The 144,179-nt window shown below is 26.1% G+C and overlaps 7 protein-coding genes and 1 non-coding gene across 17 annotated transcripts; 4 read left to right on the plus strand and 4 right to left on the minus strand.

Moving 5' to 3' along the window:
* The first annotated feature begins 9,883 nt into the window (after nt 1-9,883).
* On the plus strand, nt 9,884-14,643 carry LOC135929033 (ELAV-like protein 3). The gene is made up of 6 exons (XM_065465524.1): nt 9,884-10,186; nt 10,231-10,334; nt 10,375-10,528; nt 10,614-10,854; nt 13,816-14,081; nt 14,199-14,643. Exons 1-6 carry the CDS (start codon nt 9,976-9,978, stop codon nt 14,318-14,320), a joined length of 1,098 nt encoding a protein of 365 aa, XP_065321596.1. The 5' UTR covers nt 9,884-9,975; the 3' UTR covers nt 14,321-14,643.
* A 16,856-nt stretch (nt 14,644-31,499) lies between these two features.
* LOC135929219 (5S ribosomal RNA) lies at nt 31,500-31,618 on the plus strand. Its single transcript, XR_010572526.1, has one exon. It is a non-coding gene; the product is annotated as a 5S ribosomal RNA (ribosomal RNA).
* A 4,785-nt stretch (nt 31,619-36,403) lies between these two features.
* LOC135927893 (pleiotropic regulator 1-like) lies at nt 36,404-43,686 on the minus strand. The gene is made up of 12 exons (XM_065464138.1): nt 43,654-43,686; nt 43,500-43,606; nt 43,356-43,453; nt 43,284-43,308; nt 42,968-43,238; nt 40,683-40,832; nt 40,452-40,553; nt 39,711-39,803; nt 38,534-38,652; nt 37,986-38,125; nt 37,061-37,254; nt 36,404-36,601 (listed from the first exon to the last, which is right to left on the minus strand). Exons 1-12 carry the CDS (start codon nt 43,669-43,671, stop codon nt 36,542-36,544), a joined length of 1,377 nt encoding a protein of 458 aa, XP_065320210.1. The 5' UTR covers nt 43,672-43,686; the 3' UTR covers nt 36,404-36,541.
* Nucleotides 43,687-45,188: 1,502 nt separating this feature from the next.
* On the minus strand, nt 45,189-60,312 carry LOC135928134 (RNA-binding protein 26-like). Of its 2 annotated transcripts, none has more exons than XM_065464497.1 (14): nt 60,194-60,312; nt 59,988-60,109; nt 58,958-59,655; nt 54,369-54,648; nt 53,872-54,256; nt 52,558-52,813; nt 51,791-51,949; nt 50,959-51,195; nt 50,476-50,738; nt 50,034-50,124; nt 49,543-49,678; nt 48,126-48,319; nt 47,080-47,307; nt 45,189-45,908 (listed from the first exon to the last, which is right to left on the minus strand). In XM_065464497.1, the coding sequence occupies exons 1-14, from the start codon at nt 60,250-60,252 to the stop codon at nt 45,729-45,731; spliced, it is 3,288 nt and encodes a 1,095-aa protein (XP_065320569.1). In that variant the 5' UTR covers nt 60,253-60,312; the 3' UTR covers nt 45,189-45,728. The 2 variants fall into 2 exon arrangements, with proteins under 2 accessions (XP_065320569.1, XP_065320568.1); XM_065464496.1 differs by having other exon boundaries at nt 45,190-45,908; nt 52,558-52,816.
* A 4,279-nt stretch (nt 60,313-64,591) lies between these two features.
* LOC135929167 (dymeclin-like) lies at nt 64,592-89,131 on the minus strand. Of its 2 annotated transcripts, XM_065465691.1 has the most exons (15): nt 88,912-89,130; nt 85,824-85,976; nt 83,324-83,439; nt 83,111-83,264; nt 82,519-82,665; nt 81,872-82,017; nt 74,662-75,195; nt 71,765-71,940; nt 71,271-71,411; nt 68,537-68,650; nt 68,209-68,303; nt 66,802-66,910; nt 66,103-66,342; nt 65,516-65,722; nt 64,592-65,123 (listed from the first exon to the last, which is right to left on the minus strand). In XM_065465691.1, the coding sequence occupies exons 1-15, from the start codon at nt 89,052-89,054 to the stop codon at nt 64,968-64,970; spliced, it is 2,631 nt and encodes an 876-aa protein (XP_065321763.1). In that variant the 5' UTR covers nt 89,055-89,130; the 3' UTR covers nt 64,592-64,967. The 2 variants fall into 2 exon arrangements, with proteins under 2 accessions (XP_065321763.1, XP_065321764.1); XM_065465692.1 differs by lacking the exon at nt 71,271-71,411 and having other exon boundaries at nt 88,912-89,131.
* A 3,385-nt stretch (nt 89,132-92,516) lies between these two features.
* LOC135927797 (uncharacterized) lies at nt 92,517-95,597 on the plus strand. Of its 7 annotated transcripts, XM_065463986.1 has the most exons (9): nt 92,517-92,634; nt 92,677-92,761; nt 92,808-93,892; nt 94,213-94,293; nt 94,341-94,598; nt 94,907-94,990; nt 95,096-95,179; nt 95,336-95,422; nt 95,529-95,591. In XM_065463986.1, exons 5-9 carry the CDS (start codon nt 94,341-94,343, stop codon nt 95,529-95,531), a joined length of 516 nt encoding a protein of 171 aa, XP_065320058.1. In that variant the 5' UTR covers nt 92,517-92,634; nt 92,677-92,761; nt 92,808-93,892; nt 94,213-94,293; the 3' UTR covers nt 95,532-95,591. The 7 variants fall into 7 exon arrangements, 6 of the variants coding, with proteins under 6 accessions (XP_065320058.1, XP_065320055.1, XP_065320056.1 ...); XM_065463983.1 differs by having other exon boundaries at nt 92,808-94,297; XM_065463984.1 differs by having other exon boundaries at nt 92,808-94,293.
* Nucleotides 95,598-95,790: 193 nt separating this feature from the next.
* LOC135927798 (zinc finger MYM-type protein 1-like) lies at nt 95,791-99,413 on the plus strand. 2 transcript variants are annotated; one of them, XM_065463989.1, is made up of 8 exons: nt 95,791-95,859; nt 95,969-96,055; nt 96,100-96,349; nt 96,411-97,511; nt 97,551-97,840; nt 97,884-98,034; nt 98,077-98,381; nt 98,424-99,413. In XM_065463989.1, the coding sequence occupies exons 3-8, from the start codon at nt 96,261-96,263 to the stop codon at nt 98,786-98,788; spliced, it is 2,301 nt and encodes a 766-aa protein (XP_065320061.1). In that variant the 5' UTR covers nt 95,791-95,859; nt 95,969-96,055; nt 96,100-96,260; the 3' UTR covers nt 98,789-99,413. The 2 variants fall into 2 exon arrangements, with proteins under 2 accessions (XP_065320061.1, XP_065320062.1); XM_065463990.1 differs by lacking the exon at nt 95,791-95,859 and having other exon boundaries at nt 95,901-96,055.
* An 8,608-nt stretch (nt 99,414-108,021) lies between these two features.
* Nucleotides 108,022-109,676, minus strand: LOC135928320 (sodium/calcium exchanger regulatory protein 1-like). The gene is made up of 4 exons (XM_065464760.1): nt 109,569-109,676; nt 109,353-109,528; nt 109,112-109,225; nt 108,022-109,068 (listed from the first exon to the last, which is right to left on the minus strand). The coding sequence occupies exons 1-4, from the start codon at nt 109,636-109,638 to the stop codon at nt 109,015-109,017; spliced, it is 414 nt and encodes a 137-aa protein (XP_065320832.1). The 5' UTR covers nt 109,639-109,676; the 3' UTR covers nt 108,022-109,014.
* Nucleotides 109,677-144,179: the final 34,503 nt, after the last annotated feature.

The raw sequence follows: 144,179 nt of genomic DNA on the forward strand, positions 1-144,179 counted from the left end.
TACACTATTTCTTGTATTATTTGCAACAAGAAAATGATTTTAAGATGTCTAACTAGTCGCATTCATTCTAAACGATTCGATTTAGCATTTTTAAAAATGTTCAAAGATTTTGAAAAAAAGTAAATTATTCCAGCTTTCTGATTTTGCCCACAGATGGCAGAAAGCATTGGCGAAATTTCGTAGCTTAGGTAATAATATATAAGCGAAGAGCCCTTTTTAAAAATTAGCTAAATGAAGCCGTTTAGCAACACCACATTCGCCCGTCAACATTGCAAATATTTTAAATGATATTTAACTTTAGGAGAATAAAAAAAATGAAATGCACTTAATCATTCGTGTAAGTTAAATAAATGAATATAGTAAAAGTTTTTAGGAAATTCCTTAATTTAAGTTTTACTCATAGAATTCCTTAATAATAAAAGATCTACAAGACGTTTCTTATAAACGATCAAACTTTTAATTATAAGTTGTCGGATTGCGTTTAGCGATATTTTCTTTAGATTTCCAGTGATTAAGATATATAAATAAGATCAAAAAATGCCTGGTAAATGGGTCGATATAGTGTTGGTTTTAGTTATGGGACACAAAAATAAGATTAAGAAACTGGACACCGACCGAGTAGGAAAATAAGGGCATGCTCATGGTGAGTTTTGGCGCTCTTGAAAAATATTAATATCCTGAAACAATTCCAATGACTAAATTTGATAAACTAAGAAGTATTTACTATAAATTTTTGAACAGAATAAAAACATTTTTTGGCAGTCAATTAGACTTAATATTAATTAGGAACAACAATAAACCAATTGGATGTTCGCCAATAGGATCAATTAACTGCGAAAGCGTATTGTTTTGCGCCGACAGAAGTTGACGGCCATCTAAGAGATCGGTTGCGGCTACGAATCTGTCAAACTTTTAAATTGATTTTAGGACTAAATATCCGTTAGCACTGAATGTGAACAAAAAACCCCTGACATTCCGGTTTGTGCCTTATATGGTTAGAAAGAGCTCAGAACGAAATGACAATTATAAAAGACTTAGTGAATAGTCTAATCAATATTTATGCGCAAAAGATAAAATGTTTTAAGTGCCAAAAAACTGGACACTCCGAATCTAAACTCAGTGAAACAACACCTACCCTCACGTGATTCAATAAATAATCTTTGAACAGATGGATTAAATAAAATGGTAGAGATTACAGACAAAATAAATGTACTTGATATCACGGTCGAATATGATATGAGAGCAAAGGCTTCTATTATAGAATTCGAAGTTTGGGCAAACCGCAGACATTTGCCGCAAACCCAATATCTACCTATAGAGATATGCCCTTGGATCTAATGGGTGAAGACATGGTCCTTGTTCAAGTGGTGAAGGAAGTTCGTAAATTATCAACCATTATAATAAATTCGAATTATCTACCTCTGTTTGGATTGTCATGTATTTTATCATTTGGGTTTTAGTTGTTGAAACAGGTAAGCATTCAACAGGTTATCAAAACGAATTGGGTTCCCGTGGGCCAACCAAGACCAACAATAGCAAGTCGCTATTGGTATTGTTAAACGGCTGGTTTTTAGCCGATTTTAAAAAACTGTTAACTCAATAATTTAACCAGATAAATATTATGCAAGCCTGAAGATTTTGTTCAGGCAGGTCTAGACATATATTATAGAAATCTCATGACTTAGACAATATTTTTCTGGCCAAAATATTAAGTTAGTCATTTTAAAAATCGACTCAAAACGAGCCATTTAACAACACTAGTCGCTATCAGTCCAGCGATTATGGATCGTTCAAATGCAATCGGTGCCCCCGCGTGCCATGAGATGTCACTAACGAAAGACTCAATGGAAGCATTTTTCTGACGATACTCCGGGTTGATACGTAATTCCGTGGGTGCCTCCAGTTAAAAGTTACAACAGTTCGCAAACTGTTTCCAGCTCGTCAAGTGCCCTATATGCAGGTCGGTTGAACTAGAACTTGATAACTTTGTTGCTGCGGATATTTTGGAGCCAATCGATTCCTATACAACTAGAGTACCATGGGTGACCCTGACGATAAATATCAGAAAGAACAATAATGAGATTCAAATTTACGCAGATTTCAAGGTTAGTTTGAATCCCCATCTATTTCATCATGTTATTCCAACGTTGGGTGACTTGCTGGTAAATTTAGGGGGAACTCTATTTACAGTGATAGATTTAAAGTATCTATAATTGAGCGTGGAGCCAGAGTCCTAAGAATATTTGGTCATCTAAACGCATAAGTGATATTTTTGAAGCCGATTGATGCCTCGGGCTTTGGTGCGCCAACTATTTTCCAGCGTTTTAAGAAAAATTTCTTGAAAAACTCCCAGATAACAAAAGTTATCTGAACGATGTAATTAAATGGCAAAAATAACGCCTAAAATCTGGCTAATATAAAAATTAATAAGCGATAGGTTACAGGAATAAGATCTGAAAGCCAAATTTAAAAAAGTCAAATTATTCGGAATTCAGTTTCATTTTTAGGCGTCGTTATCGACGAGAATGGAATGCATCTAAGCGAGGAAAATGTAAAACAATCCGATCCACCCTTAATCCCAAGAATGTTAACAGGTACGTTCATTTCATCATAAACAGTTCGTTCCCAGTCTTCATAGAAAGGCAGCAGTGTTACACCGATTAACTAAGATAAAGGTACCATGATGTTGGATAACAGCGGAATAGGAGTTTTTTGACAAAATAAGACACTGTTATCAGCAGAAGAAATGTTACAATTGCTGTTAATTTTGGAGTGTGATGCTTCAGATACGGATTGTAGCAGTCTTACTTTCATGTTTCACAAAACCAATAAAAACTCAACGCATTTGCGTCTCGGACGTTGTTGCAGTCGGAAAAACATTCTGCTCCAGTTGATAAGGAAGAGAGAGCATTATAGTTCTGAATAGAAAAATTCTATAATTTTATTTCCGGTCGAAGATTTATACTTCAGACAGATCATACACCTTTAAACGGTTGTTTGGGGAAAAGAGGGGTCTTCTCAAGATATCAAACAATCGTCTTAACTCGTTGGACCTGGAAGATGGTGGGGTACGATTCTAGCGTGAAATACATACAGATCGGGTCGTGAGCAGGGTTGACATGTCTCCCCCCATCAGTGGGAGACTCCCACAATTTTTTAGTTTACACGCAGACCTCTCTCTCCCGCAAAACTACCGCAATTGGAAATCTCCCGTAAAAATCTACCGCAATTTTTTAATTTCTTCCGCAATTTTTTTTTTAGTATTTTACGTTTTTAATATATAAATAATAATTTTGAAAGACATTAATTGATTATTTTTATATTTTTTAAATAAATTATATATATCGTAAAACATGTCTAGTTTGTAAGTTTCTTTCTATCCTGCTTTATTTTTATCCAATAATAATTCTACATCATTTCATTCATATAAATCAGTACAGGGGAGTATATCAAGATCGATTGCAATACAAAAATATTCTCAAGAATAATAAATAATACAGATGCAACTACATTTGCGAAAATTGTATATATCTATCATGCATGTAGTTCAACATTCATAGAGCTATATCATCACAATGTGGGTCGAATCTTTTTCTCATGATATTTAACGACTCCAATATAAGTGCAAACCTTACTTGTGGTAAAACAAAAATGAACAAGGCTATCACAAGTGTTTTAGTATCTGAATACTAGAGGTCAATTCTAGACGATTTGAAAGATGGGCATCCATATGCAATTCTAACAGATGCATCTAATAAGGGAAATATTAAAACTTTTTCCTCGATCCTTCGCCATTTTAACAAGAATAAGAACATTTCAATAAACTGTTAAAATTTTTTCCTCGGATAGTGAAAAATCCAACTATGTAGCTAACCACATAATGGTAAATAAAGCTGATTCAGGGTTATCAATGATTTGCATGTCAGCTTTCTGCGCTGATAATGCCTCTGTAAATTTTGGCAATAACCAAAGTACCGAATTGAGGCATCACAATAATGAATTAATACCAATTGATTGTATATGCCATTAACTACATAATTCTTGCAAGAAGGCAATGAATGTACTATCTGTGGATGTCGAAATAATTGTGATGAAATGTTTTAACGAATTTAGTTCATCAACTAAAAGAGTTAATAAATTAAAAGAGTTGGTGAAGTGGTCTGACTTGGAATGGTGTGAGTTATTGAGATATATACCTATCAGATGGTTGTCATTAATACCTGCCATCGATAGAATTTTAAAATTAACCCTTAAAAAAATACTTCTTAATTAGTGATTTTAAAAGCTGTCCTAAAATTTTGAAAAATTTTTGAGTATGAAATGGAAGAAGCATATTTGAGATTCGTTTCACATGTAGGAAATCTATTTCATTCAGTTAATATTTAGTTGCAATCAGAATATTCTTTATTAAAAAAGTTTCACAAAATAATGCTACAGCTTTGATCATCTCTTCAGTTAAAAATTGATAATAAATTTTATGGCGCTATTGCTAAAAATATTATATTAAAATGTTCAAATAATACTCTATTTAATACATTTTTAAATGAAGGAGATATTTTTATTAAGACAATTTTAGAATATTTACAATCAAAATTTGATTTTAATAACTATTTACAAATGTATAAATATTATGACCTTGGAACAGAAACCATCAATTGATGGTTTTTATAATTTAATAAATATATTAAAAATACCGAACGACATCGATGTCTTGTTTGAGGAGATTTTAATTCTCTCTAATTTTTATGATTTGCCAAAATACTTAAAGTTGGAAGGTCTAAAAGCAGAGGAGAAATGGGTATAATTTTTTCGTAATAATGATGAATCCCCATGCCTGGAAAAAATATGCGAGTATGTCTTCTCCTTACCTCATTCTAATGCCTCATCTTAGCGCATTTTTAGCCTGATGAGGATTGCTAAGAAAAAGGAGAGAAATCTTGTTTTAACAACATTAGAGACTGAACCAATGGTTAAACAAATATATAATATGTCATGCCAAGAATTTTATAAATATCTCAATAACGACGATAAACATTTAGTTCCATTATTTAAATCTCAAATAAAATATAATCAAGTTTTAGCAATGGCGCCATAAAATTTATTGTCAATTTTTAACTTAAAGATGAACAAATCTGCCACATAATTTTGTAAATCTTTGTTAAGATTCTTCAGATTGCTACTACACATTAACATCATGTAGTAGATTTCCTACATGTGTGTGAAATCATTCCTAATACCTCTGCCATTTATTATTGAAAAAATTTTTCAAAATGTTAGGACAGTTTTTATAATCTTTATTTAAGAATATTTTTTTTTTATAAAATTTTAAAATTTAATCGATGGCATTGTGCTGACTCAATTCTGTAAATACACTCTGTTTTTACCAAATTCACTGAGGCATTATCAGATCAGAAAGCTGACATGCAATTTATTGATAATCTCGAATCTGCTATATTTACCATTATATGGTTAGCTATGTCTTTGGATTTTTCACTATTTGAGGGGAGAAAATTTAATAGTTTTATTGAAAGGACCTTTATTTTGTTGAAATAGCGGAGGATCAAGGGAAATATTTTAATATTTCTCTTATTAGATGCATCTGTTAGAATTGCATATGTATGCCCATCTTTCAAATCTTCAAGAATTGACCTCCTGGGTTTAGGTCCTAAAACATTGATGATAGCCTTGCTCATTTTTGTTCTACAAGTATAGTTTTCATTTATATCAGAGTCGTTAAATATTATGGGGAAAAGATTCTACCAATATTGTGATGATAAGTATCTCGTGAATTTTGTACTACAAGATAAGTGATTACAATTGCCTCAACTGTAGTTACATCTGTATTATTTCTTATTTTTGGAGTACCTTATTATGTATTTAAACGTGATACGGGATAATTAAGCGCCTATCCCTCTAATGTTATACACACACAAGATAGATGCGGTCGCTTTGCGGGACATTCGCATAAAATATGTTTTTAATTGTAAAATTATAATCGTTTTTTTTATAAAATTTTATCTTGTTTACATTTTATATTTAAAAAGATCATTGATTTTTTAAAAATTAATATATTTTAATTAATCAAGATGTTATTTTATTTTGTGTTAATATGACCGATTAATACTAACCTTTAAATTGTTTTTTTTATGTTTATATAAATTGATTTTTATATAAATTGTGTAGATTGATTTTTTTATGAAAATTGTTATGTAATCCTGATTTTTTAGTTTGATAAAAAAATGTAAAATTTCAAAAATAAATTAAATATAATTAAATTGCAACTTTGATTTATTCCAAATTAAATATAATAATCTCGTAACATTCAAATATTTTTAGAAAACTTTATGGTGGCAGTTCCGCTACATATTCGAGGAAATCGTAAATAAATAAACAAATATTAAACAGATTCCCAATAATAATGTTAATATAAATATTGAATTCCAATATACTCAGACAATGGCAATTTTTTTTTGAGTAGATTAGAAGACATCTTCAAGGACACTCAGATCTCGGACATTGAAAAAGCAGGTTCCTTTGCGAGAAGACTATCAGATGAGGTATATATCAAATTAGACGAACTAAATAAAATTGGGCTATAATTATTTACAAAATATCCTAAAATCCACAGACAATATGATTTTAGCTACTGTAACATAAACAACTAGATAAAAAAAGTTCTGGAATGTAATATTTATATCATTCTAAAAACTCGTAAGAAATGATTAATTTGAAAAAGTGAAGAATAATTAAAAAAATTTAATGATAAATCTCTAAATTATGAATAAACTTATATGGGACAATAATAATAAAACAAAGTCTATTGACAAGTTAGAACATTATTTAAAATTTCATGATAGTAAGAATACTTTAAGCTTAATAGGTAATTTACCATATGAATTATATTTAGTCATGAAAGCAGTGTTTCCAAGAGAGTTAAATTCAAGTTATGATGAAATATTATATACATCAAAGTGTTTATGTAATTATAAATCGGCTACAGAAATAAAAGAAAATTGTTTTAATAAAAATTTTAGTAAATATAATAATGAGAATTATTATAAAAATAGAAAATTAGATAAAAAAACACATTATTATAAAAGAAATTATCATTATAATTGTAAATCTTTTAGTATCAAAAAATTGAAAAATATTGAAATAAAACCCAATATTCAAAAGGAAAGAGATTCTTATAAACTAAAAGAAATAAATTATATAATAAAATTTGAAACATTTGTGATTATAGAAAATAAGGAAATAAACGTTAAAGAAAATAAGGAAATAGACTTTAAAGAAAATAAGGAAATATTCATTAAAGAAAATAATGAAATAAAAAAAACTCTTACTAAATGCGATAAAAAAAAATTGAAACTTATAAATTTGAAGACAATTAAAAATATCACTAAGAGAAGTCATGTCTTCATTCTAAAATAATACTCAAGGATGTGATGAAGAGATTTTTTTCTAAAAATTTAAAGCTCAAAAAATTATTTTTTTACTAAATACAATCTTATGAATAATTATTATTTTAAAATACTTTTTAAATTAAAAAATAAAGGCATAAAGTTTAAATTTCTGAAGAGAGAGATGGATGTACAGGCGTACATATCATCTTATCATCTTTTATTAAAAAAATATGTACAGACGTACATATCATCTAATCCTCTTTTATTAGAAATATATATATATATATAAAATAAAAAAACGTTAAAAATATTATCTAACAACCTTGTCGATTTATCATCCTTTTATTATTCTAACATCCAAATTTGATCGATTTTCTAATTATTCATATATTTCGAAATCCTATTTAATGATAATTTTACAATTGGTGATAATAAAAATTTTGTAAAATTGACAATGATAATGACGGAGCTTAACGACAAGCCAGCGTACTCAGAACGATATTAACAAACCAACGTGATAGAATCAAGCCAACGACTACAATGACTTATGAACGACTTGAACAATCATATGAACAACCAAAATAAATATCATTTTCCAAGATTATGACAGACTGCATGATAAGATTTACATGCAAGAAAAACCTGGAGATTTTTTTTAAAGGGTGGAATGTTAATATGATCGATTAATACTAACCTTTAAATTGTTTTTTTTAATGTTTATATAAATTAATTTTTTTTTATATAAATTGTGTAGATTGATTTTTTTATATATTAATATGAAATTTGAAAAATAGTTACCGACTTTGTATTTATATAAACTAATTATAAAAATTTATAGGCGAAAAGTCAATTTTAGCAATTTTTATATTTCTACCGCAATTTTCATATTTCTCCCGCATAATACATTTCTCCCGCAATTTGAAAATTTTGACCTGGCAACCCTTGTCGTGAGAATATAATAGCCGACGTACAATATATGCTAGGCTACCCTTGCCCGATATTATGCCTAATCAAGATAACACATTGACGATTATTAATATTAATTTAGAGGATATGTAGGTTTAGGGGACAACCTGCGCAGGAATACGGAACAGGATTTGATGCTAAAACGAGTAGCAAGACATATTGAATAGGGCTGAATAAAAAGAATAGCCCAAAATATTAAGGGGTTATAATCATATGTAATAAAGACACAAGACCGCATACTGCGAAAACATGCTATCCTCCAGTTAAGGTATCGTGTGATAGCAAATACTACTGAACGAGTGATGGCGGGCAGCAATCGGACAGAGTGGGATGAGACACCAAGATAAGGGCAAACCAACAAAACGAATGATTGAAGAGATGTAGGCTTACCTCTCAATTAATAAAGAGGATATGTAATAATGTAGGAATATATTGTAATGTACTATTTATACATTATGATATTGGTTAATTAGATATAGTTATAATGATTATATATATGTATGTTTAATATGATATTGGGTGAGGTAAACTACCTACCAATAGCATCAATTATATCTATAATTTCCGCAATTGATTCCATGTGATCAACAACCTTGTAAAAATGTATATTAAAGATTGAATAGTGCGTTTATAGTTTAGTTAGTATAAGCGGATTAGTTTAGTAATCGCATAATTATACAAAAATTTAATATCTATTATCCATAGAATATAAATTAGATTTTACAACACAAAATCAGCTTACATATGATAAATAATCAAAATTTAGTCTCATATTTGCAAAAAATTTGGCGAAAAAATAAATTTCTTCAATGCCAAACCTTATCTGGTTTTAAATGTATTAAAAATTTTTATTTCAACTTACTTTTAAATAATTATTTTGTCAGATATAAAAATAATAATAATATAAAATCCGATTACACCAAAAGATAGTATATTTTGTTGCCATTGTTTATTTTTAATAATATAGACTTTTTCCATAGTACTTTTATTTATTTTATTTACTTATGATTATTTTTTTTTCATTTAAGATTTTCATCCATTTTTTTGCTTCTTTCTAACAGACTTATCTTTAGGGATAGTTAATAGAAATTAGGATATTTCTTAAATACCTTATAAAAAAAAGAGTATTTTACTGTTTCGAATACTAGTTAAAAAAAATATATAACTTTGGGAATAGTGATTGGTTGTTATATAAAAACTCCAGTTCTAAAGTTACTATTACTTTTGCTAATCGATAATATATTAAGACGTATAATTTGTAAACATAAATGCATTAATTAAATCTAAAAAAATAATATACAGTCAAGATTAGAAAAAATAGTATCAGCTAGTAGACAATAAATTATTCAATTAATTTCTCACAATTTTAGGCATATTTGTAAAATAACTAAGAATAGTAAATGCATCCCCCTAACCAAAACTATTTGATTTAAGAATAATTATTAAAATATTTTTTCTCGTGGATATATATTAATTTAATTTTCTAAAAAAAACTTTTTGTTTTAATGATAACGTGAGTTTATTGATTTCCGTTCGATAGTAGAATTCTAATTTTAAATTCTAAAAATTGTATTCTAAATATATTTTTCAAATTCGTTAGTTTATTATGGATTCTCCTGGCGTAAACGTATCTTCTAATAATTCCCAATCATCGCAATCATATCACAATGGAGGTTCTTTTGATCTAGATGCTCATGCAAAAACAAATCTAATAGTTAATTATTTACCACAAACGATGACCCAAGAAGAGATGAAATCATTATTTCAAAGTGTAGGTGAAGTTGATTCATGTAAATTGATAAAAGATAAAGCAACAGGTAATATTATCTTGTCTATTATATATATATATATGATAAACTAGGGCAAAGCTTAGGATATGGCTTTGTTAATTATACAAAAGAAGCTAACGCTGAAAAGGCAATAAATACTTTAAATAGTTTAAAATTACAAAACAAAACTATCAAGGTAAGCTTTATTATTTGCACAAAATATTATATATTTATAGGTTTCATTTGCTAGACCTAGTAGTGAATTTATCAAAGGTGCAAATTTATATGTTGCTGGGCTTCCAAAACATTGGAGTCAACCAGAATTAGAAAATCTATTCTCAGAATTTGGGAAAATAATTACATCACGTATTCTTTGTGATAATATGTCTGGTAAGAAAAATATTTCATATAAACTCATGTTTTTATCTATAAAATTTTAAATGCAAAACAAGAGATATATAAATAAAAAAATAAGGTTTATCAAAAGGTGTTGGGTTTGTACGTTTTGATCAAAGAAATGAAGCAGAAAAATCGATACAAAAATTAAATGGTTGTATACCTGATAGTGCTACTTCCCCCCTCACTGTTAAATTTGCAAATAATCCTGCTCAAGGTTCCAAGGGAGCCCAACAAATACAATCCTTAGCCACAAACATTAACAGCCTCAACCGAAATAGAATGCAAGGCCCTATTCACTCAACTCCTGGTAGATTTAGGTAACTATTATATATTTTTATATCTTATAATGTATAAACCTCATTCAAAGGCATCTATAATTTGTGCAATATGCTCATCATATTATTGGTGTAAAAAACGTGAGGGATAATAAATAATTGAATGTTTATTTGCCAAAACATAATATTTTATAATATTTTGTTTAGTTTTTAAATATATGAAAAAAATAAGTATCAATACCTATTTTATAAATTAATTTAACACAGAATCATATAACTTAATAAAAGGAATCAAAAATGTTAATACTAAGTTTATAAATTATTTATAACTTATTGAGATTTAGAAAAAACACTTAATTTCTTCTTTTTTGACTAAATTTTTCAAAAAATTTTACTATATTTCCATTTTTTTTAAATAAAAAAACATTTTTTAACCCATCTTATGAAGCTAAATACAATTCTGTATTAATATAATTTAAATTAAGCTTCTTTGATAGGGAGCGCCTAGTTTTTGGGGGCACATATTTTAGTAGTGTTCCTCTTCATACCCAACTAATTTCAAGTTTTTATTATATCTATTTTGATTTTCCATTTTTTTCTCTCATTTCTGCCACACCCATCACTACTCCATTGATGCTCAACACTGAACTATAAATATGTTTTTTTTATTATATAAACACTTGCAAGATTACAAGTTTTACCATTTTTATTTAAAATAATCCTGTTCTATAAACATTCATTTACTTTTATTTTTGATTTATCACAATAGCTCCTCACGCTTCTGAAACAAAATATATTTAGTATTATGATATAAAGACATTGATATACTAAAAACATTTTTTTGGTTGATATTTTTAGTTTAGACACTTGTTTGAATTTGATTTGCCATGATCTATTTCATAAATTTATAATAGCACAACTTATAATTTTTTAAAAATTCTCTTAAGGGGGTGGGTAATTTTATATAATTTCTTCACTTATGTGTATCTACTCACAAATTTAATGAAACCTTGCTTACTCCCACCATTGAAGGAAGCACTGAGTTAATATAAATACATCTAGTATTGTGCCAATTCACAAAAATTTTACTGATCCAATACCAATCTGATATTTAAATAACTTCATCTTTCAATCAATGATTAAGTGCATTTTGTGATTTTTATTAAAAAGTTAATATCATTTTAAATATGGGCAATATTCACATTGGGTGAATATGATTCATTCATTATCCTGAAATCCTATTCTTTTTGCAGATACAAAAAATTAAATTGATAATTCTATCTACTGAAATATTGCGATTTCTGGCTTGCATATTGGTTATATAGTATCTATACTTTGTATAAAAGAAATCATAATCTAATGCTCTAGCTCAATTAAACCCAGAGTATGGGCTATCAAAGTCCAATGAGAGCCTTTTCTTGTGTTAACAAATCTCAAATTACTCAATTTTTTAGTCCAAAGTCACAAATATAGTTCTCAAAATCGTCCTTGAAAAAATAACAAAATCATTTTAAAAATATTTTCAGTCTTTTATATTTCAGGTAATACAAAGAAAATTATCTGGTGAAGGGCCGATTAGAAATGACGAAACTGGCCAAATATGTTTATTACTATAATTAAATATTTATGGTGAAAATAAGAATTTAAATTTTATTTAACCTTTATAGTTTTAGGAATATAAAAACTATGAAATTCTTTAATATTTAATTTAAAATGTTAATGGAATTAAGAATTTAAATATTATTTAGATTTATAATTTTAGGAATAAGAAAATAAATTATATGTTATTTTTAAAAAATTATAATAAATTTTCTTTTTGATATATTTTTACCTAAATATTTTATATTAGTAATAAACATATTTGGTGAGTTTAATCATTTTAAATTAAGGCTTTCTCAAAATAATCTTGGTATTTTCTAAAGGAAATTTTAAGTGCTATAAAATGATATATGATTTATAACATTGGACTTAATATTTATAGCAAATTTAAAATTATTAAAACCAAGATGCCTTTAACTATTTTCTTAAAGTTATAATTAGTTGGATTATTTAGTAACTTATAAATATGTGAATATTATAATTGGTTCAAGTAGGTTCTGGTTCTATTTCTTATAAATTTTAAAAGTGGGGTTCAGGTTTCTAGATTTTTAATAGCACTGAAGCTTTTATTTCCTGTTTCTAATTGGTGTATCTTTTTAAAGCTCCAGCATAGATTTTTTCTTTTTAGGGCCAATATTTTTCCAAAACTAATTAGTTGGATTATTTAGCAACTTTTAAAAATATGTGAATATTATAATTGGTTCAATAGGTTCTGGTTCTATTTCTTATAAATTTTAAAAGTAGAGTTCAGGTTTCTAGATTTTTAACAGCACTGAAGCTTTTATTTCCTGTTTCTAATTGATGTATCTTTTTTAAGCTCTAACATAGATTTTTTCTTTTTAGGGCTAATATTTTTCCAAAACTAATTTTGTGGACCAAGGTGAATAGGTTTAAAAGGTGTTAGCAATATGGGTTGGTTAAATATACTTGAAGAATAATTGCATATGCAAAAAAATCTTATTTAATTATTATTGAACCATTATTTGTATGTTGTCTTTTATTTAGTCATTAACTTTTTAGAGGAGGCTTATTATAAAATTTATCTTTAAAAAATTACATTATATCATTACCCTCTGTTACTCTATTTTTAAGTTAAATTGATGAGGAACACTTCTATGTATTCAAAATGTTCATCAGAGGAAGTTAATTAAATACTTGTTAACCTTAGTGAGTAAAAATTTTTGGTAGTTTTTTTTGTTAGTTAGGTTGAACATTATTAAACCTTTATACTATAATAAAAACCTTAGACATAACAGCTGTATAAGGGCTGGTAGAGCATACTAATATTATTTAGTTGGATATAATTGATAATCTTAATTGTATAAAATATAATATAATTGTAATATTGGTTTTGATTTATGGTTTCAGACAAATACAGCTTTTATCACAATAAATTTTTTACAGCTCCATGTTTCGCTACTCCCCCATGGGCCCTGGTGCTGACCCAAATAACACAGCAGCAGCCTTGCTCTCCAATCCATTAATTCCTGGTGGGCCATCTGGAGGTGGTCCAGGCGGACCTGGTCCTCAATGCCCGCAAAATTGGTGCGTTTTCGCTTATAATCTCCCACCCGAAACCGAGGATAGCACTCTGTGGCAACTCTTTGGCCCATTTGGAGCTGTTACCTCAGTCAAAGTCATTCGAGACTCCCAGACCCACAAGTGCAAAGGTATACTTACACTAATTTATTTTAAGTATGATATAAAATGGGGGTTATAAAATATTTTATAACCTATAATCATAAATTGTGAATAAATTTTGTCCAAAAATATTAACTTATTTACAGGTTTTGGGTTCATTAACATGCCCAACTTTGACGAGGCCCTTATGTCCATCCAAACGCTCAATGGGTATGCTTTGGGAAACAGGGTTCTACAGGTTTCATTTAAAACGAACAAACGAGCCTGACCCACTATCTCCTCTACAAACGATAATCCACTATTGAAGCAAAACTTTTGTATAATGTCGCGAACATAATTGTAACAATATTGTCTAGCCAATTTCACGTTTTACAATTTATTTTCCGAACATTTTCATTGGCCTGCTTTCTTTTTAGTGAACTCATCTTTTTTTTTGATATTATATGATATATAAAATTTTATTAGGTCCACTTTAATACTATATAATATTCCCTCAATTTTTTATACAAATATTTTTGATATAAGGAACCTCAAAACATCTTGAAAAATGATTTTTGATAAAAAAAAAATATCAGAACAACGTATTACCTTTGGTTTCGCTGACATGAGACTTAAAATATATCCTATATAATATATAATAAATATATTAATTTAAACAAAAAAGATTTTAGAATTTTTTATATAAGATAAAAAAAAATTAAATTTTATATAAAATATGTAAATAGACTAAATATTTAAAATTATATTTATATAATTGCGTATGGATGTATCTGACAAATAAATTATGATATTAGGAATAGAAATTTAAGCCATATTTCCTTGGAGATTGTATAGTTAATAGAAAAGAGGGCAACCAGACTGTAGTTAATCTGGATAAGATTTTAATTGGATTCGATTTGTCAAGAATTTTTTCTAATAAAAAGCCTAAGTTCCATTTATGTTCAAAAGGTTATAGTTTGTTAACCAATTTTATATTTGAGTTTTATTTTTAATTTCTTCATTTAAGATTTGAAAGCTTTTTACGTTATACTTTATAATTACAAAATATATCATTTTTTTAAAAAATAAATAATTTGATTTGGATTGTATTTTAAAAATTTTTTCTTTTACATTTTTATGATATCATTTTTTTTCTTTTTTATTATAATATTCCTTGGATTTCAGAAATTTATTTTATTCATTGATTTAATTTTTTTTGCACCCCCATTACACTTTTATTTTTTTGGATTTTCAATGATTTTTTCCTTTAATTTTTTTTATATTTTGAAGAAAAAAAAACAAAAAAAATATTTAATATAATTTTTTCATTTTTTTTAAAGAAAAATATTTTTTTAAATATTCATCATAATCCAATTATAGATTTTTATTTCATATTTTTTGTCAAAAAAAATTGTTTGCATCAACCATAATTTGAATTTGAGATTCACTTAAGGTTGTTCTAACAATATTTTAATATTATATTATAATATATTTAATTTTTTTAAATAATTTTTTTTTTTCAATTTTAAATATTGTTTTTATATTTTTCACCATTATTTTATAGTTTTTTTTATCGCAACTGGCAAAGTATCAGTTATGTTGTTGGAAAGGCTTACTCGAGAGTACAATCTTTGGTATGATTCTGGTTATACCTATTTTTGATATGGTTATAGATTATATATTAAATTATAAAAACAAAATAAAAAACAATATTGACAACGTAAACAAATTTATATTTTATAGGCGAATTTTGATATGGTTTGTGATAAAAAAAAATTAGAAAATTAGGTTAAAGGCAATAAAAAAAATTTAAATATCGTGTCTTGTCTATCTTTTTATCGTTAGCGTTCTTTGCAATAAGAGAAACGCGTTACTGTTAATTAACAAAAAAAATTTGACGCAGATATAATAACCATTAATTTTTGAAATTGCAAATTTTCTTAGAAGAGTATCTAAGAATTTCATTTGACTAAAATTTCAACATATATATAATTTATTTATTTTTTATTGCATCTCAATAATAACATTTTCATTTGGTCTATTTTTAAAAAATATTGTAGATTATTCTTCTTCCAATCAAAAAAAGATAATATTTTTCCGAATCGAGAAATTTAATCTATCAAACTTCCTAATTGACCTTTTCAACTTTGTCATTTTAGAAATCCATTATTTCAAAAAGATAAAAGGTTCAGAAGCTGTTCTGTTATTATCGTTGTTTAATATTTATATCTTTCACTGTCAACACTTTTATAAGATTCGTTATTATTATCATCATTTGGTCTTATTGGGTTCATTTTATTTTGTTTTAACTTTATATTTTATTTTTAATATTTTTTTAATCGTATTTTTATTTAAAATATTTTTAACTTAAATATTTAATTTATAAGTTTTGAAACTTAATTTTAACCCTTTTAATTGCTAATTTTTCAATAGTCTTTTTAAAAACTTTCCCTTCTTTTTGAAATAACTTTCTGAAAATCTTAAGCATTTTGATTTTGATAGATTGACATTTTTAGAATCATATTGAAGAATTTCAAGGTTGATGGATAACATTTTCTTCATATCACATTTTATTATTATCCTTATAAAACTAACTATACTAGAATATTTATAATCATTCTTATCTTTTGTCTTAGCTGTAGATTTGATATTGTCTTTATTTTAATCTATTTTCATTGAATTTTGTTTTTTTTACTCTTGGGTTCATTATCGCTATTGTTATATTATCTTTTTAATCCCTAGTGCGCCCTCTCCTTATGTCTGAGGCTAATGTCAATTTCACTTTCTCAAACGTTCTCTTCCACAAAGTCTAAAAATTAAGATCTTCAAATAATTTGTCTAGCCATCTAAGTATCCAAAATTATGGAAATCAAATTTGTCCCATACACTTAATTATAATTGTTTTTTATGAAAAATATCATTGTTTATGTAATCTAGATAAGACATTTATTTATATATTATTTATCTTTATTAACATTGTTTATATTAATTATATTTTTTTTAGATAAATGAAATGTGTTTACATTATTTTCATACATCTTTTGGTAAGATTATGTTAGCCAAATTACCATTGGTTTTTGGTTATCTTTTTTTTATTCATCTGTCATATTCGATTGAATTTTATTTATTTTAAATAAATTTTTATAGTGAGATATTATAAATATATAGAATATATATTTTAAATTTGTTAAATATATATTTTGATTAAAGATTCAAGCATTAAATTTTATGCTCAGTTAATATGTAATAAGAACCACAGCCCATAAATAAGGAAATAAGTTACCATTGAGAAAGAATAAAATTTATATTTCATAAAGATATGCAATCTAAGTAAAAAAAAACAATTGTAAATTACAATATGCAAGGCATCTTTATAATCCATAAAGATTTTTCACCCTATACATTTTTATATAGTTTCAAAGATTGATCATTTATTTTTAAATTGCTATGTTTTATATTAACTTATCATCACTATAATTAGGTGATGGTGATATTTTACATTAAATAGATAGTCACATCGGATTCATTTCAGATATCATTATCATTAATTTTTCTATTTTTAATTTTTTGTCATTGTCTAAACCCATACCACATCTAATTCGGTGACCTATGACAGCTTTCAATTGTTCATCTATAAGAGGATCTTTTGAATATTGTATGTATGATCTTGACCATTTTAATAAATCATGAATTAACTAAAAATATTATATAAACACGAAATGCCGAATACATCCCTTAAAAAAACAATTTTGTTTCCCGAAGCCCGAAAGGTTTCCTATTTAAAGGATTTCACTTTATAAATATTAAAAATATAAATTTATTCGCTTTTGTTTATTATTTTATTTATCATGTAACATAGGTTATACATGAATAAAAATATCAGAGTTGTACAAAAGATCTTCTTTGAAGATTTTTGAGCAAGATCAATTAAAATTTCAGTGAAGATATACAATAGGAAAGTAACAATTGTCAATCGTTATTTTTTTTAACTTTTTGGAATTTTTTTAAGACAAATGGGTAAAAATAGATATTATTAACATGTTAAATTAAAATTTCAGTGAAGATGTACCTCAGGAAAGTGACAATTATCATAATCGTTATTTTTGAACTTTTTTGATTTTTTTTATATATAACATAGAAAACTGACAATTGTCATATGTAATATTTTTAAACTTTTTTAAAATTTAAACAAGTAAAGATATTTTGAAAATTATTTATTATTTCAAAATTATGGAAAATATATATTGTTAACCAGGTTTGTTTTCAGAACGGTCCTACCCAGGGTTGCCAGGTCAAAATTTTCAAATTCGGGAGAAATTTGGTATTTTGCGGGAGAAATATATAAAAAATTTGCTAAAAAAGCTTAATTATCCGCTTATTATTTTTTATATTTTTTCGAAATAAAATAACATCTTGATTTATTAAAATATATTCATTTATAAAAAAGAATGTAAACAAGATAAAATTTTATAAAAAAACAAACGATTATAACTTTACAACGTATCACGTTTAAATATATAATAAGGTAATATTGTACTCATTTCAATGATAATTATTTTATTTATTATTGTTCAATTACATTATTATAATCATTGCAGGAGAGTGTATCTTAGAGGTCTGTATTGGTGGGGTCTCCTTGGGTAAAAATTTTTTAAGAACGGGAAGGCGGGCGGGTTAAAAATTTTTTCTTACGAACTTAAAAAATAAAAAGCCTTTTTCTGGTATAACTTTTTATAAAATAAATCAACTTTTTTCTTCAATTAAAAAAACTTTTTCTACAATTAAAAACAAACTTTTTTTTATAAACAAATTAAAATCTCCTTTTATGGTAATGAAGTAAAACTTTTTTCTTAAAATATATAATTTTTTAGATATTGAAAATTAGGTTAGGGTACCTTTTCAGGGGCAATTATTTTTGTTATTTTTTAATGTTATTTTTTTATGCGATTTTTTGTTATTTTTTTATGCGATTTTTTTTATGTAATTTTTTTATGAAAACTATTGTTTTTATGTTATTTTTTTATGATTGGTTTATTTTCTTATTGGTTAATTTTTTATTTAAGATATTTTTAAATTAATATATCTTTTTTTATTAAAGATATTTTAAAATGATTTTTTCTAAAATTTAAAATTCGTACAATTATTTAAAGGAAGTGATGGGGGCAAATAAGGGAGAAGGCTAGGGGTAAGGGGTAAAATTATTAGATTATGTACAATGCGGGTAGGTTTGGGGTTAAATTTTTGATAGATGAAACTTCGCTATTTAAAATTTATTTGGTTGATTCTTTCTATACAAACTTAATATGATTTCTTCTAAACAAACTTAATACGATTCCTTCTATACAAACTTAATATGATTCCCTCTATAAAAACTTAATATGATTTCTTCTAAACAAACTTAATACGATTCCTTCTATACAAACTTAATATGATTCCCTTTATACAAACTTAATATATATGATTCCTTCTATATGAACTTAATATGATTTCTTCTATACAAACTTAATATGATTCCTTCTATACAAACTTAATATGAATAATTTTTTCTAAAATTTGTATAAAGAATTTAATTTTTTTTAGTGATAACACTATAATTAAAGGAAGATTCCAAAAATAAATAAAATTTAAGCATAACAATCGAAATAATTTATTCATTAAATTGAAATATACTATTAAAATTTATACAATCATTAATAAAATGAATAAAAACATCTAAACGATTTAATAATCTATATTTTCGAAAATATCTATATTCAAGAAGATATTCATGAATATTATCCCGATCCCCATGTTTTTTATAATTTGCCTTTAGATCCCGCCACAGCCTCTCGACTTTTTGAGTGAGGATCGATCTGTCATTTGGATCAACAATTTTGCGAATGGTTGATCCGATAGTGGAAATAGTTTGAACTTTCTAGCCGATTATATCTAAGATAAATATATTTACATTTATCACCACTTTTGCTTTATTGAAAAAATAAATTCACATACCCTAACCAATAGAAAGAATCAACCAAATAAATTTTAAATAGCGATGTTTCATCTATCAAAAATTTAACCCCAAACCTACCCGCATTGTACATAATCTAATAGCCTTCCCCCTTATTTGCCCCCATCACTTCCTTTAAATAATTGTACGAATTTTAAATTTTAGAAAAAATTATTTTAAAATATCTTAAATAAAAAAAGATATATTAATTTAAAAATATCTTAAATAAAAAATTAACCAATAAGAAAATGAACCAATCATAAAAAAATAACATAAAAACAATAGTTTTCATAAAAAAATTACATAAAAAAAATCGCATAAAAAAATAACAAAAAATCGCATAAAAAAATAACAAAAAATAACATTAAAAAATAACAAAAATAATTGCCCCTGAAAAGGTACCCTAACCGAAAATTAAAATTTCCTTTTTTGGGAATAATGAAATTACTCCATTGTATTATTTTATGTTAGTAATGATTGTTTATCTTTATATTGCCCTTTTTATTTTTATTTTCATTTTTATTTTCTTATATAATAAATAAATTTTATTTTTTATAACATAATTTTAACAAAATAATATTTTTTAATTTAATTTTAAATTATGAATAAAGAATATATTGCTAAGAAAATAAAAAATAATTTTTATAAGATAAAAAACAAAGAAGATAATAATAAATAACTTAAATCGTTGTGGAAACAATTTAAAATTATTTTTGATGAAAATGACAAAAAGCTAGATTGAATTCGCTGCAATGATTGCGAGTCCATCTTTAAATATAATAGCAAAAGTGGCACCTCCTTCCTTTGGCATCAATGTTCATCTGCAAATTATGAAGATTTGATAGATAATATATTGAAAAAGACAATTCTCAATTAAACAAAACGATAAAATCTGGTCTAATAGCGAATTTTGTAGAATATTGCGCTAGAGACATTAGGTATTTTTATTTAATAAATTATTCTTTTATCTTTTTTTAGGCCATTTCAAGCAGTTCAAGGACCTGGATTTATAAATATTTTACAAAGATTTGCCGACTTAGGGGCAACATATGGTAAATTGGATGTTAATAAGAACATCCCTTGTGCTACAACAGTTAGCCGCAACGTATGCAAAGTTACTGAGGATCTTAAGGAAATATTATTTCCTAAAATTGTAGAAATGATAAAAAATTCCATTTGCTCTTGTACTACTGATATGTGGTGTGAAGAATTTACCAAAACCGATTACATATCTCTATCAATCCATTATATACAAAATTGGAAATTAGAAAAAAAATTTCTTTTTATTTCAAAATTTCAAAATGAAAAAAAGATGGGAGAAAATTATCTTAAAGAATTATTAAAAAAATTTTTAAAAATTGGTGTTCCCCGAGAATATTTTTCCAAGCTCATCTTTGTTACGGATCAAGGAGCAAATATTTAAAAAGCTTAGGAAGGGTAAATTTTTTATTAAATAAAATTTAATTATTAAGTAGATATTATAAATTTCTGAGAGATTTTGTATACACCTAAAGAAAAAACATTCATATTTAAAGAACTATATTTTCCTTTTATTTTTTCAAATATTAGGTTTAATAGACTAAACTGTTCAGCGCATATGCTGAACACAATACTTCGAATACCTTCCAGTCAACTTTTATTTTAGAAAATGCTCCCGAGATTAATAATATTTTGGTAACTGCAAAATCATTGAAGACTTATTTCAAACAAAGTGGCAACGTAAAATATCTAAGCAAGACGTTACTACAAAATATTGATATAAGATGGAATACAAAGCATAATATGCTACAAAGCATTTATATAATGTATGATGAGATTTTTTTATTCTTACAATCTCGTGATATGACTGAAAAAATGGGATCTATGGGAAAGGAAGATTTAAAAACATTGATAGATTATTTGGAACCATATAAAGATGCAACTAATGCTTTTGAGGGTGATTGCAGGCCTACACAAAAGAACGTTCTTATATGGTATGAAAATTAATATTTTGGGATTTATGCCCATTTTTTCTTTATTTATAAAAAAATTAGGTATAATCTTCTACATGAGCATAATGAAATAAATATGAATATAATGGAGATAAAAACCAAATGCGAAAAAGAAATAGATATGAATATAATGGAGAGAAAATATGCGAAAAAGAAATAGATATAATAAAGAAAAGAAAAGAGCTAAAAATTTTATAATTGAAAAATTTAAAATTCATATGCTCCATAAAGTTTCAACATTTTTAATAGCAAAGTTCCGACAAATGAGTATGTTGTCGTCGGAAGAAATTAATGAAGTAAAAAAACATTGTTAGATTTGATTTGCATAGAAGAATGTAACATCGACGTAGATGAAAATTTGTTTTTACCCATTTCCCCAAAAGCAAAGAGAATCCAATTAAATGGTATTAATAAATTATAAATTCGTTTAGCTACTTATTAAATGTAATATTTGAAATAAATAGCATCCACATCAAAATTAAACCCCAACAGATGGGAGGATGAGGTTGTTACTGAGGATAGTACCGTAATGACATAACAAAATATTTAAATCTTAAAGTAACCATTTTTGATAAAATTTAGCATAATTTTAAGATGCATATATTACAATTAATATAAATTTAAATTACTTTTACAACATTATTATTATTGGTTAACTTTTATTTAAAGATTTCAATTGAGGAAGAGGATATACTTCAAAAGGATGTCCTACTTTGGTGGAAACGACAAGAAAAAGATTTGCCAAAGCTATCAAGATTAGCAAGAAAAATATTAGCGATTCCTGCAACTAGTGCTACTTCTGAAAGAGGATTTAGCATTGCCGGAAGGTTTTTAGAACAAAGAAGAACATATTTGAATCCAGAAAATGTGAATTCATTATTATTTTTGCATTATAATTACTTATAATATTTATTTTATATTTATATTTTATAAATATTTTATTTGATAAAATAGATTATTCATAATTTAAATTGAATATTTTTAAGCTTAATATAGTAATTTCCTAAATTATAAAACTTATAGAGATGTAATGTTGAAACTATTTTCATTAGATGCTTAAAATAGCGGGCTTGGGTAAAAATTTTTTTTATAAATAATGGGCGGGCGGTTAAAAAATTTCTGACTAATGGGCGGGCGGGCAAGAAATTTTAGACTAATGGGCGGGCGGGCGCGTAAAAATTTTTAGATTAATGGGCAAATTTTTAGATTAATGGGCGGGCGGGCGGCTATATTTTTTTTGAAAACTATGGACGAGCTGGGCGGGCGGGTTAAAAAATTTTTTAAACATTGAGTGGCGGGCATATTATCCAAAAACCCGCCCAATGCAGACCTCTAGTGTATCTACATCCATTGCAAAACAAAAATATTCTCCAAAAATAAGAAATAATACAGATGCAACTATGGTTGCAGCAATTGTAATCACTTATTTTGTACTACAACATTCACAGAGCTACTTATCATTACATTGTAGATAGAATGTTTCCCCATAATATATAACGGCTCCAAGATAAATGAAAACTTTACTTGTAGAACAAAAATGAGCAAGGATATCATCAATGTTTCTGAACCTGAATTCAGGAGGCCAATTCTTGACGATTTGAAAGATGGGCATACATATGCAATTCTAACAGATGCATCTAATAAGGGAAATATTAAAATATTTCTTTTGATCCTTCGCTATTTCAACAAAATTAAGGACTTTTCAAGAAAACTATTATTTTTTTCCCCTCAAATAGTGAAAAATTCAAAGACATAGCTAACCATATAATGGTAAATATAGCAGATTCGGGATTATCAATAAATTACATGTCAACTTTCTGATCTGTAATGGCTTAGTGAATTTGGGGAAAACCAGAGTGTATTTACAGAATTGAGTCAGCACAATGTTGGTTGGGATATGTTCCTAATACCGGCCATCAATAGAATTTTAAAATTTTATAAACCTTTAAATATTTGTTAAATAAAGATTATAAAAGCTGTCCTAACATTTTGAAAATTTTTTTCAGTAATGAATGGCAGAGGTATATTTAGGAATGATTTCAGATGTAGGAAATCTACTACATACTGTTAATTTGCAGTTGCAATCAGAAGAATCTTAACAAAGATTCACAAAATTATGCTGCAGATGTGTTAATCTTTACAGTTAAAAATTGACAATAAATTTTATGGCGCCATTGCTAAAACTAAATATTTAAAAAATAACGATAGACATTGATGTATTGTTTGAGGATACTGTAATGCTCTCTATTTTTGATTTACAATGTAAAAAATATATTTATTTTATGCGAATGTATAAATAAAAAAATATGAAAAATTAAATATAATGTTAATTATATATTATTTGAGATTTAAATAATGCAACTAAACGTTTACCGTCGTTGTTGAGATATTTATAAAATTCCTGGCATGACATATTATAAATTTGTTTAACCATTAGCTCGACCTCTAATGTTGTTAAAGCAATCCTTTTTCTACGCAATCTTCATCAGGCTAAAAATGCGTTCGGATGAGGCGTTAGAATGAGGTAAATAAGATATACTCGCAATTTTTTTCCAAGCATGGGGATCTATTGTTATTACGAAAAATTTCTACCAGTTTCTCCTCTGCTTTTAAACAATCTAACTTTAAGTATTTTGGCGAATCATAAAAAATAGAGAGAATTACAATCTCCTCAAACAAGCCATAAATGTTCGGTATTTTCAATATATTCATTAAATTATACAAAAACCTCAATTGATGGTTTCTGTTTCAAGGTCATAGTATTTTTACATTTGTAAATAGAGTTATTAAAATCAAACTTTGATTACAAATATTCTAAAATTGTCTTAATAAAAATATCTGCTTCATTTAAATGTGTATTAATTAGAGTATTATTTGAACATTTTAATATATATTTTTAGCAATAGCGCCATAAAATTTATTATCAATTTTTAACTGTAGAGATAAACAGAGCTGTAGCATAATTTTGTGAACCTTTATTAATAAAGTATATTTTGATTGCAACAGAATATTAACTACATGAAGTAGATTTCCTACATGTGAAACTAATCCCAAATATGCTTCTGCCATTTCATACTCGAAAAAATTTTTCAAATTTTTGAACAGCTTTTAAAATCTTTATTTAAGAAGTATTTTTTTTAAGGGTTTGTAAAATTTTAAAATTCTATCGATGGCAGGTATTATGATAACCACGTGATAGGTACATATCGCAACAACCACACCATTCCAAATCAGACAACTCCACCAACTCTTCTAATTCATTAACTCTTTTAGTTGATGAATTAAATTCGTTAAAACATTTCATCATAATTATTTCGACATCCAAATCTAAATACACTTTGGTTTTTGCCAAAATTTACAGAGGCATTATCAGCGCATAAAGCTGACATGCAATTCATTGATAACCCTGCAGCTATATTTACATATCCGAAGAAAGAAAATTAACAGTTTTATTGAAATGTTCTTATTCTTGTTGAAATAGCGAAAGATCAGGGGAAATATTTTAATATTTCCCTTATTAGATGCAGTCAGAATTGCATATGGTTGTCCATCTATCAAATCGAGAATTGACCTCTATGATTTCGGTACTATAACACTTGTGATAGCCCTATTATATTGGAGTCGTTAAATATCATGGGAAAAAGATTCGCCCCACATTGTGATGATATAGCTCTGTGAATGTTCAACTACATGATAGATGCATACGATTTCTGCAACTGTAGTTGCATCTGTATTATTTATTATTTTGGAGAATATTTTTTTATTGCAATCGATGTTGATATACTCCCCTATACTGATGAATGAAATGATGTTGATTTATTATTGGATAAAAATAAAACAGGATAGAAAGAAATTTACATACTAGACATGTTTTTCGAATAAATATTGAAAATCTATTTTAAAAATATAAAAATAATCAATTACTGTCTCTCAAAATTATTATTTATATATTAAAAACGTTAAAAACTTTTAAAAAATATTGCGGGAGAAATTAAAAAATTGTGGTAAATTTTTGCGGGAGATTTCTAATTGCGGTAGTTTTGCGGGAGAGAGATGTCTCCGTGTGAACTAAAAAATTGCGGGAGTCTCCCGTTGATGGGGGTAAACATGGCAACCCTGGTCCTACCCCATCTAATTTTAAAAAATTACCGTCCACAATCTATTTTTTTTTAATAAAAAATATTGACTCGGCATGTTTCTTAAATCTTTGATGGCTTTAGATTATAAAATAATAAAAAGTGATACCTTCTATCTTCTATAATATGAGCGTTATTTAAGTAAAACTAAAAGTCGTGCTTTTACAATTTACAACGACATTAAATAGCAAGCCTTTGCGAGCTATAAGGCATAGGTCAAATTTATATTACGAGTCCAGATTTTTTAAATATATTTATGAATTGTCAAATTCTTGGTTTTGAAGAAATGATAAGCCTGCTGACTTAACTTATTCAATTGGATAGATCTAGGTTTTTTTATTCTGAAAATATTTTATATTTTTTATATTTTACTCTTTCAATTCGAGTCGCGAAAGGCAGTTTTAATTATGAATATTTATTGTAAACCTAGCAAATAGTTCAATATTAACATCGAAATATTTCTCCTTTTAAAATTCAACCCATACTTTTTGAATTAAATTTTATTAAAAAAATGATGTCTTCTAACTTCTATAATTTGAGCGCTATTTAATATTCAGTAAAAGTCATACTTTCATACAACGACATAAAATAGCATGCCTTTAAGGCATAGGTCAAATTTAGGTTACGATTCCAAATTTTTTAAAGAAATAATAAACCAAACCTAACTTATTCAATTATGTCGATCCAGTGTTTTTTTATTCTTTTGAAAATATTGTATATTTTTTTTATTTTACTCTATCAATTCGAGTCGCGAAAGGCAGTTTTAATTATGAATATATTTATTGTAAACCTAGCAAATAGTTCAATCATCTAAATATTTCTCCTTTTTCAAGTATCTGTTGAAAGATCATTAAGTGCTCTGGGATTAATCCTTACACCGTTAAGAATAAGATTAGAGAAATCTATATTAAATGATATTTTATTAATTTAACTTAATAAAAGTTTATTAAATAATTATATTTAGATTTTGATCATATTTATATAAAATTTTTATTTGTATATTTGTATATATTATATCATGTCTTATTTAAATAAATAAAATCATTTAAATGAAATTTATAAGGTGAAGGGATACTAATTGAAGCACAAAATAATATTGTTAAATATATAGGATGTAAGACTTTACCCAAACTCTTAAAGTACTGAAAAAAATCATAATTAGTTTTACTTTACACACAAATACTTGTTTTAAGTACTAAAATTTTTAAAATGACTGAGGTCCTCATAGTCCCACCTTTCCTTTGATGAAAGATAAATTTTTTTTTTTTAAATCATGAAAATTTTATATAAATATAAGTGTTAATTTGCTCGATTTTCAAAAACGCCTAAATTTAATTAAGAAAAATACTAAATATATTTGAAAGAAAAAAATTACACTTTGGTTCGGAGATTTAAATATTTTTAACTATTATTATTACCTAAATTTCGACATTTCGCTGATAGATGTCCAAACTTTTGTGCCATCTATGACCACAATCTTAAGTCTTACATAATAATTATTAAGGTTTAACATGCCGAAATAATCTATTTGCTAAGAGTGGTTTTATTTGTAGAATAAACTTTTAGAAAAAATAATCATATATTTTTAAAAATAAATACCAAAAATTAAGAATTTTGTTTTGTACAATTTTTATATATTGATGCATATATAAAAGATGTTAAGTACGAGTAATATTTTTATTTAAATATATAATGTAATTATTTTTTTGAAAGGAAAAAAAACGTTAAATAAAACGAAAAGTAAATAATATTTTTTGTTTTTTTCTTTCAACAAGGCAAGGAGGAAAGGGGAGGTAGAAAAGAAATAATTTATAAATAAATTACAAAATCGTCTGTGCATTTTAAATAAAATAAAAGGCAAAGGGTTAGAAGTTTTTCTTTTTATTAATAAAAAGAATTATATATTTAAAAATTTTTTTATATAATTAATGTACTCTTAAAATTTTTAAGAAATCCCTTATCATACTCACTACACTACACTAACACATGTAATAATAATATGAAAAATTTTTATATAAAAAATTGGCAGTGCGCTAAGGTGAATTAGTTTGTATAGTATTTTGAGCAAATGTACAACTCTGAAATATATATATGAAATAATGGTTTAGAATAACAAACTATTTTACAGTGTAACATAGATTTTTAATAACCATCAAAATATTGAACTAAATAACTTTTTAAAAGTCTTAAGATTAACAAACGTAAAAATACACTTTGTCTAAAACTAAGAGATTTTTGTGAACACATGTAAAATAAATGTGTTCTATTGATAATATTAATTCCAATAGATGGGGTATAAATATATTATGAAATTTTATTTATTCAGTAAAATTTAAATAGTAATTGAAATTTTATAATCAAGTATAAAAATAATTTTATTCTCAGGCATAAGGAAAGGATGATATCCGCCTTGGATTCAACGTTAATGTTTGAATAGAGAAGACCACTTCATTGGGTGTGCTATTTGCTGAAACTCAAACAATTTATATTTGGTAACCATAGAAAGATGGAGAAGTTCATCCCTCCTTTTTTCCCAAAGATTTAGAACATCTATACATAGCTGATGATGCTTTGCGAAAATGACATTTCTTTTCAATTCATAAATTTAATTATAATTTGTGTTTATCATAAAATGTTTATTAACTTTGTAAGATAATTTTCATTTGATATATCTTTTTGGCTTTTATTCTTAACATCAGTCCAGATATAATTTTTCCGTTATATATGTTGGTTAAATGGTAAATATTTGAAATTGGGGTTCTAAATTATAAAAACAAATTAAAATAAGTATACAATATTATTTGCATTGCATATCGCTAGTAGAAAATTTTAAAGCTAGTTTTTTAAACCATATTTTCCTTACGAAAAATAACTTATGACCAATCAATCATTAACTAATAAATGTGTTTCTGTCTAATCTGGAAAAATAATATACTGATGAAATGAAAGAGATTCCATAATTAGGATAAATTGACGGAAATAATCAAATTCTCAATTAAAATTGTTTTCCAATTCTTTTTAAAACATTTATCAACTGTATTTTTATCACCAGAAAGTTTTTTAAAAAAAATTGTGATTTTATCATAAGAATTTTTGTGCATAAAAATCACTAAAAATTATAAAAAAAAAATTTAAAAAAAGATATGGTATTTTTGGAAAAATTTGATCAAAAGTTCTGCCTCATTCTTAAAAAATATCTCCATTTTTTTATATCTTCAGAAAGAGATTAAGAATCTTCGAAGATTGTTTTTCCACAGTGTATAAATTCTGCTCGAATTTAATTGTCTAAGTTTTCTCTATAATAAAAATTTTAAAATATTAGCTTTTTGATATTACAACGATATTAAATACTTATGATTGTCTATTTTTCATTAAAACTTAGTAAAAATAAGATTGCTATGACAGAAATTATCCATAACGATCCTAGCTAATAACATAAACTTCAAATCAGCTTTCTTTTCTCTATTTCTTTTTCCTTTTATATATATTCCTTTATTTGTTTAATTTCAGATTTGTTTTTTTAATATAAACAAATCTTTATTTATAAATATTATATTAATAATACAATAAATTATTTTTATTTTTTTATAGAAGTTTGGATTTGGAAAAGTATAAATATTATATTAATACTAGTAGATAGCCCGTCAAAAATGACGGGGAATAAAAATTTTCTTCTTACTTTTATGCATGTTACCTTTTATTTGAAAATAATATCCAATTTTTATTCTTCTTACCCCCTCATCCCTTCAGGCCAGGTTTAATCCATTAAAACTAAGTGCTATGGTTTGAGTAAAATAAATTTAAAGCATTTACTTGATACCAATAATATTTGTTATATTACTGATTACTTATACCTAATATTTAAAAAGATTCCCAGGCAAAGTCCAAAGCCATATTAATTATGAAAAATTCTTCAAAGCCCAATGAAAGATCATAATAATTTTGGTAGTTAAGAACTGAAATAAAATATTTAAATAATCATAATGAATTTAAAAATACAATCGAAATTCAGATTTTCATGGGCCTTGGTTTTTTAGGTCAAGCCCATGCCTGCAAAAAAATTTGTTTTGGGCCAATGTCTGACCTATAATCAATAATAAAAATAATCTCAAGCGTCCAAGCTCATAATAATTTTGAAAAATTTTCCCCAAGCCCAGCCCAATGTAATTTATAAAAATATTTTCCAGGCCCAGCCCAACTCATAATAATTTTATAAAAAAAATTTCTCAAACCTGGCCAAGCGATAGTAATTAAATTTTTTTTCCAAGCCTGGAGATAGGTAAATCTCTAAAAACCATATCTATTTTTTAGTCTATTTTAACCCAGCTCACCCCAACCAAGGCCAACGCATTAAAACTAAGAGTGAATACTATTTTTTAGAATAAAAATATATTTAAATTAGATTTTACCTGACGGCCATATAAATATTCTCTGTTAAATATTACACCTATGCCTAATATTAAAAAAATTCCCAAGCCAGGTCCTCGCACTTGGTTTTCTCAAACCCGCAAAAGACCATAATAATTTTGATAGTTGAGGACTGAAATAAAATATATAAAAGGTCACAATGCATTTAAAAATACAATCAGAATATGAAAGTTGCATGGGCCTTGGTTTTTGATCAGGCCTTGCCATGTCTTTAAAATAAATTTTCAGGCCAATTTCTAGCCCATATTTAAAATTAAAAAATTTATAGGAATCTTAGATATATATTAATTATGAAAAATGTTTCTCAAGCTATGTCCAAGTCCATATTAATGGTGAAAAATATTTCCCAAGCCCAGGAAAATTTTGATCCAGAAAAATAGGTCTGATGTAAGGATAAGAATTAAACCTGTCACATTTTTAAATTTTGATATTTCTAATAGATGCTCACAGTAAACATTACAACAATTTTACCTCTTTTACTCTTAAATTTTAATATTTATATAAATTTATTAATAAAGTATATTTAATACCATACACACAAACTAAATAATTACCCTTCAACCCATGGTTTTCTGATCAGGCCTGGCTATCTCTGCAAAAAAAATTTCAGACCAATCTATAACCCATATTTAAAATTCAAAAATCTTAAAGCACCTCTATTTTAAATTTTATTCAATATGATTTCCATCACATAAATGTTGATATTTCAAATACATGCTCACTGTATACATTGCAACAATTTTACCTCTTTTACTCTTAAATTTTAATATTTAATAAAATTTATTAATAAAGTATATTTAATACCATACACACAAACTAAATATTTACTCTTCAACATCTATAAAATTAATATTTTAAATTTAATTATATAAAGCCATTAATTAAAATGATATGTTTTATAAGCAATTATAACATCTAAATTTCGATTACGACCATATCACGTTGAAAGCACCGGTTCCCTTTCGAACACCGAAGTTAAGCAACGTTGAGCCTGGTTAGTACTTGGATGGGTGACCGCCTGGGAATCCCAGGTGTCGTAATCTTTTTTTAATTAAAATTTTTGATATTTTTTTAAAATTATTTAGGCTGTGTCCAAAGTATCAAAAAAATTTAATCGCACAATTTGCGCAAATCTAGCGAAAAAAAAAATATAAGCCATTTTTAATGGAAAATTAAAATTTTGGCCTTTTTTGGTATTTATAGAAATTTGAAAAAATCATTTAGGTCAACATTTTAATTTTCCATTAAATGGCTTATATTTTTTTTTTCGCTAGATTTGCGCAAATTGCGCGATTAAATTTTTTTGATACTTTGGACACAGCCTTAATAATAAGAAAAAAAATATTTTTTTTAAAAATATTAAATAAGAAACCGACTCACATGCTAAAATTAATTGCATTATTCTTACAGTTATGACACCATTGAATTGTCAAATTTATTTGCACAAGGTGAAAAGCTCTATCAGTTATTTTAGTAATTGAATATAATATAATACAGGCTTATCTCACTATGTATATATTAAGTTTTTAATTTTTATTTACCGTTATAATATAAATATATTTTAAAAAATAATTCTTAATAAGGGTTTAGATTGTTGAGGTCTTGTTAAAAATCAATTCGGGCCGATTTTTAAAAAAATATCCCAATTAAGATAACAACTTAACTAATATTATTCTGGAGATTTTGCTCAGAGATGGCAGAAAGCATTAGCCATCTATTTCCTAAATCTAAAGGCTTACATAATTTTATTTTGACTTTAATAGGACTCTTTTAAAAATTGACCCAAAATATGCCTTTTAAATAACACTATTGTTGAATGAGTCAGTTCAAAAGGTGTTAATACCCCCCCCCCCCCTTTTCTGTAGAAGTAGGTGGGTAAAATCATTTATGGGCAGACTTGAATGGGTGAGGGAAAAGAGGGGAGGGGGAATGCGAGGGTGAACAAATCTAACATATGGAGCGGTTTAGGGAAAAACCTGTGTGTAAGTATGGTACAAGTCAACAATTATTTTGGGGATGCTAGATAAATTCCACCTTCTAAATACCAAGAGTTAAGAAATAAATCGGACTTATGTTAAGTCAAATTAAGCAGGATCTAAGGGTTCTCCCTATAGGTTTTCGTGATAATAAAGCATGATTATTAAATTTTAAAACTAAAATGGTGGCATATAGCAGGATTATCATTGGATGCAAACCCCCTCACAAACCCTGCCATCCTAAAAATATTTTCGCTATTAATCCTTTTTAATTATAATGATACTCCTTTCAGAAATTTTAAAAGGAATAGCTTAACTTATATTATTTCTACTACCAACTATGAAAATTTTGTGAATATAAAGGAGCTATTTTTTAGATAATGAATTCAATTAAATACCCCCTAATTTACAATGAATGCATTATTATAATAGCATTATGAGCTTGCTGAGAATGTTTAAACTTTTTAAATTACATATGAAAGGTTAGGAGAAATAAAGTTATTTGGTAAATCATGTCTATGATTGTTTGCAATATATAAATTTGGTCGTTGATCAGCCATATTATTGTACCCTTTCGCGCCCGGAATATTTCCCATGTACAAATATGAAAATTTTGTGAATATAAAGGATCTATTTTTTAGATAATGAATTCAATTAAAAACCCCCTAATTTACAATGAATGCATTATTATAATAGCATATGAGCTTGCTGAGAATGTTTAAACTTTTTAAATTACATATGAAAGGTTAGGAGAAATAAAGTTATTTGGTAAATCATGTCTATGATTGTTTGCAATATATAAATTTGGTCGTTGATCAGCCATATTATTGTACCCTTTCGCGCCCGGAATATTTCCCATGTACAAAAAATACTTGTACTTTGATATAATAAAATAATGATTTTGACATTTTGATATAATAAAATAATGATTTTGACAAATGATAAAATACAAAATAATAAATATTGTTTTATAAATTAATATCTCTAAGTACCAACCATTAGTTTTTTTAAATATAAAAATTAATTGATTAAAAATTTTGATGACAATGATCTCGCTGGGCACGAAAGGGATAATAGATCTATAATAAAAGTATTAATTTTTGTAGCAATATATTTTGTCCTATTTCATCTCAAAATATAAAAGATAACCCACCAAAAAATTTACCCTACCCCTGAAATCGAGTTTTAAAAATAGCAGGCCTCATAATATTACAAAATATGCAATATTAAGATATGTTAATCTTTAATAAGTATAGCCCGTCCTGCCAGTAAAGTATTTAAAAATTGTTTACCTAATACTAAAAGAAAGGTGACCGCCAAAATAAGATTTCCTATACAAAATTCAAATTAAAACCTTTTTTTTTATACAATTAACAAAAATTTGACGAATTAAAACATTTTTTTTTTAATATTTCGAGCCCATAATGGACATTTTTACAAATCGTCGCCTCTTCCCGACATAGGCTCTACCTTAGTTCTTGAATAAGGGATGAGGTTCGTTTAGATTTTTCGAAAAGGGATGGACTTCACCATATTCCCTTCAAACAATATATTCGATTCGAATTATTTGATTTTTTAAAAATTAGAACCATAAACCGAATCGTTAAAAATTGTTCCCCTGAACTGAAACAATCCTCGAAAAATGCCGTGTTGACCTTTTGATATCCCAACTCTTATAAAGATCAATAATCAATTTTGAAATGATACGTATCATAATTATTTTTTTGATATTTAACAGTACCAGCAGCCACTTAATTTATGTGAGAGGAAAATCTAAAATAATTTAATCAGCTCAATAAAGAAATAATGTGTTTTCTCATTACATATTATAGGTTTATAAGGGAAAAGGTTTGAACCGTGTTTTAAATGTACTAACCGAACGTCTGTGAATTTTGAAACCCTGAATTTAGTGATCTTCATCGGTCCTAATTTTTCAAGCCCGGCCCGGCTCGAAATTCTTTAAAAAAGTTTTGCCGGCCCGGCCCGAACCCATAATTTTTTTAAAAAAATTTACTGACCCGGCCTGGCCCGAATTTATTTAAATATAGAAATTAATTTTTATAATTACTCAAAGTAAAAGACATATGTTATATGAGTTTAGTTTCAATAAATAAAATTATTTATTTTTATTTTACATAAAAAATTTAATATAAAATTGATAAATTTAGATATATTTAAAAAAAATTTCCAAGATCCGACCCGATCCGGTTTAAATTTTTTAAAAATATTAGACCCGGCCCGGCCCGAACCCAATTATTTTAAATAGAATTAGGCCCGAGTGCGGCCCGGACCTAACTTTGCAGATCTCTACCTGAATTATTTATCTTTTAAAATGTTTGATAGTTGAATCAAACAGGTAGTTGTAATTAAAATTTTTTTTAATTTAGATGATAAGATCGGCTATATTATGATTGAAGCCACCACAAAACCGAATACCTGGTACCCAGGAGTGATAACGACCTTCGTTTATTCATCCCCTTTCCAAAATCTCGTTAGAGCCTATGTGGAGCAATTCTTTGATCCCAATATAGCTGTTCTTTTCATTCTAGAAATAATGGTAGGAATACTTTATATTTTTAAAAAAATCAAACTCTGATTTTATCAAGAGTTTTCGTTATTATTATATATTTTAGTTAGAATGAAATGTGGAATTTATGGTTCCACGGGCAGAATTCCCATAGAATAATTCTTCGTACCAAAACAATAATTTTTTATTCAATTTAAAATAAATTCAAAACTTTCGTATAAAAAATATAATTTTTTTTATTTAATTTACAATTAAATCTAAAAACTTTCGTATAAAAATATAATTCTTTTATTTAATTTCAAAAACCTTTTAATTAATTATCATCTCTTTTTTTTCCTTCTAACATAATAATAAAAAAAACATTATTCATTTTAACAAATACACAGCACTCTCCAACATCAATCACCATATCTCTATCATATACTCATAATTACAAGTTATTTTAGAGCGTTAGTTTTTATTTAGCGGTCATTCATGAAACATCAAACTTTGATTTTTTGACAAAAAGATTTCAACTTATAAATTATTTTTTTATCTACTGTTTTAGTAGTATAATAAACATTATCATTTATTTTTTTACTTTCATTTCAGACTATGTCCTAAAAAGTCAAAAAATTAATTAAGCTAATGAAAAACTCTTAAGACTATGTCCAAAACCATTTTTGAAAAAATTCTATAATTTTCAAAAATATCGCCAATTTTTATTAAATGGTATACTAAATTTTTATAGAATTATATTTTTGTATTTAAATGCTTATTTATTTATTTTCAAGTCCACTGCATTCTGTTAATATATTATGCCTTCGTCAGCTGGCATCCGTTTTAATTCATTTTTTATAATTCAGGATAGCATATACCTTAACTTTAATGATATTTAATTAAATATAAATAAATTGTTTTTTTAAAGAAAAAAAAAGTCTTAGCCTTGACGAGATAATTTTTGGAATCTAAATTTTTTTTTAAAAAAAAATGCGAGCCTGAAAACTAAAATCACAAAAGATTCTGATGTAATGAAATTTTATATTTTGATAGATTTTACATTAAACTATTTTGATTGACATGATAATGTTGCAAAAAGATACAGGCCAAAATAAAGCAGTGTATTCTTTTGTAGTTAAAAGCTGGAAGATATGCCGAAATTTTCGGTTAAGGCTTTTTGGAGTAATGCGGATATGACATCATGTAAAAAAAACCTTAAACCAATTCCAACCAATATCTGGAATTGTAATATCTATTATAAAAAAATATAATTCTCTTGCATTAAATAGTTTTTGTATCTTCACAATAGTAAAATTTAAATAGAAATAAAAAAAAACCCCATAAAATACCTTTTTATATGTTTTGTACCTTTAGGTGAACATAATTTAATACAATATACAGAGATGATATAATTGCTAAACAAAATATTATAAAAATAAATAATATATTAAATTTTATAAAATATATGATTATAATTGTCTGATTTAGTAACGCTTGCGCTTTAACAATTCTGGCTTCCAAATGAGAGGATGAGTTTCTTCGGTCTGTTTAAATATTTTTTTGAAACATTAAATTTATAAGTTTTCCATCATGAAAATGACTGATACATATACAAAATAAATAAATTGCTAGAAATAAATTACATTTATACACGTAATAACTTTAACCTTTTAAAAATAATTATAAGAAGAGACAGATTCAAGGAAATCCACGACTCATAAAGTTGCTATACAGGAAGAAAAAAAATATTTTAATGACTCGTTACTTCAGGATACGAACGTATATTTGTAACTTATAACACCAAACTCCATTTTTTTATAAACACTTTCCCATTTTGTTATATTATTTTAGAGCTATTAACTAAAAAGGGTAAACATATCTGTATTTATTTTTATGCCTCTTATCCTCCCCATCTTCCTTAACTTTCTTACATCTTTATATTTTTAAAATCATTTATCTAAAAACAAAAAATATTAATATAATAGATAAATCTAAATAATAACCGCTTCATCGTCCTCTTTGTACATTTTGATTGTCTTATCCGCGTCACAAGTTATGAGACGGGTGGCGGAAATATCGAATTTTGAGGCAAAAATAGCCGATTCGCTCTCGATGGAGCCAGGTTGTACGGGGACTTTCATGCGTTGAAAGCAATGCCCCGATTTCCAATCCCAGAATAATAAACTTCCATTATCTCCTTCATATTTGCGAGGCAAAATAATATTTTCAAATGTGAAAGTAGTTAAAAAATAAGTGAGGAGTTTTATTAGAAAATAATCACGAAACCAAAATCCTCATTTATTGTAAAAAAGCGGGCAGGAGAAGCTTAGAATTAGAAAAGGCCATGCAAAAAGTTCTAATTTGTATATTAAAGTTCGGAAAAAAATGAATGTTTTGTCATTAATGAAATTTGGTCTCCAGGATATGTGAAACATTTGAATGTTAAAATCTAAAAGATTTAGGTAGAAAAATGTTTAGAAATTTTTTTTATTCGAAATAAATGGTGTATTTAATCTATAAAATTTTAGTAATTAAAACGTGATTTAAAAATGAGAGATTTTTATTTTTTCTAAAAATATTTTTCAGTTAGGTTAGGTAAATTGGATGTTAATAATTTACTATAGAAGCCTATTCAAAAACGAATAGAATAGTAAGGAATATAAATTAGAATAAACAATTATTTAAATATTCGGAATAATTATTGATATGTTATTTAAATAAAAATGTAATCATTTGCCACTGCGAATAATAACCAGCAAGATACATCAACAACTTGTGATTGTGAAATGGTTTTTACTAGTTGGAATTAATTTACTGACTAAAATAAAATTTATACCTAAGTAAATTGAATACGAATAATGCACTATTCGATTCATAATCGGTTTAGATTAGGCCTAATTTATATTTAAAGAAAATTTTAAATTAAACCTCCTGAAACTAAAACATTGTCTTCGTTAATTGAGATCGTGTTGACGATGGAATTGTGGCCACTCATGTTTTGCATAAAATCGCCTTTGGGAAGGGACCATTGCTTTATGTTGTCAGGAGAACCAGAGGCGAACATGTACCTTTTGTTCGTTTTTTTATTATTAAAATTGAAAAATCTATATTATTCTTAAAAAAAGGGACTTGTATTATTTCTAAACAGAAATCGGTTTAATCGACTATATAGTTTCCCTTAGACAGATAAAAACAAAACTAGAGTGTTCTATTTCAAAATCTAAATAGGCTAGTCTAACATGAAAATAAGTTTCGAACGAACAAGGAACATGAACTGTTTTTAGAAATTTCAATATTTTTTAAATGAAAACCTAGATTAAATATCTATGAATTTAGATGTATAAATAATGTTACATTAGGAGACCTACAGAGTGATCAGAATTTTTTGGTAACTAATTCTTGAAACAAATCAGGGGTAGTCTAAAAAAGAGTGGGTAACTTATGCTAGTTTTAAAAAATTCGATTGTATTCGTTACATTCTAGGATGGGGTGCTAGGGCTCTAACGCTTTTTTTGTGATGAGTGAGAGTGGAAATGCTTCTGCCCGAAGAGATATCCCATAATCTTATTGTACTATCGTGACTCCCGGATATTATCTATATATTGTTTTTTTTTAAAAAAAATTAGCATTTTTAAATGAAACCGGATATTGGATAGGGTACAGTACAGGATTTTGAGGATCGTCGAAGTTTGGCTTATAATAAAAAAATGATGGGTTCATAAATATTTATACACCACAATTAGTTAAAAATATTCACAAAATGATACGCTATTATTTACTTTAAAAAAATAATCAAATTCGAATTGTTCAAAATCGTCTTTTTATTTAAATTTTAATATGAAGATTGTCAGGCCATATTTTTATCAAAACCTATTTCATAATATCATGTTAATTATTTTATGGATCTTTTCTATAAATATTATAAAATCTATTAGAAAAGTTATTGTTTAAAAAAAAGGGTGAAAGTTGATTGGTTGGATATTTTCAATTTAAAACTGCATCTCATTAAAATTTCGGCAAGTTAGTTAATTAAGGAAAGGGGGGAGGGGGGTTCTTTTTTTAATTGGTTAAAATTTCGTTCAACGGAGATAAAAAATTTTCTACAAATCTATAATGGCCGTCAATGATGTTAAAAGTGAAATAAATAGAAAATAATTTTCAACATAGGAATCCGTGAAAAAATATCTTTAATATTGAAAATCAATTCTTGAACCTTAAAAAAGAGTTCATTGGTAAAATTTTTGATTCGGTTATCAACCCTTAATTATAAATCATAAATATTTTAATAACTTAATAAAATATATCGTTGGTAGTAATTAATATTATTAAACAATCCATATGCTTAAGATACCCCCAAAAAAATATTTATAATAAATATGAATAATTGACTTCATATTAAATGTATTATTCTTAAAGATATTAATTTAAATTTATAATATTAATGCAAATACATATTATTTTATTAATTTAAAAATGAAAGAAATGTTTAAAAATATTTAAAATCAATATAAATAATTGATTTCATATTAAATATATTATTTTTAAAAGGTATTAATTTAAATATATATTATTTTATTAATATAAAAATGAAAGAAATGTTTAAAAATCTTTAAAAGTGCCTAAAAATTATTATATTTTAAATTGAACTAAAACCTGGGGATCAGTGCCTTGCGTAAATAAGGTTCCTACTGTGTTTGAGTGGCCAGTCAAAATATGGATGCAAGCTTTGGTTCTCATATCCCATACCTATTATTTATGTTTTTTTCATATTTTAAAAAAATTATATAGTAAATAACAAAAGTTTAACACTATATTATTTTATTGTTATAGAAATATGCTAGTTGTCGTGAAACGGTTCGATATAGCGCCTATTTTAAATTAAGATTTCAGCCAAATATTTAATAAAAAATGGCTGAGCCTTTATTTTTATGGAAATATGGACTCCAAAAATAAATGCGATTTGATGAGTAGTATTGTATATAGGAATCAAGGCCGTCATTAGGATTAAAGGTTACTAATCAAATATTAAGGCTAAAATGGTTATTGAATAAATTAAAGAGTTTTAAACTGATAAATTTTGTCAAAAATTATTTGTAATTTTTTTTATAGTCTGGCATTTGAATTCTATTGTACTTATTTGATGAGAGGTGAGGAGGAAACAAAGAAAATTTATTATTAGTTTAAAATGATATATATATGAAAACTAACTTTTTCAAATTTATAAATAGAGTGTGTTATATAAACTTAAGAGTTAAGGCGCAACTTTAATGCCATTTTCTGGTAATTTCACTTCTATATAACTTTTTAATAATTTTAAAGTTATATATATAATATATATTTGACATTAAAAATAAAAATTTAAATCACATTTATAGTTTATTCTGTATAAATTACCCTAACAACCGAATCTCTTCCACCACTTACCAGAACGTCTATTGTTGGGTGCAACGATAAACAATATACAGCACTTAAATGACCATGATAATGCCTTATCACCTAAAAATAAATATTTTATTATTCAAATATAATTATTCAGTAATAAACAAAAATTAATTCTAAGTGTATATTAATAATAATGAACATTGGATAATTATTTATGTGTAATAACTTATGAGTTAAAATTACTTTATTGTATTCAAGATCCCAACATTTGACTTGTTTATCTTCCCCGCAGGAAAATAAATAGGGTTGACGTGGTGATATTACAACTCCTCTAACACCAGACACATGCCCAGTTAATGAAAGTTTAAGGGTTCCAGTAGCCAAGTCCCATATCTAATTTATTTTTTAAATTAATTTGATAGCCATAATTCACCATTTTTTTAAGATATCTATAACTTAAAAAATAAAAAATATAATTTTATATGGTTTGTACTTATAATTTAAAACTTTTGAGCAGACACTTAGATGTGGGGTGGGGGAGAACAAATTCATTTTCCCAACACTCCCAAAAGTTGTCAGATCAAAATTTTCAAATTGTGAATTTTTATGACAGATCTTTTGGTTGGGTTAATGAAAATGCCATATTGACCTTCCCTATTTATTCCTATATAATTTCTGCTTTATCGTACTTAAAAATTCAGTATTTTTATTTATTATGTTTCCAAAAAGATAATATTTTAAATTAAATTAATTTTATTTTATATAAAGAAGTTACTTAATTTATTATACAAGTAAAAATTTTGGATCTGATAAGAGACAATATATTCAAAAAATAAATAAATTTTAAACAGAAACAAAGGATCTTTATTAATTGTTTTTCAAAATTATTATTTATAAACGTTAAAATGCTGTAAATTAAATGTGGGAGTTTTGCGGGAATGCAGATAATATTAATTAAAAAAACCCCACTATCAAGTAATCACTTATACAAAGTTAGAGAGCAGAATGGTTGAAAAAGATCACTTCAAATAAGAATATTTTTTTTAACGTTTATGATCATTTAATAATGGAAATTAAATTATATTATAAGAAATAATATACTAAGAGTGGATAATTTTTTTAATGAGATTTTAGCTTATATTTATTTATTCATTTTTTTTATATCAAGAAATTTTTATTCTTTCTTTTTATATTACAAAAAAAAATTATTGCATAGATCGTCATCACCGCCAACAACAAACAGAACACAAACTATCATTTAGACGTTTGCCTAGAAGACAACACCTACAAAGATATTTGAAGAAAATTTCCCCTTTTCAAATTCAAAATTTGGTTGATCGAACAACATAACAACTGACATGACATCAACTACACAAATGAATTTATTCTAACACATTTTTTTCACTTTATAAACCAAAGTTCCTTTAAAAATCTACTGGTCCTTAAACAATAACTGTCATTCTCAAATCGACTATATATTATATATAAATTAGTAATATTCATTCAATTGAAAATTTATATAATATTAATAATTTAAGTAAGCAAAAAATTGGAACTTGGATCCCAAGCGATAAATTACAAAAACAAAAATGCAAATAAAGATGCACAAAGCAAAGCCAATACTACTTTTTAGATGAAGAATTCAGAAATTTTCGCTAACTTAAATTATTAATATTATATAAATTTTCGATTAAATCAATATTACTAATTTATAATTTGAGAATGACAGTTATAGTTTTCAAAATCCAGTAGATTTTTAAAGGAACTTTAGTTTAAAGAGTGAAAATAATTTGATTAATTAAATTCATTAGCGTGGTAGACGTCAGTCATTACATTGTTCACTACACCCAGTTTTAAATTTGAAAGGCAAAATGGGGGATTTTCTTCAAATATCTTAGTAGTAGCATGGTCTTACCAAATATCTTAATGATAGTCTGTGTTTTGTTTGTTTGTGGTGTTGATGACAATCTGTGAGCAAAAATGGAGAAGCCAATAAATTTTTATATAATATAAAATGAATAGAAATTGCTTGATTTGAAAAAAATGTATAAATAAATCTCACTATAAATTAAAAATATAATTTTATATATAAAAATTTTGTTATAAATGATTAATTGCATACAACTGACATATAACTATGAAATGGAAAAATTTTTGCTATTTTTGGAATAAACTGAAATGGTCATTTATGAATCAATATAAAATAAATATGTGCTGAAAAAAATTTGATTTTCTTGAGAATTTAAAATGTTTATAAGAAAATATGGTTTAATTTCTAATATATAATAAATTCAAATGTAGATTAACACAATAATTATTTGGGTATTATTAATTACAAATTATTTAGTTTTTTTAGCTACTAGTCCTATAGTCCTAATAAACTCACTAATTTTTTGTAATAACTTCAAAATGGAATTTAGATTTTTTTTATAAAAAATAGCCCTCTTCCCAAGTAAATTCTTGACTATATGCCTGCATTTAAACAATTCAAAAATTATTAAAAAACAGCTGATTATCAATTTGTTAACTTTTATTATCCTATCTGAAGCTCCAGTGGCAAACCACTCATTTCCTGGTTCAACATCAACACATCTAACCCATCCAAAATGCCCACTAATAACCCTATATAATTTCCAAGGAGGGTGCCAAACAGGTTTGATAGATATTGGTGCTCTAAGCATGGGATTTATTGAAGTATTCTTTGTATTATTAGAAACAATTGCATTGCTTTGATTTATATTAATTTTGGAATCCAGAGGTACAAGGCTCTTTGATTCAATTTCAAGAGTAGAATCAATGCTAAACAATATTATAATCAAATTAAACAACTTATTATCACTATACCTTGGTGGCAATGGAATTATTTGATCTATAAAAATATGTATACTATTAATTAGCATGAACATATAGAATTACCTTGTTGATCACTATTTCTACTGATTTTATCTTCTAAGGCAATTTCAACTATATCACTATAATCTGATTTCGCCTTTATATCCATTTTAAAGAGGTAACTAATGTAAAAAAATATTTGAGAAGTAAAAAAAATGAATTATTTACGGATCATAATGATCTGGAGGAGTTTTAGATTGATGATAAACAAACATATCATGAGTTCTCTTTAATGAACGAAATATAAGTGTGTGAACTGAATGCTTTTGCACTTCCTATAAAGGTAATATTTTTAAATTATTATAAAATAGAATATTATAACTTCAGAATTCACAGGCATTTTCAATTTTGATTTAAAAAATTTGTAGCTTCTATATCGAAATTTAAAACTTGATAAAAATAAAATAAATGATGGATATCAATCATTTATGAAATTTTTTTGTGAAGAAATGATATTACAAAATGCCATTTCCAGACAGAATGTATTTTCAAAGCGGTTTTTGGATAATATTACCAAATATTTTCTATTTATTCCAAACAATAGATGAAAAGTTCTAGTTTTATAATATAAAATTTTTATAAAAGAAATTTTCAGTCATTTAATCGTTAATAAAAATCAAACCAGTTTGTTTTTATTTATAATTAAATAGCGTCTGAAATGGGATTCGAAAAAAATATTATCTTATAGAAAAATATAATTGGTCAAATTATTATCTTTTGTTTGGAAATAAATAAAATAAATTGCGGGTATCATTACACAAAAAACTTTTCTCTGGAAGTGGCGTTATCATCTGTATTTTAAAATGGATAGATATTTATACGGGAAGTAATACGATAAAAGCTTTGGAAAGTTTCGAAAAATAATAACATAATTTATCACAAATAATTAATATAATATTTATAATGGTTGAGGTTATTTAGAATTCGTTCCGTCTTGAGTAAATTTTATTTTGTATAACAAAACCTTTGCCCGTTTAGCAGTGGTATTGAAAAATGAGATATATTTCTGACTCTTTCCATCTTAAATTATAGTTAGTTCCCTAATATTTAATACAAATTTAGAAAAATTTTAACATTAATTTATTTATATTAATAAATTCAAATATATATTTAAAATTTGGATGATGTTATGGGTGGGTATAGCAAAAAATTGAATTTAATTTAGTATAAAATTATTTGAATAGTATATTTATATAATACATAAATTTTAACAGAAATATATAGGATAACATATTAGAGACATTACTCTATATGCTGCGAAAAATTTTTTTTATGCTTGACGTTCTTATAGAATTGTTTAAATTGCCAAAATTATAGAAAAAAATATTTTGATAAAGTAGTTCAAAAAAGGTAAAACCTGTCGCAAGAAATCATTATTAATATTGTACCTCAACAGAGTTTGAAACCGGAACCTTCAGAACAACGTAAAATGTGGAAATCTGCAAAACCCATAGGAAAAAATTTATTTCCCGACCGGAGTCGAAATAAAAATTGATTATAGTGGGTCTGGCTTTGTAGACCTCTAACTTAATTAACTCATAAAATTATATATCAATAGATAAAACCCTTTCTAAGTAAAAGTTCCAAACTATGATTCTAATTAAAATAAACAGACACAAATGATTAAATGGAGAATACATTTGAATAATATATAAAATATTTATATACACCCAAAATTATTTTATTAATTTACTTTGCCTCTTTTGTCGCTTTCTTTCCTTCTTTTTCATATATATATATATAAAATAATCATTTTTTTTAAATCTTCTATATTTTAATATATAAAAAAACATGTAGTTTTATAAAACAACATAATTAATTTGATAGCCAACAAAAATAAAATTTAAGAAATACAAAATATGGTAAATATTATTTCTTTTTTTGTTTTAAAATGATAGGTTGTGAAATTTATTATTATTTTGGTAAAAATATAAACATAAAATACAGAGACTAAAAATTTTTATAATTAAGAAATAGAACAATTGATAACTTATTTGAAAAATAATAATGTATAACTTATCTCATATTATGTATAATAATAATTGTCATTGTGTTGAGAGAAGGGGGGGGGGTAAAGATTTATGGTCATTGGTGGTTTGCAATATAATTAGCTAATCAACTGGCAATATCATGATAGTAATTGTTAGAGTAAAACATATTTCTAAAAACAATTAATACTTTCTGAAAAACATGTGAAAGTTCAAGGGGAAAGAAGAAATTAAAACATATAATTAAACATCCCACCCTTAATAAGTTTCTAAATTTGATTTTTTTTTAAAAAAAAGGATCTAATAAACATTTTTTTTAAAATGATAGTTACTTATTAAAATATAGTGATATCTTTATAAATATAATCATATTAAAAATATACACTAAAGAAAAAGACAATTTTCATTTTTAGGAAGGGATTATTTGGGACGCGTTATCGATTTGCGGGTTTGAAGGGAAATTTTTTAAAATTTGAATAGAACTATTAGCTGGCATTGTTGTAGCATTATTGGTGGATGATGATTGCCAAGTAAAGCGCATATTAAAACCTTCGAAGGTGAGGCTACTCGAACTTGCCATGGACATGAACTGTAATAAATATAGAGTAAATATAAATGATAAAATTTAACCTTTTTTTTTTGCGATACAATATATTATGAATATGATTTTTAGTTCTACTTAACAGCTAAGTATAAATACAGAAATGCTCTGAATAAATATCGAAACGCCCGCAATTATTAGTTAAAGCTTAGACTGAATCTCAAGATATTAAAATTAAAATGCTCAGATCTAAAATCATTTAAATATATCTAAAAAAAACTGTTTATTTTTTCTTAGGGCGATAAATTAAAAGAATTAATTTTTATTTTCATATTCAAAAATGAAATTTTCTATAATAAAATCGTTATAAATAAAAATTAAGTAACTTTATAAGTACGTGAAACAATATAATATTGAGATTATGATTTCCTAAATGCTTATTGAAACACTCGTAATTATTTCTCAAGGTTCAGATAGCAAACTTAATCGCTAAGAGAAAATAATAGATTCCCAAGATAATTTAAATATCTATAAATTTTCTATTTAGGGCAATGATTTAAATCAATAAACTAAAATGAAATTTTCAATAATAAATTATTTAAACGGCAATCGTTTTTTTGTTTTAAACTTGTGATGTGCCTGTTTCAATAAAATCTTTCAAATTATTGTAAAACCGACATATGTCATTCATATATAAAGTTAATAAATACATGGTTATAATTAGTAAATAATGACTCTAAATCTAGGCAAACCAATTTTCAAATTAAAAAGCCAACAAGGATTTAATAATTAACTTCTTTTTAATAAACTGGTTCAATCCTCGGTCCAGTGAAAATTTTGTCCTATGGTCCTAACTAAAGGTGGGAGTGGTCTAGCCCGTAGAAATTTTATATGGGGTTTTATTTTGGCTTTGACCGAGGAAACATAAATTAATAAATTATTAGCTTAAAAAAATATTTTCATAATTTTTGACCGAGCCCCAACTCCGTAAAAATATTTCCAACGATGCTTGGTCCGCTGGAAAATCTTGTAGTTCAATAGTTCTTGACAAAATTATCTAAAATGCTGAGATACGGTTCGGTACCCATTTTTTAAATATTTAAAACGGATGTTTTCAGTTTTAAAGACTTGCTAAAAAAATCGGGCCAATTTAATAAAACCCGATATTGTGAATATCACCATGACAATTAAATAAATACGTGACATATGAATTCCATACCCTCTCGGCTTCTTTCCTATTTTCAAATTCAAGCCGAAAATTAAGCCCTTTTCCCTCTTCCAGTGATTCGATTCTTTCGAAGGTCTGAGCTGGCAATAATTTAAAGCCCAAATATTCTTTCAGCTTTTCCCCGAACACTAGCCACTTTTCATCTTCGGCGTTAATTGGCTGATTGGGATGGGATGGGTGTAAAGCAAGGAGCAAAGATTTGGGTCTCCTATCGACAGCCTTCAAAGAAAGTAAATATTATTAATTGTTATTTAGAGAAAAAACCATATTTTCAACACTTATTTTAATGATGTAAAATATATCTAAAAAAAATAAAGAACCATTAGGTATAATGAGATGTAAAAATTATAAATAGATCTAAACTTAACCATTTTTTTAAAAAATGTGTATATTTTATAATTATGTGTGCACCAAAACATATACTACTTTTTGGAAGCCGATCCGATATTAAATTGTAATCGTCTGTAAACATACTAATCGTTTTAATTTTTAATGCATACTTCTACTCATCTCATATTACCAACATCATAATTTAACTAAAACCATAACCTAAGTTATTTAAACATATTATAATGATCACTTATATTTTATATTCATAATTCTTATACAAAATATTTTTATCGATAAATCACTTTTTATATAATAACATTAATCTATTTAAATAATAAGCAATAAAAACAAAATTTTAGATAAATTTTTAAAAATTAAGACACCATTTTATCGGATATTTTATAATATCGGCCAATAACCGATATTTAAAAAAGATGAAACATCGAATATGGGTACATAACTTACAATTCACAAGATTTTTTTATACCATCCTGACAACCCTAATTTAAACATTCTCAAAAACCAATTTTTTTTTAAAAAAAATACAAAAAAATAATAAACTACGCCTTATGTTCTTGATTTTCTGAGCCCTTACCAATCAAATAACATACTAACTATATCATGTGACAAAAACAAGGATTAAAAAAATACGTGAAATCAATAAATCACGACAAAAAATCTCAAGAGAAACAAGCAACGGAACTAACATGAGATAATCCGGTACGCATCCTGGGCACCGCTAGACTTCCGTTTGAACTGGTATTTACATCTTTCTTGTAAGCCGACGGTAACTTGTTGATAATTCTGCTCTTGCCCAATCGGATAGGGTTGGAAGAATTGAGAAGGGCGGCCTTTTTACGGTTCAACCTTTGGATTAGTAACTTGATATCTTGAATTTCGGCTTTTTTTGTAGTAGTTTATTTTAACATAATATAGGTTTCATATGTTAGCGTGATTTTTTAAAATTAAAACAATATTTGATGTAACAGTATAATATGATCAATAATTCTTTAATATTATTAAAAATAAAACTATAAAGAATTTAAAATATGCAACTGTAAGATGGGGATAAAAAATTTTTTATTTTTTAAAATTATATAAATAAATAAGAAATTTAAATACATTTTTAGGAACATTCAGGGTCCGGAATGCGTTCCATAAATTTACTCAAATTTCAGTTCCCGGCCCGTTCCTGCTTATAATAGATTTTTTAAAATCAGATTATGACATTTTATAAAGTAAAATTTGATCAAGAAAATAACCCTTCTGATTTTATTTTTAAAATAAGTTGTACCAAATCTAAGCGTTTGTATCTTGTTCTTAAAATAATGTATTTTAAATGAAATGGTGAAAATTGGTAAACGCTTTTGCGTTTTAACATATTTAAAAAAAACGCAAAATAGTTTGAGATAATTTTTAATAATAACTTATTCTCTTTCAAAGCTGAAATAAAAACATGTCAATTTTTTTTGCTGTTTTACGCTGTATTTATAGCATACGCTCAAGCGATGGGATATAATTGCTAAATCATCACAACTGATTCGTCATAGCGATAATAATTTTTGATATACGTAAACAGCTGTAGCGATTTCATCATTTCGCTCAGTATTGATAAATTATACCTTATTTGGCTTGATTAAGTAAATTATGCAGCGAAAAATTTAGTGTCGCTTAAACGAATCGTACCTAACTTTAAATGCGACCTTAACTGCCTAAATTTAAAATAAATATTTTTTTTTTCAAAAAAAACGCAAACTTGAATGGTCATAAATGACAAAAAGGTGCGGACATCTATTAAGGAAATCTCGAGTGCTTGCTGCAATATTTTTTAGGGCAAAATATTGGGTAAAATCAAATCGTCTAACAACACAGTACATAATCTATTTACTGTATACTCTGTATAATTTATATAACTATACATTTACAATTTCTAATCAGAGTTTGAAAATTTGTGATCAAATTTTACTTAAAAATGACAAGATCTTTTTTTTTATATGAAACTTTCAAATATTATATTTTTTATAAATGATTTATCAAAAACGCCTAATTTCTAAAAAGCTAGAACGCTCTGGTATAAGCAACTTGGCCTAACAACTATTCTAGTTATAGTGGATATAAACTTACTCGTATTGAAGGAGGAATTGGTTTCTTTGTTGACGGGAGAAGGGGCGAATGCCAGGTTGTTAGTAGCATTAGAAAGAAGCTCTTTCGGGGCCCTGGTGATCAATTCGAGCTCGGCATCTAGAATTTGCTTTTTGGTCTATAAAATTTTTTTTAAATTTGATAGATAATAGTTTTGTGAATGATGGGGTAAATATAAGAATGAATAAAATGTAATTGACATCGGAAAGATATACATCATTTGTGGGCGGTAAATAGAAAATAAAACAAATTTTTTTCAAAAAAAAATTTAATATAAAATTACGATAATTTGAATTCGTCAGTAAATATTAAACTTAAAAAAAAATTAATTACCTTTTTTTAAAAAATATTTGTCAGTAAAAAATATTTACACCTCCAATTATGGATTTTTTTAAAAAAAGTTTGTCCTTTGAATTAAGAATTATAATTACTACATGATGAGGTGTTTTTTTCTTATCTAAAATAAATCAAACCATTTTAATAATATTTTCTTTTATAGTGTTGCCAATCAGACTCATCCCATGAGCACCAGTGGCGGGATTAACGTTAATACCATTAGAAGAGCTAAATTGTATATATATTTTTTTTAAAAATAAACATTAAAAAAGTCATTTCAAAAATTAATAAGTTGCGAGACATTTATTCTTATTTTTAAAATTTGAACAAAAAATGGCCAAATATTTTTTTTTAAAAAAAATGTGATAAATTATGCGAGGAGGGTTAGTCAACCCTATCTATTTCACTCCTCCCATCAGCGGATATGGGAATTAGGAGAGTATTCATAGCGACGAATACATCACAATCTCCCACGTCAATCACTAGTATTCGATGCGATCATGGCGCTAATTATAACGGCTCAAATAGAATCCCAAAATTTAAAGATTCAGCTTAGACACAAAACAATATTATTCGAACCCGTAATAATCGTCCAGTTCCCTCTTGAGCTTACCCACGCTTTGCTCGAGTTCTTTCATGGTCTCGATGGCCGTATCCCGAACAGAACCGGAAAAGAGGGCAGGTTTGAGGCTCATTTTCTCTATTAGGGCCCTCTGATTTTCGATCCGTTTCAACAGGAGAGAGTAACGAGTGCGGGTTAGGTCAATGCGTTTGTCCAACCTCAGAGATTGGGGGTCCATCGTGTCATTTGTAGCAGGGGTAATGGAGATCGGGGTATGTGCCTTATTTTCGAAAGTTTAAAAAAGGGGGTTAAAGGAAGGTTTTAGGGGTCAGCGAATAAAAACTAATCTGAAAATGTCGATAAAGAAAAATCTGGAAAACATTAGAATCAATTTAATGTGGGCGTGTTCAATAATTCTAATGGGTAATTTATTTATCTCTTATTTTATAGTTATCTTCAAAGGTTTAAAAAAAAATTTAAGCAATGGCAAACAAAATTACCTCTTCATTTTTATCAAACCAATCTCCCGTCATCTGATCGGTCGCATGTTGAGGCGGAGGGATATTGTGTTGGCTGAGTTTGATCTTTTTGAAATGATTATTGAAATGGGAGGTATCGGAAGAAAACTTTTTAATTCTTGCTATTTTTTGGGAGTCAATGCGTGGGTTAGCATCTTCTCTCAACTCCGTTTCTAGTGGATCATTAAAGCCTAACTCGTTCGATTCTGATCGATCAAACTAATTTTGTAATGAAAATTATTAATACAAATATTTAGGCCGTATCCCATCAAGTAGAACCAGAACGTACTCATAATGATAAATTTTTAAAAACACGCATTTACTTTTCTCCTATAAAAGCTTTAATGATTATTTTTATAGCTAAATGTTTTTTCTTCATTTTTTTTAAAAATATATTTTACAATATAAATTCTGGGTAAAATTTGAAGGAAGAACTTTGTAAAATGTTCGAAAATAAAAATTGCGAAACGAGCATTAGATTAAATCAAATTATTAATTTTCCTTTATATTAAAGTAAAACGTTTGTGTTTAGAAATAAAGTATATTACTTGTTACTTTGCAAAATAAATGTAAAAAATGATGTTCTTTTAAAAATAGTATAATATTCAAGATTTGACCCTCTTTTCTATTTTTATCTATAAATACTTCGAATCAAGTGATTTTTAACATCTCATATATTCTGCCGAGGATCTCATTAGGAATTATTCTAATTTTACAAGTTTTATAATCGATCTCCAATGCAACTTTGGACAGACCAAATTGATTTGTGGAAGGATTTAGTTGCATGGCATGCATATACATTATACATATATACCTTATTAACATTGTCGGATTCCACTTTGGATGGGTTGTGCCAAAACATCTTGATGAAACGATTATTGAATATAGGTTCCTGGCATTTGTAAGCCTTATAAGCTTCCGCGTTGGAGCTAAAGGTCACTAGAGCAGCTCTGGGGTCGTCATCGTGGTTGACCTGGGTAGTGGGATATACAAAAACGATAATTAAAATTAGGATCGTCTCATCGTCTCGAAACTTTCCAGTTTCAAAAAAAAAAGACCAAAGTTTGTAGAAAAATAAATTTTTGTTTTAAACTTTTAATCATAGAGTATTTTAATATGACTTTTCTGATTTCATTGTCCATTTATTGAGTTTCCATATTAGTCCGTTTCTAACATCTATACTGTTAGTCCATCTAGTGCTGTTAAATAGCTCGTTTTGAGCCGATTTTTAAAAACGGCTAACTAAATATTTTATCCAGAAAAATATTACGCAACCCTGAAGATTTTGTTCATAGAAGGACCAAAGGTCTAGACATATATTATCAAAATCTCGAGGCCTAAGCAATATTTTTCAGGCCAAATTATTGAGTTAGCCGTTTTTAAAAATCTATTCAAAACGAGCCGTTTAACTACACTAAGTCCATCTAAACAGCAAATTCTTCCCTTTTACAATGGCAGGGAATTAGATGACATGTTTTTTCACCCTTATTCATTTACAATCTCACGATTTAACGCACCCTATTTTCCCCGTGTAACTTTCTCAAATTCATTCATTTATTTAAGAAAGAAATGTTTACACACTTGAATATTGACTAATTGGCCGAATCTTTGGAAGTAACCGTTCAGTTGACTAATACTATTCATCTCCACAGGTATTTTCTTGAGCTCGAGAGTTTTGTTATTTTTATTGCCAACCTGATTTTGAGGATTCTGATTTTTGAATAACGAGGGATTGGATCTCGTGTTGATGATAACGTTGTTGTACTTATTTTTGATGGAATTAATTAACCTTTTGCGATTGGTGTGATGATTGAAATTGTTAGTGTAAGTCAGCGTGCTACTGTTTCAATGTGTATGAAAATATATATTGTACATAATAATTAAATAATATGACAATTTTCCCGTTTATAATTAGCGAAAACATTAATGGTTCAAACAATTAGGAATATATTTTTTTATATATAACATCCTCAAAAATCTAATATTGACAGACGTAAAAGAAGGCAATGTTCATAGAGGTTGGAGTGGTTAAGTCCCAAACCGAGTAAAAATTTCCTAGCTCTCAGCCTAGTCCATAATTATTTTACACAATTTTTTTAGGCCCGGCCTGGGGTTATTTTAAAAAAATTAAAATACGGCCCGGCCCATGTACCCGGCCCGTAAGTCTCTGATCATTTTTACACCCAGTCCTGCCTATGAAATATATTTTTATACGAGTTATCCAACCCAGCCCATAATAATTTATTTTATGATGAAAAACAACATGAATTTGCCTAATTATCAGCTTCAAAAACCTTTTCAAAATTTCGGACCAGCCAATAAAAAACATTTGGTAAAAAAAATACAAAAATCTTAATTATTTTGGGAAATCAAGTGAAAACTATTCCATAACATCTGTAAATATTATTTTAGATATTTTCGAGGAGTAGGTCACCAGAATCGGAAGTGTGTCAACTGAAATTTTTCGAAAAATCGAGTCAGCAACCATGTTTCGAAACCAATATTTTATTTATTTTATAATCTTTTAAAAAAGATAAAAATGGTAGTTCAAAATATGTGGTGGTTCGAAATAGCTAAAATGATAGATTCTTTATATATTATCGAAAATCTCTAAAAATAATGGTGCTAGATGTTAGGATCCAGAAATATTTAAGAAAATCACTTAATGGTTCAATAAAAAACAATTGAAATATAAGTATCACCTTCCCTAACCTAATATCTATTAATAATACTATTTTAGAGATATTCGAGAATATATTACATATCATCCCCATTTTTCGCGATTCGTAAAGTTTATTGAGAGTAATAAGAAAATTTTTACCCATCAATCTTTAAAAAAAAAAATTAAAGTAGATTTTCTAATGTGGGAATAAATATGTAGAAGGAATATTTTACTCGTCTTGGAAATCTCCTCCCAATCGTCCATAGTCGAAGCCCCCAATGGGCCCTCCAATGTTTACTTGAAAATTATCGGGAACATCCTCGAGGGCGTGGTCCAAGTCTACATCTTCCTCATCGATACCGACAATTTCGGCTTTTCGAGCCAGCCCGGGTTCCTCCGGATTGTATTCGCTCAGCATAACGTTCGTCGTACAAGGATAGGAGAGATGGTGAGTCATGGGAAGTTGCGGGGGCGGTAAAAGAGGGGCGCGGCTGGAATGAGGGGGCGGGAAGTGAGGAGGCGGAAATAGCGGTGGCGGTAAGGAAGGAAATGAGGGAGGCGGGAGAGAGGAGAGAAAAGAAGATGGATGCATGGGCGGAGGGTGGGATGGTAATGATTCTACGGAGTAAGGATTTTAGGATAAAATAATAGATGAAAGGTAATAATCAATTATACAATTTTATTGGAAAATTAGAGCTATCTTAATAAGGATAAAGGTTTGTAAACTTACCACTGGCAAACGGGAAAACAGATTTGACGTCGGTCAAAACTACGGCATCCTTCCCGTGCCCGTAAGGACATTGATCGCCCTTCATGCAAAACCCTTTCTCGTTATAATCTCTACAAGAGCCCGCCGCGGTGGGGACCAGGCTTGAGGCGGATGTAGATACGGGTATTATAATAGTTTTGTTGATTTTATTTTCCGGGCCAACGTCATGGCTTTTGATCAAAGTTTTTTTGGGAGGAGTTTGAGGAAGTTGAGATGAAGGTAGATCTTTAGAAGCGTTTCGCTTTGTTCGACGATTAAGGAATAAAGATAAATGAATAGATAAGTTACTTAGAATCGATGCCTATAACAACATTTTAAAGAAATTCGGAGTTTGGGAAAAATTCAAAACCTGACCAAATCTGGAAATTACTATCAGACTTTAAAAAATGTTTGGAAACCAGTTCAGAAACTAGTTCTAACAAGAGTCCGAGTAAAAAAAAATCCCTATAATATATTGCTTAAAATATTGCGAGATTAGATCTGTGCGCCTATGAATTATTCATCTTTGGCAGCGCCTGTGCATTTTTTTACCGGTGGCCAGCAGCACACCGAATACCAATAAAACAACATAAATGATAAAGAGTGTAAATTTGTTTGTATATTATAATATTTATAAAATTTAGCAAAAAAATCAAAATAAAATACATATTGAATCATCAAATTAAGCAATGAGTGATAAGAAGATTGAATTTTCACATTATCTATAAAAAAAAAGAGAAACATTTTACACAAATATAAATTTATTTACTATATAAAATTAAAACACTATTAAAATAAAATTGCACTATCATAATTTTGTTCCCAAAAAGGAACCATAATTAGATTTAAAATTTTCTATTTAAATTTTTTGAATGAAGGCCTAGGCCGGGCACACGGGTCGGCCGTACTTAAAATATGCCTGGGCCATGTTAGGCCTAAAAATTTTTAAAAAATAATACATGGGCCGGTTCAAAAAATATAAAAACCGAGCCAGGCCAAATTTTTTTTAAAAAAATCAGGGGCAGGTTAGATCTCAGATGTATATATATAAATTCTTTGCCATTGTTTGTAATACAGGATTTTTACAAACTTATAGGTGAATGGCAAATAATGGACATTTGTGGAAGTTACCATAGGAATAAATAGTAAATTGTTAAATTTTTTGGATTTATTGATCTTTTTTGTTTCTGCTGTGTCAGTGGATTGATATTGATGTTTGAGAGGAATGAAAATTTAAATATACAAATTGAATTTATAAATTTATATGAGAATATATATCATCATAGTTATCAAGTGTAAATAAAATTTTATTCAAGTTATCTGGGGATAATGAAGACCTTTTTGAGTTCAATATCAACCGAGTATGTCCATTCTAGATGCTGGCAACTGTGATGGAAAGTATCTTCCTAGCAAATATGAATTAGATAATTCTAGTTCTGTAATTCCAAAATGATAGTACGTCATTTTTAACTAGCGAACATTGTAAGAAATATAAATTATATTGATTCCAGTATAAGATTTAATTTATTATAAATATTTTTACACAAGTTTTTTGTGTTCCATTTAAAGATATTTATATAAACCACTTAAAATCGATGGTGCCATGAAATGTCTTAAAAGTTAATCAGTGGGAGTGGCGTGGCATACTGATACATTTTGGTGTATTGATTTATTGTTTAAATATTTTTATTGGATTCTTTAAAGTGTTTGGAACTCGGATCTCGCTATTCCATAATGGTGGGTTTTGTTCCCAAATATTTTTAAATTTTGCTGATGTCCAAATTAATAAATAGCCACTCTTTATAAAAAAGATGTCCTGTTAAGCCATAAATTTAGCAAAAAACATTGAGCTAAAAATTTCTAAACAGATAAGAAGTGTATATATAAAAACACAGCACATTTTGTATGCTCCGCCCAAATTCGTCCTAACTCTGAATGCAGGCCTTATTCAGAGTTGCTAATGCGAATTTGCAGCATAGAATACAAAAATAGAGCGTATTAAATAAAATTTGCCATGAATTGTAATTATGAATGATGGGTAATATAATTACATGAAAGCCTAATATTTTACTTTTTTAAAATAATAACTATAAAACTGATATTAATAACTAAAAGAAAGCCTCATTTCATATGTCTTCTCAATATTTAAATTTTGTTGTGAATTAATTTATTACCTTAACTGTGAAGAGTACACAATACATGAAAATAATTTATAGACCTATAATGCTTTATCAAAATTCACTGCATTATAAGCAGGGTTGTTAAAAAGACCGATTAGTGTTAATTTTAAAAAACCACCCAAATTAGCCAAAATAATATTATGTAAGCCTCAAGTTTTGCCAAATAGAGTTCCAAACCTTCATGGCTTCTATGAGCTAAATCTACCTTGGCTAAAATCTTAATTGGGACTTTTCTGGGTTTTTAACAACCTTAATTATAGGTTCAAAATTAAAAAAATTTTTTGGTGGTAATGAAGACTGAGAAAATTTTTTTTTTTTAATTTTAAAATATGGCATTAATATACAAGAAGTTTTAAGGAGTTTATCTCTAAAAAACAAAGGCAAGCTTCAATTTTTTAAAATTATAAAATAAGATGTCCTATAAAAATCTAGGAAAAATCAGTATCAAGATAGGCATTATAGAAAAATTTTTAGGTATAATATTGGATCAAGTGCATCATCTCTAGTAGTGTAGATTAGGCAAGGTGATAACAAAAAATTTTCCTAATAATTCCAAACTATTGTTGTATAATAATGATTTTTAATCATTTAGACGATTTATTTGTAAAAATTCAGTTTAATTTTACTCAAACTGAATGTGAATTTTTAAATCAAGATGAGACAAATTACACAATATAAATTGTCTTACTTGGATAGTTAGACTTGACTTGGTTTTGACCTTGAATTAGAGAAAATTTGTAAAATATATTCAAAATTAAAATTATATGGGATTAGGAGAAATATGTAATTAGCAGTTCCAAAAACATGTTTTTTTTTAATTGACAGTATTATGAAAAAAATGACTAGTATACAATGAAAAATTTATTTACAAAAAATAAGAAAAAGGTTGCAAAAGATTAGGTAGTACTATGATCTCCAACTTGTTTATATTTATCAGTTCCTAAAACATGTTTTTTTTATTGACAGTATTATGAAAAAAATGACTAGTATACAATGAAAAATTTATTTTATTTACAAAAAATAAGAAAAAGGTTTCAAAAGATTAGGTAGTACTATGATCTCCAACTTGTTTATATTTAGGGTACAAAGGCTCCAGGTAGTGTTGTTAAATGGCTCATTTTGAGCCGATTTTTAATAACGGCTAACTATGGCTGTGCCGATATTAAATATCGGATCGGCACCGATATCTCGAGTTTTCCAAAAATATCGGATCGGGCCGATACCTGTAAAAACCCGATCTAATCCGATCTTTTTACTTCTCTTTTCTTGTTATTTTATGTATATTAATTTTACAATGATAATATTTTCTAAATAATTTCTTTTTAAACAATGCAAATGCACAACACAGCTAAAATTTTGCTTATTTTTTAAAATAGATTTATAGAAAGAAACACCCAATTATTTATTTCAAAATAACGCCAATTTTATTATTTATATTTTAAATAAAAAATTTTTTAAAATATGTTATCTGAATTATGGAAATATTTTACAAAAGACATAAATAATTTTGCAAAATCCGTTATCTGCAGAATTCTAATTTCATGGGGAGGAATAATGAAAAATTTATTATATACTACCAATTAGTGTTGTTAAACGGCTCGTTTTGAGCCAATTTTTAAAAACGGCTAACTTGATACTTCATACAGAAAAATATTGTGCAAGCCTGAAGAATTTGCTCATAGAAGGAACAAAGGTCTAGACATATATAATAGAAATCTCTAGACTTGGGCACTATTATTCTAGCTAAAATATTGAGTTAGCCGGTTTAAAAAATCGGCTTAAAATGAGCCGTTTAACAACACTACTACCAATATCCGTAAACTTTTTAAAATTATTTTAGAAATAAAAAAATTAAATTAATTGCATAATTCGAATTTTTGCATAAAAAATATTGATTTCTTAATTACGTTTGGTTCAGAGGGGGGTGGTGAAAAATCAATATAAATATCTGATCTGTATCGGTTTTAAACCAATATCGGATAGTATGTGGTCGGCACAACCCTACAGCTAACTCAATATTTTATTAGGAAAAATATTATGCAAGCCTTAAGATTTTGCTCATAGGTGGCACAAAGGTTTGAACATCTATTGACAAAATCTAGAGGCCTAGACAATAATTTTCTGGCTAAAATATTGAGTTAGCCATTTTTAAAAATCGGCTCAAATCGAGCCGTTTAACAACACTAGCTCCAGGTATGATATATTTAAGATTAATATTGTGAGGTAAATTGAGTGTACCCTATGATAAATTTTTGGATATTGTCCAATAAAATATTTTTAGCTGGGAAGGTTAAGGGCTAAAAATATTAAAGGATTTTAGAAAACAATAAAATCAATAATATATATATGAATATCAGAGGTTTTCAAAGTAATTATGATTATATCAATTACTTCATTGTAAACTGGAGCACTCTTATCAATATAATTATTATCCTCCAGGTTCTTGGTAATTGTTCTATCATCCTTGGGGCTTATTTGTTGAGAGGAATGAGCTTGTTTAGATGGAGCAATACTAGATGGTGGTATTAGTTTCTCATCGATTGACAAAGTGGTAAATTCATACTTCTTGACTACTTTTTCCTTATCTTTTTCTTTAATCTTTTCTCTTTCCTTTTCTTTGTCCCTCTCTTTATCTCTGCTAATTTTTGTGACATTGGCAATATTTCTTTCAATAGCAGAGACATAATTCTTGAGATTGTTACTTTTAACTTTTTCTTTGTTAAAGTTGAAATTGTTTTTGTCTACACTTTTACTTATATTTGTGTTGGGATATGAGTTATTGTTATTAGAGGGTACTTTGATGTTGCTGGAAAGTTTATTAGAATTATCTTCTGAACTACTCGAATCAGAACTACTGGAGGCTGACTCATATCTTTTACGCCTATTTTTATCAATGTGAGTAGAGACTGATGATGTGTTGATGTTATCTTTTAATAAATTGGAGGTTGATTTTCCCAAAGTTTTAGAGCTGGATGTTTTGGAGATTAAGGATATAGATGAAGAATTTTTATCAGTTCCTTTGGAAGTGAGGATGTTATAGCCTTTAGTTTTGATGACCTCAAACAGTTTGTTAACAAAGTTTTCGGTTTCTTAAATATTTTAATTTATAAATTTAAAAATCAATTATTACATATTCATCTGAAAAAAAACCTAGAATATATTCTATCTATAATATTTTATTTAGCATTTTTGATTTAATTTTTAAGAATTAAATAAATTTGTCGAATTTAAACTTAATACATAATATAAATTATTAATTTGTGGGATTAGAATTGTGGGTATTAATAATGCAAATTTTGTAAACCAAAAAAAATTTAATAAACTTAACTGACTTTATCTTACAAGGTAAAAATAACCTGATAACCATATTTTAATCATTTAGATTGGTTTAAAATGAAATATTATTTAATGATGAGCTTACCATCTTGTAAAAATACATCCAATTGATCAACGCATATTTTTTTAAGTTCATATTCACTTTTATTATCCTTTTTTATCAAAGCCAATACATATTTTGACAAGGCATCTGGATTAGCTTCACTCCTAAATTAATATATAAATATTTTAAATAATATTAGGATCAAATTGGTTTTATTATAAATAGCATAAATATATATATAATATTACAATGTTGCTAATATTTTAACAAGCCATGTCTGTAAAGCCGCCGGATTTTCTATTAACATTGATTAATATTCATATATTTAGAATAGAAAGTATGATATGATATAAATATTTAAAAATTTATATCGCCTCTAGGAATAGTTTAGGATTTTCATGATATTTCTTTTTAATTTTTTAATAATTAATGAATTCGAATATCTGGTGTTAGTTTCTTTAATAATAATAATTTATCTAAAAAATAGCAAAAATATTCAAACTTATTTAAAATAAAATCTTAAATTCTGTTGAAGATATATCTATTACCAATGTAACGTTATGGTTTATCGAAAAGTTGCTATACTTTTGGCACCAATTTAATTTTATATTATCTGTTTTTATATTGTTTTTCGACAATAAATAAAATATTTAAATTATCGTTAAATGTATATATAATAGAAAATTTATAAACTTTCTTCTTGTTAAATAATTGAACATTCTATATAAATGATATTATTTTAAACCATTTGGGATATAATTTTTACTTTCAAAATTATGCTATTGGAATTTTCCAGTACTTGATTTAATAAAGATACTTCTAATTCTGAGCTAATTCCTACAGTTTACAGTTTTTATAAATGCAAATGGTATACTTTTAAGTTCAAGTTACATGTACCGAAATTGCAGAATTACTGTGATTATATATAACAACTCTTAAAGCTCGACATGTTGTTATCTTCTCACGCTATCACCTCCTGTAATTTTCTCCGTAGGCAAAACGATTACTAGAGCTTCGCCGTCTGTATCATCATTGATTTATTTGTGTAGGCGGCGCGGCGTGTAAGATTTTTAAAATGTTATTTAATATTTATATATTAGATTATTATTTTTAAATTTGAATATAAAAATTAACAAAATATAAATTGCATTGGTATATAATAGTATTTATTACAATGCTTCAAATAAACTTGATATGAAAACCTTAAAAAGAAATCAATATGGCCTATCCGTTGGCACAGCATATTAATTATATTAGAAAAGAAAGTATTCGTGGTGTCAACAAGAGTTATACAATAATATGCTACATAGGGAAATAATGTTTAAAACCTTTTAATACCGAATGGGATATAGTTGACGAACTACGCATTTACTAAATCCATTCAGAGTTTGTAGAATTCCTTTTCCCCTAAAACAATTAAATTCAGCATATTATTTCATAGTAAAATATTAAGCAAATATATAATAAATGAATCTATTACCTCACTCAAATATCATTTATTTTATCTAAAAGAAAAGAAAAAAGGATTGACAATAAGTTTACAATTACTGAACTGCAAATAATTTATTTATAATATATTATTGGCCATAATCCATGATTCAAGATTTTAAAACTGTTTCAGTATATTTAATTTAAATTCTTCCACATTTTTACATTTTATAATTAGATATTTAAAACTTATGGAACATCAGAAATGCAGAGAATGAGATTAGTTGAAGATAATGAGAAAACATTCGATTCTTATCTAACAAAACAAATAAACAATTATTTGCAAGCAACGATTAAATAAAATTAATATTTTAAAACAAGAAAACCACATTTTATTTGGCCAACATATTATATTAGAACAAAATTCCCTAATCTATTGAGGAAAAAAGCGACCAAAACTTCCTAGTATTAATTTATCTGGGAAAGTACTATCTACTGCATCAAGTACACATGTCGAAATAATTTTAATACATCACTGGACTATTATTCAATGCTAAAAGAACCTTGTTCCCTATCAATCTAGACAAAATAATATTTATTTACAGATATTAAAGTTTAACTAAATTTGATTTCTAATTTCTTTATATTTCTTATTGTAGTAATATAAAAATTATATGCATAATTGCATTTTATACATATATATAGATAATATTGATAATGGAAATATATGTATGTGAATATATGATATGATATTATATATATATTAGGAATTATTATATTCGTTAGTTAGATATGTTTTATAATGTGTATATTTGTATGTATAATATCGATTGATAATATTGTAATGTAAAAATATCTATTATAATATCTTATATTCTGCCTTATAAAAGAACATCATTATATAAATAAATGAATGTTATATAAATTATATATTGTTTAATTTGAAATATTTCCACGTTTTTTATTTGATATATAATTTTATCACATTTTAATATTGGTTATAATTTTATTTTATTTCCTTATAATAATTTACATTTTATTTTTCAATGATATATTACATTTTTATTTTTTAGATCAATTATATATTTTTTTATCTCTTTATATATCTTTTTTTTAAACAATAATAAAAAAAATAACTAATACAAATTGATGTATAAAAAAATGTTATAAAATTTTGACCAAATTTAAATACAAATTGATATATAAAAAATAAATCAATTGCCAAAATAAATAATAAAATAACATCGATCAACATATTCAACATATACTATGTGATATGCAATGACCAATGATATAATATCATTGGCAATGACATTGTCATTGATGATATATGAAATTATTCCATTTATTAAAATTACTTTATATTTTGTTTGCATTCTAAATTTAATATAAATTAGGTTTAATATAAATAGATAGAATATTACGGATGTCATGTGTGATGTGACTCTAAAAAAGTCAATTTCTTAATCTATTTAAGAAAACGAGAAATACATAAGGTTAATTTACATGTGGATAAATTAGAGATCCGCAAATCATGTCCCGGCCCGAGCCTGGCCCATAAATTTTTAATCAAGATATCAATAAATTTGTGAAACAAATTGAGATATATCTTAATATTCTTATAAGAAACAAGGTGCTAATAATTTTTATTAATGGGATATTTGTTTTACAATAAAAAAAAATTGAAATTTCTTTTATATTTAAATAAAACCCGATGGGGTGGACATAATCTTTAACTGGGACGGGCTTGGGACAAATAAAAAAACTACAGTTCAGTATCGGGCTGAGCAGGTCAAATAAGAACCAAATTATATTAACAATCTAGGAACTAAGAGTGCCCAAATAAATTTTAAAAAAAAAGAATACAATGATTTATAAATTAATTTCGTTTTGCATATGTGCAGCTAATTTTAAAAAAAACGCCGCTACCGATTGAAACCTGCAAACCGATCTAATTTTAAACGAGTTTTATTAATAATTAAGAGTTGTTTACATTTTAAAATATTATAATGCCTATTTTGAGGCTTATTTGTGATATCGCATTTAAAATATGTATAATTAAATCTAGCATTTTTATTTAAAAATTTTTTTTTTAAAAATCATTATGCCTATAAGTAAGTTTATTTGCTATTATATTGGTTATTATTTATGTTGATTTCAAATTTTGCAAGAGGTTTAAATTATAACTTCTCATTATAGTCCAGTCTTATCTTGTTTGCTTAAAGAATTATTATATCAAGCCTAATTTTAAGGCTTATTTATTAGTTATATAGCGTTTGATCTCAAATTTTGTTCACAACCAATAAATTAACTCATATTTTAACGTACGAGCTTTCTAAGTCCACATAAAATGATAAGGGGTGTTATTATTTTTTAAACTTAATTACAATAATTATAAATCTTTTTTATAAAAATCTTACCAAAAATGGAGATAAAATTAATAGTAAAATTATGACTATTTAATTATTCATAATTAAAGCTGAAAATCTTAGATTTCAAAAAATTTCTAAGAATGATAAACGAATCGGGTAGTAAATTATTATAGACACAAAAGATATATTTGAAATTTTCATTATAAGTTCAAGGTTTAAAAATTTCTATATAAGACCTTTGCCTTAAATATTTAGAGTATAATAAGCGAAAATATTTTTTTTTACTAAGTTTTTATTTGATATTCATGTTGAGATATTATGTTTAAAAGTTTGAACTCCACCCACCTCATGACATATCCCAGTTGATCTAAACATAAAAACAGGTAAAAAACATTTTCTCGAAGTTATAAATCTTTAAAATTACAGATCCGCGCTAAGACTTAAATTAGTCTATCAAATAAATAAATTCAACCTAAATATTCAAATAATTGTGTATATTTCCATGCAGGCTAAATAAAAAAGAAAATTCTCATGGCAGTACCTATTAATAAGTTATCACTAATTCCGTTGACATTGGTTTAGAGTCAAGTGAGTACGATATATAAAATATTGTGTATATCTTCATGCATAGGTTAAATAAAAAAAATTTTCATGGCAATACCTATAATTAATTTGTTGCAAATACGATGTTTTATATGTATTCGCAATTAATATAAGCATAAATGGCCTTTATAATATATTATAATATAACCTATATTATCGTTATATTAAGGTAAATAAAATTTTATTGTAAAAAAAATATACATGTATACCCATATATTATATCAATTAAATAGTATTCGTATAAAACGCGCGATATAATAAATAATCCATACTTACTTAATAAAATCATATACCATTTTTGGTTGCATAAAAAAAAAATATAAAATTTATATACAAAAACATTATATTATATCTTTAAAGATAAAAAAACCCTATAATTCCTCTAAGAAAGTTTTTAAATTTTAAAACATTTACTTAGCTTAGTGTCATAATCAACCTTTAAAAAATGGGTGACGAAAAATGTAAATTTTATATAAATTCATAGAATAATATAGATTTTTTTATATATTTAAAAATATGATTAGCTATAATAATTACTTATTCAAAATTTTCTAACAAATATAATATAGAAATGATACTATATAATATAAATATTGTCTTCAAATTCTTTGTGTTATATTTATAAAGCGTAGTAATCTTTGGGGTAAAATAGTTTAACATTCATCAAACTCCAATAAAGGTGCGAATGAGCGCAAACCAAAGACCAGGTGTAAGGAACAAAAAACACTTCCGGCCATTCCTCTTCCACGTATTTAAATTTTACGTTAGGAAGTCTCTGTCATATTAATAGTAAAAAAAAATATAATATTAATAAACTAAAGTGGTATATAAAGTTTAATAAGAATTGAATATAAAATATTGCAAAGCAATGGTTAAAAAATAATCACCTAACCTGCTTAATTAATTATAAAATAGACATTAGAGTCCAGAAAAATAGAGCAGCACCGGGTCACTAGCCGATCTAAATGTTTTTTTAACACTGAAGATCTCGGGTAAAATAAAATCGATTTTTTCAGGACTTTTAGAATATATTATGTGAAACAAAAGTGGTTAGATATAAACGCCTTATCTCCCCCCCCCCCCCCATCTCCTATATTTTATCCCAAAAATATATTACAGATCAGGAACGATATAATCTAAATAATTCCATAATTGCAAAACATTTACGTTGATAGGCTGAGATGGTAAAACCTTGAGAACCTGTTTCAAATTTAGCAGGGCCTCTTCTACAGATAGTTGCATGATATTTTTATTGCAGTCTTCCCCGATTTTATCGCTTTCGAAAATCGGAGATATGGGAGAGTCCGATTTTTCGTTTTTGTCGATTTGGGGTCTACAAGATATTTGCAGGCGATTTGATATGACGTTCAAGATCTGACAACATTATTATGCGCATATAATTTATTTATATAATATATATTTTTTAAAGGTATTTGTAAGTTTTAAGTGGAACCAACTCTTTGACATGCTATCCTAACGATTTTTAAAAAAGCCGGATTGTGCCAAATGGCCCAATTCATTTTTAAAGGATTTAATCGAAAAATCAGCCTCGACTCACGGCTTTTAAACAACACTACTAGTATCATCTTAATTGAATCATTCGTGGTATGAATATTTCATAAAATTCATTATGATTTATGAATATATCCAAGATAAAAAATTTAAAATTTGTTATAATAGCAGGTATTAAAATCGTAAATAATATCCTCATTTTATTCGTTAAAAAAAAATTGTCATTTAAATTATTTTTTTACACTATGTATGCTATTCAACAAAGATATCAGGTTATTTGGAAAATAAGGTGAATTCGATAAGTTTTCGATATCCGGTGAGCTTAAAAATATATCGGGTTTAAATATTTTTTCCTGGTAAAGCATGTTGTAGATTAGGTGAGCGTTGGAGGGTAGGTTGGAAGGGGATGAAAGGCATTGATACAATATTTCGAGTATCATGCCTAACATTTCTTGCAATGTTCGGGCGTCCGTCCACGTTAACTTTTTTTCAAAGTGTAATAATAATATTATATTTATATATTATTTAAATATCAAATCTCCCTCCCACCCCCCTCCCCTCCTTCTATTTAAAAATGCTGGTTATATATTTGTGTATACATTTATAAAGAATTGGTTAAACTAGTGTTGTGTTAAAAGACACGTTTCGAGTCGATTTCTAAATAAGGCTAACTCAATATTTTACCAAGATATAAAAATTAAGTAAACCTGAAGATTTTTCTCATATGTGGCACAAAGGTTTGGACATCTATTAGCGAAAATCTCGAGGCTAACGCAATATGTTTCTGGATAAAATATCGAGTTAGCCGTTTTTAAAAATCGACTTAAATCGAACCGTTTAACAACACTAGGTAAAACTATGGAAAATACGAAATTTACAAATTAATCGAGTTTTTAAAAATTAAAAGTTTATAAGCTAATAATATAAAAAATAATGCGGACCTCTAAATCAGTTGACTCTACCACGTGATTGCCAACGGCATTATCAGGATTTGATTCGCGCAGGCGTCGCAAAAGTTTAAAATAGTGTTTCAGCAAAATTTGGTATAGGCTATGAGACATATTTTATTTTTTTTTCCATCAAAAAATAAATGAGGATATAAGTTATGGTATGGTATATTTTTACAAAATTACAAATGATTGAAATATAAAAATGATACATAAATTAATCCTATAATGGCGATAGATCGATTCGAAATCTATTCGATATACGTTTTTGGCTTGGCTAGCAATTATAAATGCGCATGCGCAATTTATTTTAATTTTTGTAAACGATATAAACAGACGTGAGCGTCTTAGCAAATATTCGCGAATTTTATTACGCGCAATAAAAAAAGCATTGTTCTTTTGAAAATCGCAAATTTTTAGAAATTAGCAAATTACTTTTTATAAAAATATGTTTGCTGGTATTAATTTTTTTCCCATTGTTATAGTAACTTTTATTTAAAATTTCCCAAAACCAAATTAAATATAAATTGTAGGAATTAGATTTTATGAATCTTAATTTTATAGGCACAAATATGATTACAAAAAATCACACGTTTCTAAAAGAAGAAACAATTAGGAAGATCTAATGCCCGAGAACAGTTTTTATCATACGAAACAAATTATTCAATAAAATGTTCTAAAAAAATATTTTTGTGTATCTACCAAATCTCAAAAAAAAATTTGCTTTTTTTTGAAAAATTCGATTTTCTGGAGGCCTATTGATATACACCTTTAAATCATTATGGCATCTTTCTGCTATCTGCATTCAAATTAGCCCATAACTCCATATTTATGGACAAAATTTATTTGCGTATTTTAAAAATATCCATTTTTTTTCGTATAAAATAGTGCGAGCAAATTTAAGGTTTGCGTTTGCAGTACACTGCGTTTTTAATAATAAAAAAAACGTAACGTATCCTTTTTGTTTAAATTGAAGCGTGATTTTTTAAAATTTTAATGTAATTTTGTCATCCAATTATCCTAAACATTATAATAATAATTCAATTAATATATCATAAAATCATAATAATACCAATCAATTAATAATTGAAATAGGTTATACTTACAATTTGGTATCCTTCTTTAAATTATGGCTAATATTATTAAAAAAAGGACAGAAAGAAACAAAAACCAGTTTACGTTTTTTATAAATTATTTTTAACGCTTGTCGTAAAAAAAATATTCAATTCACACTAGATTATTTAAAATGCTATAAACGAGCGATTGTTTTACTAATAAGAATTTTAACTGGTTTTACATAATAATATAATGCGAGTGCGTTGGCTTAACATTATTATTAATTTCGCAAAAAAACCCCCTATTTATGTTAAACGTTATATAAAATATGGCGCAATTAATTACTTAACGATCCGCTGAGAAGGGTACGAATGTAAATCGTGAAACTTTTGGGACATGTTAGACAAAGCGGCAAGGCAATTCGTGTGCAAATACTTGTCCTTATAATGCAAATAATTAATTCAATTTTTTTTAAAAACTCGTGTCAAGTCGTTGTAATAATCAATTCAAAAATTTTAGATATTGTATGATTCGTTAGTTTTCGTTTTTAAATTTTAATTTAAAAATCATGTTTTCAGTAATATCATACCATCAATAACAATAATTCCTAAAATGTCGAGCGTTTTTGAATAAAAATTTTTTTAAAAAAAATATAGCATTCTATTTAACTTACCCTTATGCGAAACAAATTATTTTGTATAGTCCTGAGCAATATTAACACCATAAAACTTCCTAACGAAATCTGTGGTATAGAGCGTTCAGCAAACCAGGGTGGGCTTTTTATTACCTAAAATAAAATGGATTATATAAAAAAAAATTAAAAAAAAAACATCTGATTATAGGGTTCAATAATGAGTTTGGAGCTGGGTCAAATCTAAGAACCGGAACCACTTAGAACTTTTTTTCGCACAGAAACCGGTTACAATAAAAGTGCAATTAATTTATGAGCCTATTGTTCAGAATTTTGTGTGATTCGTATTAAAGGGGTTTATTGAAATATTGCTAATTTTTAATCGAAAGCGGAGGCAGAATCCTCAGAACCGTACGTTTCACGCGTGACAAAATATTTGCGATGAATAATTATTTATATAATATGAGGTGAAAGCTAAAAAGGAAAAAATAAATAAAAATAATATGAGACATCTTACCTTCTTACTTTCAATTAAAAGAGCCAAAATTAAACATGAAGGAGGGGGGGGGGATTTTTTTAAAAAAATATGATTATAAATATGATTATTGTATTTTTTATAAAATGTTTATTTTCATTATAATATATTATCATATGAATTTGAATAAACAAAAAATTAGATTAATATTATTTAGAGATAAAATAAAATTGCGAGAATTCTATTACTCTACAAAAAAATACAATAAAGACAATACAAAAACGGCGTAGTCGATAAAAAGTTTAACGGATTCAAACTAGTGTTACAAAGATTGGTACGACTGATTTAAAGATTTTAAAAACACACAACAAAGGTTATTATCATCACAAAAAAAATCCCTGTTATTAACAACAATAGGATGTGATATTTATAAAATATTGGTAAATTTATGCGCACCAGATAGTCCAGGAAATAAAGAGGAAAAAATTAATAGACTATATACAAAATCTTCGAAAATTAGCAACGATTTGTGAATTTGGGGAATATTTAAATACTGCATTAAGAGATAAATATATATTCGGAATAAAAAATCCTAAAATTTTACAAAGATTATTATCTGAAGATGATATAGACATAAATAAAGCTATTCAAATAGCTGCTGCAGTAGAAACAGCTATAAAAAAATACAAAAATAATAAAACAACAGTTCAATACACATCATTTATCCCCAATCTATTTGTTTTCGTTCGTATTCTTTTCGGATAACGATCTTGACTGTATCAAGTCAGCATTGGCTAGTTGTCGACTACTTTTGAATTATATTTCATATTGATAACCTGCTAATAATAAAGCCCATCTTTGTATTCTGGCAGTAGATGTTGTTGGTATATCTCTTCTTGGATGAAATAAACTCATTAATGGTTTGTGTTCTGTTTGTAATGTGAACTTTTTTCCATATATAAATTATTAGAAAAAGCAGTTGCTTGGAGATGGACTAATGAATGCAAAGACGCGTATAAAAAAATAAAGAAAGAAATAAGTAATACTCCAATATTAAAAGAACAGATACTAATTTTGATCTAGACAAGAAATGACGTGATAACGACACACGATATAGACATACCACCAACAATTAAAGATTAAATAGAAATATTTGCAAAAATGATGATAATGATAACTTGGACCGATAATAATGTTAATAGAGAGGATTCCGGTAATCGGAACAAATAAAAACGATATGTAAACATACAAGATTCTTTTTTCCCTTTTGGAAACACGATATTTGACATTACCACCAACAATAAAGATTTAAAAAATTTACTTTTATTCATATGAATTATAAAAGAAAAAAAATAAACAAACCGGATGGTCAGGGACATTATTGCTATATTACTTCATTACATGATATTTCAACATATACTACTATTTTACCGGCAATGGAATTAATGAAACACGACTATACTTAACCTTTTAATCTTTACTATTCTAGCTGACTACATAGTGGTACCGTCCATTATAATAAAACGGGTAAACATCGCGTATGGGATATATATGTTAGCGTCAATGTGTTTCTCCCTTTTGATTTTAAAAAATATGATTTTACCGGATATGTATTCCATCATATTTGGAATATCTACCCTATGAATTTCAGATAATTTTATCATGAACTTTTCAACTTAATATAATTTATATTAGTTTTTCCATTGATTTTTCATATAAATTATAAACGACTCAAAAGTCATCGGTAAAATTATCTACAATGCTGGAATATATTTCAAGTAAAATCAAAATTTTAAATTTAAAAAAAAAACGCACTCAAAAAAACGATATCAAGTTGAAAAAAATAACACATTGCCGGAAAAGCACTTGACACTATCATATATATTAGTAAAAATACGCGATTCCAGCAACTCCTTCATGGGTGATTCTAGCAAACGGATGAATTTTAAAATAATTAATCTCGTTTATTATTATATTTTCTTTGGCGATAAAATAATTTGGGTGATGAATTTATATTTTTAATTAAATAAAATTCAATTTAACGTTAATTTTTATTAATTTAATTATTGATTCGCCTATTAAACATAAAACAAATACTTTCGTCGCAAACAACCTCTACTACTATCTCGCGTGGGACTCTCATTTACATCATTTCCTTTTTAATTAACCTTATAGAATTTTTAATATAATTTTTTTCGGGGACCAGTTCAGAGGTCAAAATCTTAGGTTCGACCCGGATTTCCGTCTAAAACGGGCCGGGTTCCGAGACTTTTTAAAAAAAATAATAAAAATAGTATGTACAATTTTATGAACGGAAGTGTTGAACAAATCATCCTCGGTGAGAATGAGACAGATTATTAGGCACATGTACAGGTGATGGCATGGCGAATTTTTTTGCAATTTCTTACCCATCTCATATATATTGTGAAGCAAGGGAATAATCTGGTAATAAATGAATAAATTTATATATATATACAAATATAATTCTTTTAAAACTATGAAGTCATGTCCTAGCTAAAAAAGTTAAAATTGCGCGATTTTTTTCTTTATAAATTTTTTTTTGTTGCTTGATAGTATGCACAGGATGAAGGGGTCGAATGAATATTGAAGCAATAATAATAATAGTCAACCATTTTTTTTAAAAATAATTAATGGTCATGATAATATATATAGAGACCTATAAGGCCCACCCCTAACTTTATTAAATATGCCCAAGCCGGGCCGAGCCAAAAATTTTTTTTAAAATATGCTTTAAAGATATGAATATTATCGTAAGCACTTATTTTATTACTTACCAAAGATTCGATATCGCTTCGAGCCAAGACGTATGTCTTGAAATGGAAATTTTGGTGGAACACGAGGTAAAAGAACAGCGTTGTTGTTGGTCGGGAAGAAAAATTTCGACAAAAATACTGGTAAAGCGAATTGAAATTTAATCGGAATGGAATGAGAGGAAGGTTACTGGAAGCATCTTTAATTTTCACATTTTTTTTCAAAAAAAAGAGGATCAGTAATTAAAGTGATGATGTTTACTCGATATTTATAATTATATATAAATCAGTGGCATTCACAATGATAAATCTTGAGGGGAGATCAATAATTACTAGGGGTGTACCGATACCACTTTTTGGAGGCCAATGATCCTATCCGATATTCCTTATAATAAATTGATATCGGCCGATAACCGATCCGATATTATATCTAATTTTGTATTCTGTAAAGATACCGGTTTTAATTTTTAATATACTTTTTATTAGTATAACATCTATAATTTAATTATACCATAACTTATGTCATTTAAATATATTGTAATGATCAGTTATAGTTTATATTCAATTCAATTGCAATTCTAAAAGTATTATAAAATATTTTTATTTTTCTTTTTAGAAATAGCAATAGCAATATTTACAATTTATCAGAGATCAGCCTGAGGAAATGTTGTCAATATCACCAGCTTCACTAAAAACAGATTCTGAAGAGATTATGGCTAATGGGCAAAAAAATAACAGTATGGCAGAATGTTTATTAATTAATTATTATTATTAAAAAAATATACATAAAAATGGAATTCGATTTTATTTATAAAAATAAATGATTTTAGATATAACCTTTTTTATAAAATTTTATAACATTTTATTTTTGTTTAAGACGCCATTTTATATCGGATCGGAAAATTTTATAATATTAACCGATAACCGATATTTTAAAATGGATGAAATATCGGCCCGATCCGATAAAAAATATCGGTACATCCCTAATAATTACTTATTTATCATTCGAAATAATAGAGCTATAACCTTTTATTCATATAGTTAGAGCGGATACACGAAGAATTATACAAAAATCGCTGCATTTTTGTATTCCCCGCCGAAAATTTGCGCACTGTGAATGATGGGTTATCCTGCATTTATAGTTAGCAATCGTGGCGGTGCTGCTATATTTTTGTAAACTTCGCAAGATTCGCGCTAACTGTGAATGCAGGGTGAGTGATCAATATATATTTTTTAAGACTTATATTATTTAGCTAAGAATTTTTTTTTAAAACTGAATTCCTTTCTGATATTATTCTTTAAAATTTGAAGACGATTTTCTTGAGCGTTTCATTTTAGCGTTTCAATCTTACGCATGCGTTTCTCTATAATAAATAAACATTCTAAGGGAACCTTAATGTAAGGAAAAACATTGTATTTAATAAAAAGTAATAATTGAATTTCCTTTTAATTAGTTCAGATGACACCCAGATTTATTTATAAATTCCACTAAGGTTGGCATTTTGATACAACAATGTTATACGGTTCTTATACTTATAATCATGAATCCCTAAAAGAATCTTGCTGGCATCTTGTGTTGCCACTATTAATGTATGACAAGAACATCTGCGGTGCCTGGGAAAGTAGTCAAAGTCATAATTATTTATATTGGATTAATTTAAATAACAATTCCATTTAAAAAGGAAAACAAAAATCATGCTAGATGTACATGTATCTAAAATTTAGAATAAGACAAGTTATGTGAAGTGAAAACAATCTTACAGAGATGTGTTCCTGTAGATTGGTTGTGTATAACACAGATGCTGAAATGCACTTTTTTTTGGTAAGGTATAAGAAGAGACATTTAACACTAATATTGCCTGTACTAACCAGCCTTCTCTTTGTCATATTCGAAATATTTTTGGATACTTGGATAAGGTATTTTAACATTTAAGTTAGTAGTTGTGCTAATACTTCTATAATGGGATGGTAAAATTACTATTTCACCATTCTGAATCATTTGAATATCATCCTTATCAAATGGCGTGTCAGAATTCATATTATATTTTGTACATAAGGTAGCAAGGGGAGGGGAGCAAAGGGAAACCCCCTTTTCTTCGAAAATTTGCTAGTTCTCGGGAAATATTCATTTTAAGCTAATAAAATACCCCCTTCTCCCCCCAAAAATGCATAAAATTAAAATATATATTACTAAGAAAGAAAAATAAGTAAAAGTTAATAATTTATTAAAATAAAGACTATTATTAAAGATTAGGAAAAAGCAATTTCATAAAAAAAAGTGAAAATTAAACTTGTTTATTATAAAAAGATAACATAATCAAATTACAAATAAGTGGACCTAACCTCCAATAAAATTTAGGGAAGAAACCCCACCTAATAGTGCCTCCCCCCTCCTCAACATATGGGTCTGATCAATTATCAATATTAAATATAAAACAAAGGTGCACATATAGAATCAGCCATTTAATTAAAATTTAAAAATAATAAACTTAATTTTAAAATTAATTTAACATAATATTCAAAATAAAATTAATTATTTGAATATATTTATTATGAGATATATAATACTTTTTTTAATAAGGTAACTAGTTACTTTTTGAAGTTACAATCCAAAAAATCTAACTAGTTACAGTTACTAGTTATAATCTTTCAATTAATATTATGCAAAAATTACTTCAAACAACACTAGTTTTATATATGAATGAGCAATTAGTATCTTTTTTATCTGAGAATGATTAATTATTTAAGTAAATTCTGAGCGATCAAATAAGGAACCTATATTTTAGTATAACGTAACTTATATAGAATTCTGATATAAAATCGTAGTTTCGATTCAAAATTGAGATCTATCTAGTCAATCTCTAATCTGCCTATCAATCTTATTATAAGTCAAAAAGGGATATTGAAATATATATTTTTACCAGCATCATCCCCAAACGTACTCAAGGTTTTCAAATAAGGATTTTCACAATCGCCATCCAAATAATCATGTTTTAAGCCGTTATTATTATTGACATCACCTTCTCCGCCGCTTTCTTGGTGGTTCGCAGAAGCGTATTTTCGGCGACGCATGAGCGAGGTGCTGAGTACGACTAACAATATCTCGCTGCGTTTAGCTAAGAGGCCCACCAAATTGGACTCGTCCTTCGCTCGCGCGTGTAAATCATCCTTGTTTACTTTCGTGGCGACGGTGCTGACTTTCCCTCCTTTAGATTCGTTAATTCCTGGATCTAATTTGAACAATTTTTGGCCGTTGGTGATAATGGGTTCAGAAAAATCGGGCAATTCTTTAGCCAACAGGTCGGGAGAACTAAGGTGGAAAGAATAAGGGGGAGCTAAACAAGTTATGGGATTGATGGGTAAAACTGTGGTCCTGGCTACATTGTCGTTATTAGGTTGGGTGGAGCTAAATCCGAAGGAGGGTAATGTGTTTAACACGGCATCGTACAGGCTGCCTAGGATTAAATCGAGAAATGATACATAAATATATTTATATATTTTTTAAATATGTATCCGAAACCTAGCTTACACTCTTCGAATATATATGTCGTATTGGGATATGGAATCATGTGGGATTCGGAATCCCAACGTGGGGATCCGAGATCTTGAATCCCCACGTTTTTTTTGGAATCTTTTTTTTAAATTAAAAAAAATATTTATTTTTTTTAAAAATTATTAAATATATTTTTTATTAAATATTTTAGCTTTATATAAAAATTTTAATATTTGGAGAATTTCTTAAGAATTTAATAAAATCTTTCTTTTCTTTCTTTCTTATTACTTTAAGTGATCTTTCTTTTCTTTCTTTCATTACTTTCCTTTAACTCTAAAGTTTGACTAAAAAAAGGCCGTTTAAATCTGTACTTTCTCACTCTTAAACATTTTTTAAAGATTTATTATAAAATTGAAAAGATATAATAGAAAAGGAAAGAATTTTAAAATCCCCCCCCCCCTTTTTATAAAAAAAATAATACATATTCATAGTTAGCTAAAAAATTATATATTTTATGTCTTTTTTTTTGATTTATTATTTTCATGAAATTGTATAAATATAAATTTTGGACTTAACAAGTTAATACTAAAGAAAAATTTCCAAAATTTTGAAAAATTTGATTGATTTATAATTAAATAACTTTTATTTTATATATTTCGAGATATTATATTTTCTTTTATTTTTTACATTTTCAAATTTATTTTCATTTTTCTAAAAATAAAATAATTATATATAATTTTAGTTTAAAATTTTTTTTACCTAAAACTGATAATGATTATAATATTTTTAAAACGATATTAAAAACTCCAAAATATAAATCTATTCTAAATATACCAGCAAAATTAAAATTTAAAGTTTTTTCTTATTTTTATTTAGAAAATGAGTCTTTATTTTGTAAAAAAAAACCATTTTTATCATATCCAATATTCAATCCATATTAAAAGTCCACCATAATGACAATAATCATCCCGGTGTCAACACAACAATTAAAAATATAGAATCCGTATATGCTTCAATTCCTCAAAAATTCGTTATAAAATATATCCAAAATTGTCTAATCTGCTCTATAAAAAAAAATCTTCCAAAGGCGCCAGTTGGAAAACCTTTAGTAAGCCATTCCGTCTGGGGGCGGGTGGAAATAGATTTAATTGATATGTCATCTACACCAGATGGTATCTATAAATATATATTCCACCTTAAAGATCATTTGAGCAAGTTTACATGCGCTAGTGCTCTGCCGTCAAAAAAAGCGGAAGGAATTGTTGATATTTTAAGAAACTTATTTTATCAATTTGGGCCTCCAAAAATTTTGCAGAGTGACAATGGTAGAGAATTTAAGAGTAATTTATTATTTATAAATATCTAATTAATTATTATTCTTAGATAACTTATTTACAGAGATGATTAATACGGAGTTTCCATCCATAATGATTATTCATTCCAGGCCTAGGCATCCTGAGACAAATGGGGGGCTCATCGAAAGAGCAAATTCTACCTTGGAAACGCGCATATCTGCGTATATGCTGGAAACTAAAAAAACTGACTGGGCCCACCAGCTTATCAAAATTGTTTCTAAAATAAATAACAATTATAGTAGAATCATTAAAAGCACACCTTACGAGGTATTTTACGCTCGTAATGATAACCAAGAAATAATCTCTAGTTCAAATGAAATGGATTTAACATCATGTTCTGATAATGGTATTGTTTTTTATATTGATTACTTATTTTTTATCTCTTTCATATTCTAAAGATGAAGGATTCCAACACAAGGGAGGCCAATAGTAAAAAATAATGTTATTTATTTTTAATTTTTTTTTAAAATTTAGTTTTTTTCGATTCTAACGAACCCTCGACATCAAATAATGGTATTAAAGATAAATTTTAATGCATAAATTGAATAATTTTTAAAAATATAAGATATCTGGATGATTGATACACCTTACCAGTTGCGAGACCATACATATTCCAAATCCGATAGTACTTCTTCGATAATTGAAATTGGTGATATAAACATTATGTTTCCACTAATTATTTGTCTAAATTTTAAATGCTATAAAAGAGAAATATGCTCAAAAATAAATAACATTATTTTTTACTATTGGCCGCCCTTGTGTTGGAGAATCCTTCATCTTTAGAATATGAAAGAGATAAAAAATAAGTAATCAATATAAAAAACAATACCATTATCAGAACATGATGTTAAATCCATTTCATTTGAACTAGAGATTATTTCTTGGTTATCATTACGAGCGTAAAATACCTCGTAAGGTGTGCTTTTAATGATTCTACTATAATTGTTATTTATTTTAGAAACAATTTTGGGAAGCTGGTGGGCCCAGTCAGTTTTTTTAGTTTCCAGCATATACGCAGATATGCGCGTTTCCAAGGTAGAATTTGCTCTTTCGATGAGCTCGTTTGTCTCAGGGTGCCTAGGCCTGGAATGAATAATTATTATGGATGGAAACTCCGTATTTATCATTTCTGTAAATAAGTTATCTAATATTTAGCCTCCCGGAGTAATACAAACTATGGGAAAACGTCGTTATGTAATTGCAAAATGGGTTGCATGAACACAAGATGCGAATGTTACAAGAACAATCTTAAATGTTCAACTAAATGTCATGTATCATTAAATAATTGTTGTAATAAATAATTTATTTTTTAATTCCGATTTTTTTAAAATATATATTCATGCGAAAATATTTATGATTTTTATCCTTTTTGAAAATTTATATTAATTAGTTTATTATATAACAAATAAAGAAAATAAAGAAAATAAAAACTGGCAAAAATTGACAAAAAAGTATATAATTTTATTTTAGAAATAAAAACAAATTTAATAGAAAAATATATATTTCGAATAAGGGTTTGACTTATAAAAACAGGAGAAAGAAAATTAAGATTAAATTAAAAAAATTTTTAATAAATAAAAATATATTTATACACCATATTAAAGTAGAATTAGGCGTATTTGATACATAAAATTAGTCCTGACCCCCCCCCCCCCCAATAATAGCTTCTCCATCGAGAGGTATCGCTTGGCTTGTTGCCTATTCAATATGTCTTAATTATCGATTGATAACTAATAACCATATATTTATATCTATAATAAGTTCAATAAGAAATTACTTAAAATATATGGGTCTGAACCACGAATCTGTGCTCGGGGTTCGTGCTCATAGCAGATTTAGTCGATTTTTAGAGCCAAGCGCCATGTCTGGGTAGGGTATTACACTACCAACCAAATAACAAAACTAATATAAGTAATTTAGTTTCATAAAATTTAAGTTAACTTGTTAAGTTCACGACTCAAGTTCAAAACTCGAGTCGCGACTTGAGTTCACGACTCAAGTTAAGCATAGCTTTGAAGCAGCTAAGAATTATTATACAAAACTTTTAAATTAAAATTTAACTTAATAAAATTATTTTCACGACTCAAGTTCATAACTCGAGGCGACTCAAGTTCAGAACTTAAGTTGTAAAAATGAGTCGACTAATCGACCCAAAACACGACTCAAGTTTTGAGACGATTATTGCGACTTCGACTCGGAGTCGAAGTCAGGAGAACTCGACTATTTAACAGCACTAATTAATCTTTTAAAAATGTTTAAGAGTGAGAAAGTACAGATTTAAACGGCCTTTTTTTAGTCAAACTTTAGAGTTAACATTTTAAAGCGAAAATAATCAATAATACGTAGAGTTGTTAACATTTTTCTTTCATTTTCCTTCAATTTTAATTATAATCTATGTCTTCTGGTGGTTTAAATCATGAGAGGGTGGGGGTAAACATTTTTCCAAAAAATATTATGACAAAGGTATTAAATCCTCTCCATCTTTCCCGATGTCGAAATCTTCAATCGATTTCTGTTTTCGTAAGAATATCCCCAATCGACATATTTCTTTCTAAAGAAAAAGTATAACTAGTAATTATTAGTCTTAATGGGCATGGTGGGCAAAGTTTATTCCACTAACTTTAGGTGGGAATTGATTGTTTCTTATAGAAATTACTGCTTTCCACATAATTAACTATTAAACATGCTGTTTATACAAATTAATTTTATCACTTAAAATATTTTGTAAATACTCCTCCAGTCAATTGACTGAATTTGACCGGTCAATTGACCGAATTGCCAACCCTGATAAAAAGTATTCAAAAATCATCTTCAAACCCTAGTTTATGGTGTACATCCTATCTGTTTTTAATTAATTTTAGACGATTTAAAAATTTGGAAATTTGTTTTTGTAAGGGCTATGTGTGGAATAACTGCAAGCAGAAGCTAATCTGATTATATAAAACTTAGATTGTTTCAATCTAATACGGAAGACCGGGGTTATTTTTATCCATAAAAAATAAGTGTTATAAAAATAGACTTAGCAAATTTTTCAAAATATAGAATTTTAAAAAATATCATGGTTTGTCAAGTGATTGATTTTATATAAACTTACAAAAACAAAAATGTCAATCTTATCCCTTTTCATTCATTATTGCTTTAATTTGAATCCTTTATTTTAGCCTTTTAATTATATCCTTTTTGAAAATTATATTATTTAGTTTATGAATAGAGTACTAAGTTTATTTTTAATTAGATTTGCTTAGCCCATTAGGGAGATTCGGAATATTTAAAAAAATATAATTTAATAATTTTTAAAAACGATTTCCATTTATATGATAAGATAAATTATTAAAGATAAAAGGGGTTTAAAGGGAAAAATGAATAGAGTTTAAGTTTATTTTTATTATATAAAAAAAATAGCTAGATTTAAAAAAAAATTGGTGTTGTTTTTTTTCGTTTTTTCAATTTTTTTTGTTGTTTTTGTGAATATTTTTTTTCAAAAATTTTGGGAAAGTAATAAGAAAGAAAGAAAAATTAAAATATGGGTTATTGCTTAAGTCGGGTATATTATTTTTTTTGTTATTTTTTTTATGTTTTTTTTAATGTTATTTTAAATTAATATAGTATTATTTGGTGATAATTTTTTTAAAATAATGTAGCATATTTTTATTATCGAAATATAGTATTAAATGAGTCAATTTTATTCATTAAATTGAAATATAGTCTTAAAATCTAAGCAATTTTAGGAAAATTAGCATAAAATCTTAAATTTTGTATTTATTAGGGGTAAAATAGACCCCATCTTTAAAGTTTAAGTGATTTTTTTAACCTTTGTTGGGAAGGGTTAATTCGAAATAAATTGAAATATATTATTGAAATTTATACAATTAATAAAAATATCGAAATATAGTAATAAACGAGTCAATTTTATTCATTAAATTGAAATATTGTATTAAAATGTATACAGATGATTATTAAATTCATAAGAAATTCTCAAAATATTAAAATAAAAATTTTTAGGAAAGTAATGAAAGAAAGAAAAGAAAGATCACTTAAAGTAATAAGAAAGAAAGAAAGAAAGAAAGATTTTATTAAATTCTTAAGAAATTCCAAATATTAAAATTTTTATATAAAGCTAAAATATTTAATAAAAAATATAATTTAATAATTTTTAAAAAAAATATTTTGAATCCCCATGGGGATCGGGATTCGGAATATTTAAATATTTTTTTTAATTTAAAAAAAAGATTCCAAAAAAAACGTGGGGATTCCGAATCCCACATGATTCCATATCCCAATACGACATATATAAATCCTTCATTATCCCAGGTGGAACAAAACAAATTAGACATGTATTTTAGTGTTGTTAAACGGCTCGTTTTGAGCCGATTTTTAAAAACGGCTAATTCAATATATTAGCCAGGAAAATATTTTCTAAGCCTCGAGATTTCGCTAATAGATGTCCAAACCCTTGTTCCTTCTATAAACAAAATCTTCAGGCTTGCGTAATACTATTCTGGACGAAATATTGAGTTAGGCGTTTTTAAAAATCGGCTCAAAACGAGCCGTTTAACAACACTAATGTATTTTATGTTTTCAATTTTATTAGCATTGTATTAAATAAATCTTCATCTGGTACAAAATATGCTGTATCTTTGTATTTTGCGAATTCGCGTTAACTGTAAATGAGGTGGTAACATGCTAATTATTTTAAAAAAGTGGATCCGACAATAATAACAAGGTTATATAGTAGGGACCAATAATAAAAAAAATTATCAAAAACATTACTTTTAAATTAAAAATTATAATAACGGGACAAATAAAATACAACAATTAATATACCAATTTCGTATAAATATCAGCTAATTTTTAGAAATTTTTGAGGCTGACCAAAAATTATTTAAATATCAGGTATATCTCACAAAAGTACGTATTGTAGTGCATGAGTGCTGTTTAGTCGGAATTCTTATGTTTAGCTAATAACTATTTTAAAAAAATTCAAATAAAAAAAATAAAACAGTTTTATTGTCATTGTAATTCTAAAAAAAAAGAAGTAGGAAGTCTTTTAAAAACCACACCCCTCAAGGATCATTAGATAAGATGAAACAAAAAATATATACAAACAAAGGCTAGGATCGGCCCGGAGAAAAATAACTTTCATGCCGTGCTGAGACAATTTGTATAAAAATACGGACCTGGGGCAGGAAAAACTTTTTCAAAAAAAAATCGGTGGACCGGTTCAGGCCTATCTATAATTTATATTCAAAAACATGCTTAAAAATGATAACTGAATTTTCAAACCAGCCAATTTGGTGCTCAGATTGATAATCAAACTACCCTCCAACGCATGATTCCGTGATGTCGCGAGTAATTTAATTTGAGAAGGTATATTTGTCTCGTTGGCGTACGATAATAAGGCTTTAGTCAACGGAACAGCATATTCTCGTCTATTTTTTTAAAAAAAATTTTGATCAGAGGTACAGTTACAACTTAATCAATTTTTTAAAACCGATCCGACCCAATTTTGCCGATACTAATGATATCGGATATCAGCTGATCTTATCATAAATAACATTATTTATGGGGATGGCTAGAAGAAACATAATATAAAAAAAACCAATAAAATTAATTTACATAATAATTGCTAATTTTGATTATCGAAAAAACTAATTAAAACACGGATAATCTAGCCGCTGGATATTTTTAAAAAAAATTCCAGTTATATCTTTAATTTTTTTACTATTTCTCAAATAAAAAAATCTAAAATATAAAAATATGCGAGAAATTCGAAAACGTGATACGCGCGAAAAAGTTCAATGGCATCAGCTGGTTCATCATGTTTGTCATTTTTTTTTAAATTTTGTAAAAGTATAATATTTATTTATTTATGTTTTATAAAAAAAAGAGAAATAGTATAGTAATTTAAAAATATTTGATAATTATTATACGCAATTTGGGGATCTCTGTACAAAATCTCGTAAATAATGGACGAAAATGGCTCGGAATGGTTGCTGGTTAGCAATTCGGACCGATATAATTGTACGGAGAGAAGAGTTATCAAGGTATTCAGGGCTTCCAATATCAAAATATAATTCCTAATGGTGGTGGGGGTGTGTGGGTAAAGTTTAACCAAGATTAATAACTTATTATAAAAATATAATCAACATAAAAAACACATCATCATCAGGTATTATGAAAATTAAGTAACCACTTCTGAACACAAATATTTTAAAAAAAAATTGATTCTAATTTACTTACTATACAATTATTAAATTTACCCCTTTTTTTTTCTTGTTAGAAGAAATTTAAAAAGGCTGCTTAGATAATATTGTTTAAAGAGTATTTTAATAATATTATCAGTATCCTATGTTCTATTCAGAATTAAGAACAGAAATTGAAGCATAAACATAACTTTTTTAGGCTAACATAAACGGTTTATACAACAACACCCTCTATCTACCAAATTACAATTACAATGGTATAATAATTTACTGTTCTGTATTAACTTTTTATATTGTGATCAAGAGATTGTATTTTTACTCGATATTATGGGTGTTACTATAGACCGGAGTTATGATTATCTCGAGGAGGCTTATAATAAAGTTTCGCAAAATAAAATAATCGTCCGTGAACAAAGCGTTTTTTTCGTCTGCTCCGCTTTGAAATAATATACAAATTTCGCTTCTAATTTTATCTTAAAATAAATATATATACATAAATTAGAAAAGAGCTAAAAAAATTATTGATTAATACCGTTAAGTTTTATTTGATTAACAAAATTCTCTTCGATGATACAACGAGCAAAATATTTCAGACAGCAACGTATAATAAATAAAATATTGAACAATGTTTCTTGGGCTGATATCCTCCTAAATTTTTTATTAAAATTAGTAGTGATAATCATTTATATATATATTAAAATACCTTATTAAAAGAAGTATACATTCAAAATTTTAACCTATATTTTTTTTTACTAAAGAAATAACAATTGGCAAATGGCTTTATTAGTATATTTATTAATATACAGTTATTTTGGTTACATGTCAATACCGCAAAAATTTTAGGGCATCGCTAATGTCGATTACCGTTAAATAATATTATAGCGAATGCATTATAGCAAACATAATATAGTGAATGCATTAGCGCGAATGTATTCCCGCATAAATGTTAACGCGAATGTATCATAGCGAATGGATTATCGCTAGTGCATTATCGCGAATGTATTACGGCGAAAGATTATCGCGAAAGCATTATCGCTAATGCATTATAGCGAGTGCATTTTAGCGAATGCATTATCGCCAATGTATTAGTGCAAATGCATTAGGGCGAATTTATTATCACGAATGCATTATCGCTAATACATTATCTTAAATGGATTAATTACATCAGTTGCAATATCGAAAATTGAGTTTGATGAAAATTATAATTTTATATTTATCGGTCTTTAGATAGACTTAGTTGAACCTGGAAATTAAGTTAAAGTTGGGCTTGTCTAAAAACCTTTTTTTTCGAAAATAGGGCTTTATTTTTTTTTGACTCAAAATATATAAAAAAAGATTTTAAGCAATAAAATAGATTTCTCTAGTAATAAGGTTAAGGAATTATTAATTGATTGATAAATAGGCGTTTAGTTATATTTTTCAATTAAATTTGGGACAGGATAGGCTCTGCCCTAAAATTTAAAATAAAAACTAGACTAGGGCCTAAAAATAAATAAAAATTTTGGGTAGAGCTTTGGTCGAAATAAATTAAATTTGCATGCGTTATTTTGAACAATTTTGGCTGTATTTTATAAATTGTTTTATTCTGAATTTATGACCAGTAAATTAATATTAAATGCTTATGATTTTACTAAGGATTAAAATTTAATTTAAATTTATTTTTAAAAAATCATCTCGGGTTTTGTGGAAAAAAAATATATATGCCCCGGTGTACTATTTGAAACCGTTGTTTAATATTGAGTGCTGTTCTTCTACTAAGGGCAGTTATTTAATAACACGTGCAACCGTTATAAAACAACTGCTGCCATAATTTTTTGAATTCAAAACCATTGGTGATCCCCTTATTTGTTTTGAAAATCGATGTCTTATTTGTTTTGAAAATCGATGTTTTATAATGATTGGGATAAAATTGATTTTGATTGTTAATAATATCCATTTCTCACTCAAAAACACTGACGGCCATTTTCTATAAAAATTAATGTTTGAAAATAACTTGGATTACTATGACTGCGATTAATGTATGATTGCTAATAAATTAAATGCTCGCTTAAAAAATGTTGGCGCTCATTTTTAAATAAAAATTGATGTTTTGGAAATTAAAATGATTAATGCAGGAAATTTCAGAAGCAAGAAATCCTATTCCTCCTTCTATTGGGCGTTATTTTTAAAGTATAATTTAAATAATAAAAAAAATAAATCCTTAAATAGTAAAGTTGTTATAGCGATAAGCATCCGGCTATGGATAAACATAATGGGAACACGTCTAGCCCATTTTTGAATAAATGGAAATTAATGAGGGTCTTAAGTTATTTTTTTGTCAAATATTAGTATTTCAAATTTTATAAAAAAACGACTTAACCTAATTTTTAAATATCAAGTGACGTGTTATAGTTAAAAAAATTTAAAAACGCTACGTTAAATAAATATAGAAACGTCAAAGAGGCTGGTTCTCTGGTTTTTTGAAAAAAGTCTGAATTTGCTAAATGAGTTACAATATAATTAGAAAGTCTAAAGAATTTCCTTAGAGAAAAAGAAATTCGGTGAAAAATATTATCGACCAGGAACTTCCAAAAGGTAACAAATTTATGGTTGTCAATATATTTAAAAAATAAAAACATAAGTAAGTGGATAAGTAGCAAAGAATTTTAATATTTAATGCATTCGCGATAATACATTCGCTATGATGTATTCGCGATAATGTTTTCGCGGTAATGCATTCGCGATAATACATTCGCTATGATGTATTCACGATAATGTTTTCGCGGTAATGCATTCGCGATAATACATTCGCTATGATGTATTCGCGATAATGTTTTCGCGGTAATGCATTCGCTATAACGCATTCGCGATACTGTTCTCGTTATGATGCATTCGCTATAATACACTTAGCGCTAAAATTTTCGCGGTATTGACGTGATACGAGTTATTTTATACGTTAAAAAACGTTATATAATCCAATAATTTACTGACAAATAAAAAACTTTGTTGAATATTGCTTCTAATGAAATTAAATAATAAAATCAAGCTATTACTCAGAAACACTGGTGGAGTTCATGAACACGTAGTCATTTGCTTTTTTGACAAAAAATGCCATCAACGAAACAAAGTTACCAGTGTCTAAATTATTGATTGATAAACTTCTACACATTCCACTTATATTTTCTTCCAATATCTTAAGATCAAAACTGGCAAAAATAAATAAATAATTTATTTATAATTAAAAAAAAGAAATGGCGGCATAAAAATTATAAAAAAAATATTTAAACGAGAATAACTTACAAATTTCCTTTAAGAACAAAGGTTTTACCTTTTTTTGCACTCATTTAAATATCTAATACTATTTTATTTTTTTAAACAATTGACAATTGTTAGATTTTTAAAACATTTACTTATTATTTTTCTAAATTCACCATACAACTTATATTTAAAATAAAAATATGAACCTTTTTATTCAATTTTTTTATCAAGGACATGATAATTAATAATATTAATAAAAAATTACAATAAAGAATCAGTTGTTAATTATATTTTATTAATTCGAGTTTTTTTAAAGGACCTGATTGGAAATATTAGATAAAAGAAATATATTGTGCAAAAGTCAATTTTTTGATTGTCAGCTGTGAACAAGGGGAAACGGGTTCATGGGGAAGAAAACCCCGCCTAATAGTGCATCCCCACTATTGATGGGTAGTGGCTAAATAACGGCTAATCCGACTCAATCTACAGGTACGTACCAGAGAAGTTTCCTGCTTAAAACTCAAGTTAGTCGACTTTTTCGCCAAGTAAAAATTGGCTTAAACGGCTAAAAATAAGTAATTATACCCATTATATTCCCCTCTTAGCAAAATCTTCGTTAAACTAATGAAGAGAATGGAGTTAGTAGTGATAAGAGCCATGATTTTCACGTAAAATGGATTAAGCATTTTCAATATAAGATTCCTTAGAATTTTCAAATATTTAGATTGCTACTATTAAATTCAATTAAAAAAAATATCTAAAGGTGTCTTATATTAATATTGCATCTCCATTACTAATATATATATAATATAAAATTATATTTAAAAAGGGTTAAACAATAAAATAAACTTATAAATAAATTTCAAAATTTTTATGTCGTTATCATTAAATTTAATTTCTATTTTTTAAAAATTAGGTAATAATAAAAGATATTTAGAAAAAGAAAAATTTAATGGAGAAAAAATTATTTAAATTTTCAGAATAATCCCAAATCAATAAGGAATTAATTGATATAATAACCAAATTTATGGTTACAAAACCAATAATCAAAAAATATGAAAAATAAAATAACCCCCAAAAAGAAATGTGTGAACCATTTATTTATACTTTCTTTAAATTTCTAAAATGACCTTTTAAATTTTGAAATGGCTTTTTAAATTTAAGAGAAAGAAAGATATAAAGAAAAAAAAAGTAAGAAAGGAAAGGAAAGAAATAAATATAATTTTAAGAACTATAGAATGAATTTGTTCAAAAAATATTTATAATGGTTCAGTTATGGTTCCAAAAGTTAAAACACATTTTGGTTTATGTTGTGCTGCAGGAATGTGTATAACACTAATAATAACCCAAAATAATCACTAATCCAATATAAATAATAATCTTTTATTACTGATAGTCTTTATTAAAATAAGTTATAAGAGGAAAAATCAAATTACAATACAATAATAAAATCAATCAGAAAAAAAAATGAAATAAATTACATTAAAATTTGCTTCCACTTGAAGCTCCTAATTGTAAAAAAAATATTCTAAAAAATAACAAGTTATACATTTTTTAAATTATAAATCCCAGAATTACGCCAAAAAATAATAATTATAAAATAAAAATAACCCACAATTCGCATAATATAGTGATCATACAAAAATTAAATGTTATAAATCTATATTAAACTATAACATAATAATGCCTACAATTGATGATTAAACTCAAATATTTATATTCAATTACGAAAGTTTTGTGGTTTAGGTTCAACACTCTGTATAGAAGTATATTTAAGTGTTTGAGAATAATTTAGTGACAAACTCTTTAGTTATAGCCTCAAAATCAGGATGCCAGATTCATTCAAACAAAAAGTAGGAGAATTTAACCATATTAAATAAAAAATATATTAAATTTTTAGATAAGATTATATACACAAAATATTGAAAAGTGTATAAAATGATTCTCATTTATATATTTTTTAAAAGATACTATATTTAATTTTTAGTTATCAAAATGTAGGCTCTACACAATGATAGAAGCAATATTTTTTGATTTTTTATAAGTTCTATGAATTTTGTTTTAGAAATCTTACTAAAAAATTTGTTTGAATAATGCAGTATTGGTTCAAACTTTAAAGAACTAGATTTTATAAATTATAACTTACTTTATATACACATAAGAATCATTTTCATCACCAGGGGAAGTACTATGAGTGTGATTTATCATAATAATTTGTTAAAAATGAGAAGATATTTAATCCTATCTTTATTATAATAAAGTTTTCGAAAATGGAAGAAATTAATTTTTTATACATGAGTATACTATTCTTTCCATTCTAAAAATAATAAGAAAAATAAAGTATACAAAAAAATAGATATTTATATGAATAATATAATTAAAACAAAAGATGACAAGTCTGGTTAAGCTAATTTTAAGTATGAATTAGAAAAAAAATTGAGATGTGAAACAACCCTTCACAAAAATACATTTAGGAACCAGGATTATATTGTAAAAAAAGGTCATAAATTAAAGAAAAATATTCTATTAAAATAGTTTTATTTATGCAGAGCAAACCTTTTTAATTTTATAAGTTACTAAACATAAAATAAAGAACATAGATACCTAAAAAATTAAAGCATGCTAACCAAAAAATAAAAATGGATGAATTATTAGGGCTCTTAGAGAATTTGAAATAACTTTTTTTATTGAATCACTTAATTAAAAATATGTTAGCTTCTAATTTAAGTCTAAAAATATTGTGCATTAATGAGTTTACAAAAATTCTAGAAATAAAAATAAATAAATCAATTAAATTAAGATATTAAATATATAATATGATAGTCTAAGATTTGAAAAATCTAAATAACTTATAGACATGCAATTATTAATATTAAAACTTACTTTTTAATATTTTTGGGTGAATAATCAAAAAGATTTTTCCAAAATATGTCATTTAGCTTTATTTTATCATTTGAAATAAAACGGCATAACAATTGATCGGCTGAAATGTTTTCTAGTTCAAAAATGCTCGATTTCTGACCCATAATTTGAGTCGTTTGCTGTTTACATATGATTGAGGATTCCTGTCTTTAAATATGTTCGGTTAGTTCTAAACTTTGTCAGGCATTAGTGTTGTTAAAAATATTGAAAGCCTGATTTGGGTCAATTTTTCAAAACAGACCGATTAAGATTTTAACTAATTATGTAAGCATCGAGATTTGAAAATGCAAAAGATGTCTATGCATTTCAGCCAGCTATGAGTTAAAAATCGACCTTCAAAATATATTAAGTAAGCTAAAGATTTAGGAAGTAGAAACCCAAACCTTTCTGCCATCTATAAGCAAATTACCTAGGCTTACACAATATTATTTTGGTAAAAAGTGACCCGAATCGGGCTTTTTAACAAATCTTTCAGGCATTTGAAAAAAATAATCACTAGAAACAACGAATATAGCTTGATGTAATTTTGAAATAAATTTAGGATGATGCACGGGTAAAGACAATTTTATCTCATTGATCTGATCGATGGCATATTAAGTTTTAATCAATACATTCTTTAATTTAAAATATTATTTTATATCAAAAAATTATTTTAAAATATAGATAGTTATTCTGACTGAAGATATAGCAAATTTTTCGAATTGAATAATTTATAAAAGAAGGAAATAAATATTAAAAAAGATAAATGTATTACAAATAAGCAAATATAACATCAGGCCTTATATATTTAATTGGGGTAGGGAGGTTTCTAATTTGAATCAAATCAACAGAAATTGCATATTTTGATTAAATTGCACGTTCCATCGCAAGAGCCATTTCTATTACCTTTTTAAACTTAAAGTTTAATATCTGGGTCTAGTATCAGGATATCTCAATCATATTTTTTGATTTAATTGAGATATCTTTCCGCAATTAATTGATCACGTAAAATATTTCTATACTGTCTTCAAATTCGCATCTACGAGTTAATTCTTTTATTTTCGTTAAATGGTTCATCCAGTTTTCTGAATGGTTCTAATAAACTCTATTCTTAATGCAAAAATGTTCCTTCGTCTTTAAAAAGTTACATAGTTATTTTATATATTGCCCATAATGTCACTTATTTTCTTCGGAAATAATATTTTTTAATATTGGATTTTATGTTTACTTCCCCATAAGCTACTAATTTAATGTCGCGTCTGTTTGTTGAATATTCTTTTAATGAAATATAACCAAAGAGGGAGGTTTCTTCTTTTTGAAATTCGTTTGTGGATACCTTTGTGACATCATAAATTATTTCTAAAATTTAAATATATTTTATTTTTAATAAGTAATTTCCAAATTCTATTAATTTACTTGACCCATAACCCATATGCCACAATCGTCGCCAATTTGTATTCATTGAATCTACTACTATATATGGTCATTGACAATCTTTATTATTAATTTTTGTCTATATATACCTTGTAAGGATAATATAATTAATTATTTAATCCAATTAACCTTTTAAGTTTATAGAATTTAAAACCTATAATATTCTTATAACATTAGATTCCAAACAATAACATTTTAGAATATATTATAAACAATCTTTATGAGATATAACAATATGCATGCTAATTTTAAAACACCCTCCCATTCCACGAAAACTGTGGGCCTTTATTTTATGCGGTTATACCTGATTCTAATACAGATCAGGTAAGAAAAGGAATTTTTTAAAATATTATTCACTGAGTTTCCCATAAATCTAATTGGCAATAAGTCATATTTTCTTTTACGTTGTGCCAATCTACTGAATTACTTCCCTCCGAATATTATGAATTCTTAATATAACTTCTTAACTTCCAAAACAAAATATAAACAAAAAGATTAAATTCTTTATTTTTTTCTTTTAAACACAAAAAAGTATTAATTATTTTTACGAAATTTCTTTTTCAAAATATATACAAAAACTGATCACGATGATTCTCATTCTCATAACCCCAAAAACAAATCAATGCGCTAAGGGTAACAAATCGGATTATTGCGCATGATAAAATACATATAATACATTTACAAAAAAAAATATATATACCAAAATACCAATACAATAATTTTAAAAAAAAGGCCAAATATGAAATTTTCGTTACATATTTTTATTTATGAATAAATGGTTTTAAAATTTAAATCAGCATAAAATTAAAATAAATAAATATTAATAAATTAGACCTTACACCAATTATTTGATCATTTATATTTAAAAATTTATTAACTTTGCTTTATTCTACCATAGCCTACACCCTAATGTCTATTCATTATCTCCCCTTGTAAAAATTCGAGGCAAGTGGTTGCTATTATTAAAAGATAATTGGAATAATATATCTATTTTTACTATTCAACAAAACGCAATTTTTTTATATTCTTCTATTTTATCCAAAATTTGCAAAAAACTAAATCATTTATTATATTTTATTTTTATTTTTAAAATTTTATTCAAATTCATTCAATTATTTAAATTATGATATCATTTAATTAATATGTTTATAATACATAAAAAATTTTATTACACATCATATAAATTTAAAAATTATAATAACTAACTATTTATAAAAATATATAAAATTACTAAATAAAAATAAATATATATATAAGTATAGAAGGCTATAAAAAGGCTTAATTAAGTAATGAGTGTGTTCCTAAAAAACAGGAATAATTATGTTTAAAAGTTTCAAGTTGAAGCTTTTGTTTAAGAAATATAGATTCGCGGTATTTGTTTGTTATTATTTTAAATATTTTCCGTAAAATTTTTAAAAAGGTATGTGGACTGGGAAAAATTGCCGTTAGTTGATATGCAGAGGCATTTGAAAGGGAATGTGAAGTGATTATTCCAATTATTTAAATTTGAAAAGTCTTTGTTAATATTATCAAATAATTTAGTAAGGAGGTCAGTGATCTGGTAACTAACACTAGATGGGATGTGTTTTATTGTTGGTATTTTTTTGATAAAGATAAATTATTCTGGAGATTCATTATTTACCTGTGTGTGTTTGGTATTAACTGGAAGTTCTATTAGTTTTATAGAGGGATCCAAACCGAGCCTGAACCGAACCATTAAACCGCGAAAACCGGTATTTTCATCCAATCTAAACCGAACCTAAACCGCTAAAAAAAATTTTAGCCGAACCACAACCGAACCTCTAAAATGTCTCTGAACCGGTTCGAGCCTCATGATTGTATGCTTATAAAATAATATGTAAGTTATTACTACTATATTGCAAAAATTTTAATTTATTCGAATTGTTTTAAAATTACCTATCACATTTGATTGATAATTGAATCAGTGTCTACATGGCCGGGGGGGGGGTAGGAGACAAATGCCTCCAAAAAATATTGGCATTTTGGGGGGTAGGTATTAATTTTGGGGGGTAGATATTGATTTTTGGGGGGTAGGCATTTGTTTTTGGGGGTAGGTATTGATTTTTGGAGGGTAATTTTTGACTTGTATTATGATATTTTTAAATCCAATAATCGATATGATTATCGTTGATTTTCTGAAAAATGTCAATTAAAGAAAAGATATCTGTCAATTTATAAATATTATACACTATATTTATTTTTTTAAATTTTTAGAAAATTCATTTACATAATGGGATTTAGATTTTCACAGTATCAATTTTAAATTATCAATATATATTTTTTTATAATAAGGACCTTTTGAATAAAGAATCCCTTTTATGATAAGATAATCCTACTCAATTAACAATATAAAGAAACATTTTTGGATTTTAAAAAGGTAATTTTTTAAGCATATAATTGCATTTTCCTTAATTTGATGATAGATAAATAAATATAATAAAGAATGAAGCTATTTTTATTTAATCTTAATATGTATACTTAATAAGTTATCTGGGTTTTGAACCATGGCAATTATTTTTGCTAATAATTTTTTAAATAATCATTTTCAATGGGGTAAATATTACCACATTTTTGTGAGGCAATCAGGTTGGACCCATAATTGATTTCTATTTATGATAAATGATTCTTTGAGGTAAGTGTAAATTATATACAAAATTATAAGTGAGAGGTGAAAACCATTGTGTGATAAAAAATTTGTTAAAAGAATTGATAAATTTTTTATTTCATTATTAGATAAATTTTATATAACATCAAATTTTCCATAATATATTTGGCCTTTTTTCTAAATATTTATAGAAATCTTGGGAGAATGAACAGATAATCTATTCCTCTCATTTGATTATTGATTTAAGAAAAGATTTCAATTAAATGAATTGACAAAGTGATTCCATATACTGAAATATTGTTTATTTTTGTTAACAATAAATTAAATTTTTGGATATGGCTTGGGAATAATCTTTGAAACCTATGATGTGGTTTGGGTTTGGATTTCCATTAAACATGAACTGGGCCTGAAAATTATTTTTACTTATGACCTAGGCTGGATGAAGAAATCAATGCCAGTGAAGGTCTCTAATTTCAATGATTAAAATATATCATTTCTCAGACTTTATTTGAAGATAAATGAATGGGCAAATCACAAATATGCCTGTTTTCAATTATTTGCAAAATTTATTAGGATTGTTAATTTAAAGAAACTATGATTTCAAAGCATCATACATTTCTAAAAATTGTTGGACACTAAGAAATAAAGAAATCAATTGTGAAGTGTATAATGGAGGAAATATTGATCCATGATTGTTTTGGCATAAATAACAAAAAATATTATATTTTTTGTGACCATGCATTAAGCTTACATATAATATAATAGGAATCTTTTAAGAAAACATTATCAAAAATATAAGTTAATAGCTGATAGTCCATTATGAATGACTGGTAATCAGAATTTTCTTCTTTATTCAATGATGGGTGCATAATAAATTTCCTTTATATGATGATGATTGAATCAGTAAATTTTTCATTATTTTTATAAAATATGTTAATAGAGTGTATATTTATGAATTTTAATTTAAAAACAATAAGGGTCTAGAATATATTTTTTTGATTATAAATTACAAATACAAATGAATAAGAATTTATTTTAAAAGATTTTAATATATTTTTTAGATTAAAAATATAATACAAATGAATAAAAATTTATTGTGCACATATATTAAAATATCTAAATATATATTTCTTTAATATATTTTGTAAAACCACTGGAAAATTTTAAAATTACACCCTCATTTAAACAAATATAAATTTAATTTCTGAATCACACCTCATAAGATAGGAGAATTTTAAGATTCAGCCATCCACCGTCAAATAAAGGATAAAATTATGATTCTCCATCATTCTTGATGGCCATCAGTGAGTAAAAAAATATTATCTAAATATTTATTTCATTTTTATTCTAGATGCCAAGTAACAAAACAATATATAAAGTCAAATGTGACTATATTAATTGTAAAACTTCTAAAATAAGAAGTGACAAAATAAATAACCATTATAAACATAAACATCCTCATGTCAAGTTATCTGATATCAAATTTACAAAGATAGCTATCAAAAAGGATAATAATTGGGTATCCTTAAATAAAGATATTCCATTCAATATCACAAATGGGGTTGAAACCAAGTTACAAAAAAAATCAATAACATCTTACTTCCAAAAAGTAATTTTTTATATATATTATTTTAATTCATGACAATAAATATAAGTAAAAATAACCTTAAATTTTGTGAATTAGTAGAAACCAATTCTTCATCTATAATTTGAGCATAATACTTTTAATTTTTATTAAAGATAAGATTTTTAATATATAGGTACATTTTTATTATGCCCTTTATCAATTTTGAAGGAAATAAATTATAAGAATATTTAAATATTTCAACTTTTGTTAAAAAAAAATTTATATATTATAATTAAGAATAAAATAAGTCATTTGCCTAAAATTTTCACTACTCTTTATTTAATAATTAGCACAAATCTTTTATTGAAGATTCCCAAATTATATTATCTCATACAATGCCCAGTTCCAGTGATCTGCTGATTTTGAATAATGAGGTACTTAATTTAAATAAGATTTGTTTTATAATTTTGAAGGGAATAAATGAGGATATTCAGATATTTTCATGAACAAATTTTAATTAATCTTTATTTAATAATTAGCTCAAATCTTTTACTGAAGATTCCCAAATTATATTATCTCATACAATGCCCAGTTCCAGTGATCTGGTGATTTTGAATGATGAGGTACTTAATTTAAATAAGATTTGTTTGATAATTCTGAAGTGAATAAATTATGAAATATTTTCCACTTTTCTATATCTTAATTAAGAATAAAATTTTTATTAAAATTAAGATTTTCATAAGTAAACAAATTTTAACCACTCTTTATTTAATAATTAGCATGAATCTTTTATTGAAGATTCCCAAATTATATTATCTTCTCATACAATGCCCAGTTCCAGTGATCTGCTGATTTTGAATAATGAGGTACTTAATTTAAATAAGATTTCTTTTATAATTTTGAAGGGAATAAATGAGGATATTCAGATATTTTCATGAATAAACAAATTTTAATTATTCTTTATTTAATAAGTAGCACAAATCTTTTACTGAAGATTCCCAAATTATATTATCTCATACAATGCCCAGTTCCAGTGATCTGGTGATTTTTGAATGATGAGGTACTTAATTTAAATAAGATTTGTTTGATAATTCTGAAGTGAATAAATTATGAAATATTTTCCACTTTTCTATATCTTAATTAAGAATAAAATTTTTATTAAAATTAAGATTTTCATAAGTAAACAAATTTTAACCACTCTTTATTTAATAATTAGCATGAATCTTTTATTGAAGATTCCCAAATTATATTATCTTCTCATACAATGCCCAGTTCCAGTGATCTGCTGATTTTGAATAATGAGGTACTTAATTTAAATAAGATTTCTTTTATAATTTTGAAGGGAATAAATGAGGATATTCAGATATTTTCATGAATAAACAAATTTTAATTATTCTTTATTTAATAATTAGCACAAATCTTTTACTGAAGATTCCCAAATTATATTATCTTCTCATACAATGCCCAGTTCCAGTGATCTGCTGATTTTGAATGATGAGGTATTTAATTTAAATAAAACTATACACTCTTTAATAATAATTAGCAAACACACAAAGTTATTGAAAATTCCCCAATTATATCTTTTTTTCATCCAATTATCAATCCCAATGCAAGCCAAAATATTTCAAACATTAAAGGCCCAAATATTATTCAATTATATAAAAAAAGGAGCCTAATGACCCTTTTCATTTCATATTCTTTAGAATGACAAATATCTTGATTAATTTCATAATTTCCATAGGCCCATGTCAGCCATGTTCAAATATATTTCAATATCCTGTTACTCACAAAAGGTTTTTAAAAAATTTAATTTTTATTAATTTTTACGCATCCATTATTTCTACTTTTAAATAGGAGCATGAATATATCCTATTATAAAAAGGTTAATATTGATGGTTCCCTCAAACCAAGAAATTGGTTATCCTATAGCACCACTTTAGACAAAGTCTTTTGTCTTTATTGTCTTATGTTTGGTGGCCCTAAATCCAATACTTTTTGGACTCAACTTGGAGTAAATAATTGGAAAAATTTTAAGCGTGACTTAGAGAGACATGAGTCATCTTCTATTCATAAGGATTGTGAATACACCAACATGACTTGGCTTGCAAATAAGCGTATTCAAGATCATTTTCTATCAAATAGGCTTGATATAATAATGGAAAATCGTAATATAGTTCATAATATTATTGATGCCATTATATACCTTATAAAATGTAACATAGCCTTTTGGGGCACTAATTCGAATGAAGGTAATTTTATGTGCCTCATAAAATTAATGGCAAAAACGGTTCCAACTTTACGGGCATACATTGATAACAACGAAAAATTGAGGAGAAAAAAATCAGATAAAATTTCAAGACCTTATATAAATTTATTGTCATATGGCCATGTGAAAAAAATTATTGAAGTCATTAAGATAAAAATAATAAAATGTATTATTCAAAAAATTAAAGAGAATTGTGCCTATAGCATCATATTAGATGGAACATATGATGTGTCTAAAAAAGAATGCATTGCTTTACTTGTAAGATATATAGAAGATGATCCGCATCCACATCCTGTAGAAAGGATCATCCATGTTTTTACAACATCAGAAACCACCGGGGAAAATATAAAGAAACATGTTTTTTCTAAGTTCAAAGATCTTGGTCTTCCTCTTGATTATATGGTTGGGCAAAGTATGGATGGTGCAGGGAATATGAGAGGAGTATACAAAGGAATGCAGGCTTTAATATTGAAAGAGGCTCCAAAAGCCATATATATTTGGTGCCATGCACATAGGCTCAATTTAGTAGTTGCTCATGTTTGTGGATGCAAAATAGAAATGAAAAAGGTAATGGGAATATTGGATGAGTTATATAATTTCATGAATGGGGTAAGACGTCAAGGAGTGTTTGTTAAATATCAAATGACAAAGTCTAAAAAATCTCTTAAAAGAATAAAAAATACAACAAGGTAAATATAATATTTTTAATGTAACTTATCTTTTTTTAGAAATTGGTCATCATCTTATAAAGCTGTAGAAATTTTTTTAGATGTTTATGAACATATTATAGCATCATTAAATGAATTAAAAGATTCTAATGACCCAAGCACCTCTTCTATTGCCGATGGATTATTAACAAGAATTAAGGATGAAGATTTCATATTAAGTCTATTTATTTTGAAAGAAATATTGAAATGCACACATGAGGCTTGTATTGAAATGCAGGCAGTTGGTAATGATTTGGCTATGGTAACTAAATTAATACAACACACAAAAAATAAATTACAAAGACTAAGAGGTTAAAATTAGTTACGATTTCTATAAATAATTTTAAAATGTAGCTAATGGGGATAATATTTTTTTAAAATTGCATTCCTTATCTAACAGTTATTTGAAAAAGAATAATGTTACAACGGAATTGCATAATATAAAATCAATATTCAAATTTGATCAAACAGCATTCAATAATTATGTTAAACAAAAAAAAAACAAGTTGAATAAAAAAAGATTTAAAATTATTATTTAGCATTATAGATATAAAAGGGAAATATTTTTCCCTGTGCTTGATACAATCATTAATGATTTAAATGAAAGATTTAATTATGATTGTTTAAATTTTTTATCTCAAATATCTCTTTTTACACCAGCTGGAATTATAGCCAATGATAGAATAGAAGGGTGGCAAATATCTCAAATTTGTCATACTTACCAATTAAATGCTCAAGATATTGCTCGTGAATATAATGATTTTCGATCTTTATATTTGGATTCACAAGCAATCATTTATTGCAAGGATCTTTTGAAAATAAAAAAGAATGATGGGTTATATATTGATGAAAGTAATTTATTGATATTTTATTTAAAATTATATATAATTAAAGGTATTGTAAACGATGAAACCGAGGAAGATATCAATAACGATAACATAATTAATACAAAAAAATGGATAAAATATTCATTTATACTACCATATCGTCTTTTAAATAAATTAAATTCTTATTCTAATTTATATTTATTATATAAATATTTATTGACTCTACCAACTACTTCTTGTTCAGCCGAAAGAGTGATGAGCAAAGTCAAAATAAATAAAACTAGAATGCGGAATAAAATTTCTGACCCCTTTTTAGAAAATTTACTTCTAATATCCAGCGAAATTGATGTTTTTGAAAGATTTAAAATAGACGACATTATAACGCGATTTGCATCTACGTCTAAAAGATTAACTAAATTATTAATAAAATAAGTTATATCTTTTTCACAGCTAATTATATACGCCTTTTTAATAATGTAAATTTAATTTAATAGTTTTTTATATCATTCTAGTCCGGTGCATAATATAATACTATATTCATTTTATTTAAATATTTTATAATAGTTATATTTACATAAATGTTTTTATAATTCCAGTGCAAAATATATTATATTCATTTTATTTTAATATTTTATATAAAACTTATATTTACATAGATGTTTTTATAATTCCAGTGCAACTATATTCATTTTTTTCTCATATTTTATATAAAAGTTATATTTACATAAAAAAATTTATATTTCCAGTGCAAAATATACTCTATTCATTTTATATTTTATATAATAGTTATATTTACATAAATGTTTTTATAATTCTTGTGCAAAATATACTATATTCTTTATTCTAATATTTTATATAAAAGTTATATTTACATAAAAATTTTTTTTATATAATAGTTATATCTATATGAATGTTTTTAATTAATATAAAGGCATTAGTATTTATAGAATCAAGCTATACCTCTTTAAAATTACTCATTTTGTTTTTTTTACTTAATATAAAGGTATTAGTAATTATAGAATCAAGCTATACCTCTTTAAAATTACTCATCTTATATTTTTTTACTAAATTTTTGATATTTTTTTATAGTAATGTAAATATGTTATCTCATTTAATACTATTATATTAATTTTTATGAAAATAAATTGATTATCAATCAAATTATGAAAAGATTGCACTACCTACTTAAATATAAGTTAATTGAAAACGGATAGTAACAATAGTTATCAGTTTGTAAATTTTTTTTTCCAAAGCAGGTCTGAATGTTTGTAAGGGTATAAATAGTGACTTAATATAAGATTTTCTTGATTAAGGCAAATATCGCGGCCGAAGGCCGCGAAATTTTTTTAGGGGGGTAGGGGTAGATTTGGGATGGGGGTTGCCTCCATCAAATTTTCTGCCATGTAGACGCTGGATAATTGTAAGTCATAATTTTTGTAAACTTTAGTATATTGCCATTTTCACATTTTTTAAATATTTTAAGCTTATAAATTATAATGTCTAGGGAAAAATTAAACCAATATATAAATTATTTACATATAGTTTAATGAATGGCACATTAAATCTGATATCATATTAGCAGTGCCGACTACCTGAGATAAGTAAAAAGATGTTTTAAACAATTAGTATATGTTGATCGATTGACTTTTATTTAACTTAAATTGTTATTTTAGCCTTTAACTATGTATTTCGTTTAAATTGTTTTTTTTATAAAACATAAATATATATATATATATATACCTTATTTTATATTTATTTTTAGTATCATATTAGTTTTAGAATAAAATTATTATAAATTAAAATCTCTTTCCACCGTTATCTTTCAACACTGTTATCACCTATATTGTAATAATAACCCATTTTTCAAAGATATTTTTGAGACGGAATCGCGCGTTCGTTAAAATATACTAAATATTAGTCCCCTCTAAGAAGAGATCAGAGAACGCCTAGTTGGTATCAGAAAAAAACATGATTTTTATTCGAACCTAGAACTATCGTATTGAGATTATTCAACGACTGGGCCATAGACGTTTTTCGAAAATGACTTTTTTAAAAAAATATATTACAAATGAACACCGGTTATCTCGATAGCATCAAATATTTGCTGGTTCAATACCGCATATTTTTATTTAGCATTAACCATTTTAAATATTTAAAACAAATAAAATTCTAATTTGAAAAATTATTATTACAATCGCCGAACCCAGTATTTTAACGCTGATTTCCTTAAATCAAGAAAAGTTACTCAATATGACGCTCTAGATTTATATTAATATGATGTACATTTTACATTTATGTGTAGATTTTTACCGAGGCCTTTTCCAAACAAGAGGCTTTTATTTTTCTAAAAATTTGTGATTAACTTTCATAAAAATTTCCCGGATTTGAATAAGTTTGTACCGAGTATTAAAATTACTACATATAAAACAAAAATATCTTTTTGATTATAATTTGAAAATAAAATTATTTTCTCAGTCATAAATTATAAAGAGTCATGAAGAATGGTGGAGATCAAGGTATGCATGGCTTGGTAGGTGTTTTGCTATTTTTGCTATAAAATTGCAATTTTATTTAATGGAATTCAAAAAAATACACCAATTGTATCGTTGGATTGCCCTCCATTAAAGTCTAGTCTATAATCTATCATTTTATTTTGTATTATGTATTAACGCCATCAACAATGAGTAAGATGACACCCCATATAAGATAAATGGGCACATATTCAAATTTAACCCACATAAATTATATTCATTTTTAATTGCGTATAAATAAATAACGTAATTAATATAAATTATAAAAATATTTTTTTTAAAAAATTGATCTTCACAATAAGAAGGAGGCCCACATAAAATAGGTCATTCCTGGCACAACTAGAATGTACCCAATTTTGAAATCCCAAATCTCAATTTTGAAATCGTAAATCCCAATTTCGAAATCCCAATAAGCTCTTTTTGTTATTATAACTTAAAGTAGTACACTACGCAATGCGTAGCCTTTCTTTTTTTTTACATCTATAAATATAAAAATAATTAATTAAATGGAGATTGCAAGTAATAATTTTTGAAGATTTTTTTTATCCCTTTATTATCTATTGGGATATAAAGGCTTGGCACAACAGGCTAAGTTTGATGTAGAATATGACATGATGCGATATTGAACGAACCATATTTCGCTATTAATATATATAAAATCTATATAATGTTTATTGCGAGAAAAAATAATTATTTTAAAGAAAAAATGGATTGAAGTTCAAAGGTATACACCCCAATTAGGGCTCTATCGGGTAATTAAATATTATGAGAAGGAAATAAATTAAAAAAATATATATAAAAAACGAGATAAAAAAAAAGCTTTTTTAAAAAAGGATGGAGCGCAATTAAGAAAAACATTATTGAACCCCTAGAAAAGAGCAGTAGTTATGGATGTGTAAATTTTTTTTATCATATAAATTTAATCGTTTTAGTCGACTAAGTTTCGTTTTAGTTTAGTAGTCGTTGTGATCTTAGTCAACTAAACTGGTAGAGTAAATTAGTCAATTGAAAGATTCTTTCATATTAAGCGGTAGCAGGATAAAGTATCCACTCAGTTAAGGAGTCCATTTTTCGATTAAAAACACAACTCGAGTCTTGTTATTAAAATTTGATCGTCTAAATCTTCTAGTCATAACTTATGTGAGCTTTTTATGATAAACAATGTTTCCTATTCCTACTCTTAAAAAAATAAATTTTATAGTTGACATTAAATATTTTACGAAAGGTATACTCACGTGAACAGCACATCGATGAGAAAAGTTTAAGTGAAAAAGAATCAAAAATATAATATCAATTAGTAATTAAATATAATTTATCTATAATTTTTTTTAAAATAGAGTTTGAATGGAAAATTGAAACAATCTCTTCTTTAAAATAACAATTCAAAGCTCCATTTACCCCTTTTAAATGTTTTCACAAGTAAAACAACTAAATATAATCGTGTAGTGAAGATAGAAAACATTCTAAATCCGATTCAACGAAACTTGGATCAATCGAATAAGAACAGAGATTGTTATCTTAGAATCAGTCGGATTAAAGCTTGGGACCGGGAATTCTAAATCATTTCGTTTTCCCTAAGGTTTTTTTGGATAAATATTCTTTTCAAGAATAACACCAAAATGTTTATTTAAAAAAAAAAAAATCAGTTCATGAATTTTCTAGAACCCTGTAACCTCTCAACAGATTACGACTTAAGACCCGGCGGTCTGACCACTATCCTCTTGGGCCATGGGCAAACCCCTTATTTGGGATCATACATGTGTCTCATCTTTCCCAACTAATATTATTAGCAACCTGTTAATTCAAGCAGAGAATAAAAAAATATATATTCTCACCTATAGCTATGTCTACCAAGGGGCAGTTCTTTGCTTTAGCGTTTTAAAAAAATTTAGCTCACAAAATCAAATCGCAAATATTGAATCAAAGGAGTTTAAAATCTTTGGAGATAGAACATACAAATCGATATTTTCAAATTTAACTATTGTTCATTTCTAGGAACTCAATTATGTTTCTCTTAAAATTAAATTAAATTTTTTTTTTTTATATATATTATATTTTAATAATAAAAAAAAGAAGAAAAAAAAAGCAAATTAAATTAAAATAAATTTTCGGATTAAATTGGGGATAAATATTCTGAATTGGGTTAGGGCAAAATTTTTAAACGAGGATTTGAAAGGATACTATTTATTAATTAATTTAATATAAGTGAGTTTTCATTATAGCAATCCATGAATTTTATGGAATTCAAGAGAGAAAAATTCCCCTTAGACAAAAATACTCGTGTAGAATGAAGTGCAAATATTATACTTATAGTTGATTATTGATATTATATTATTCTTCTACCTATTATATGTAACAAGGAAGGTTTATTTCAATTAATTAATTGTCAAGTAATATTGTAAATAACTCAAGTAAAGTCTAGTATTTCAAATTTCTAATTGCGATATACTATTAATTAGCGGCTAACAAATAACAATAGTTTATATGAAACTTTTATATAGCAATGGTTCGTTCTAATTCTTTTTACATTTCCTATCAATATGGAAAAATGTACTATATTTGATTTGTATTTTTTTTAATGAATTGTTCTAAAAATATTAACTTAAAAATCATTATTAGGATTAAAGATATTTAATGTAAATAATTTTTAGTAAATTAATGAAATATTTTGGGTAGAGGAGACCGGGATTATATTATCCATAAAAAAATTGAAGCAAATTTTCCAAAATAAACGTAGTTTTTATTCTTTACATGTTTTTCTTCGGTAGAAATTATTGTCAAAGAAAAAGCTCTTTTAGGGCTTTATATTGATATAAATTTTAAAAAATGTAGCCTTTCGTGGTACGTGTTATAGCGCATCTAATTTTAAAATTTTTGAAATATGTTAATCCAAAGTAAATAAAAGTGCCAAAACCTGCCCCAGGTCTTCACATTTAATTAAAATGTAAATTCATGATATTGAATTGTCATAAATTTTGTCAATTTTTTTATACAGATATTGACATTTATTAGGAGTATTTTAATAAAAAATTTATTAGTTAAAAAAGTAAAAAATTAAAGTCACTTTTTACGTGTTAAAATTTAAACTTTCAGCATATTCCAGTAAAACATTTTTAGACGCGTTGAAGTGTCTTAATTAATTATTTTATGGTTTGAGTTTCAAATATTTAGTTTTAAAATTATTTGAGAAAAAATTATTTTCCTAATTCTTATTTTATGTTAAATTTAATTTTATAAAAATAAATTATCTCTTATCATATTATACATTACTATTTCCAGGACTAATCAACGTGGGATATTGAATGAAAATATGCTATTTTTCTGACAAATACCTGTGCTATATTCGACCCGCCTCTATCAATCGTATTAGGAAAACGGTTTATTACAAATTATATCCTTTTCTAGTCACATCTATATTGGTGATATGCAATATACAAACATATAAATTATATAAAATACAAAGAGCTTATTCAAATTCTACAGTCGAAGAGCAAAGTATTTACGATAAAGATGACGAAAAGCATGGGCTTATACATAGCATTTAAAAGTATAATAATATTATCAGTTTACATCACAATTTTAACTTTTCTTGCAATTTCCATGATCAGAAGCTTAAAAAAAATATCTAACTAGAGCTATTCACCCAAGAAATTAAATTAATCTGAATACAAACAATCAAACGCTTACAATGATGAGGAATCATGCCTTAAATTGCTGCCCATTTTCAACATTTAGTAGCTCCTAATTCAGTTAAATTACCACCACTGAATATTTATGTTTATCCAACAAATGCTTTCAAGAAACGTCTATTAAATCTATCAAGAAAACTCTACAATTATTCTCCATTATATTAATATACGTTCTCATAATTGGCTCCAAAATGATTTTCAAGTTTAATTATATTTTATCATGTATAATATCGTCTCGATCTATCTGTAAAAAATATCTTACCAACATTCAACTTTTTCTAACATTCTTAGAAATGATAGATTTTTCTTACTATACAATGCTTTTTATATGCAGTGACGCTACTTTGAGTAACTTGACAAAAACAAATTTCAAACAACTGCTGTAATTTTTTTTTTTAAAAAAGAGCCATTGATATACCTATATATATGTGTTTGCGGCAATGTGTTATTTTTTCAACTTCAAATCATTTTTTGACCACGTTTTTCCTTAAATTTTAAAAATCGGATTTTACCCGGAATATATTACAACATGTTTAAAATGCCTATTTTACGAATGACATTTTTCCTATTAATCTATAAGCCATTTATAATTTATATAAAAAATTATGGAAAAATATAAATTATATAATGTTCAAAGGTTCATGTCAAGATTGCCTAAAATTGATAGGATTGGCATCCCAAACATGATTAAATACATTTCAGGTAAAATCAGATTTTTGAATTTAACTTACTAAAATATTGATTTAAAGCTAAAAAAAAATAACACATTGCCGTTAACATATATATATAAATACCATAATGATCCATTAAAAAAATGTTTGTTTAAATTAATTTTTAATAGCTAAAATTTTGGAAGATTGAGTTTATTAGTTAACGGGTATGAATTAAAATTTCAACATTTTATGGATTTTTTTTTGTAAATTTTAAATATTATTTAATTAGTGTTTATTTTAGCATAGGCATAGCATGTATATTACAAATTGTATTTATGTTAATGCTATTATATAAACTTAGCTAGTTTAATTATATACAATGAATTATTTACAAACTAGGTATTGAATGTATTTTTTTTCAAATTTTAACTACTTTTATTTAATTTAAATATTCGACTTTCCTTGAATTATGATTTTATTATATTATATATTTTTTAAAAAAAACGAATATTTCAAATTCTTACCTTATTTGTTTATAATACATTGGCAATAAATAAATCCACCTTAAAGATTATATAATTGTATCTTTTTTAATTATATGTTAAAGACCGCCAGGCATACGCTAAGTTTAAATTGGTAAAAAAAATATTTGTAGTGTTAAAAGATAGGAAACCAAAATAGTTTCGTTTCCCAAGTAATTATTAAATTTTTTTTTATATCCGATTAAATTTTATGCAATTAAAATATAGAAGATGTTTTGGCTATAGAGCAAAAATTGTACATTTCTTTTATAATTTTAGTATAAATATATAATTATAAAATAAAAATATTGCTAGAAAAGTGTAAAAAACTCTTCAGAATTATTATACAAAAACAATAGAATGCATTTTAAACACAACTTAAAAAAATATGTTTGGACATCCTTTTAGAGCCAATTTATTCCCTGACTATATTTTATTTTACCATGTATGATATCTTTTACCCCTAATTTTTAGAAAATTTTGCATTATTCCCCTAAGTATAACTGATTTTTTTTTTAAAAAAGTACCTTAAAGATCTTACGCCATTTCGATATGATTAGTAGTCGAATGTAAGGCTCAAAACGAGTTATTTGCTATTTTAAATTTAATATATTGGATTTTTTTTTTTATAATTCTACATATTCGAATAATTTCAGTTTAATATTCACGAATATTACCCGAATAGTAAAAATTTTGTACAATAGAACTAATTTTTAAAATATATTGGGTTTGCTTTAATATAAATTATAAACTAATGGTATATTGCTGAATAAATTTCCGATAATATCAAATTTTTAATAATTCATAAAAAAAGTGCTCAAAAAAATAATTTTAAAAAATAACAATTAAAATTAAAAAAAATTTGTTAATTTATTATAAACGACCATTACCTGAGAATTGGAGCTTACATAAAATAAAAAAAGAAAATTCCTAGAAACTCTTTAGACTACTAATCCCAAAGCTGGTAAAACAATAAATCAAAGCAGTGGAAATTGTAAAAAGTTTTTATTTAAACGATAAATATAGTAGACTATACTGCCCAGGAAAAAATATTGCATTCACTAATATAAAATGAAAAATGCAAAAACGAATACTTCTAAATAATTTAATAGAAATTTATTTATTTTTAGAGGATACCTACCCTGATTTTAAATTAGGATTTTCAAAATTTGCCTAGGCCCTAAAATTATATCAAGTGGAAGTCATTAGGTATGAATCTGAGAGATACATCAGATTGTTAAATTGTTACTAATAGGAAGCAATTTGGCTATCTTAATAAAAAATAAGGATTGCGAGATATAAAGATATCGAGACATCATTTAAAATGATTGGCAATTCTCCACTGCCATCTTTTACTTTTTGTGGCGATTGCCAAATCTTTGAGACTAGTCATTAATGATTAGAAAATTTGCACGATATATTAAATTCCATTTAGACAATCGATTTCTTTAGATAGAACAAGTCTAGACACTAAAGCATACAGGAAGAACTCATAATCTGAAATGGCCATATATAAATTAAATTTAAGGAAATCAATATAACTAAACTTCTAATATAAGTAAATTTACTGAGAATTCTATAAATATTAAAGAATAAGTAAAAACTTCGACTGACATATTTTACAAAAATAAAGTTATTTTAAAATTACTTGTGCTATCTGGCGTGATTTTATTTTTGTGCCAAAATGCGATTTTATTCAATAAATATTATGGAATATTAAAATGTAGGTTAACCTTTAAAAGTTAAGTTTTAAGTTATTTTAAATTATTAACGCCACCCAATGGTAATTTTGTTTTTCTTACTTAACTTCTTTTTGAAATCTGAAAGATTTTATACGAACAGTTCTTATTGTTTTTTACAAAATATCTGAAATTTCTGTAAAAATTGACGACTGGAATTGATAAATTATTGGGAAAATGAATCGATGATTTAAGTCATAATTAGTTATTTTAAATTACTTACTCTATCTAGTGGAAATTTTTTTGTGCATGCGAATTTATTCAGTAAATATTATATTATGGAATATAGAAAATGTAGATTGACTTATATTTCAAAAATTAAGTTTTAAGGTATTAAATATTAACGCCATCTAGCGGGAATAATATTTTTCTTACTTAACTTTTTTTTCACCACTCTGAAAATTTTTATATAAACAGTTTTTTTTTGATCTGTTGGAAAAAAAAATTATTTATACTAACATTTAAAAAAAATTAATTACAAAAAATATTTATAAAGTAAAAATTATTTTATTCAAGATACATGGAAGAATTTATTTAGAGCTATAAAATGAGTCATATATAGTGAATATAATATTTTTGTTATCATAATTTATAAAAAATCATTTTCGAAGGCTAATATTTTGGATTCATCAATTATAACACTTCATAAACTAATTTACAAAATTTTAACAAAATCTCACATGGTCAAGTTGTAAAGTTAAGATTTGATATGGAATAATCAAGAAGTGAATTTGTTAGCTTCTTCAAATACAAGTTTTTGTTAAAATATTAAAATTTATATATTAAGTGCATGATCTTATTGACTATGATATTTTGGATAGAAAAAATATAAATTTAATAGCGAAAGTTTATATTTCTATAAGATAAATAATTTTATTTTTAATATTATAAAAATTACCTATAGGGGAAAACAATGTAATTGAGGTTGATGCTATAAAGGTAAAATTTTATTTATTAATATAAATTTTTATAAAATGTTTATTTAAGAAAAAAGAAAAATTAATGTCAAAAAAATATAATATCTAATCTTTTTTAAATCTCACATAATACATATTCGAATATAATCAGCACTTAATGAATATATTAATGATTATAATATTTATTTATGTATACTATTGAAACAAATTTAGACTAGTGTTCAGAGTTGGTAAAGTTGATTGTTTAGATTCAGGCCCAGGGTCTTATACAACCAATTTAACAATACCTCTCCCCCCATCCAATTTTTAAATAATACACTACTCGGTTTAACATAATTTGAATAAAATAAAACTGTACTAGTAAGTTTTTTTTATTTATTTATAAGTAAAAATATCAAAAACAAACTTCTAAATTTTTTTAAAAAAATCATTTGACTAGATAAGCTGTTGGGTGGGAAATGACCCATTGGTAAAGGTTTCAAAAACTCTGACCATTTTAAAGGTCTTAAAAGATTTACTTTTTGATTTATTGTAGCATATTTTTGTTTTTGTATAAAATTTGACTAGTTATATTATATAAATTATTGTAGCAGATAAAATAAATAAGTCTATTCAATCCTTTCAAAATATCGTTTAGCTACCACATCTTTGCAGGTTAAAATCTAAATGATTAAATTTATATACATGTGTAAAATACAACCTAACCAAAACAACATGATTGTCATCTGTCCATTCTCTAATATTTTTTTGTTTATCCTCAGGTTTATTACAAGGTGTCTCTTCCTCAATCAATTTATTACCATCAATGTGGATTACTACCTATAATAAACAACTAATATATTTAAAAAATTATAACTAATAGGATAGGATACAAATAAAAAGTTTAACTAATTAGCAACACATTTTTATAATAAAAATTTAAGCAAATAATTAATTCAAAATTTACTTTGCATTTTGTACCATCCATACGAGTATGATAAAACTCTTCATCTAATTTAAATTTCATATCAATGACGGTTTTTATGAATGTGTACACTTTAAGCGTCCAAATATCCACTTCATTATTAATCTCAAGATATGGAGTTAAGGCAGTTGCCATTTTAATAGCCATAAATCCAGCACCTAAAATATTATCTTATTAAATAAATCTAAGAAAATAAACCTCTTGCTTTAAGGTACTCTTCAAAATTTTCACTTTTTATTAGTATATATTTGCCTTTAAAACTGGTCATTTACATTAATATAAATTTGTTATTACTGAAGTGATAAGATGACATCAGTTACGTTTGCAGACAGGTTCATAATAGGTTGAACTAGGGATAGTAACAAAAGAAAAGAAAGGTACTTAAATTTTAATCTTGAAACATAAATAAATTTATAAAATTAATTTTATTAGACACCTACATGAAACACATTTTAAATTTAAATGGTTAAATAAACTAATATATAATTTTGTTTTATTTATGCTATTATTTGATTTATAAAATATTTGATTAATTTTCGTGTTATAAGATTTTAAAATAGGGTGCTAGAAGGAGCGAATTTCTTAAAATAAGATGTAATCTATAAAACAAATTTAATTAGAAAAAGCGGGTAATGTTTGTTATTATCAAAGACATTCTGGTAATGTTATTAAAAAGCCCGATTCGGGTCGATTTTACAAAATGGCCCGATTAAGATTATAGCTAAAATAATATTATGTATGCATTGTGATTTGGCAAAGAGATGTCCAAGCATTTCTGTCAGCCTTGTGCTAAATATTTTGGATTACATAATATTATTTTGGTTATTAACTAAATCGGGCCGTTTTTTAAAATCGACCAGAATCGGGATTTTTAACAACATTACATTCCGGAACCAATCGGTGTTTTATTTATTTTTTATTTGTATTCGATACTGACACCGAAATCTTTGATAAACCTTTGTGTCTAGTCGACAAGAGGGTGGCTTTGCTATACTGCAGTTATGGGTCCGAATCCAGCAAGAGAATTTATTTTTTTGAATCCAACTGGTTTCGTCCTGGAGGGAGGGGGTGTGTGATTGTTATAAAAATTGCTATATATTGACTTGCCAGTAGTGGTGTTAAACAACTCGTTATGAGCCGCCTGTGAAAAACGGCTAATTCATATGCCAGAAAAGAAATTGTAAAGAGTGTCATCAGTGACACTTATTATTTTTTAAAATTCGATTGCTTTATAAATTTCAGCTATTGCAATCTATCATTGACTGTTGTGTATTGGCAAGCGTTTATTATCATGCATTATCCTATAAAAGATTGCAGGTGGCACTTATTTTTTTTTTATATACATTATTACTCGGGCACTAGTCAACATGGGATATTGGATCAAGATAAGTTACTTCCTGGATAGATATATCTGTTTGATTCGGTACTCCTCTATCAATCGAATAAGGAAAACGGTTTACTACAAATTGTATCCTTCTCTAGTAGTTTGTATAATGGTGATGTCTACTATACCAATATATAATTTATATAAATTACAAAAGGTTTGCGTAAATTCGACAGCAAACGGGGTGAGCCCAAGATGCAAAGTTATTGTGGTAAATAAAAATATGGGTTTATATATAATTTCAAAAAATATATTAATATTTTTGGTTTCCAAATTTTAACTTTTCTCATAATTTGCATGATCAGTAGCTTAAAAAAATATTTAACTAGATCTTTTCCCGTGACAAATCAATTTGATCTAGATAATACAAACAATCAAGCACATTCAAAAACAGGGGTTATTTTACCCCCACAGAATGTTTATAATAATCCAACTAATTTCAAGGAACGGTTATTGAGATCTATTAATAAAACTTTACAATTATTCTTCATTATATTTACTAGTAGATAGCCCGTCAAAAATGACGGGGAATGAGAATTTTCTTCTTACTTTTATGCTAGATGTTACCTGTTATTTGAAAATAATATTCAATTTTTATTCTTTTTACCTCCTGCCCCCTTCAGGCCGGGTTCAATCCATTAAAACTAAGTGTAAATACTATTGTTTGAGTAAGAATAAATTTAAAGCTTTTACTTGATAATACCAATATTATTTATTAAATATTACTGATCACTTAAACCTAATATTTAATATTAAAAAAATTCCCAGGCAAAGTAAAAAGCCATAATAATTTTGAAAAATTCTTCCAAGCCCAATGAAAGATCATAATAATTTTGGTAGTTGAGAACTGAAATAACATTCATAATGAATTTAAAAATACAATTAAAATCAGATTTTCATGGGGCTTGGTGTTTTAGGCCAATGTCTGTCCCATAATTAATAGTAAAAAAATTATCAAGCGTCCAAGCTCATAATAATTTTGAAAAATTTTCCCCAAGCCCAGCCCAATATAAAAATATTTTCCAAGCCCAGCCCAACCCATGATAATTTTATAAAAAAATTATTATAAAACCTGGCCAACTCATAGTAATTTTTAAAATTTTTCCCCAAACCTGTAGATAGGTAAATCTCTAAAAACAATATCGATTTTTTATTCTAACTTAACCCAGCTCACCCTTACTTCAGACCAAGGCCAACCCATTTAGACTAAGAGTGAATACTATTTTTTTGAATAAAAATAATATTTAAATTAGCTTTTACCTGAGGGCCATATAAATTGTGTTAAATATTACACCTATGCCTAATATTAAAAAAATTCCCACGCACTTGGGAAAATTTTCTCAAACCTGCCAAAGACCATAATAATTTTGGTAGTTGAGAACTGAAATAAAATATATAAAAAGTCACAATGCATTTAAAAATACAATCAGAATATGAAAGTTGCATGGGCCTTGGTTTGTGATCAGGCCTGGCCATATCTTCAAAAGATTTCAGGCCAATTTCTAGCCCATATTTAAAATTAAAAAATTTTTTAGTCCAAATTAATTGTGAAAAATATTTACCATGCCCAGGAAAACTCAGAATAATTAATTTTTTCCTTGGATCCTGAAAAATAGCATGGGGTTTATAAGAATTAATTGGGAAAATTTTTCAAAATTATCATCAAATGAAGGGGAAATATCAGATTTACCTATCATTATATGAAATTCATGAATACATATTAAAGTACCATGCTGAAAATATGATCATACTAATTTAAATTTTAAACAAACTATCACTTTTCCAAATGATTTATTATTTAGTTACAAATTATAAAATTAAATTTAAGAAATTGATATTAAATTACAATAGAAAAAATAAAAAGATATTTTAAGTTATCAAATAATAGGAGGTTAACTACAAATCCTAGTCAAATTATATATAAGTAAAATGTTGCGTTCTAATCTAATTCTGTATTTTACTTTTTGTTTTTTGCATTTGAACTTTTTGTAATCTAATTTTTATTATTTTTTGAAATCTAATCTTATAACTTTATTGCGTAACCTTATTTTTATAACTTTATTTTTTATACGGCATAACCTTACTTTTTTTTATAATATTTTTACTTTTTTGTTTTTCGTTTGTATTCTAATTTGGACTTATAAAAATGTATATAAACGAAGTGTGGAATGGAAAAGATAGTGATAATAAAGTTAAATATAAATAAACATATTTTTTACTTACATGCACATTATCATGTTACTTTGCATGGTGCTCCATTATAGGTAAAAGAATCTCACCTAATGGATAATGTTTTTCTTTTTTTTAAAAAAAAAAAAATAATAAAAATTTTTTTTTCTCCCTATATAACAAGAAGATTGAAAAGTAAATTCATTTTTTTATATTATGTTCTCGTTCAAGATAATTAATATCCCCTACCATATTTCAATCTATGATATCCTTTTCGACTTAACTTACAATTGTGACGTTAATTATTCCAGAATAAGTGGTACGGAGGACGTTTTGTTTGAATTCATAAATTTAAGAGACATGATTAGTTGTTTTGAATTGCTAAATGGGAAGCATTATATCTATAGTGAAAATGATTTCATCGAATCAATTTGTATATTTACCAAAACATGAATAGCTATACCAAAATTTGAATTGCTAAAATAATAAATGTTATAATTGCTGGTTCCATGTCAATTCAGCGAAACTTTTATCGTGAAACACTTTTTCGCGAAACTTTTATCGCGAATGTCGTTTATCGCGAATGGATTTTATAGCGAAACTTTTATCGCGAATCCATAATAGCGAATACTATTCCGCGAATGCAATATCGCGAAACAAATATCGCGAATTTTTTATAGCGAAACCTTTATCGCGAAACCTTTATAGCGAATACATTACCGCGAATACAATATCGCGAAACAAATATCGCGAATTTTTTATAGCGAAACCTTTATCGCGAAACCTTTAATGCGAATACAAATCAGCGAAACTTTTATCGCGAAAATTTTATAGCGAAATCTTTATCGCGAAACCTTTAAAGCGAATACATTACCGCGAAACTTTAATCGCGAATCAATAATCGCGAAAATTTTATAGCGAAGTTATTATCGCGAAACATATATCTCGATAGAGAATTTAATATCGCGATAATTGCTAATAATGACTAATTTATTTTGAATCACTTTTTTATAATTAAATTATTTGAATAATATTTTTTTAAAATAGGTTGAAGATTGATTCACTATGATAGTTTGTAATTTTCTTTTAACCTTAAAAAAATTTTATATAATGATTAATAAACTTAGATCTGGTTTATGAAATTTGTTATTGAAATACACTTTTTCGCTATCCTATCCTTTTCTTCGAAGTTCTTATTTTATAATAATCGCGCACAAGGAACTTAGCTTTATCAATATATTAATCATTGAGTTTATTAGTTAAATCTTGATATTTACTGGCGAAATTGATATCTGGGTAGCATTCCTATTTAATGTCTGATGACCTAATTAGTGTTGTTAAACGGCTCTTTTTTAGCCGATTTTTAAAAACGACTAACTCAATATTTCATCCTGAATAATATTAAGCAAGACTGAAGATTTTGTTTGTAGAAGGAACAAAGGTTTGAACATCTATTAAAAAATCTCAAGGCTTAGGCAATATTTTCTGGCTAAAATATTGAGTTAGCCGTTTTTAAAAATCGGCTCAAAATGAGCCGTTTAACAACAGTAGACCTAATATATAGATTTAACAATCAATTTTGGCCAGGGTTAGCAGTCAGTCAATTGACCAGTCAAATGACTAGATTTTGACTGGTCAAGGGGGAATATTTGACCTGGTCATATAGTCAAATATTCTATAAGATCTGAATATAAAAATATGTTTGAAAAAGAAAAAACGATATAAATACATGTGATCACAATACTGCTATTTATTGAGTTCCTAATATTAAGGAGAGCATTTTACTCATAGTGAATTTAATGAAGTATGTAATATAATAAGAGAATTAGGCATACTACAGGTGGTGATCAAAATATTTCAAGTTATATTTTACGATCTTTATAGATATCTTTTTATCTTTTCTGTTTATTTGGGAAGGGGGGGGGGCGTGATTTAGTATAATATCTCGCCATGAATCTCAATTAATTTAAATATAATATTTTGATTTGGGTTCTTATTGAATAAATAATTTTAAAATATAATAAAAATATAGCCACACTTATAAAAATTAACAAATAATTAATGACATAATTGATAAATTATATAACTATTAAAAAAAAGTATTGCCGAAATTTAAAAAAAAAAATTTTCTCGTCTGGCTGGTGCCATTCCCTTGGTTATAAATTATATATATTTTCGCCATTCTTTCCTCTTTATTTCAGAGTCTTATAAAATACAATAAAAATTTTGTTTGTTTTTATATTATAGGCTCAAATTTTTTATATTTGCATTATTTTTTGTGACAAAAATATAGGAAGGTCTACTTTGGTATAAAATTTAGCAAGCTATATACCGACTCATTCGTCAAGATACAGATTTTATGAGGGTATTTACAAATTCTTTTATACGTGATCTTTCTCTACCACATCAATCCTACGATTAATATTTCAAAAATAACTACCATTCGTCATGCATTATAAAATTATTTTAAATTTCATATTCCTAGCCCTTGAGTCATATAGTTGTTTTCCCTTACAAATATGATCACTTTTGATGAGCAACATTATTAGTAAAATATTATTATAAATACTCAAGTATTACACTAAAGGGCAAAGTTTAAAATGAGGATTACATTTTCCTTTTATTCATTAAAGCATGTAAATTTTTTTATATTGGGATGTTTTTGTCCGATGTTTTTTCCCATGGTTATTTTTAACCAGTCTTTGTCCAAATCAGTGATTCTTTTAAAATTTTACACTTTAGTTATATATTTAACAAACAAACTATTGGCTTAGACGATATGATATGACAATGCTCTACTTTTTCCTTCACATATTCATAAAAAAATCATTTTCTAAAAAACTTTTTATAATTAGATTTATTTTGTAAGGATATTTATTCTAAATGTGAATTAGATATCAAAAAATATGGCCTAAAGGGATCTATTAAAATAAGATAATACGCTATACCATTTACTATTTTAACTTAAGAAAAGGACTGTGGAGAATATAATCAGGGGCTTGTATACATATCTATAAATGATATCAACCCTCTCAAAACTTTTAACCACCTACCAAATAAAAATAATTAAAAAAAGAAAATACAATTCATCCCTTTCCAATTTTATTCAAATAATGATAATTATTTCATAACTAACTATCCCCCCCTCTAATTTCAATGATGCTCCTCTAATGAGTTCGCAGTTCAAGTTACGATGGAAAAAAAATTGCTTGAATTAATTTTGTTATATTATAGCTCTAAAATTCCTTAAGGTTCATAATTATTTAAATATTGGCATTTTGTTAACTTTTTTAAATATACTATATTCTCATTTGATTTGATAACAATGTAATTGAGCTTAGGTGGCTTCATGTCATGAATAATAAAAATAAAATTAAAATTAAAATACATAATTTTTTTTGGTTTTTTTTAAAAAATATTTTTATTTACCCGCGAAGAGTGGCATTAAAAATTAAAAAATCTCGCTGAATAATAATAAATATTTATGAAAAACTAGATTTAATAAATTTACGTAAGAAATGTATATCAGATGTCTTACCTTTTCACTTATTACAAAGAACTTATAGGAATTTTGAGTTATTTTCTCTAAAACATCCACCAATAATTTTAAAATCATTCTTCGCTGCTTTATTTTAATTGTATGCGGTTTTAGATGAAATAATTAAAATGCTAATGTAATTATAAACGATTTATTATTAATTATGGAGAATATGGTAAGAATAACTATTATCAGCTTGGATTTTACAGTTTATAAAATCGTTTTTAAATAAGTGTTCTGAACAGTGGCGTAGACAAAAGGGAAGAGCTAAACCTCCCTCACAGGGAAATATGATTAATGACAACTTTAAATTGATAAAACTCCTTCCATAGTCTAAAGAAAATTCTTATTTAAAAAACAACAAAAAAAAATCTTACAAATCTAGGAATAAACAATACCATCATTTTATTTTATAATCCATTTTCACAATTTTTTTTACAAATTATAATTATAAAACGGAATGCTTCTCAGAGAGGTTAAGCGCACTTAATATTACGTTATTAAACAATAGCTCAACCTATTCACTTGATGAAAATAATTAGCTATCCTAATTGTTTTAAATTTTACCATAACCAATCCTTCTCATTTTGATATAACTTTTCCAAAGTTGCCGCAAGTTATGTCATCTGTCGGAAAAGTTTTCAAGCTTAATTTTCTTTTGGCTAAAATATCGAGTATCTTTAAATCCTCATATTTTGAAATAGGAAAAAAGTTGATTTTATAAATAAATATAGTAATATTTTTTTAAGATATTTCATTTAATTTTTTTTATTATAATTGCTTTCTTTAGATTCTTTGTTTAATCTTATAATGTTTCAAATTTTTGAAATCCTAATACTTTTTGGTTCATACTTAAAGGTTTGCTATTGTCTATTTCGCTTATTAAAACTAGTTTTTGTTTATTGACTGGAAAAACTGATTGATGTAATACTAAGTAATAATCTGGCATTTCATATAGTAGATCTTACCCAAAAATATTTTTTTGTTTTCGCATGTTGTTAATCTTAGGATTTTTATCTTATTTTGTCAGTAATAACTATCTACCAAATGAATTGAAGAATCAATGTAATAATTATTGATTTAAGTTCCAGATTTATTGCTTCCAGAAATTTGGTTGATTTTACGCTTTAATGGGTGATATAGATTTTATTTTTCTTATAGCACGGTTGCCTTTTTGTGTGTGAAAAAAATGACTGAAGAATTAATAAATATTAGCGCAAACCAGCTATTCATTCTATCAATAATGCCTGAATTAGGCAATTTTTCTTATTTTGCTAATTATACTGTCTAAACGAATTAAATTATAATTAATAAGGAACATCGATAACATTTTCGGAATAAATTATTTCAGTCGCTTAAATCATAGATTTGCCAAAATTTTGTTACTAATAGTTTTTTTCCTTTTACTAGCTATTATACTCGTTTAAGTACTCAATTGGTACTAATAAAGCAAGAAATATTGATATAATTTACAATTAGTTCGTAGAACTATACAGTCGCCAAATTTAACGGCGATGATATTAAGTATATAAATCCTGTCTATGCCACTGTTCTGATACACAAGTTGAAGCGATAAAGAAATTGCTCAGAATTATCAAATTATTATGGTAATTATAGATATAAATATCTTAAACATGATATTTAAAGAAATTCGAATATTATGAAAGAATTAAATAAAAATGTAAATATAAGCCTTCCTGATATTGGAATATCTTTATTTTCTTGATTTGGAACATTTTCTATTTATTTTCAAAAAATCCTAATTTATTTTGATTCCATTTTATTAGAAAAAATGAGTAAAAGTGCTTACAAATTGAGAAGGAGCGTTTAGCGGTGTTTTCATAAAAACGCCTGATTTAAATTGAACTGGTATTATTTTATAAAATGATGAAAACTATTGTACGTTTTTTTAATTTTTATATTGTTTAGTAAGACTTGTGAAATCAGCAAAAATAAAAAACTAAAATAACTAGATCTAATGATTTATTTCCATAATTTATTCTTCATAAATATTACAATGTAATCCAATAGAATATTTTGAATTTTTTTTTTGATAATCATAACTTTGCATTAAAATGCGAAAAGAAGAAAAAGGAGAGGTCAAAATATTCAAATAAATTAATTACTATTATATCAGAAAGTTATATCGATGTGCATTATCTAAAAATTATAATTAGTAGGCATTAATTATCAGTAAAATCTTCTATAATTTTTAAAAATAATCTGAGAAAATCAATAAAAAATTCTTAGCTCTCTATATAATTTTTCATCTAGATTGGAAAAAAGGTATATCAGAAAATTTTCTTTAAATGACATAAAGCACACGGGGGGGGGGTTAACTTACTCTGGTAAAAACTTAACCCAAAATGTCCCCTCCATACTTACAACCATGAGTGAGTGAGACCTGAAAGAGTAATGTATTTTGTATCACATCAGATAAATGTTACATGCTTATTAAATAAACAATACGTAATAAAATATTCTTAAAACATTCGCGTTTATGATTTAAGAAACTTCGGTTGGTAAATTGATATTGAATATATCAATTTCACTTAAAATGAATTCGTAATTTTCGAAGTCATGCGCTCGCTATAATAATTTCGCGCACATACATTCGCGGTAGAAAATTCGCTATAAAGAGTTGGCGTTCGCTAAAATTTATTCGCTCTAAAGTATTCGCGGTTTAGGTTTCGCGGAAATAAATTCGCGAGAATGAGTTCGCGATCAAAGTTTCGCTATAATGTATTCGCTATAAAGTATTCGCGGTTAAAGTTTCGCGGAAATAAATTCGCTATAACGAGTTCGCGATCAAAGTTTCGCTAAAATGTATTCGCTATAAAGTATTCGCGGTTAAGGTTTCGCGGAAATAAATTCGCTATAACGAGTTCGCGATCAAAGTTTCGCTATATTGTCTTCGCTATATTGTCTTCGCTATATTGTCTTCGCTATATTGTCTTCGCTATATTGTCTTCGCTATAAAAGTTTCGCGGAAAAAAATTCGCGGAATTGGTTTCGCGATATTGCCTTCGCTATAAAATTCCTTCGCGATAAACGACATTCGCGATAAAAGTTTCGCTGAATTGACCTGATACGATAATTGCTTACATATATGTCTTATTAATAAAACATGGAAATAAAACAAGAGTTTATACATAAGATCCCTAAGTTAGTGGGTCCTCTTACCGAAATATATTTAGACAGAATATTAAATTACTTTTCGACCAGTACATTATCGGACTCTATTAAAATAAACACTTTGCTTAATAATTTATCCGATGAGGTTTTTGACAATATTAAATCAATTTGTTCTGATACCGACATTCTAGATCTTAAAATTGTGATTAAAAAATTAACTTACCTTTTACCAGCGCAAGATATAAATACTTTAATTAATAAATTTAATCTTCTTCAACAAAACTCATCAGAGAGTTTTATGCTGTGGTACATTAGAGTATCGAAACTTCATAAAAAATGTAATTTTTTGGACGACAGTAGATTAAAAGAAAAACTACGTACTTCTACTTTAAATGATAAGATTAAATACAAATTCTCTAAAAACTTTGACTTGACGTTAAACCAGATGGTTGAATTAGGGGTGAAACTGGACTCTAGTAATATTAAGTCTGAGAATAATGATATAAGTTATGTAAATAATGATAAAAAGTCCGATAAAGATAAAAATTTTTATAGTAAAAATAGAAACGACAACAATAATTATTTTAGACCTAATAATAATTTTAGACCTGATAATAATTTTAGAAATGATAATAATTTTAGAAATAATTTTAGAAATAATTATGATAATAGAAAAAGAAATGGGAATTACAATAATAATTTTAGATACAATTATGGTAATAATAATTCGCGATACCACGATAATTATAACAATTATAACTACAACAACTATCGCTATAACTATAATAATCAATCGAATTATGGTAGAAATAATACATGGTATAATAATAATCAAAGAAAACAAATCCAATACGGTGACGGAAATCGTAGCAATTACCAATCTTATTACAACAATTCAAATAATTATAGAGGTAATGATAATAGTCAGAGAAAGCAAATACAATATAATAACAACTCAAATAATTATAGAGATGGCGACAACAATAATAGAAAGCAAATACAATACAACAATGATTACAACATGAATATTGAAGAAATTATTGAAGAGAAAGTTGACTCTACAAAGAACAAAGATGATAATGATTTTAATGTCAACAATTTATCTGGTGACATGATTAATTACAAAGATAACGCATTTATGACTATTTTAAAAGTGAACGATATTGTTACTTGTATGCAAGTGGACACTGGATCCAAATACACTATTATACCTCATGGTCTTGCTAAAAAACTTGGTATTAGAGATCTTAAGAAATCCGAGTTACAACTCACCGCTTATGACGGGAATATAATCAAAATCATCGGCACTACTCAAGTTAAAGTGACTTATGATGGTATTTCGAAATATTTACAAGCGATAGTGGTTGAATCAAGTAAAAATGCCTTGTTGGGACGTACGTGGATCAATGCTTTCAAAAATATTTTAAATAAATTTATAGCAAATATTGACACTAATTACGAAGATGAAATAAAAAAATTGATTAAAGAGTGTGAATCGAAATTGACTAATGGGCCAATCAACAAAGCAAGTGTCAAATTACATTTAAGAAGAGATGCCCAACCTAAAATTATACCGCCTAGACGTATTCCTTATTCAAAAATTGATCTTGTTAGTAATGAACTTAAAAAATGGATACATGATAAAATAATTGAGCCGGTGAATGATGTCCGATGGGCAAGTCCTGTTACCGCTCTCTACAAAGATGATGGGAGCATTAGGCTTTGTGCTGATTTTAAGGACACTGTAAACCCAGCTCTAGAAGATTTTAGATACCCTCTACCACGAATCAATGATCTAATTGCTAAACTTTCAGAAGGAAAGAAATTTACGAAGATTGACTTTAAAAATGCTTTCTTACAGATTCCAATTGATAAAAGTTGCAGAAATATTTTAACCATATCTACGCATAAGGGATATTACCAATTTACTAGACTTCCTTTTGGGCTTAAGACCTCATCTGCAATTTTTCAACAGATTATGGATCAAATCTTCGGTGACATGGATGACGTTATATTTTATATTGATGATTTACTTATAACTGGAAAAAACGATGAAGCCCACCTAAACAACATAAAAAAAGTGTTTGATAGAATATCATCGTTTGGGCTAATACCTAACTTTAATAAAAGTGTGTTCTTTAAAAACAAAGTGAGGTTCCTGGGTCATGATATTGACGCTAAGGGGATTCATGCTAATCACGACAAAATTGAAGCAATAATTAATATGCCAGAACCAAAATCAGCTGCTGATCAACATTTCTGGGAATGGCTGGCTACTATAGAAAATTTTTGAACAATTTTGCGGAAATTGCCGTTTCTCTTTATAAGATTGTCAACAAAGAAAAATGGGCTTGGAACCTTGAACACTCTAAAAGTTTTAATGATCTTAAAAAGTTGATTAGTCTTCCACCTGCTTTGACATATTTTAACCCTGAATTACCTATAGGGATAGCCACTGACGCATCGAAATGTGGTCTAGGAGCTGTACTATTTCATATTGAAAAAGATGGTAAAGAAAAACCTATAGCTTTCGCGTCGAGAACTTTATTAAAATCTGAAATGAACTATACCAATATTGAGCGTGAGGCTCTCGCTATAATGTTTAAAGAGATTCCAGGAATATTTAATAGGCACAAAATTTACAATTATTACTGACCATAAGCGTCTAGTTCACATTTTTACCAAGGGTCTTAAGGATAATAGCACCATGTCGTTAAGACTCCAGAAGTGGAATATTACATTAGGAGGATATGATTTTAATATAAAGTATAAAGCCGGTAAATATAATGTTGATCCTGATTGTCTCTCGAGATTACCACAAGAATGTCGTGATGAAACTATTGAAAATGTAACCATAATAAATAAATATGAGGATTTACCTATTAACTTTGATCAAATTCGTGATGAAACTTTGAAAGATATGGAATTAAAACAAGTCATAAGTGATATTAATAACAACAGGCCTATAATGAATAATATTTATAAAAACATTGAATTGGAATTAAGTATAATTAAGGATTGTCTTTACAAAAGCAACAAAATCATAATTCCGTCTTCTATGAGAAAAAACATACTATAGTCATTACATGAAGGTCACTTGGGGGCAGGAAAAATCAAATCCTTAGCCAAAGATTACATGTGGTGGCCTGGTATAAATAATGATATAGTTATGGAAGTGAAAAGTTGTGATGATTGTAACATATATCATGATAATCCTATAAAGATACAAAAACCATGGGTTTCGGCAACCAAACCGTTTTGAAAGGATACACATAGATTATGCGGGTCCCTTTTTCACAAAAAATTGGTTGATAATAGTCGATGCCTACAGCAAATTTCCAATTATTATTCCTGTTAAAAATATTACGACTGATATTACTTTAAAAGAAATCTTTAAAACTATTTCGCTATATGGAATACCTGAAACTATAGTTACTGATAACGGCACTAACTTTACGAGTAACGATTTTGAAAAATTTTGCAACAATTTTGGTATTAAACATGTGCTTATCATCAGCAATCCAATGGCCAGGTTGAACGCATGGTTAGAACGTTCAAAACACATATGAAAAGGAATATTAAAATTGACCCAGATATTGCACTTAGCAAATTTTTATTTAATTACAGAAATACGCGTAATGATACTACAGGAGTTACACCATCTCAGAGAATGTTTAATCCAGATATTAGAATTAAATGGGACTTATTAAAACCGATGGATGAGAAGGAGAATAAAATAAACGTTACTTTACCACGAAATAGAACTTTTAAAGTAGTAGATTTTGTTTGGTACAAAGTACAAGGTGATGATAAATGGTGCAAAGGTATAATCACACATAAAGAAAGTGATATGATGTTCCAAATTAAGACTGAGAAAGGTATTTTGAGGAGACATTTAGATCAAACAAGAATTAGAAACTGTTTTAATACAATTATTAACTATGACTCTAAGGATTCTTTTAAGGAGGGAAGTGTGTATAAAAATATAAAAATTATTGATAATAACGATATAACACCTATTTCTAGACCTGTGCGAATAAAAAAAAACCTGTTTATTTAAAAGACTGTAACTTAAAATATAAAATAAATTTTAAATTGCATAAAGTAAATTAAATATTAAAACGCTTATATTAAAACGCAAAGAATTAAAACTCTGAAAATATTATATAACAATCTTATTGATTTATCATTCTTCATTTATTCTTATATCCAATATGATGAACTATTATTTCTTATTATTCGCAACTTATTTATGATAATAATAACAACTGAGTACTATCAAACAAGCTATGATTAATGGAGACAACTTACGATAAGGATATCAAGCTTGCGATTTAAACAAACCAACGTGCAAAATCGATTTATACAAACTAACGATTGGGACAAGCCAACGTTATGATGATTTGTGATACAACTTGATTACCAAAACGATAAACCACTTGGACAACAATCTCTCTGTGACTTCTCCGATGAGATTATCAGAAGAGGGAGAATGTTGCGTTATAATCTAATTCTGTATTTTACTTTTTGTTTTTTGCATTTGAACTTTTTGTAATCTAATTTTTATTATTTTTTGAAATCTAATTTTATAACTTTATTGCGTAACCTTATTTTTATAACTTTATTTTTTATATGGCGTAACCTTACTTTTTATATTTTATAATATTTTTACTTTTTTGTTTTTCGTTTGTATTCTAATTTGGACTTATAAAAATGTATATAAAAGAAGTGTGAAATGGAAAAGATAGTGATAATAAAGTTAAATATAAATAAACATATTTTTTACTTACATGCACATTATTATGTTACTTTGCATAAAACAAAAATGTTATAAATTTCATCAAAAATGTTATAATAAGTTATGAATAACATACATTCTACAATTATGAAGTTATGAGAAAATATACAACACTATATTATAATAGATTGAATTATTTAATGGTAATTGAAGTATTAGTAAGTGGACAATTTTTGCAATTTATACAAAATTATTTAATTCTTTATTTTTTCCTTCAAAATATTATGCTAATAATCTCTGCAATTTCTCTTGGAATATCTATCAATTTTCTCTTACACCATACAATAAATATATTTCAATAACTCAGATCGTAACATTAAAAGGTGCTGGAAAATAAGGATCAAACAATATATATGGTTAAAAGAAAATATTGATGCAAAATGTTGTTATTAATTTGTGAAAATTTTAAGGATTTTTTTAAAACATTTTTGACGCAGCTTAAAATAAAATTTTAGTTAATTATTATTCAATAAATATTTTGGATTTAAAGAAAAGTTACTTGGAGAATAGAATAATATTTCTTAAAATTATAAAAATAAAGTTTGGTATCTATTCTATCTCCATTGGAATAATAATAAAAATGATTATTTTAGAAAGGAACTATTAAATATACACATGAGTTTCATATAAAACCTACACTTATCATAAAAAATTATTTAAATGCTTTTAAAACCTTCATAAATACTCTTTTAACTTCTCCCTTAACAATCAATCTTAATTGTTATGTATACCTAATAAATTAAGACCCTGGATTTTGATCCTTGCCTCTAAATAGCCAGTGGATACCACCACAGAGTTTGTGACACAATCAGGTTGACCTCATATTTGATTTAAATCTATGATAGGAGGTCTTTGTTTAAAAGACTATTTATGAAGGTCCTAAAAGCTTTTTAATTTTTTATGATATAGAATAATATTTCTTAAAATTATAAAAATAAAATTTGGTATCTAATCTATCTCCAGTTTTGGAATAATAATAAAAATGATTATTTTAGAAAGGAACTATTAAATATACACATGAGTTTCATATAAAACCTATCTAAATAACTTTTCTTTAAATCCAAAAAATTTATTGAATAATAATTAACTAAAATTTTATTTTAAGCTGCATCCAAAATGTTTTAAAAAATCCTTAAAATTTTCACAAATTATTAACAACACTTTGGACACATCTAAGTTTTAACAAAATAAAATATTCAAAATGTTTATCAAAGTAAATTTACAAAATTGTTTTACCCCTAAATTCCTAGACATACTATGACACTAAAACTCTCCTTTATTCTACCCAGTTTGATTAAATATCTTTGAAGCCAATTTTATCTGTAGGTTAACTATATAATCTATAAAAAATTTAATTTAACCTTAATTAACGTTTTCTGCAACCTTATGAAGATGGTAAAATGTGTTATAAAATTGAATGAATGTTAAGGTTGTTACATGATTATTATTGGACCTATTACCCTATTATCATTTTTATTGGACAAATTTTTTTTAAAAGAACACTATTGGCTAAATTTGATTGAGTTTTTTGAGGATTATTATAATAGATATACGTTCTCATAATTATCCCCAATTTGATTTTCAATTTGAAATATATATTCTCTTGTGTCTATTCGACTCAATGCAAAACATATTTTACCAACATTCAACTTTTGTTAACATTATTAGAAATGATAGATTTTTCATGCTATACAATTCTTTTTATATACAGTGACGATAACTTAAGAAACTTGGCAAAATCTTATTTCGTACATCATCGATAATTTTTTTAAAAATAAGCCATACCTCTATGCAAATACCAGAATATTCAGATATACTATTGAATTTTTGATATTTTTTAAATTGATAAAATTATGATGAATTTATTAATTAACGGATTTTAACAAAAACCCTAAACTTTTATCTGCTTAATTTCACGTTAAAATGAGAAATAAAAGAGGAATTTTCTTATTAAATATTGAATATTATATTTTTAATTATATACTAATTACACAACATTTTTCTAAAAAATTGTTTTCATATACGCATAATATTTATGTAGCATCATATTAACTTAGCTAGTGTACAAACTCGATTTCTTTAAATTATAAAAATTTTAAATTAGAATATCTTAAAGATAATTATTAGTGTTTCACCGATACATTGAAAATAATTACATATTGTGTCCTATGTCCTATCCTGTCCTTTTCCTTATATTATATATTTTTAGTTCTTTTATTTAAAAAAAAATGTCGAATAATTTGTTCGTCATTCATATAATAAAAGTTTATGGTTTTATTATAATATGAAAATTGTTTTTTTTTCATAAAATTTATATGAATATTTTAAAAATTATTTTTTATTTCTTATGTTTTATATTAAAGAAAGCGAAGCATAATTATTTCATTAAATAGACCGAAAAATTTGTAATTATAAAAAATATAAAGGCAAGACTGATTTTATTTTCACATAGGAAAGACTTGGGCTATGCGGCAGGTCGGGTAAAATATGTAAAAACGTCTATAGCTTCCTCATATCCAGAGATAATTGTTTTAAATTTTATCAAAAAATGCTATAATTTCTGTGTACCATATTTTGAATTAATAGTATGAGACCCCATCTTCAAAAGATATTGATCTAAAACAATTTATTATAATATTTTCAGTGATGTTTTTATTTGATAATTTTTGTTTTGGGACAAAGGAACTCTTTTATTTTATTAAATTCATAGGATATATATTATTATGTCTAGTTGGTCTGGAGTTTATTGCTTAGAAAAATTGCTAAAGTAATTTAAGCTAACCACTACCTCTTGCTCTATGGTAAGGGGTAAAATGCGAAACTCCTTGAAGCAAAACATTTGACTCCGAAAAACATTTTAAATAGGTTTTTTCGATATAATTTATCCACGTATAGATATTCTATCCGATTATATTTGCAATGATCGTTCTATATATGAAACTATTTTGGATGACTTATTATCAGTGACACCAAAAACGTTGATGCAAGTCTCGGAAAAGTGATGAGTCTATAGCCTACTCACAATCTAACCATTAAGATATACATTGTGATTTATAAAAATTTTTCCCTTATAATTTTGAACTATTATTAATTTATATTCGTTTTTTCCACATTGTTTTTTTTAAGGCTAATCACTTAGAGCAAATTCACTTTAGACAAAATTTTATTGCGAATCCATTATAAACTGTTAACGCCAACTCTTTATAGCGAATTTAATTTACCGCGTATATGCGCGGAGTCATTATCGAGAAAAATTGAATATTTTGCGAATGGATTCATTAAAAAAATGTTGGTAAGTATTGATGAATCGCTCCATTTGAGCTGAGTTAAAAAAAAACAGTTAACTCAATATTTTAGACAGAAAAATATTTCCTAAGCCAAGAGATTTAGCTAATAGATGTCCAAACCATTTTCCCATCTATGAGTAAAATATTCAGGTTTGCGTTATATTTTTCTGAATAAAATACAGAATTGGCGTTTTAAAAACAGCATAAATGGAGAGATTTTGCCTCATTTAGTGGAAAGTAGGGATGGGGCAGCTTTTACCAAATTTTTAAAATTTTAAAAAATCTTCTTTATAACAAAAGCGAACTTTAGTAAATATTCTGAAATGTTTAGAAATTATTTTCCCTTAACTTACTTATTCAAAATAATGTAAGATAAGAATTTTTACTTTCTTAGATTTATTTTAAAAAATTGATTTTCTCATAAATTTTTTTAAAATGTATTTTCTTAATTATTGGTTGAATAAGGAATAATTTTTACATTCCGGTATTGTAATAATTAATTTATAATTAAAAGCGATGAATAGATGTCAAAATTGCAATATTATGTTCAATTAAACAATATGTTTAATTTTATTTCAACCTTTTTACCCTGATGTTTAGCCGTTAATTTTATTTTTTTAAATCTCATTTCTCTAGACAATTGTTGTTTCTTTATCTGAACGCTGGGAACATAAACATGTTTCAGAGAGCAATATTTTTTTTATATTATTTCATTTGCTAGAAATAATATAAACCTTAAAATGTTGACTCTATTATGACGTTCAATTGATTAATCTTTAACAATATTCATGGAGATTAATACCACATTTTTTGTATGCCTTCAAAATATCATCCTTTTTATTATACAATTCTAATCATTTATTTAAAGTTTTTACCCCACCCCCATCTCTTCTGGCTTCTTATTTTAATAACTAAAAAAGACTTCAAAGTTATTATCCAAAAAAATTTCAAAATATTCCATTAGATAAGATAAATTTGTAATGGTTTCCAAAGAAAAAGAGAATAAATCATTTGCATCCAGTTATTTAATTTTTTATTTTGGATAATTTAATATACTTCATCAATATAAACTTTTTTCATGTGATTCAAGTTCAGGGTTGCCTGAGATTATAACTGCTTACTCCTAATATTTAATATTTAATATTCAATCTTTATCCCTTTTATCCTTTTTTTGATTCTCATCTCTAGTTGACTCAAAGTTAATTGATGCTGTTTGATAATCTTCATTCTTAAATATGGCTAAATAAATGTGTTATATACATAAATAAATATAAGATTTATACATTGTAAAGGGCGTCATTAGCTAGATGTTTTAGGTGGTAAAGCACCCCCCCCCCCCCCACTCTTTTCAATATTATCACTAATTTTGAAAAATGTATTAGCACACTAATTTTATTTTTTAATTAACACTCAATTTTTTAAATAATATGCTCCGTTCAAACAAATATATTAATATTTTAATTATATAGCCTTCTTATGAATATTTAGGGCTTATTTTAGATAAATATTATTTTCTTTGCGGCATTAAATTATTTTTTAATTATATTTTCCTTCCTTACGCCTTATACGAAAATAAAAACGGTAAAAATATTAAAAAATATTATATTAAAAAAATTATATAACCTATTTATAATTATTTTATTAGATGGTTCTATCCATAATAATGGTTTAAACTTAGTGTTGTTAATTTGGATCGATTTTTAAAACTGCTAGATTAAGACTTTAGCCAAAATAATACTATGCGTGCCTCGAAATTTAGCAAAATCTTCAGGCTTACATAATCTTATTTTGGTTTCTTAATCAGGGCGTTTTTAAAAATCGGCCCGAATCGCTTATTTTAACAAAAATATTTAAATTAGGGTTGACAAAATTTGCTCTTTTGAAAATATCAAAAAAAATAATCTATTTTTAATTAAATTTAAATAGCTATTTATACTAATACTAATATTTAAATTATAGTAGTTGCAGTTGTAGATTGAAAAATTTATATCGTTATTTTAGTTTTCCACCTTATTATAATATTTCTTTGTAAGTAAAAAAAAAATTGCTTCAGGAGATACGGTCAGGAAATTATTGAAAAAATATATATTGATTCATGAGCTAATTTGACATTTTGCCAAATAAAAAACTGACTTTCCATCAAATTCGATGATATGAGCAAACTTTTAAAAAATTTTTTAACTAGTTGATACCAGTGAGTTGGAAAATAATTGTTAAACCAAATTTAAAATTTTATTTTTTTTACTTATAAAATAATGGTGGTTTTATTATTTTTAATTTTAGCTACTGTTATCAGGACTTCGAAACCATTAAGTATAGATATTCGGTTCGTTTAGGTTTTTAGTTAAAAATTTTTAAAGATTTTGTTCTATTTAGAAATTCATATCGGTTTGGTTCTGTTTAGAATTTATAACAATTCTTTTGGTTCGTTCCTGCTTTTATAAATTTGATTTTTTAATAAAACTAATCATAAACCATTATACTAAGCTTAATGAAAAATCTTTTTAATTTATATTTTTATCATTCCTTATCTAATTTAACCATGAAGATTGTTTCTTATGCCACAAATATTCTTTAGGTTCCGGCAATAGCATACAGAGTTTTTTAGTTTTGAATTTATAAATTAGTTTTCTTTTTTATAATAAAGATCAAAAAATATGCAGATATATCTATAGTGTATATTTTATTTTATTTTTAATTTAACTTCTCTTCATAAATTCAAGTAGTAATTTAAAAAAATATATATTATAAGAAAAAAATATGGTTCTCCGACGGCGAGAGTTCGGTCAAAAAAAGACCATTCCAATTAGATTTTTAAATCTCCTACAGGCCGCCAATAGTTTTGTCGGCTCACAGGTTCAAATAGGAATATCAAATGAGAGAAAAAGGAAATATCTTTTGACTTAAATGATAGTATTCGTTTTTTGGTCTTTACTGGTAGGACTTGATCCGGAGGCATAGGGATTGGGTAAAATCCTAAAATAATAATCCTGATAGTTAATTGAAATTTAAAATTAAATATTGAAAAGAAAATTGAACAAAGCAAAAAATACTCTTTGAACCTTTTTACACTTATTATATCATGAAACATTATCAATCCAAATTTTTTTTTATAGAAGCAATATATTTAAAAAAAATAAGTAGTTTGTAGGAGGGGGGGGGGGCTTAGAGGCGTTCCCGCTCCTAAATATAATAAAAACCTAATTATCTATTATAATTAAAATTTCTTTTTAATTAAAATATCTAAATTTAAATGCTTTATAAACAACAATTAGTTAGTATAATATTGTATTATAAGGCATAAATTCAAAAATTAATTAAATTCTAATTAAAGTGTAATATTTATATGATAATTTTTAATTTGGTATTAACTATGAATTTACGAATTTTATATTTAGGTAATTTGTTTGACCAAGATTATATAGGTTAATCTCGGTTTAAAATTCATATTAGAATAAATTTTTTTAAAAAAAATCCTTATTTACATATTTTAAAATTTTTTTTATAAATTAATATCAAGAATTTATATTAATAGATGTTTTGATATTTAATGCATCAAATAGAAATTGAAGAAAGAATATTTAAATTTTATTATATTCTCAACGAATCCCTCAATGATTCATTTATATGTGCACGCGAGGAAGAAATATCAAATTATAAACTCTATTTTAACTATATAATCTTGCCCATATTGCTTTTTGCCGGCATTGTGGGAAATGCGTCAGCATTGATTATCTTATTCACAGCCCTAATGTCTTGCAAATCCAATTCATACTATTATTGGAAGTGTATAGCGATATTCAATGTTTTTATTTGTTGTCTCTATTGGTCGAGATATTCCAAACAATTCCCATTATATTTGTATACCTTTAGCGTTGAAAGGAAGACCTGGTTATTGTATGACATATATAGCATGATAATCATTAAATCACTCTACAACATCTCCACGTATTGTTTGTGTCTCATAATGATCGATAGATACCTTTCTCTATTCAAACCATTTTTCTATAATAACACATACAAAAATGTCAAATTTCTAAAACATTTACCTATAATTTTTTTTATCGTTATTATGTTAGCGTCTTTATTCTATGATTATCAAAGGATACTCGGCACCTGTAACGATGAGATCACTGGGGAAACTCTTTATTTTCTACGAAATTTTTATAATGATTACTATTGGAGAGTTCTCTGGGTAAATTTAATATTTTACCATATAATACCCGGAATGATCATCCTTTATTTAGGACTTAGAATAAGTTGGAAACTTGCAAGATTTTACTCTAATAGAAATTCCTTATCGATTGAAATTCCTGAAATAGTTGATTTGCCGGAACGTGCTAATGCGAGCACAAATCAGAGCGCAGAAGCACAAATACACCACACTTGTGTTTTTACCTTTGGAGAATATATACCTACTAGCTTGACATTCATCCTACATTTCTTCTGCTTTATGCCAGAAACGATTTTTCAAATATGTGATTTGTATTTTAGAATGAATGATATCCCGTTAAATACATATAGAAACATTAATGATTTCGTCGTATTTTCTACTATTTTATACGTTGTTCTTATTATATACATCTATTTGTTTTTTGATAAAAACTTTAGAAGATCCTTCTTGCACATAAATAAGACTCTACGTTTAAAATTTCGATTAAAAATTTATGCAGTAAATGAATGATTTCTAATAGTTTCAAAAATATCAAAATAATGGAATAGAAGATCTTTCACTATGATACACTAAATTTTATCCGTAAGCAAAAAAAGAATATTTTTATTTTATTAAAACTACGTCCTAGTTTATAAATTTTTAGTAAGCCATGACGGATTAAGATAAAACTATACAATTTGGCATCTACTTTCGCCAATGATATTTATTATACAGCTGTTTATTTAATGTATGTACACTTTGAATAATTAGTCTAGTTTACTATTTAATATCATTGATTTATTTAATAGATTTATAATAACTTGTAGTGATGATATACTAATAATTAATTTACTAGATTATTTAATACTACCTCAAATATAAAACCGATAACATTTTAATATCAAATTATAAGAAAAGAACCCTATAGTGAAAATAAACATTATTTAAAAAATATATACGTATGAATTAACATTAAAAATAGTTTTATCCTTATAATGAAACTTTTTTTTAAAACCATATTTCTAAATAAATAAACCTAATCATAGCCCTTACACAAGTTTTTGGCGAAGTTCAAGAAGATACCTAGAAATTTAATTTTACGAAATAAACTTTACAATTACTAATATTAATTATTCTCTTAATCAAAAAATAAATTATATTATTTAAAATATGTATTAACATGACTTTATATGTCTCATATATACTTGTATAGATGATTTGCTAATATATATAATATATCTTTGTGAAAAATCAAGTTACACTAATTTCATATTTATTCAAATATTGATATGTTGAATAAATAATGTTTCAACTAATCAGGAATATTTAATATATATAGACCAATCTTAGTAATAGGAAATAAGAGATAACAGGGGAAAGTCATACATGAAATAAATTTTATAAATAATTCTAGCTTTGAAAAGAGCATGAGAATGAATTGTCTTTTTTTAAACTTAATTTATAACTAGATGATAAACCGTCAAGAATGACGGGGAATCAGAATTTTCTTCTTGACTCTATGATTATTTATTTGGAAAAACCCTTAGATGGCAGATTCAAGAATTGCTGTCATAAGGGTATTTAAAAAATTATTATGATAGATTGAGCACATAAATATAATTTTTACATATTTTTTATAGCCCATCAAGAATGACGGAGAATCAGAATTTTCTTCTTTATTAAATGTAGGTTGGAATAATAAATTTTACCTGTATTTGATGATGAATGAATCAAAAATTTTCCTATCTTATGAGGTTCTAGCAAGAATATATATTTTATATTATAAATTACATATATAATTGAATAAAAATTTAGTTAAAAGATTTTTATTGTGCAGATTAATTAAAATTAGGGGAGACCGGGGTAAAGCGATTGACGGGGTAACAATGTTAACGCGAATAACTTTTTAACCATTGAGTATAAATACCTTAAATTTGGTGTGAAGATGTATTTTTATATCTAATTTCTTACCTATGTTCATCTTTTAAAAAACTTACCTGGTTTTATATATTTTGTCAAAAAACTGTTTTTTACCCAAAAAATATAAAAATCCTTCTCTAGTATATTTTGCTTTTAGTAAAATTTACATATCCTCAGGATTCAAAATTTGGCACACATGTTCCTTAATGTATTAGCTATAAAATAAAATTTATCTGACATCTTTAGCTATATTAGAAGTCACGCAATAACGATATTTATAATATATGTCACCTAGGGGTAAAGCTGTTATGGGTAAAACGGTTAAAATATAAAATTATTCACATTAATTTTTCATTAATTCATTTATTATAATTTTTATTGTACCAATCAAATAATGAGAAATTATAAAAGAAAAACCATATACAGAGATGTAAATATAATAAATGAAGCCATAAAATATAAAATAACAAATAATACTTCATTAAAATTGTCTGCTAAAAAATTTAACATACCTTATACAACGTTGAGAAGGAGATGTAAAATTGGTATTAAAAGTTCAGATCATCATAAACAAATATTTACAAATGAAGAAGAATCTAGATTGTGTGACTACATATTAGAAGCAAGTAGGTCATTTATGGGATTAACGCCTAAACAAGTAATTAAATTATATTGTTTGTATTATATTGTATTTCATAATTTTAATAACTCAATTTAAATATCAATATTAATTTGGTAACTTTAATAAAAATGCTCAATTGAAATTATATTGTATTTCATAATTTTAATAATGCTCAATCTAAATATCAATATTAATTTGGTAACTTTAATAAAAATGCTCAATTGAAATTATATTGTATTTCATAATTTTAATAATGCTCAATCTAAATATCAATATTAATTTGGTAAATTTAATAAAAATGCTCAATTGAAATTATACTGTATTTCATAATTTTAATAATGCTCAATCTAAATATCAATATTAATTTGGTAAATTTAATAAAAATGCTGAATTGAAACTATTATTTCATAATTTTAATAATGCTCAATCTAAATTTGGTAACTTTAATAAAAATGCTCAATTGAAATTATATTGTATTTCATAATTTTAATAATGCTCAATCTAAAAATCATGTGGGGCAACAATTTCAGATTTATGATATTCCAGGAGTGTTAAAAAATGAAATACCAAGGGCAGTGACATCAAATAATATATTAAATGGTTCTTAGCATGTGGCATATTTCCCTTAAACCCAAATATATTTACAGAACAAGATTATATCTGCTGTAATAATTCAAATGCTAACTCAAATATTGAATTTGAAAATAATGATGAAAATATTAGAGTGACTCAAAATCTTACAGTGACTCAAAATAATGATAGTGATTTATCTATATTATTGAACGAAAATGTTCCAGATGATATTGATGAACCTTATCATGATATGTTACCATCATGCTCAAAAAATTATAATAAAGTATTCAACCTTCATCTATAATACCTATTCCAAAATTATTCAATATTTCATCGGATAAAATATCTAAAAAAAGAATTCAGAAATATTAACATCTACACCTTATAAAAAAAAATTATTAATTCAGAGAAAAAAAAGATATCAAAAAATAATTGTTTATGTGTTATTTGTAATAAAAACTATAAAAATAGTCGCGAGGGCGATGAATGGCTAAAATGTACAATGTGCCTTGAATGGGCACATTCTAAATGTGCTAATTATGATAATTATTTTACATGTGCTTATTGTATCGATTAGTTTTTAAATAAAAATCATAAATAAATCTTAAATTTGTAATATTTGTTAAATAAAACAATAAATATGTGTCAAATATTATTTTAACCACTTTACCCTAGTGCTTATCCATTTTACCCTGTACCCAGGGTAAAATGGCGAAAATGATTAGTTTTACATAACTAATCATAGCTCCTAAAATATTATAGATAGAGGGCTACACTTTTTTTTATCTTGTAGAAGAGGGATGGGGCTACACATTGATCTATAATTTGTTGTGTTTGACTCTTGTTTAAAATTTTTATGGTAAATATGCAAAATGCCTATCGTTTTACCCCGGTCTCCCCTACTAACTATATACTTCATAAACATATTTTATAAAATATAATGAAAAATTAGAATCCCCTCATCTAAATAAATATAAATTATCACATCTCATGAGTTAAGAAAATTTCTGATTCATTCATCATCAAATAAGGGTAAAATTTATTATTCGTCAATCCTTCAATAAAGAAGAAAATTCACTAGCATAAACCTACCGTTTGGTTAATGTTGACTTTAATGAGATCATTCATATGTCCGGGAAATTAGTGTATATTTTAATTTTAAATTAAATTCTCTTCATAAATTCAATAGTAATTTTAAAAATATATATATTATAAAAAAAATTATGGTTCCCTAACTTACGACTCTTATATAAACGTCAACCGAAAATCGGCGCGTCCAATTAGATTTTTAAAACTCCCATCGGCCGCCGGTAGTTTTGTCGGCTCCCAGGTTCAAATATATGAGATAGAAAGGAAATATCTCTTGACTTAAATATTATTAGTTTTATGGTCTTAATGAATGGGAATTGATCCGACGGCAGAGGGATTGGGTAAGAGCTTAAAATAATAATTCTGAGCTAATTGGCATTTAAAATTAAATATTGAAAAGAAAATTGAATAATGCAATAAATAATTCTTTAAACCATTTTACACTATTATATCATGAAATATATCCTAATTTTCTCTTATAGAAGCACTATATTAAAAAAATAAGCAGTTTGTAGCATGGGGGGGGGGGGGGGCTTGAAGGCTTTCCCGCTCCTAAAGATATAATAAAAACAATTATTTATTATAAAAATGCTATAGTAAATTAAAATATTATTTTTAATTAAAATATTTTAATTTAAATCCTTAATAAACTATAATTAGTGAGTATAAATAAATAAATATTATGTTGTATTATATTATATAAATTTTTTATATGGCATAACGCCAAAAATTAAATGATTTTTAATTATTATAATATTTTTATTATAATTTTTAATTTATTAACTATGAGTTTACGAATTATATATAAGTAATTTGCATGACCAAGTTTATAGAAGTTAATCTCGGTCTTAAATTCATATTAGAATAAAATTTTTTAAAAATTCTTATTTACATATTTTTTTAATTATTATCAAGAATTTATATTATATTTTCCTAAATTTTTTGATATTTTATGCAACAAATAGAAATTGCCAAAAGGCAATTTAAATTTTACTATATTCTCAACGAATCCTCAATGATACATTTATATGTGCACGCGAGGAAGAAATATCAAATTATAAACTCTATTTTAACTATATAATCTTGCCCATATTTCTTTTTGCTGGCATCGCTGGAAATGTGTCAGCAATAATTATCTTATTTAAGTTCTAAAGTCTTGCATATCCATGTCATACTATTATTGGAAGTGTATAGCGATATTCAATATTTTTCTTTGTAGCCTCTATTGGTCGAGATACTTAAAGCAATTCCCATTATATTTGTATTCCTTTCGCATTGAAAGTAAAACCTGGTTATTATATGATATATATAACGTGATAATCATCAAATCACTCTACAACATTTCCACATATTGTTTATGTCTCATAATGATCGATAGATATCTTTCGCTATTCAAACCATTTTTCTATAATAACACTTATAAAAATATCAAATTTCTAAAACATTTACCTATGATTCTGTTTATCGCTATTATGACAGCGTCTTTATTCCATGATTATCAAAGGATACTCGGCACCTGTAAAGATGAGATCACCGGAAAAACTCTTTATTTTCTACAAATTTTTTATAGCGATTGCTATTGGAGAGTTCTCTGGGTAAATTTAATATTTTACCATATAATACCCGGAATGATCATCCTTTATTTCGGACTTAGAATAAGCTGGGAACTTACTAGATTTTACTCTAATAGTAATTCTTTGTCGCTTGAAATAGTTGATCTGCCGGAGATTGCTAATCCGACCACAAATCAAAGAAACACAAATACATCACACTTGTGTTACTTTCAAATTTGGAGAATATATACCTACTAGCTTGACATTCATCCTATATATCTTCTGCTTTATACCAGGAACGATTTTTCAAATATGTTATTTGTATTTTAGAATGAATGATATTCCATTAAAAAATATAGATACATTCGTGATTTCGTCGTATTTTCTACTATTTTATACACTGTTCTTAATATATACATTCATTTGTTTTTTGATAAGAACTTGAGAAGATTCTTTTTGCACATAAATAAGACTCTGCTTAAAATTCTGATTTAAAATTTATGTAGCAAATTGAATGATTTTCCCATAGTTTTAAAAATATCACAATAATGGAAATACAAAATATTTCATTATGACACATAAAATTTTATCCACTGTACAATTGGCATCTACTTTCCCCAATATCCTAATATTAAGATATATATCACATCCTTTAGTATTGATTAAACAGCTGTTTATATAATGTATGAACACTTTGAATGAATGAATCAGGTCTAGTTTACTATTAATATCATTGATATATTTAATATAATATTATGTCTGCCTTTTTTTTAACTAACGAAATGTTCAGAATATTGAATTTATGTTAAGAATTATATGCATATAAATTTATATGATATACGAGAATAGAATATTGAAATCATGCAAAGAAATATATGAATATCATAAATTTATAATAACTTATAATCATGTTATAAGAGTAATAATTCACTATATTATTTAACACTACCTTAAATATAAAAACGATCATAAGATTTCAATATCAAACAGCCTATAGTGATAATGAACATTTTTATTAAAAAAATATACGCATAAATTAACATTAAAAAAAGCTTATCCTTAAAATGAAACTCGTTTTTTCTACCCTATTTCTAAATATAGAAACCTAATCTTAGCCCTTACTCAAGTTTTTGGCCAAGTTCTAGAAGATACCTAGGAGTTCAACTTCACGTAATGGAACTTTACAATCGTTGATTTTAATTATTCTCTTAATAAAAAAATGAATTATATTATTTATAATATGTATTAACATGACTTTATATGTCTCATATATACTTGTAAATAATATTTGCAAATATATATATATATTATCTTTGTGAAAAATCATGTCACATTAATTTTATATTTATTCCAATATTGATATTTTGAATAAATAATGTTTCAACTAATCCGGAAAATTTAATATATACGTATATAGACTAACCTTAGTAATAAGCAGTAAGAGATAACAGGGGAAGAATCATGCATGAAACAAATAATTATTCTAGTTCTGAAAGGAACATGAAAATGAATTTTTAACTTTATTTATAATAATGTACTATTAAAATTTAGTCAATTATTTTAAGGACCTAACAATATCCTTAGATCTATATAAATAAAATTCGCTTAATAAAATAATTTATTACAAAAACATTTCATTTAAAAGCGCGTTTCCTACTTTGCTACTTTCAGAGTTGGCCCTAAAAAGTAGGACCGTATTTTGGAAATTTTTTTTTTATAAAATGTAAAAATATAATTTAAAAATTAAAGGATATAATTTTTTTTTTAATCACATAAAGAATGGGACTTATAATTGTATGCCGGGAAAATTTTGAAGATGTTTTTGATTGCTAAAAATAAAAAACTTGACTATGTTAAATGTAAATTATATTACATTATAAAAGTATATCTGGTAATTCTCACTTTAGACTTCACAAGTGCGTTAAAAATGACAATTCATCTATTCCTAAAATAACTCAGCATATTCAAAAGAAAACTGTAGATATAAATACTTCCAGTGATATGATCTACTATTGCGCCAAGGCATTCTTACTTTTGACTCGGTAACCGGAGATGGCAAATAGCTCAAAATTTTATTCGAATTGATACAATTTATGGTAATATTGACTATAACAAGACTATTCCCCATCCAACTACCTTATCAAGAGTTATGACAAAACAAATTTAGTTAAACTGCTCTGCTACCACTGATATGTGGACAGATTCATTCAATAAACCATTTCAATTTATCACATAGAAAGTGAAACTTTATATAAACATGTTTTATTTACAAGTTTAAAGAGAAAAACTGTTGAGAGCATACATAAGGACATGCTACAAAATTGCCGCAATTGCAATAATACCAGATCAAGTTAACATATATACTAGAATTTTTAGGTCATTCGCTTATAGGTATCGTATGTGATTGTACATGTTGTCTTGGTAGTTCTTGTATGTTATATTTTATCTTTTAACTTACATCGACTCTTGTGTCTTGCTTGTGTTTAGTCTTATTAACGGTTCGATTTTAAAAAACCGTTAACTCAATATTTTATCCAGAAAAACATATAAACCTGAAGATTTTGCTCATAGATAGCCAAAGGACATATATTAGCGAAATCTCATAGGCAATATTTTTCTGGCTAAATTATTAAGCTAACCGTTTTTTAAAATCGGTTCAAATCGAGCCATTTAACACTGCTGGTGTTATATGATGTAATTTGTAGTGTCATTTGTCTAGAGATGGTAATATGTAGTTGTGTTATAGATAGTCATCATGATTTAAAATTAGTTTATATTTTATTTCATTTAGCATATTTTGTTTTATTTTATAAAATCAAATTTATGATTAAAATTCTTAATATACTTTGTAACATTTATTTATTTTACTACTTTGAATTTTCCTGAAAAATTTTAATTTCCCCCTTTTCTGCTGAGAAGCTGATTTTGATTGTTTCATGGCTCTTATATTATCCGAGAATCTGCATTCTTTGTTCAATTGGAATATGTGTGCCACCCAGTTGTAGTACGTCGCATCTCTCTCCTGTACAGCTATAGAATTTGATTATCTTAGCACTCTTCATTTGGTTGGATTGAAAAGCTTAAGTTTCTTAATGAGAATCATAGGGTCAGGAAATTCGGGCAAACATCATCCAGTAGATTGGAAGAAAAGTGGCAGACTTACCAACCCGAGTATGCTTATTGTATTTGAAAAAATTCCCAATCCTATTGAAATTTATAAACAAGTTACTGCTAAATTTAGGGAGTTGAGCTTGACAAATTCGACCATTGTAATAAGATTTTGAATCCAGACTCTGTATCTTATTAACTCAGATTTTAATTACATTCGAAATGTTAATTTAGTTGTTTTAAAAAATATATTTATGCTAATTCTACTAAAATAATTATTAGAAGGAATTTCTTTGGACTCTAAGGTTGTGAATGACAGAATTCTTGGCCTACAGGTTTTTGGACGATTTAATATAGGTTTAAAATAATATTCTAATTTAATTCATTTTATTAATTATATATATTTTTTCTTTATTGACAAATGAATTCTACATGTTAAGATTAAAATTTCAACATAATTTTATTATAAAAGTATATTTTGGACTTTTAAATAAAAATTTGTCCTATTAATATAAAAATATTGTAGACAATTTTACCAAAGAGTAAAACAAACATGTTAGTTAAGTCGATTAAAATAAAAATCATTAATATGAAGTCAAATTTTTAGAACTATAATAAAGTAAGCATTTAAATAATTAATTTAATGTGAGATAAAAAATTATAATTTGATTTAAAAAAGTTTGTGATAAACAGATTCATGAAAAAAAAGGGATATAAAAATATTTATTTAGTTAGTACTAGGGATGTACCGATATTTTTTATCGGATATTTCACCCATTTTAAAATATCGGTTATCGGCCGATCTGATTGATATAAAATGGCGTCTTTAACAAAAATAAAATGTTATAAAATTTAAAAAAAAAGTTATACCTAAAATCGAAATCCATTTTTATGTATATTTTCTTTAATAATAATAATTAATCAATAAACAATCTACCATGCTGTTATTTTTTTGCTCATTCTGTTTATAAAAGTGTACAATGATCTCTTCAGAATCTGTTTTTAGTCAAGCTGATGATATTGACAGTTACTATCGCTGCAGGCTGACCTCTGATAAATTGGAAATTTGGTATTTCTGAAAAGAAATCTAGATATATTAATGTTAAATATTTATTACTTATGTATATAGATTTATGTTATTACTTATTATATAATAAAATGATTTAACAATAAAAATATCTTATATACTTTTAGAATAGCAATTGAATTGAATATAAACTATAACTGATCATTTTAATATATTTAAATGCATAAGTTATGGTATAGTTAAATTATAGATTTTATACTAATAAAAAGTAATTAAAAATTAAAAGCATTGGTATTTTTACAGAATACAAAATTATATATTATATCGGATCGGTAATCGGCCGATATCAATTTAATATCAGATATCAGCCTCTAAAAAGTGGTATCAGTACGGTACACCCCTAGTTATTACAATGAAATTCAGGCTTAGATAAACCATGTTTAAATGAGATGATTAGCTCTTGGAGAAAAAAAATTACACTTAATTAGTGGTAGGAATTTTCCTTAGAGGGGGTCCACAACTAAGCCCAAACATGATATTGATAAGTTAAATTTATTATAGTTTATCATCAAAACTTAAAAAATTATTAAAGTTGACCTAGAAAATACCTATAGCATTTGCCTTAGCATAATAATAATTAAGAAGCATTTTGGCATTATTCATTACTTCTAAAATATTTAGATTTTTGTGATTAATAGTTTCAAAAATATATAATTCATTCAAACAATTAAAATAAATTTTGTTTAGGAAAATAATGTACACAAACATTTAGCAATATAATATTGCTAAATGATTTAAAACTTTTAGAGCATGATAGAAATGCTCAGACTGAAATTCAAGTCGAGGATGGTACATCATGCTCTTATATAGCAAAATTAGCTCGAAAACATTCCCTTCCTATTAACGATTATAACAATATTACTAATCTTAAACAAGAATGCCATATTTTGCTCAGCCAAAATATTATTTCAGAAGAGGATGCATTGCTCTTGGAAGAAAAAGCGACTGGAACTTCCTATGCATGCTAATTTAGCTAGGAAGGTTCTTTGCATATCTGCAACCAGTACACTCAGCAAAAGAATTTTTTCCATTGCTGGATTAATACTCAATGCTAAAAGGAGTTCTTTATGTCCTACAAATCTTGATAAAATACTGTTTATTCATGACAATTATAATTTTGCTAAATCTGAATTCTGACTTATCATATTTCATACTTCATATTTTGCCTGCATTTCAAATTTATTTTAATTATAATAAAAATCAATAGGATATTTCTTATATGTGTTGTTGGTATGACTCTGATTGAGTAAAAATAAAAATACAATTCCTTGTCTATTTCTGAGAATGAGAAAATACATAAATTTAAATTGGAGTGAGACGGGAAATAATTTAAGATCAATTAAACTATGTTAGCAATGTGTTAGAAAAGATCGCCTACATAAATTATAAAAAATGTAATACATTAATTTATAAATTAAATTCATTAAAAAATATATTGATTTATAAATTAAATTCATTAAAAAAATTTTTTAAATAAATATTGTGCCGCCGCCGAAAATTTAGTAGGCGGCGGCGAAATCCGGCGCGCCGCCGAACGCCGATAAAAAAAAAACCGCCGCCGTTGATTGAGACATCGGCGCACAGGTCTAGCAATATTAGATGCATTTTTATCAATCCATCTACTATACCCTCAAGTACTTCAATAAAGCCAGTATTATTAAATACTTTAAATTAATATTTTTCTCAAAATATAAATATCAGAAAACTTTTATTCATATTCAACAAACTTAATATTAAAATATATTGAGGTATTTATGTATAATATAATTTTTTGCTCTGGGAGGGGTCTAAACCCAAAAACACCTTCTATGCCACTGGAATATATCATTTATGATAATGCACAAATTATAATTATAAGCTGACCTAAAAGAAATATAAAATTAAAGAAATTTGTTGAGCATAGAAACAGAAAAGATCTTTTTTATAACACTGGTTCAAATACTGGATATGTAAAAATTATAGTCTAATAATGAATGCATATTCAATTAATAACATTTTTACATGGTTATTTTCTTCCATATTAAATTAGTTTGATCAAAATCAATTTTTGTTTAACAAATCATGATAAGATCCTGGGTTTTCTTAATTAGTCTTAAAAAGTTATAAGCTGGAATATAATATATAAAATTAAGGTGCTAAAAAATAAACTAACAAAAAACCTTTATTTGCAGAGAAGGATTTAATTCATAAAATACAAAAAGGTGAGGCAATAATATTTATTTGACTTTGTGAAAATATCATTATTATTTAATATAAAAATAAGAATTACATATTTGGCAAGCTTACTTTAATTTATCAGAAACATTCAAAATAAAATTTGATATAATTGGCTATACGAGTTAAATATTGTGCGTAACATAAATCATGACAAAAAAACATTCCCAGAGTATTAA

Source organism: Gordionus sp. m RMFG-2023, chromosome 4 (genome assembly GCF_954871325.1).
Source record: "Gordionus sp. m RMFG-2023 chromosome 4, tfGorSpeb1-WG-v2, whole genome shotgun sequence".
Taxonomy (NCBI): Eukaryota; Metazoa; Nematomorpha; class Gordioida; order Chordodea; family Parachordodidae; genus Gordionus; species Gordionus sp. m RMFG-2023.

Bases quoted from the DNA above. Each gene is read 5' to 3' on its own strand.
- LOC135927797 (XM_065463983.1), top strand. From the start codon at position 94,341: ATGCCAAGTAACAAAACAATATATAAAGTCAAATGTGACTATATTAAT. The intron at 94,599-94,906 runs GTAATTTTTTAT...TTTAATAATTAG, and splicing joins TAACATCTTACTTCCAAAAA to CACAAATCTTTTATTGAAGA. The intron at 94,991-95,095 runs GTACTTAATTTA...TTTAATAATTAG, and splicing joins TGCTGATTTTGAATAATGAG to CTCAAATCTTTTACTGAAGA.
- LOC135927798 (XM_065463989.1), top strand. From the start codon at position 96,261: ATGACAAATATCTTGATTAATTTCATAATTTCCATAGGCCCATGTCAG. The intron at 96,350-96,410 runs GTTTTTAAAAAA...ACTTTTAAATAG, and splicing joins TATCCTGTTACTCACAAAAG to GAGCATGAATATATCCTATT. The intron at 97,841-97,883 runs GTTAAAATTAGT...TTTAAAATGTAG, and splicing joins TAAATTACAAAGACTAAGAG to CTAATGGGGATAATATTTTT.
- LOC135929167 (XM_065465691.1), bottom strand. From the start codon at position 89,054: ATGGGTCAGAAATCGAGCATTTTTGAACTAGAAAACATTTCAGCCGAT. The intron at 66,343-66,801 runs GTCCGCATTATT...TTTGAAAAAAAG, and splicing joins TAGAGTCAACTGATTTAGAG to TTAACGTGGACGGACGCCCG. The intron at 65,124-65,515 runs GTAAATGTTTTG...TTAATATGACAG, and splicing joins TACCATCTCAGCCTATCAAC to AGACTTCCTAACGTAAAATT.
- LOC135928320 (XM_065464760.1), bottom strand. From the start codon at position 109,638: ATGACCAGTTTTAAAGGCAAATATATACTAATAAAAAGTGAAAATTTT. The intron at 109,529-109,568 runs GTTTATTTTCTT...ATAATATTTTAG, and splicing joins AGAGTACCTTAAAGCAAGAG to GTGCTGGATTTATGGCTATT. The intron at 109,069-109,111 runs GTTAGGTTGTAT...TTAATCATTTAG, and splicing joins ATGACAATCATGTTGTTTTG to ATTTTAACCTGCAAAGATGT.
- LOC135928134 (XM_065464496.1), bottom strand. From the start codon at position 60,252: ATGTTAATAGAAAATCCGGCGGCTTTACAGACATGGCTTGTTAAAATA. The intron at 60,110-60,193 runs GTAATATTATAT...ATATTAATTTAG, and splicing joins GTTAAAATATTAGCAACATT to GAGTGAAGCTAATCCAGATG. The intron at 50,739-50,958 runs GTAATTTTGTTT...TTCGAAAATAAG, and splicing joins GGTTTGATAAAAATGAAGAG to GCACATACCCCGATCTCCAT.
- LOC135927893 (XM_065464138.1), bottom strand. The intron at 43,454-43,499 runs GTAAATAATTCA...TTTTTACATTAG, and splicing joins CCTCCAGATCATTATGATCC to TTACCTCTTTAAAATGGATA. The intron at 43,309-43,355 runs GTAATTCTATAT...ATATTTTTATAG, and splicing joins TAGAAATAGTGATCAACAAG to ATCAAATAATTCCATTGCCA.
- LOC135929033 (XM_065465524.1), top strand. From the start codon at position 9,976: ATGGATTCTCCTGGCGTAAACGTATCTTCTAATAATTCCCAATCATCG. The intron at 10,187-10,230 runs GTAATATTATCT...ATGATAAACTAG, and splicing joins GATAAAAGATAAAGCAACAG to GGCAAAGCTTAGGATATGGC. The intron at 10,335-10,374 runs GTAAGCTTTATT...ATATATTTATAG, and splicing joins TACAAAACAAAACTATCAAG to GTTTCATTTGCTAGACCTAG.